The sequence below is a fragment of the Musca domestica genome, unplaced genomic scaffold, assembly GCF_030504385.1.
Source record: "Musca domestica strain aabys unplaced genomic scaffold, Musca_domestica.polishedcontigs.V.1.1 34, whole genome shotgun sequence".
Lineage (NCBI taxonomy): Eukaryota > Metazoa > Arthropoda > Insecta > Diptera > Muscidae > Musca > Musca domestica.
Genome location: NW_026712313.1, coordinates 3,262,117 through 3,406,295, shown reverse-complemented (window position 1 = coordinate 3,406,295; position 144,179 = coordinate 3,262,117). Strand labels below are relative to the sequence as shown.

Genomic DNA, 144,179 nt, shown 5'->3' with positions numbered 1-144,179 from the left:
ATTTGGGGGTTTGGAGTTCGTAATGGATACTACAACCTATGACAGAAAATTGTCTGTGCAGGTCCACGTTTTCATATAGCCCCCATATACGGTACCCCTCCGATATTCGGTATTTTGATGATTTTAGCGACATTTTTCACGGGAATTGTTTAAAATTTGATATTTGAAGTTCGTAATGGGTACTACAGCCTATGACAGAAAATTGTCTGTGCAGGTCCACGTCTTCGTATAGCCCCCATATAACGGTACCCCTCCGGTATTTTGATGATTTTAGCGACATTACTTACCGGAAATGTTTCAAATTTGGTATTTGAAGTTCGTAATGGGTACTACAGCCTATGACAGAAAATTGTCTGTGCAGGTCCACGTCTTCGTATAGCCCATATATAACGCACCGAAATTGTTTCAAATTTGGTATTTGAGATTCGTAATGGATGCTGCAGCCTATGACAGAAAATTGTTTGTGCAGGTTCACGCCTTCGTATAGCCCCCATACAACGGTACCTCCCAATATTCGGTATTTTGATGATTTTAGCGTCACTATTCACCGGAATTGTTTCAAATTTGGTATTTGAGATTCGTAATGGATGCTGCAGCCTATGACAGAAAATTGTCTGTGCAGGTCCACGTCTTCGTATAGCCCCCATACAACGGTACCTCCCAATATTCGGTATTTTGATGATTTTAGCGACATTGTTTAACGGAATTGTTTCAAATTTGGGACTTGAAGTTCGAAATGGGTACTACAGCCTATGACAGAAAATTGTCTATGCAGGTCCAGGTCTTCGTATAAGCCCCATGTGTCAGTAACTCCCTATATTCGGTATTTTGACGATTATGGGTACAATACCCACCGAACTTATTTCAGATGTCGTATTTGAAGTTCGCAATGGATGCTACAGCCTATGACAGAAAATTGCCTGTGCAGGTCAACGTCTTCGTATAGCCTTCATATAACGGTACCTCACAAATATTCGGTATTTTGATGATTTTAGCGACATTATTAACCGAAATTGTTTCAAATTTGGTATTTGAAGTTCGTAATGGGTACTACAGCCTATGACAGAAAATTCTCTGTGCAGGTCCACGTCTTTGTATAGACCCAATATAACGGTACCCCTCCGATATTCGGTATTTTTAAGATTATGGCGACATTATTCACCGGAATAGTTTCAAATTTGGTATTTAAAGTTCGCAATGGGTACTACAGCCTATGACAGAAAATTGTCTATGCAGCTCCAGGTCTTCGTATAGCCCCCATATAACGCTACCCCTCCGATATTCGGTATTTTGATGATTTTGGCGACATTATTCACCGGAATTGCTTCAAATTTGGGGGTTTGGAGTTCGTAATGGATACTACAACCTATGACAGAAAATTGTCTGTGCAGGTCCACGTTTTCATATAGCCCCCATATACGGTACCCCTCCGATATTCGGTATTTTGATGATTTTAGCGACATTTTTCACGGGAATTGTTTAAAATTTGATATTTGAAGTTCGTAATGGGTACTACAGCCTATGACAGAAAATTGTCTGTGCAGGTCCACGTCTTCGTATAGCCCCCATATAACGGTACCCCTCCGGTATTTTGATGATTTTAGCGACATTACTTACCGGAAATGTTTCAAATTTGGTATTTGAAGTTCGTAATGGGTACTACAGCCTATGACAGAAAATTGTCTGTGCAGGTCCACGTCTTCGTATAGCCCATATATAACGCACCGAAATTGTTTCAAATTTGGTATTTGAGATTCGTAATGGATGCTGCAGCCTATGACAGAAAATTGTTTGTGCAGGTTCACGCCTTCGTATAGCCCCCATACAACGGTACCTCCCAATATTCGGTATTTTGATGATTTTAGCGTCACTATTCACCGGAATTGTTTCAAATTTGGTATTTGAGATTCGTAATGGATGCTGCAGCCTATGACAGAAAATTGTCTGTGCAGGTCCACGTCTTCGTATAGCCCCCATACAACGGTACCTCCCAATATTCGGTATTTTGATGATTTTAGCGTCACTATTCACCGAAATTGTTGCAAATTACGTATTTAGAGTTCGTAATCGGAACTACAGTCTGTGACAGAAAATTGTCTATGTAGGTCCAGGTCTTCGTATAGGCCTCATATATCAGTAACTCACTATATTCCGTATTTTGACGATTTTATGTGCAATACCCTCCGAAATTGTTTGAAATGTCGTATTTGAAGTTCGTAATGGATGCTACAGCCTGTGACAGAAAATTGTTTATGATGGTCCAGGTCTTCGCACAGCTCCGATATAACGGTACCTCCCTATATACGGTATTTTGATGATTTTAGCGACATTATTCACCGTTTATTTCAAGTTTCGAATTTGAATATGGTAATGGCTTATGACAAACAATGCCTATGTAGGTCCACGTCGTATATACCCCAATATAACGGCTATATTCGGTATTTTTTAAATTTTAACAGAATTTTTTAAGAATTTTATATTTTGAAAATTTCCAAATTCGTTTCAATTGGTGGAGGGTATTCAAAGTTCGGCCCGGCCGAACTTACTGCTTTTTCCCTTTCAGTTGGAACTGAAATTTTTTTTTCCGAAACGGCATCCCTGTCATTTATGGTTTGGTATGTGAGCTCCCTTCCCTACCGAGTCCCTCTACCACATGTCAAGTGTTGCCAACACCTCTTCTTTATATGGGTGTATACGGCTTCTATGTTCAGAGGCTTCTTTTTTCAATTCTTACCTCCCAATTGATAGAGCAGCGTGCATTGGAACAACGAAGTGTGACAAGTGACACTTGACTACCATGTCTTTTGTGTCTGGGCCACACAGAGAAAGAAAGCAAGAAAACACATAGGTGGGCACAAATGTCAAGATACTGTGTATCGGAAGCCAAGCGACAGACACGGAGACGTGTCTGTAACGGCAGTGGGTGAAACGACGACCTCAACGACAACGACGATTGACATCTGTCTAAATTACGTCAGTCAAAGTGACGCATCGTATTTTCGTAACAGGAAATCATAATTTTCTGTTGAAAGCTTTCCACCATTCGTTGAGCAGTTTACGCTTCGAAATGATTTCGGTGGCCTGCTCGGTTATTTGTTGGTTTTTTTTTTCGGTTGGTTGGGGCTGTTCAATTCTTGGAGCACCCAATGCTCAATACCTATGTATGTTTGGGTTTGCTTGTGATGCATGTATGTGAGACTAACTAAGTGGAGGGTGATAGAAAAAATGTTAGCTTCGACAAACGCTTTTGCCACCGTGAATAGAGAAGTCACAAAGGCGCATACATACAATTTGAATGCGCGACATTCATATTCCATCTAATGCTTGGAAATTCTGGGATTGTGTCGACTTGCTATCCATTGGAAAACTTTAAGGAATAGATTTGCAGATATTCTTGGTGGCGGTCCCTACCACCCACTTCAAAATTTCCACATAATAATATTATCATCGCAGACGGTAAGTACTTGGATATCCTCGTTTTCCTCCTCCTCCTCCTCAATGTTAGTCTATGTCTAGGAGCAAATGCTGAAATAGAAATTTGATTTCGAAATGGCTGAGAGTCTGTAAATAAAATGCAACGGATATGGGAGAGCCTACAACGAGGATGGTGTAGGGAAAAAACCTCAATAAAACTATATGGGCTATAATCGTGGATTTTAAAGAATATTTTTTTAAGGATTACCGAGAGATTTTTTCAAAGATTTATGAAGAAATGTCAGAGCCATAAATCTGAATTTTTAAAGGGTTTTCTACGAAAATCAGGACTAACAATGTTGATGAATGAATATAGTCGTCGATATTTAAATAATAATTTTCCAAGGACACAATCCAAGATTCTGTAAATAATATTTTCTAAAGACACACCCCTGGAATTTTAGACCCTCCACCATAATATGGAGGATATATTAAGTTAACATTCCTCTTTTAATACCTCGAAATAAACATTTTAGAACTTACATCTTGATCAGCTTAAAATTTTGTGTCGATTTAACAATGCCTGTCCGTCCTTCTGTCTGTCTTCCGAACGAATTGAAGTAGGTTGATAAAATTTTACTCAGAATGTGTTTTGTCTGCACAACTTTTGATGTTGAAAATGAGGTATATGGGTCCATGTGTTGGTATAGACCCCACATAACGGTACCTTCCTTTATTAGGTATTTTAATGATTTTACGGACTTTATTCACCGGAATTTTTTCAAATTTCGTATTTATAGTTCGTAACGGATACTACAGCTTGTGACAGAAAATTGTCTATCCCAATCCAGGTGTTCGGTATTTTGATGATTTAAGGGGCATTATTCGCCGAAATTGTTTCAAATTTCGTATTGTAAGTTCCTAATAGGTACTACAGCCTGTGACAGAAAATTTTCTTTACAGGTCCAGGTATTCGTATAGCCCCCAGATAACAGTATCTCCCTATATTTGGTATTTTTGATATTTTTATTTGGTGTATTTATGATTTTAATAAAAGTTTTCAACGTATTTCTAGTTTTTTTTAAATTTCCAATTAACTACTTTTTTAAATAAAGTTTTCTAAGGACAACTTCTGTTTTTTTAATGAAATTGTTTGAAAGGCAATAAAAGCCATTATCCTGGACTTTGTAAAGAATATTCTTTCAAGCACACAGCCTTGGATTTTCAAGTAAATTTTAAAGGACTTAAGCAGATATAACGTGGATATTTGAGTATTTTTTTTTTTAAAGAAATAAAAAGAAATTCCCAGGACTATTTTAGATATTAAAAAAAATGGTCAAGGGCATAGATTTTTTAAAGAATTTTTCGTTTCAGCTACAATCGAGGACTTTTTAAAGAATTTTCTCAAGGACTATTACTACTACAGGCGTGGATATTTCAATACATTTTTTTCAAAGACTTTTGCGGCTATAATCGTTCTGTTTTACAATAAATTTTTCAAGGACTGTTTTTAAACTTTTCCAACAAATTTGGAGAAAGATGTAAATGTTTATAAGTGCGGTTTAAAATTTGGAAGATTTTCCAAAAGAATTTTAGTTTTATTTAATTCTTTGGTTACGATCTCGTCACTTGGGTAAAAAATGTTTTTTGTTATTTTATTGTTATTTTTAAAATAACTTCTGGGGATAATATCCCAGACAAAAAACAAGGGAACTGATGAGGATTGCTGGCTCTTCCCGAAACCTAGGTATTCCCTGCCTTACCCCCTGGTAAATATTACCATCGTTCTCCACTAATAAACAAACATTGTTTTTTTAAAAACAACAATAAAGGGATTAAGCCTGACGATTTTGCAACAACAAAATATTATGGTATTCCGAACAAACAAGCCAACACTGTTCTTTCCCAACAATTTTTTCCCAGGATTACATTGGATTTTTATACATCAGCCATGTGGCTAGAGAGGATATATATCATTTGATACGGCCAAAATGTTCCTTGTCGAAATAACGGTTTTTGCCCCAAGGTCTCTTTGGACCAAATCCGTTTCAAGACATTTGGAGTCGATCTAGCGATGTCCGTCCGTCCGTCTGTCTGGCTGGTGCGCTCGACAACGCTCGAAAGGAGTGTCCGATTTGGTCCAAACTTGGTACAAGCTAATATTATTATCAAACATAGATCGAGTTTGGAGATGGGCAACATCGATCCACTCCTTCTGGTACCTCTCCCACAAAGGGTTAAAATTTTTAAAATCCATAAGTCTCACAAAAGGCAAAATTAACAACCGATTCCATTCGGACTTGGCACATTTCAATATTTCCATCAATACAAGATCTGTTATAAAGATGGTAGAGATCGAACCATTCCATCTGGTCAAAGTTTTGAATAACCAAAACGACCATAAAATTCGAAATAAGCATCCGGTTCTCTCTATATATTTCACACATCCCATTATTTGTACTAACACAAGATCTGTTGTGAAGATGATATATATCGGTCCACTCATTCTGGTACCTTCCCCACAATGTGTTGAAATTTTGAATATCCATAAGCTCATAAAACATGAAATTGATGTCCGATTCCATTCAAACTTGTTAGATCTCAATATTTCCATCAACATAAAATCTATTTTAAATAATAATAATCAAATAAAAAAAATAATAATCATCAAATAAAAGGTATAAATCTGTCGGCTAAGGGTATAAATCTGTCGGCTAATCCGACTGATACTTTTTAATTATACCCTACAACACTATGTGTTGGGGGTATTATGAGTTTGATTGGGCCAAAAATTATGTAACACCTCGAAATATTGGTTTCCCACATAGGAAAGTATATATGGATCTTCCTATCTCGCCGAGCTGAGTCGATCTAGCTATGTATGTCCGTCTGTCCATGTTAATTTGTAATCACTCTACAGGTCGCAATTATGGCCCGATCTTCACGAAATTTAGAATGGAGGTGGGGGTAAGGTCAGAATAGAACCCTATTTCTTTTGGAGATGAAATGGACCAAAAACTGAAAAAAATCCTGACATTTTTTTATTTTTTCATATTTTTATCGTATGCGATTTTTTCAATTTGACTTATTGAAGTGTATATTTTGTAATATTTTTCCACCTTACAACACATATAGATTGCAATTATCGTCCGATCCTCACGAAAAGGGAAGGGTTAGGCTCAGAAGGGCTGGGCCTTTTGTTTTCAAAGATGTCCGCGATATATTTAGGGGTTGAAATGGACCACCAACTAAAAATGTTCCTGATTTTGCAGCCGTTATAAAGGTCATAAAACCCAAAGGACACGAAATCTCGCATGAAGTTAGAGTTTAGAATAGCGGGTAGAATGGATCACTATTTTTGTCTGAAAAGTACCAACATTACTTACAGGCGATATCCGAACTACACAAAAGGTGAACTTCTGGCTTTTTTATGCTGATTTCCTTGACGAATATAGCCAAATATCGTAGACAAGAAAATCGTATAGATGAGTCTAAATTTGGAGATACAGAGGGATCTCTTGTTTTTGGAGATGATGGCAAAATAAACCAAAAAATTAACCAAAAACAGAAAAAATGTCCTGATCACACAATTGAAGCCAATCGACACGCTTGAGAAGAGAGTTTAGGACAGGGAAGAATTCTATCATTTTAAATGACCATTGGATTATAATTTGCTTTAAATAGACTACAACAACTAACAGCACTACGGTGTGAGTAAATATTGGCCAAATGTCCCTGGTCAAAATGCTAAAGGTAATATCTGGGCAGTGCTCCGTGAGATAATTTCAAAAGCAAAATCTTCCAAAATGGATTTGGACATAAGGGGGCTTGTAACATATTGTAGTGTTGTAGGGTATCACATAGTCGGCCCCGCACGACTATAGCCTTTGTTTACTTGTTTTTTATTTTTTTTTTTTTTGATTAGTTTTTATTTTGGTTAGGTATAATATTTCTGGATAAATTAAATATATCTTCTGAAGTATTTTGGCAACTATCGTATCTTTTAATTATAATTTTCCTGAACGCTCTAAGTTATAATCTCCGATTTTCCCTTAATTTTCAAACCCCCCACTTAGTCTAGAACAATCAAAAATCCAATTTCATATTTGTCTACATTTTATATTGCAATTTGTCGCCTTTGCATCCGCCAGTCTGTGTCGGTGACGGTGTCTGCCCCGCTGTCTGCCACACCACAAAAACATACAGACCGACAACATTCACAATATCTCGCTGTGGCCATGTGAAAGGTAAGCAAAAATTCAAAATTATAATCTTGGGGTGGGGGGCTGCATAGGGTTTAAGGTGTATGCGGTGCAGTTCTCCTTCTCCCCGGTTGTTTCGTATGCAGCGCAGACATGTTGTAATAGGCGATTATACATGCAGGCACACGAGAAGAAGACGACGTAAACAACGAACGCCCACAATGGTGGCTAGGGTGTATTTTTCCCTTTAAATTTCCTTGGTTTCCTGGGCTTGGCTGGGTGCATTTGGATGGACATGAAGGTGGATGGATGGATGTATGGTTGGTTAGTTGCTGCATGTTGTACCAGAAGCGAGGAAGGAAGAGGAAATCATACGACACAACAGCAATGGCATCATCAACGTCTTTTGCAATTTCCATTGCTACATTTCCAACATGGATTGTGTGGCATGCAACACATTACACCATTCATCCACCCATTCAGCCATCCATCCACCATTCGAGCTTTGAATGTGCCATGGAGGCGGGGGAGAATGAATCTCTTTGGCGAAAATTTGAATTTGAATTATTTTGGTTGTTTGACTTGATGCGGTGGAAATGCTTTCCGTGGCGGTGGTGGTGATGTTTGCCGGTTATGTTGTTGTTGTAGTTCTTGTGGCTAATTTTTATAGGGAAATTAATGTCTCTGGGGTTTATGATTGTCTGTCCGTCTGCCGGTGGTGCATCCTTCCGTCTACGTCTGTCTATATTATTATTATTTGAGTTGATTTAATTTCATGTAAATTAAATTGCAATTTCAAATTTATAAAACATCGACAGCTAGACCAAGACCTTCAACAAAATTAGGAGTTTTTTTTTTTGCCGGACGATGTTTTCCTGGAAATAAATGCAATAGACATGCCTGCATGGATGGATGAATGGATGATGGAGTTGCTGTCTGCAAGTGTTGTTGATGACTTAATTTAATAGCTGGCAATGGATTTGTTGAAGGCTGAAGGTACACAAACAAAATATTAAAAATTAACGATTTGGAAAAAGATATTTAAAGGAAGATGACATTTTAACAAATTCGGAAAATAAAACTAAGTAGACCTACTTTTTTCTACTAGAAGACACCCTTCTGGAAGAAGAAATTTTGGTATTCTATAAAAGAACTTTTTGCGCTTCTATGCAAAGATATTTAACACTCATTTGGTCTTCTATGAGAAGACCCTTTGGTCTTCCATGAGAAGACCCTTTGGTCTTCTATGAGAAGACCCTTTGGTCTTCTATGAGAAGACCCTTTGGTCTTCTATGAGAAGACCCTTTGGTCTTCTATGAGAAGACCCTTTGGTCTTCTATGAGAAGACCCTTTGGTCTTCTATGAGAAGACCCTTTGGTCTTCTTTGAGAAGACCCTTTGATCTTCTTTGAGAAGACCCTTTGCTCTTCTATGAGCAGACCCTTTGGTTTTCTATGAGAAGACCCTTTGGCCCTCTGTGAGAAGAATCTTTGGTCTTCTATGAGATGACCCTTTTGTCTTCTATGAGAAGACCCTTTGGTCTTCTATGAGAAGACCCTTTGGTCTTCTATGAGAAGGCCCTTTGGTCTTCTATGAGAAGACCCTTTGGTCTTCTATGAGAAGACCCTTTGGTCTTCTATGAGAAGACCCTTTGGTCTTCCATGAGAAGACCCTTTGGTCTTCTATGAGAAGACCCTTTGGTCTTCTACGAGAAAACCCCTTGATCTTCTATGGGAAGACCCCTGGGCCTTCTAATGAGCAGACCCTTTGCTCTTCTATGAGCAGACCCTTTGCTCTTCTATGAGCAGACCCTTTGGTTTTCTATGAGAAGACCCTTTGGTCCTCTGTGAAAAGAATCTATGAGATGACCCTTTGGTCTTCTATTGAGAAGACCCTTTGGTCTTCTACGAGAAAACTCCTTGATCTTCTATGGGAAGACCCCTTGGCCTTCTATGAGAAGACCCTTTGCTTCTCTATGAGAAGACACTTTGGTCTTCTACGAGAAGACCCTTTGGCCGTATATGTGAAGACCCTTTGGCCTTCTATGAGAAGACCCTTTGGTCTTCTATGAGAAGACCCTTTGCTCTTCTATGAAAGAAGACCCTTTGCTCTTCTATGAAAGAAGACCTTCAGCTCTTCTATGAAAGAAGACCTTCAGCTCTTCTATGAATGAAGACCTTCAGCTCTTCTATGAATGAAGACCTTCAGCTCTTCTATGAATGAAGACCTTCAGCTTTTCTATGAAAGAAGACCTTCAGCTCTTCTACGAAAGAAGACCTTCAGCTCTTCTAAGAAAGAAGATCTTCAGCTCTTCTATGAAAGAAGACCTTCAGCTCTTCTGTGAAAGAAGACCTTCAGCTCTTCTGTGAAAGAAGACCTTCAGCTCTTCTATGAAAGAAGACCTTCAGCTCTTCTATGAAAGAAGACCTTCAGCTCTTCTATGAAAGAAGACCTTCAGCTCTTCTATGAAAGAAGACCTTCAGCTCTTCTATGAAAGAAGACCTTCAGCTCTTCTATGAAAGAAGACCTTCAGCTCTTCTATGAAAGAAGACCTTCAGCTCTTCTATGAAAGAAGACCTTCAGCTCTTCTATGAAAGAAGACCTTCAGCTCTTCTATGAAAGAAGACCTTCAGCTCTTCTATGAAAGAAGACCTTCAGCCCTTCTATGAAAGAAGACCTTCAGCTCTACTATAAGAAGACCTTTCAGCTCTACTATAAGAAGACCTTAAGCTCTTCTATGAGAAGACCTTAAGCTCTTCTATGAGAAGACCTTCAGCTCTTCTATGAGAAGACCTTAAGTTCTTCTATGAGAAGACCTTAAGCTCTTCTATGAGAAGACCTTAAGCTCTTCTATGAGAAGACCTTAAGCTCTTCTAAGAGAAGACCTTCGGCTCTTCTAAGAGAAGACCTTCGGCTTTTTTATGAGAAGAACTCCGACTCTTCGATGAGAAGACTCTTTGAAAAGACCTCCAGCTCTTCTATGAGAAGACTTCCTGCTCTTCTATTACAAGACTTCCTGCTGTTTTATTAGAAGACCTCCTGCTCTTCTATTAGAAGACCTCCTTCGCTTCTATTAGAAGACTTCCTACTCTTCTATGAGAACATCTCCCACTATGTCTATGAGAAGACCTCCTGCTTTTCTGTGAGAAGAAATTCTGCTCTTCTAAGAGAACACCGTTTGTTCTCCTGTGAGAAGACTTTCAGTCCTTCTTTGAGAATACCTTATTTATTTTTTGAGATAACCTCCCTTTAAAGGAGTCCTTCTCGTTTTCTTGTCTCTATAATTTAAAATATGAACATATTTGTGTCATAAGGTTTTGCATAATTGCTCAACATTTTCGGTTATTTAATCATTCTCTAATCTAACGGCAAGGATTTACGATCACGCAATAATTAAACGGTGATGGTGTCACCTTAATTATTCTTAAATATTGGGTTGGCCCCCAGTCAGAGGCAAAGGAAGATCCAAGGACAGTTGTCACTAATTTTATTTTTATAAACTAAAGGTTTAATATTAATGTGGACTGTGATTTCAAAATAATTTATAGAAAACAGTTTCTTAAAAAGGAATTATTTCGAATTTTCGCGAACACTAAGTGTTTTGGTATACGTGACCAAATGGTCTTCTTAAAGAAGACGAAGCTGTCTACTCACCGAAAATCTATTGTGATTTAAGGCTATCTTTAATTTTAATATTCATTTGCTGAGCCTTTATTTAATTATGTTGACCATATCCAAATTTTCCTCATGTGACCCTAATAAAATTCATGTTCCTCTTTCTGCCACTTAAAATTTTCGCGTGCCGAATTTATGTGTTCGAATCAATCAATGTCCTGATTAACAAAACGTGTGACTACTTTACATCCAAATTCTGCAAACAATGTAAATTAAGTCACTTTTGTGTTGTCCTTAATGGACAACACCCACCACATGTCCACTGCTGGGAATTAAATAATCCGCTGTTTAAATTAAAGTGATTTATTTTTATTCCTTTATGAGGTCATTTACAGGAAGACCGACATGAAACTAAATGTTAGCCTTAAATTATGACTTTATTCCCAACAGGTGGATGACAACAAAAATTTGGAAAATTGGTGAATGAATCAACTCCATGTCCTTCGGAAAAACCAAGGTGTGATGTGATTTTCCCTCAATTTAGCAAACAACACGTTTCAGTTAAAAAAAAAAGCTTTTCCTTTGGTCATTGCCTTCTCCTATGATGACTCATTGGGGAGCCTAGTTGTATGCTGAGCAACCAGGAGTTCAGAGCATGTAAGGATAGCTATTGGAAAATGTATAGGAATTTTCATTGCCAGTTACGAAGCGAAATGACACTTTACATTCGAATGGCAAAACTGTATAAAATTTTCATAAAACCAAACAAATGCGCATGTTTTTCCGTCACGCTTATTTTTTCCTTCTTTGTTTTCATATTCCGATTGTACCCCTGATTTTTTTCTTTGTTGATTTGGCAGGGGTAGCAATTTTACAAGTCACAGACATTTAACAGCAATTCAATTGTTGCTTCGAGTGCGAATAACTGAAGGATTTGAAGGACTTAAATTGAGTTTTGGGTGGCAGGGTGGCAGACAACATTTTTCTTTTTTATTTTTTTTTCCTTTTTTTTCATTTCACACTTTGGAATTCAATAGAAATGGGAATCACTGAAATGGTGTTATGTTCATGACTATTAACCATTTATTATTCCCCAGGCATTGCTGAGGCATTGACAAGGTAATGTATTTACCAGCAGGAATTTTAGTAAGCATGTCCCCTGATACAGACCATTGTGAGAATTTGTACTATCGATGGTAATACCTCGAAAATTTAATAGAAAAACCATAGTTCTGGGAGTTATATTTTTGAAGTAAAAAAATAGATTTTTTTTTGAAACTTGGTCTTGTAGAAATTTCAGATTTCGTAATTTCTTAGGAAAATTTTAGAAATACAATAAAAGATTTTTAGGATTAATTCCTAACAACTGTCAGAATTTGTTATTACCGTGAATTTTTTTGAGAATATCTTTTTAGGAAATTTCAAAGTTACGAAGCGGGATTTTATCAGATTTTTGTTTGAGCAACATAGGATTAGAAACGCTAATTTTTAGAACATTTTTTCAAAGGATTTAAAGATTATTATATTTTATACAAGTAAGCAAAGGCTATAGTCGTGCGGGGCCGACCATGTGATACCCTATAACACTACAATATGTTCGAAGTCGCCTTATATCCAAATTCAATTTGGATGATTTCGTTTTTGAAATAATGTCAAAACTAAATGTAATCCAATGGTCATTCAAAATGCTAGACTTCTTCCCTGTCCTTAACTCTCTTTCTATGCGAAATTCCGCGTCGATTAGTCTTCAATTGTGACCTATAGAGCGACTACAAAATTAGAAAAAATTAAATTTTCTTTTAGTCTATTTGCACCTCTAAATGTACATCTTAAGAACAATAGGCTTTAATTCTGACCCTAACCCTACCTCCATGCAAAATTTCGTGTGGATCGGACGATAATTGTGATATACATATAATACTCATGCTCAAAACGTAGTGTTGGGGGTGTAAAAATTTCGAAAATTTACAATTCAAAATTATAAGTTAAATTGAAAAAATAGCATGCGATCAAAAAATATGACAAAAATTGAAAAAATTCGACAAAAGATATTCACTTTTTTATTGGTATATTTTTCCGCGATTTTCTTAGATTTTATCGTTTTCTGGCAAGGGACCATCCTGAATTGATGGGAATTGTGAAAATCGGCCCAGCGGTTCTTGATTTATTAGCAGAATAAATGAGATTAATTCTTTTACATGTCCCTTTTTGGCTATATATCCGATTTCTTGGCTATTAGCATCACTGTAGTGGTCAGAAGGGATCTTTTAATGTATTTGTGATTTGGCTGGGATTGAAAATATTCCTATTTTCTTACATATTTTACCCGCTAATTATTGTTCGATGACTTCCAAATTGGTAGGCTTCTGCCCACTCCTATACTCTAACTCTATGTAAATTTTCGCGTCGATTGGTTCATAATTGTGACCTATTATGGACCTGTTTTTGGTCCATTTCAACCCCTAAATGTCGTGCGATCGTCTCCAAACCAATAGGGTTCCATTCTGACCATAACCCCACCTCCATTTTCAATTTCGTGAGGATCGGTTCATAATTGCGACCTGTAGCGGACGGACGGACACACATAGCTAGATCGACTCATCTCTGCGAGATAGGAATATCCATATATACTTCCCCATGTGGGAAAATAATATATCCCGGTGTTACGTAATTTTTGGCCCAATCAAACTTATAATACCCCCAACACATAGTGTTGTAGGGTATAACTGCTTTCAGAGTTACGAACAGGGATTTTTAAAGAAGTTTTAGGGTTATAATCATTCAAGGTCAACGATTTTCTTCGAGGAACTTTTCAAGTTATATTTGTCGACTGCTTACAAAGTAATTTTTATTAAACATTCCGCTACAATTTTTGGAATTAAAAAATATGAATTTTAAGTAATATTTTGTGAGGCATTTTTAGAGTAATTGTCCTTTACGGAATTTGTAATCGTTGATTTTCTAAAGAAAATTTTGATATAAGATCCTGAGATTTGCGTATGTTTTTTGAAGGATTTTCTGAACAATAGTTTAATTATTGTGGATATCTTTGGAGCAAATATAGGGGAGACGTTTTAAGAAAGGTTGAGAGATACAATATTGGAGTCTGACTTATGGCTCTGAATCTTTCAAAAATACGTGAAGAGGAACCTACTCCCAAACTATTGTGGATGTATATAGATTTAGATACTTTGATTGAGATTCAAATTAACAATTGTGTTTTTTTAGAATACTTTTAAAGGAACCTTCAGGGTCGCAGAAAATAATAAATTCAATACATACGAATATATTTTTTATATTCTTAAATGGAACATAAAAGTCACTAATTTATGACGCAAAGGTCAAGAGTTCAACATCACTCTCCGTATTCAATTTTTATATATCGTTGTTGTTTTATTTATTTATTTTTTTTTTTGGGTCGAAATATTTATTCCTTTCAAAAGGATTCCATTGGCACTGCAGAAAGTAATGGTCAAGTAAACAAAAGCAAACAAAGAACAAAATACCACAATGCCATAAAAAATGATGGCCACATCCAAAATTCTATAGACCATGTTAGCAATGTCATCAGGGCTATTTGCAGGCAACAACGAAACTCAGGGTTACCACTTAAATTTTGGTATTTTTGGGTGGATAGAACAAAAATTCGCAGAGAAGGGTCTTCTTCTCATAGGAAAGCAGAAGGTTCTTTTTCTCATAGAAGACCAGAGTGATCTTCTTCTCATAGAAGACCAGAAGGGTATTCTTTACATAGAAGACCAGAAGGGTCTTCTTTTCAAGAAGACTAGAAGGGTCTTCCAATAGAAGAACAGTAGGTCTTCCCATTGAAGATCAGTCGGTCTTCCCATAGAAGAGCTGAAGGTCTTCTTCTAGAAGAGCTGAAGGTTTTCTTACAGAAGAACTGAAAGTTTTCTCACAGAAGAGCTGATTGTCTTCATACAGGAGACCTGAAGGCCTTCTCACAGGAGACCCTAATGTCTTCTCATAGAAGACCAGAAGGTCTTCTCATAGAAGACCAGAAGGTCTTCTCATAGAAGAGCTGAAGGTCTTCTCATAGAAGATCAGAGGGTCTTCTCATAGAAGACCAGAAGGTCTTCTCATAGAAGATCAGAGGGTCTTTCTATAGAAGACCAGAAGGTCTTTTTATAGAAGACCAGAAGGTCTTTTTATAGAAGACCAGAAGGTCTTTTTATAGAAGACCAGAAGGTCTTCTTATAGAAGACCAGCAGGTCTTCTTATAGAAGACCAGCAGGTCTTCTTATAGAAGACCAGCAGGTCTTCTTATAGAAGACCAAAGGGTCTCTCACAGAAGACCAAAGGGTCTCCTCATAGAAGACCAAAGGGTCTCCTCATAGAAGACCAAAGGGTCTTCTCATAGAAGACCAAAGGGTCTTCTCATGGAAGACCAAAGGGTCTTCTCATAGAAGACCAAAGGGTCTTCTCATAGAAGACCAAAGGGTCTTCTCATAGAAGACCAAAGGGTCTTCTCATAGAAGACCAAAGGGTCTTCTCATAGAAGACCAAAGGGTCTTCTCATAGAAGACCAAAGGGTATTCTCATAGAAGACCAAAGGGTCTTCTCATAGAAGACCAAAGGGTCTTCTCATAGAAGACCAAAGGGTCTTCTCATAGAAGACCAAAGGGTTTCTCATAGAAGACCAAAGGGTCTTCTCATAGAAGACCAAAGGGTCTTCTCATAGAAGACCAAAGGGTCTTCTCATAGAAGACCAAAGGGTATTCTCATAGAAGACCAAAGGGTCTTCTCATAGAAGACCAAAGGGTCTTCTCATAGAAGACCAAAGGGTCTTCTCATAGAAGACCAAAGGGTCTTCTCATAGAAGACCAAAGGGTCTTCTCATAGAAGACCAAAGGGTCTTCTCATAGAAGACCAAAGGGTCTTCTCATAGAAGACCAAAGGATCTTCTCATAGAAGACCAAAGGGTCTTCTCATAGAAGACCAAAGGGTCTTCTCATAGAAGACCAAAGGGTCTTCTCATAGAAGACCAAAGGGTCTTCTCATAGAAGACCAAAGGGTCTTCTCATAGAAGACCAAAGGGTCTTCTCATAGAAGACCAAAGGGTCTTCTCATAGAAGACCAAAGGGTCTTCTCATAGAAGACCAAAGGGTCTTCTCATAGAACACCGGAAGGGTCTTCTCATAGAACACCGGAAGGGTCTTCTCATAGAACACCGGAAGGGTCTTCTCATAGAAGACCAAAGGGTCTTCTCATAGAACACCGGAAGGGTCTTCTCATAGAACACCTGAAGGATCTTCTCATAGAACACCGGAAGGGTCTTCTCATAGAACACCGGAAGGGTCTTCTCATAGAACACCGGAAGGGTCTTCTCATAGAACACCTTAAGGGTCTTCTCATAGAAAACCTGAAGGGTCTTCTCATAGAAAACCTGAAGGGTCTTCTCATAGAAAACCTGAAGGATCTTCTCATAGAAACCCTGAAGGGTCTTCTCATAGAAAACCTAAAGGATCTTCTCATAGAAAACCTGAAGGATCTTCTCATAGAACACCGGAAGGGTCTTCTCATAGAACACCTTAAGGGTCTTCTCATAGCAAACCTGAAGGGTCTTCTCATAGAAAACCTGAAGGATCTTCTCATAGAAACCCTGAAGGGTCTTCTCATAGAAAACCTGAAGGATCTTCTCATAGAAAACCTGAAGGATCTTCTCATAGAACACCTGAAGGGTCTTCTCATAGAAGACCTGAAGAAGGTCTTCTCATAGAACACCTGAAGGGTCTTCTCATAGAACACCTGAAGGGTCTTCTCATAGAACACCTGAAGGGTCTTTTCATAGAACACCTGAATGGACTTCTCATAGAACACCTGAAGTATCTTTCATTATTTTCCAAATTTATGGCAACCCCTCTGAAGGTGGCATTCATAGAAGTCCCACCACCATTTCGATAAGTTTTTAACACCCCATCTGTGTTATCTTTTGTTGCAAACGTTATGGACTTATCAGACCGCAAACAAACAAGGTGATGCGGTGTGACACACCATAGAACATATGTAGGTAATTTGTAGCATGGTCATAGAAAATATTCCCGTGCAACTTTGTAAGTATGTGTTGGCCACAATAACACAAGGTAGGCCATGGATGGACATGGCGTTGGTCACATATTCGTCTGTGGTTGTTACCAAATCCAGAGAGTGCAATTCTCCTGCTTAATATGGTGTTTTTGTTTCGGTTTGTTTTTATCTGTTCTTTTGTGTGAGGAGAACTCTTCTCCTCCCCCTCCCCTTCACAATTCACGGACGTAGTATGGAATTTTTCGGGGGGTGGTAGGAAGAGTCTGAAAAGTGTAAATTTTTTATGGGTGGGGTTGGCCATAATGGCCCAGATTCAAATAGTTTTCGGTGTGGAATCATGGATTCCAAAGGGGTCCCATAGTTTCTAACCTACGCCACTGTCCCTTTATCTCTGGATACGTTAAAAGGTTCTGATTGTGCAGTGCTGTTATGTGCTTTAATTCTCAAAAAAAAAAAAGGAATGACTTCCAACAAGAGGCACAAATCGAAGTCAGGGCGACTTATTGCGAATATCTGAAAGCCCAGTAACCTGCGGACAAAAATGAGAAACATTTTTGTGTGTTTTCTGGAAAAAGTACGACGAAAAAAGCTCACACATAATTAGCTAACCTAGAGGGGCAAGGAACTGCTGACAGAACCGCAATCCCAAGTAGAATTACCCCAGCTACCAATGGGGAAAGCAATTACAAAAAATCGGAGGGGAAAGGGATTTTTTGTACCAATCTTCCCCGCCAATGATCTTTGTAAGAACAAGACTCATGAACAACTCCACTTTTGTTGTAGCTTTCTTTTTGTTCCACCTAAACAACTCCATTGCTGTCGCAAAACAGGAGCAACAGCTGCAGCAGTGTCTGCACTGCGGGAATGCATTTCAGAGGGATACCCCATTTGCAGCTGCCGCTTCGAAAACAAGGTGCGTGGGCGTATTTAGGAGTCTCTTGGGAAATCCCCAACTGGTATTTTGAACAGGCCAACATGTTGAGTAGCTGGCGAATCTTTTGCAACTGCAACCAACCAATTCCACTTTATCTGATATTTTCGTTCCAAGAGCAACCGCAGCCCAGCAGCAGCAGAAGTCCCAACACAAACAATGACAGCCCAGTTTAAACAAATGCAGCAGAGCAAACTGGAAAACCATAAAAACGATAGCAAAGCAATAAAAAAAAAAAAAAAAAACAAGAAACAAAGCAGAATATTTTAACAGGAGACCCTCAGATGCTGCTGCTCGACTGCTTGCCATTGGCGTGGCTGCTAATCTTTGAATAAAGTGCCGCATAAAAACTTCACACGTTCGTTCGAGAGCTGCAGTTTGGAATACAATTCCAAAACGAAACGAAAGGAAATAATGCAAGAATTATTAATCATTTCAGTCACGCAATGTATGTATGTATGTGTCTGTGTGTGCATTGAGGAAAAGTGAATCTTTTGATGAAAGTGTATTAGGTCTCCTGGTTATTGTGAAAGAGGATGTTGTTATTCAGTGTTGAGGTCGAAACTGACTGACAACTGATTAAGTCGTTGCAATTGAATTTGTAATTCAAAATTAGCAATTTTTTCTCAGAGATGATTTCAACTTGGTTCCTTCTTGGTTGGGAGATAACCTACAGTGCCACATTCAGTATTTCAACGAATTATGCAGTTCTCAGGGTGTGTGCTTCTCAAAAATATTATAAAATATGCAAGTTTTGTGATTTAGGAAGGAAAAATGTTTCCTGTTACAATAAGTGAAATGAGAAAATTTAAAAATAGAAACAATGCCAAAAAAGTTCTTAACAAATCCACAATCAATAATTTAAGAAAAAAATCCAAAATATCAAAAAAAAAAAAAAAAAAAACACAAGTAAGCAACAGCTACAGTCGTTCGGGGCCGACCATGTTATACCATACAACATTACAATATGTTAGAAACCCCCATATGTCCAAATCCATTTTGGAAGATTTCGCTTTTGAAATTATGTCACGGAGCTCCCTTAGAATTTTGACAGGGCCAAAAGTCTTTCTTATAGAGGGCCGAATTAATTTTTAAAGAACACCAGCCTGGACGTCTTCTCACAGAAAGATAGACGAAACAAGACCAGGAAATCAATTTGGAAGTGACCATAAGGTTTCTCACAAAATACCATATGATCAGAAAGCCTTCTCATAGAAGGCCAAAATGTCTTCCTTTAGAAGACTATAAAGTCTTCGAAATAGAAGAGCAGAACCTCTATTCATAGAAGACCAAAGAGTCTTCTCATGGAACACCAGGAGGTGTTCTCCCGAAAAAAAATCAGAGGTGAGGTCATTCTCACGCAATAACAAAAGTTATTCTCACAGAGAGTCTTTTAATAGATTTTCTCATAGAAGACCAGAATGTCTTCTCCAACAGAAGATCCTCCCAAATAAGGCCACAATTCTTTAAAATCAACTCACATAAAACTAAAAAATTAACTCAGTCTTCCATCAGGTCAAAATATCTCATGATAGAAGGTCAAAAGGTCTTCTGGCAGATGGCCTGAAAATCATTTCTGAGAAGACCAGAATGTCTACTCAGAGCATACCAGAAGCTCTTTTCACAGAAGGCCAGAACTTATTCTTGCCAAAGCACGGTTTGAAAAGGTGCGGAAAAGGTCTTCTCCAGAAAGCCAAGCGTCTTCTCACAGCAGATAGAACATCCTCTCACAAAAAAGAAAAGGAGAAGAACAGAAGGTCAGAAGTTCTTCTCATAGAAAACCAGAAAGTCTTCTCGTAAAGGGCCAAAAAATTCTCCTCACTGGAGGCCAAAAGAACAAAGAAGACCAGACAAGAAGGTATTATCACTAAAGACCATCATAAATGATTTTCTCTCAGAAGGTCAGCAGGTCTTCTCCCAGGACGCCAGAAGATAATCTCATAGGAGACCAAATTATATTCAAAACACACAAGAAAGGCTTCCCAGAGAAAAAATCTTAAACGATTTAGCCCTGTCCGTCCATCTGCCATCAGTGGAAATCACTCTAGCATCCGAACGAAATGAAGTAGATTGATACAATTTTCCTCAAATATCACTTTTAGTATTGAAAATCGGAAATGTAGGTCCGAGTTTTGGTATAGTCCCCATATAACGGTACCTCCCTATATTCGGTATTTTGATAATTTTAGCGTAATTTTTCACCGGAATTGTTTCAAATTTGATAATTGATGTTCGTAATGGATACTACAGCTTGTGACAAAAACTACCCTATGCAGGTCCAGGTATTCCCATAGCCCCCATATAACGTTACCTCCCTATTTTCGGTATTTTGATGATTTTAGCGACGATATTCACCGGAATTGTTTCAAATTTGGCATTTGAAGTTCGAAATGGGTACTGCAGCCTATGGCAGAAAATTGTCTGTGATGGTTTACACGTCTTCGTATAGCTCCCATATAACGCCATCTCCCGATATTTGGCATTTTGATGATTTTAGCTACATTATTCAGCGGAAATGTTAAAATTTGGTGTTTGCACTTCGTAATGGGTACTACAGCCTGTGACAGAAAATTGCAGGTCCACGTCTTCGTATAGACCACAAAATAACGGTTACTCCCTATATACGGCATTTTTAATATTTTAACAGAATTTATAATGAATTCTATTTTTATTTTATTTATTTATTTTTTAAATTTCCAAATTCTTTCCAAATGGATCGGTTTGACCGAACTTATTGCTTTTTCACTTGTATTTGTTTTTATACCCCACACCACAAGGTGGTCAGGATATTATGTCTTTGTGCATTTGTTTGTAACAGGCAAAAGGAAACGAGATAGACCCATAGTTCCTTTTGATGATCTGCATAGAATCACTTTCTGAGTTGATTTGTGCATGTCAGTCAGTCTGTCCATGTATTCTTGTGAACAAAATGCAGTTCGCATTTATTGCCATATCCAGATGAAATTTTGCAAACAACATTTTTTTGGCCCAAGGACGAACCCTATTGAAATTAGAGATAATCGGTAAAAATTTAGATATAGCTCCCATATATATCTTCGTCCGATTTGCCTTTTATTGTGCACCAAACGTGTAATATCAGCCCGAATAGTATGGAATTTTGCACATACAACCAAATTAGGCCTGAAAATAAGTATGCCAAATTTGATCGAAATCGGTTCAGATATAGTTATAGCTCCCATATATATTGTTCATCCGATTTGTTATTTTTGTCCTCCGCAGCCGTAATATGCACTCTGTAACAACAATATTTGGGGAAATATATCAAATGCAGCTCAGAAATACCTTTGCTAAATTTTATCGAGATCGGTTCAGATTTGGATATAGCTCCAATATATAACTTCGTCCGATTTACCTTTTATTGTGCACCAAACGTCGAATTTAGTCTAGAAGGTGGTATGCCAAATTTGGTGAAGATCGGTTCAGATATAGCTATAGCTCCCATATATATTGTTCATCCGATTTGTTGTATTTGTGACCTACAGCCGTAATATGGACTACGTAACGACGATATTCAGGGAAATATATCAAATACAGCTCAGAAATATCTTTGCAAATTTTATGGAGATCGGTTCAGATTTGGATATAGTTCCCATATATATTTTTATCTGATTTCAAAATTTTGCACCAAATGGGCAATGTAAGTCCGAATTTAAAAGATACAAATGATTCGGCATATTTAGGGGTTTGAATTTTAAATTATAATTAAATCATAGCGTGTATGATTTAATTCTCCCATAAAAACTTTTAGTTATTAAGTGGAGCTCAACTGAATTAGCAAAGTGCTGTAGGGTATCATAAAATCGGCCCCGCCCGACTTTAGGACTTTCTTTACTGTTTTTTTTTTTTTTTTTGGCGCAGTGTTATTCAATACAGCCTATGTTTAATGGTTGTTTTTCCCACAACTAAACAATTAATAAAATATTTGTTTTGAAATGAAATTACATCTCTCGCAATTAGATAAGAATCTCATTAAATCCAAGTTCATGCAACAGGTACTCAGTTTTTTTTTTTTTGGATTGATACAGTAACGAAAGTTCCAAAATATACTAGATTAATTATTAAGTTTTTAAAATCGCAACAATAACATGGCGATTAATCATAGCTTCCCCTTAAAAGAAGATAATTTGTTTTTAAATACAATCACACCAATAATAACAACAACAACAATTATAACACTTACAAAAACAAATAAAAAAATTAGTGATAACAACGAAATTTAGCTATGAAACAGCTTTCGACAAGTGGCGGAATATCTAATCTAAGAGAACCCCTCCGATTTTGGCCAAGAAAGATAGAAATCGAGCAATGATTGCAAATTTGTATTTTGAAACTTGCCAACAACAAGTGCTGTGGCAATGGGCAGTGCTCAAAACGAATTCGAGTAGCAGCTGTTGAATTCAGTAAACAATTGACAGTGAAAGGGTATAGAACGAACGTCAACGAGAACAACAAAACAAACGGGTGAGCAAAAAAAAAGACATTGGAAAATAATAAGAGAGGGACGTATTCTCTGAGGAATTTGTAATTAATTATGCAAAGAGAGACTTGAATGCGATCGAGCCAAGACAATCGAACATGTTCGATATGCTCCAAGCAATGGGCTGCTGGCGCATTAAACTACCAAAAAAGCTGAGTTCAAAAGTTTATCTTGATTCTAAACAAGTTCTCTCCATATCTGCGCCATGGATTGTTGGGCTTAACCCCACAGAGGAGATATTCATAAAAAGAACCCACCAAACTTCCAGTGAAATCAGTTGACGCAGATCAAGCAAGGCTTTTGCAAGTGAACGGAAAAAAAAAAACGAAACAAAAATAAAAATAATTTATTCAAAAACAATGTTAAAATTAAATTTATTTATTTCACTTTTAATATTTGGCTCCCTGATTGCTGTGAATGATGCGGCCCGTGGTTCGCGCAGAGGAAAAATGACCGAGGCACCATCCACAACACCCAAAGTTGAGAGCAGTGAGGAAAACTCCAGTGAGGAGGAGACCTTTAAAATTCTGGTAACCCATCCTGAAGTTCCCCAGGAGGCTTTGGATCTAATGAGTCGCGGCTGCAAACTGATTATGTGCGAAAGCCTGCCACCAAATCGCACGGAAATTTTGCAAAAAGCCAAGGGTGTCCATGGCATGTTCTGGGGCTCCCACATTCCCCTCGACAAGGAAGTCTTGGATGTTGCCGGACCCCAATTGAAATCGATTTCCACCATGTCGGCTGGCGTTGATTATGTCGATGTTGAAGAACTCAAGAAACGAAAAATTCCCCTCGGCCACACACCCATTGTGCTGAGCGATGCTGTTGCTGATTTGGCCATGGGTTTAATGTTATCTGCTGCCCGCCGCTTCCATGAAGGTCGCACTAAAATTGATAGGTAAAATCAATTTCAAATTCTGAGAACAATTTTGAAATACATAAATTATTTTCAACTTCCAGTTCCACTTGGGAAAATTATCACATCGAATGGATGTGGGGTCAAGACATACGCGATTCAACGGTGGGTTTCTTTGGTTTTGGCAGCATTGGCCAGGCCATTGCCAAGCGTTTGAAGGGTTTCGATATTGAGCGTGTACTCTACACCACCCGTCGCCCGATTGACAAGAAGCTGGAAAAGCAATTCAATGCCCATAAGGTAGAATTCCACGAGCTGTTGGCTCAAAGTGATTTCTTGTTTATTGCCGCTCCCCTGACTCCCGAAACTGAGGGCATCTTCAATTCAACTGCATTCCCCAAAATGAAAAAGACCGCCGTTTTGATTAACATTGCCCGTGGACGTAAGTTGAGAGGGGATTTTGGAAAAAATAATAATTTTTAATAATTTGTTTTTTTTTTTTTTTTTTTATTTTGTGTTTTCTTTTAGCCATTGTCAATCAGGATGATCTGTACACTGCCTTGAAAACAAATCAAATCTTTTCGGCTGGCATTGATGTCATGAATCCAGAACCCTTACCAGCCAACGATAAATTGTTGACTTTGCCAAATATTGGTAAGTTCCACATGAATATTTATAGATAAAGAATATTGAAAAAAAAAATATATATATATAAATTAGGTATTCGTATCGAATATCGACTTTCACGTCATGTTTATGTATGACGAAAAAAAGACACTCCAATTTTTATTTATATTTTTGTGTTTTTATACACTCAGCCATATGGCTACAGATCGTATATATCATTTGATATGGCCAAAACGGGTCTCATTGAAATAACGGGTGTAGACCGCAAGGTCTCTTTGGACCAAATCCGTTTCAGGACATTTGGAGTCTGTCTGGCTGGTGCACACACTGACTCTTGAAGGAAATATCCAACTTAAAACGAGTTCGGAGATAGACAATATAGGTCCACTCCTTCTAATACCTCACCCTCAAAACATCAAAATTTTCAAAGGAAAAATTAGCTTGAAAGAAACAGAATACATCATTTGTGCAAACTTTGCAGATTCCAATATTTTTATCAGTGTTAGGTCAGGAGCGAAAATGAACAATATCAGCCCACCAAATCAAGTACCCCCTCCACAAAAGATCAAAATTTGGAATAATTTTAACTCTTATAAAATGTGAAATAAAAGTCCGATTGTCTTCAAATGTCACACATTCCAATATTTTTATTGATACAAGGTCTGGTGTCTAGATGACATATGTCGGACTACACCTTCTGGTACCTCCCCCACAACGACTCAAAATTTTGAGCGAAATAAGCATCGGATTCTCTTCAAATTCCATGTATCCCAATATTTTTACTAACGCATGTCCCAGTGTGTAATTGGTAGATATTGACCTCTTCTGGTAGCTCACCCACAAAGGTTCACGGTTTAGAATACTTAAATCCAAGAAAGTTTCTTAGTGATCTTCTAGGAAAAAAGACCTCATTGCGATGTTCTATCGAGAGAAAAGTTCCTGTAGATTTTCGAGGACATCTATAGATAAAGTTCCTCAGGTATGTTTTCATATTTTTTTAAAAGCTCTTCTATGGTCATAACATCTCTCACAGGAGTTTTTTATACCCTACACCACATAGTGGTAATGGTATTATGTATTCGTACATTTGTTTGTAACATGGAGAAGGAAGCGAGATTGACCCATAGTTAAATTTGAGGATCCTCTGAGTCGATTTATGTATGTAAGTCCGTCCGTCTGTCCATATATTCTTGTGAACAAAATGCAAACAATATTTGTTGGGCCCAAGGACGAACCCCATTGAAATTTGCGAGAATCTGTTCAAATTTAGATATTGCTCCCATATTATTGTTTACCAAATGGCCAATATAAGTTCAAATGACCTGCATGTTGGAACATCTGACCGAATTCAGTCCAGAAGCAAGTACATCAAATTTGGAGAAAATCAGTTCAGATATAGATTTAGCTCCCATATATATATGTTTCATCTGATTTGGTGTTTAAGATATTTGGTACCAGACATCTTATAAAGCTCGGAAATACCTTTGCCAAATTTTATCAAGATCGGTTCAGATTTTGATATAGATCCCATATATATCTTCAACTGATTTCGAGTTAATTGTTCACAAAATGGCCAATATATGTCCAGACGTCCTAAACTTAGGTACATCGGATCGAACTCAGTCCAGACGCAAGTACATCAAATTTGGAGAAAATCAGTTCAGATATAGCTTTAGCTCCCCTTTATATGTTTCAACCAATTTGATCTTTATATCCCTCACATTCGTAATACGCATCCGACAACAATGATATTTGATACCACATATTCTATAGAGCTACCTTTGCAAATTTTATCGAGATCGGCTAAGATTTGGATATAGATCCCATATCCATAATCCGATTTCAGATTTATTGTGCAAATAATGGCTAATATCAGCCATTTGGTGGAACTCGGCTCCGACAAATATTTTTTAATATAATCCTTCTCGAAGTGATATATGCACTCTATAGCAATGTTATTTGGTATAAAAGATAAAAATGTCTCCGTCAAATTTAGTAAAAATCGATGCAGTATTGGATATGCCTCCTATATATTAGTCCCCTCATCAACCAAATTATAACTGCACTGGAGCAAAATGTTGAAAGGTGGTATGATCTACTAGCTCTGAGCTCTGTTTATACCCTACAACACTATGTGTTGGTTTGATTGGGCCAAAGATTATGTAACACCTCGAAATATTGGTTTCCCACATAGGAAAGTATATATGGATGTTCCTATCTCATCGAGCTGATTCGATCTAGCTATGTATGTCCGTCCGTCCGTCTGTCCATGTTAATTTGTAATCACTCTAGAGGTCGCAATTATGGCCTGATCTTCACGAAATTTAGAATGGAGGTGGGGATAGGGACAGAATAGAATTCTATTGCTTTTCGAGATGATCGCAAAATATTTAGGGGTTGAAATGGACCAAAAAGTGAAAAATCTCTTGATTTTGCAGTTGCTCTACAGGTCGCAATTATAGACCAATTGTCGCGGAAGTTAGTATGGGGCTAGAGATTAGGGCTGGGCAGAAGCCTTCCAATTTTGATGGTCATTGGATAATATTTAGTGGGCGAAATATACCATAACATTTGTATTAAATAAAAGTCAAATTTTCCATTAAACCGCGAATGTTTTTAATCTCGGCGAAATCACAAATAGACGAACAGGTCAATGCTGACCGTTACGTAGATGCCGATAGTAAAAATATCGGATATATATAGCGAAATATATACAATGTGTATATACAAAGGAAGGGGATGTTAGCTAGAATGCTTATATCTCTAGAATGGCGGGTGCGATTTTGACAAGTTTTCTCAATTTAGAATACCCTCTAAGCATAAAAGTATAAAATCTGAAAAAATCTCAGAAAAATATGCCAACAATGATGATAATATAGATTTTTTATCGCATGCGATTTTTTCAATTTGACTTATAATATTGAAGTATACATTTTGTAATATTTTTTTTTACTTTACAACACAGGTTGGGGTTATTATTTATATACAGATTGCAATTATTGTTCGATCTTCACGAAATTTTTCACAAAGGTAGGGTTAGGCTCAGAAGGGCTAAGCCTATTGTTTTCAAAGATGTCCACAATATATTTAGCCGTTATACAAGTCACTAATAGAAACCAAAGGACACGAAATCTCGCATGAAGTTAGAATTTAAGACAGCGGGTAGAATGGACCACTACTTTTGTGTGAAAAAATACCAACATTACTTACAGGCGATATCCGAAATACACAATATGCGAACTTCTGGCTTTTTTATGCTGATTTCGTTGACGAATATAGCCAAATGTCGTAGACAGGCAAATCATATAGATGTATCTAAATTAGGAAACACAGATGTGCCTCTAGCTTTTGAAGACGATCGCAAAATATTTAAGGGTTCAAATGAACCGAAAACAGAAAAAAATTCCTTATCACACAATTGAAATCAATCGACACGCCTGAGAAGATAATTAAGCACAGGGAAAAATTCTGGCATTTTGGATGACCATTGGATTATATTTAGCCGTAAAATGGACCACAAAAACTAACAGCACGACGAAGTACATAAATATTGGGAAAATGACCCTGGTCAAAATGCTAAGGCTAATATCTGGGCAGTGCTCCCTGACATAATTTCAAAAGCGAAATCTTCCAAAATAGATTTGAACATGAGGGGGCTTCTAACATATTGTAGTGTTGTAGGGTATCACATGGTCGGCCCCGCACGACTATAGCCTTTGCTTACTTGTTTTTTTTTTTTTGATAAATAAATTTAAATAAATTTTCCTTATGCAAAAGACCTTTTATATTTTTAAATAGGAAACTCTTTATATTATTTTAAACCCACTTTCTATTTAACATATAATTAATAATTACATCTCTTTAAAATTATCCACCCCTTTTTATCTCCTTTAGACTTCCTTTCTTTCCTATTTCCCTATACAAAAACCTTAACCACTTTACCCTCAATATCTATTGTTCATTTCACAAAACCTGAATTTTTGCACATTTCAAAAAAAACCCATATTCTTCCTGCTACATATTCTGTAACACTTCCTGGTGTCTGGTTCTACAGACCCAGTGCAACAATTTTCGAATTCTTTCTTAAAATATATATACACAATTTAATTTATTCACTTTGTGTTCTAAATGTATAATCATATGAATAATAATTTATTTCACTTTCCATTGCCAGTCATTACGCCGCACATTGGATCGGCCACAAAGCGCACGCGCACCGACATGGCCACCATTGCTGCTCACAACGTCTTGAGAGGTCTGGTCGGAGAGCCCATGTTGTCGCCGGCATATTAAATGCCACTAAAAACAAATCAGCACCTGGACAAAGTAATGAAAAACAAATGGATGCCGGCCGTTTTGGAATGATGGAGAACTGGTTGCGAGGAATCAATTGAAGTTTATGTAAAAAAAAAAAACAATTTATTTGCAGTTGTCAGTTTATTTTTTCTTGAATAAAATAACAAGAAACGATACGTCCAAACAAGTTTTGAGTGCCTTTTTTAATTGATTTGTATTGTCCATCCATCGTCCGTGGTGGTGAGAAAAAAGCCAAGCAGCCAACCACATTCTTCAAATTAAAATTAACAAGATGTTTGTGCTAAATACCCTGAGGAGATTTTTTTTCATCGGTTCGCTTACAAGACAATCTACATACATAGCGACATGTGACCGCGCAGATATGTGAAGACATGGAAATACTTGTATTGAGGCTATGGAAAATTTGTAGGAATTTTTTGATCGGAAGAAGTGCGCAAATGGCTTTTTTATGGCCAATGAAGACATTTAAATCAATAATTCAACGACAAAACATTTAAAATATCCCACAATTCTAAGCGTTTCATATTTAAGGAAGACAATCTCGTGTGCGTTTAGAATAACTTTAAACGGTCTTCCATCTTTAGAAGATCTCCAGAGGTGGTCTATTAATGCAGAAGATATGATATTTGTAAAAAATCTTAAAAAGGCATTTTATCCGTATGAGGTTTCCGTTGGGACTTCTACACATACAATACCTTCCAAAGTTAGTTTTTATAGAAAATCTCCTAAATGTCTTCTATTAACTTAGCTCTCAAATGGCATTGTTGTCTAGAAGAACGTTCATAGGCCTTTAATCCGCAGGACACCTCTCATAGTTCTTCCATCGTCGGAATGCACTCCAAAGGACTTCCAACTGTAGAAGACCTCTTTAAGTGCTATCAGATGTGTTTAGACCTCACAATGATTATTTAAGAGGTATCCTATTTATAGAATAACCCCAAAGTTATGTCCCTTGGAGACTACCAAAAAGCCTTCAACCAAAGAAAGACCTTTTAAATTACCTTAGAAACCTCATATACCCATATAAAACCCTTCTAAACGTCTTCTATTTACAGAAGAAGGAAAATTTTAAATATTTGTATAAGGACTTTTGAAGACTTCTGGATTATCCCTCTGAGGCCTATTGACACATAGAAAAACTACAAAATTTATTTCTGTCTAGAAACTCTTTGAAAGGACATCTATCTTTGGGAGACTTAGAAAAGTTCTTCTAAAAGTCATTATATGTAAGGTCTACTTCAACTCCCTGCAAAAGTATCCCAGTTTCGGAAAACACGTTGAAGGTCCTTTCAAATGGTTTCTGTCAAAGAATGCCCCCAAAAAGTCCTATAAAGGTTTCCCTTTAATAGAATTTCATCTACCAAGAGATTATGTCCCAAAGAGGTCTGAAAATGTCTTTTCTTTAAAGCAGACCCCAAATTTGTATTACATATCCCTCCAGAGATCATTTTTAGATGACAGGGTACCCCTCAAATGTCTTCGATCTACTTTATTTATCCTTGAGACAATCTATCTGCAAAAGACATACTGAAGGTCCTATCAAATTGAATAAATCAAGACTTGTCCTTCCAAAAATCCTTCAAAAAGTACGCCATTTATTGAATATCTTCTTCTAAAAGAAGATATCACAAAGGATTCCCAAAATCTCTTCTATTGAGAGCTTCTTCTATCTACAGACGACTCCAAAGGAAATTTCCATCTCCAGTAGATCTATTAAACTTACCTATCTTTTGAAGATCTCTTTGAAATTTTAAACCTATGGGAGAACTGTAAAGGTCTTATGTATATTCAAACCTTTCGCAAGTCCTTCATCTGTCGAAGACCCCTCAAAATTTCTTCTATGATCAGAAGGACTTCCAAAGGAATTCTTAATGTAGAAGACTTCCAAACGGTTTATGAAAGACCATCTAGCGATTTTGAGTCCAATTAGACATCCTAAGGTATTTTATTTCTAGAAGAGGGCTTAAACATATTTTATATTTAGAAGAACTGTCGTCGAAGAGTCGTCTGTAAAGAGACTTTCCATAGAAGATAGCCATTCGGATAGCAGATCTACTGGGACCTCCAAGAGGCTGAACACACATTTTTAAAGTCCTCTATTTTCTAAAGACCTCTCGAAAGTATTCCATCTCCAGAAGATCTATTTTTAGAAGCACATTCAATCGCCTTCTATCTGAAAAAGGGCTCTCAGGGGTTTTCTTCGAACTTTTGAAGATCTCCAACTGTAGAAAATCGTTTATCTATAAAAGTTTTCTATATGTTTTTTATCTATAGAAGACTTTCGGAAAGTCTTCTCTATACTAGGACCTCCAAGGACCTGAAACACATTTCGAAGGTTCTCTATTTGCGGAAGACCTCTCTAAAGTCTCCTATCTTCAGGAGATCGATTTTTTGAAGTCCATTCAATCTCATTTTATCTAAAGAAGAAGACTCAGGGGTTTTTTTTTCGAACTTTTGAATACCTCCAACTGCAAAAATCTGTTTTCTATAGAATCTTTCCAAACGGGTTTCTGGCTGTAGAAGACCATGGAAAAGTCAACTATCTACTGGGACATCCAAGAGACTGAAACACATTTCAAACATTCTCTATTCGCTGAAGACCTCTCGAAAGTCGCCAGAATGTCCACCTGATCGCCTTCTATCTGAAAAAGAGCTCTCAGAGGTTTTCTTCGAACTTCTAAAGACCTCTACCATCTATAGAAGATTACCAAGATGTATTTTTTCCAAAGGAGGCTGTCAAACTCTTCAAGTCAAGCCCTTCACAAAGTTTTCCAGCAATAGAAGACATTCAAATACATTCTATCTACAGGAGCCCTCAAAGATACTCCATTAATATGAAGCCTACAAATAGTCCTAAATGAATTGCAATTGCAATCATTCTATCAAAAGCATACCTCCAAAAGGCCTTCAATCATCAGAAAAAAAATTTCAAATATTTTCTAAATTTTTATCTAAATTTTTTTAAAAAAGATCTCCACTGGGACGAGCACTGTCTAAAGCATACCTCCAAAAAGTCTTCAATCATCAGAAAAAAAATTAAAATATTTTCAATCTAAAAATATTAAAAAAGGTCTCCACTGAGACGAGCCTTTAAATAGTCCTAAATCAATTGCAGATGCATGTCTCTCTAAAGCATACCTCCAAAAGGCCTTCAATCATCAGAAAAAAATTCAAATATTTTCAATCTAAAAATATTTAAAAAGGATCTCCACTGAGACGAGCCCTAAAAGTTGTTGTACTTATTGAGCACCTGAAGACGTCTTCTTTCTATAGAATATCTCCAATAGGTCTTTTATCCGTTGAAGTCTTTAAATGAGTCTTCTATTTACAAAGGACATGTAAATGGCTTATAGAAGCCTTCTAAAAGGGGTTCCATCTTTCAAATACCTCCATAAAGACAGTCAAAACGTACTCAATAAATAGGAGACCTCAAAAATTGCTTAAATAAATCGACCTCAAAGAGCTTTTGTTCATAGAGGACCTCCAAAATGCTAATTTTCTATTATACCTCAAAAGCGTTTTCTCTTCACAGAAGGCTACAAAATCTCTTCCCTTTTAGAAGATCATATAAGGTCTTCAACTTACTGAAGGCCTGTAAGGATTTTCTTTCTATAGAGAGAAAGCCTACAAAGTTTTTCAATCTATTGAAGATCTAAAAATTCTAGGAAATTTCTGGAAACATTTTTCGGTCTAGAGAAAATTTCTCCAAAAGGTCTTGGATCTATACCTAACCTCCAAAGTTACTCTCCAAACGGAATTTATGTTTACTAGATCCGTAATATGAGGATTGCCTACTTCTGGTCATTATTCGAAGGTCTTCTGTTCAAAAATGAGATCTCTTAGTACTTCTAACGAAACCACCTCCATATGTCCATGCTACACATGAACAGCGACCTCAATACCAAACTTCAGATTTCCAGCGCTATCTGTTCGCCCCATACCAAATTGTACCAAATATAGTACTATTTAGTACATTCCGTCCACTTTTCAAAACCACCTCTTCATCACAAACCTACCCCCAACAGGTAACCCAATACACAATTTCAAAATTCCTGCTTCATCAGTTCACCCTAAATAAACTTTTCTAAATTTAGTACCATTTAGTACAGTTCGCACACCTAGTCCGCATTTCCAAAGCCATCCTTATACATCAAACTTACCTTCCAACCTTGATTCTTATATCAATTTTCAAGATTTTAGCTTCCGTTCACATAACACTAAATAGCACCATTTTAGAAGTTTAGTACATTGTTGGAAATTTCATAACCTTACAGTTCGAATTTTCAAAACCCCTTTGGTGGTACATCCATCCTGCATTCTATCAGTGATCCTCACTCCAAATTTCAAAATTCTAACTCATTTCTTTAGTCTAAAATGTATTAAATTTTTAGTACTTTTTGTTGCCTTGCGAATTTCCAAAATTCCAGGCCCCCAAACTGGACCTCGCTCAAAATTTCAAAAGCTCCTGCCGTTTGGTCTAGGCTTTGATTCTATATCAGTCAGTCAGCTATTTTACTACTCTTTTATACATAGTTATTAGGATGTTTCAAAATGTCTTTCATCTTCCTAAAGAAGATCTCCTAACATTTTTCCTATCAAATTTCTCTTAGTCACATCGCACTCTTTATTTTATCTCATACTTTTTGCTATAAAGAGAACACACATTCTCTCTCTCTTACTTAAATTTCTCCTTATCAACTTGTTGTTGTCCGAAAGTTTTCCATTGCATGCTGAGCAAAAGATGTTCAGCAGTTGTTTAAATTTTGCCTATCAAAACACACACGCCACACGCTATGACATCGGCCGCTCGTCGTCTGTACAAAGTTCTTGTCACCCATCCGGAGGTACCAATTCCCGCGCTGGAATTCCTTCGCCAGAAAGGATGTGAAACAATTGTCTGTGAAAATATTCCCCCGGTTCGTTCGGATATACTTCAGAAATTACCCGGTGTTGATGCCATCTTTTGGGCCTCCTATCAACCATTGAATGGAGAAGTACTCGATGCGGCCGGTTCACAGCTGAAAGCGGTTAGCACAATGTCATCGGGCATTGATTATGTTGATGTGCCGGAATTTAAGCGTCGTCAAATGCCATTGGGGCATACTCCGGGCGTCGTTAAGAATGGAGTGGCTGATTTGGCCATAGGACTGATGATTGCAGCAGGACGTTTCTTTCATGCCGGACGGCAACTAATCGAAAAGTAAGTGGAATTTTGTGCGTATTGTTTATCAATGAATTAATTGGTGGCTGGGCGAACAGCTGTTCAATTAGCGAAAGCTTTTCTACTACAAAAAGCTTTCGTATGATTTATTAACCCTTAAATGAGCAATATATTGGGTGGAAATTTTAGATATGCGTTGGATTAAAATACAAGACTTCAGAGAATCAACATTTAGCTAAATAAATATAATGGTCCTTGATTCTATAAAAAAAATCCACGTTTATTGGTCAAACTGGCCTTTATAAAAATTCTTTAAAAAATCCACGTTTATTAGTCAAAGGGTCCTTTATAAAAATTCTTTAAAAAATCCACGTTTATTAGTCAAAGGGTCCTTTATAAAAATTCTTTAAAAAATCCACGTTTATTAGTCAAAAGGTCCTTTATAAAAATTCTTTAAAAAATCCACGTTCATTGGTCAACAGGTCCTTTATAAAAATTCTATAAAAAATCCACGTTTATTAGTCAAAGGGTCCTTTATAAAAATTCTTTAAAAAATCCACGTTCATTGGTCAAAAGGTCCTTCATAAAAAATCTTTAAAAAATCCACGTTCATTGGTCAAAAGGTCCTTTATAAAAATTCTTTAAAAAATCCACGTTTATAAGTCGAAAGGTCCTTTATAAAAATTATTTAAAAAAATCACGTTTATTAATCAAAAGGTCCTTTATAAAAATTCTTTAAAAAATCCACGTTTATTGTTGGGTTGGACCTTGATAAAAATTCTTTAAAAAATTCACGTTTATTAATCAAGAGGTCCTTTATAAAAATTCTTTAAAAAATCCACCTTTATTGTTGAGATGGTGGTTGATAAAAATTCTTTAAAAAATCCACGTTTATTAGTCAAAGGGTCCTTTATAAAAATTCTTTAAAAAAATCCACGTTTATTAGTCAAAGGGTCCTTTATAAAAATTCTTTAAAAAATTCACGTTTATTAGTCAAAAGGTTCTTTATAAAAAATCTTTAAAAAATCCACGTTCATTGGTCAAAAGGTCCTTTATAAAAATTCTTTAAAAAATCCACGTTTATTGTTGGGTTGGACCTTGATAAAAATTCTTTAAAAAATTCACGTTTATTAATCAAGAGGTCCTTTATAAAAATTCTTTAAAAAATCCACGTTTATTGTTGAGATGGTGGTTGATAAAAATTCTTTAAAAAATCCACGTTTATTGTTGAGATGGTGGTTGATAAAAATTCTTTAAAAAATCCACGTTTATTGTTGAGATGGTGGTTGATAAAAATTCTTTAAAAAATCCACGTTTATTGTTGAGATGGTGGTTGATAAAAATTCTTTAAAAAATCCACGTTTATTCGTTTAAGGGTCCTTGATAAAAATTCTTTAAAAAATCCACATTTATTCGTCTAAGGGTCCTTGATAAAAATTCTTAAAAAATCTACGTTTATTTTTGATATGGTCCTTGATAAAAATTCTTTAAAAAATCCACATTTATTCGTCTAAGGGTCCTTGATAAAAATTCTTAAAAAAACTACGTTTATTTTTGATATGGTCCTTGATATAAATTCTTAAAAAATCCAAGTTTATTGGTCAAAAGGTCCTCCATAAAAATTCTTTAAAAAATCCACGTTTATTCGTCTAAGGGTCCTTGATAAAAAATCCACGTTTATTGTTGAGATGGTCCTTGATAAAAATTCTTTAAAAAATCCACGTTTATTGTTGGGTTGGTCCTTGATAAAAATTCTTTAAAAAATCCACGTTTATTGTTGGGTTGGTCCTTGATAAAAATTCTTTAAAAAATCCACGTTTATTGTTGGGTTGGTCCTTGATAAAAATTCTTTAAAAAATCCACGTTTATTGTTGGGTTGGTCCTTGATAAAAATTCTTTAAAAAATCCACGTTTATTGTTGGGTTGGTCCTTGATAAAAATTCTTTAAAAAATCCACGTTTATTGTTGGGTTGGTCCTTGATAAAAATTCTTTAAAAAATCCACGTTTATTGTTGGGTTGGTCCTTGATAAAAATTCTTTAAAAATCCACGTTTATTGTTGGGTTGGTCCTTGATAAAAATTCTTTAAAAATCCACGTTTATTGTTGGGTTGGTCCTTGATAAAAATTCTTTAAAAAATCCACGTTTATTGTTGGGTTGGTCCTTGATAAAAATTCTTTAAAAAATCCACGTTTATTGTTGGGTTGGTCCTTGATAAAATTCTTTAAAAAATCCACGTTTATTGTTGGGTTGGTCCTTGATAAAAATTCTTTAAAAAATCCACGTTTATTGTTGGGTTGGTCCTTGATAAAAATTCTTTAAAAAATCCACGTTTATTGTTGGGTTGGTCCTTGATAAAAATTCTTTAAAAAATCCACGTTTATTGTTGGGTTGGTCCTTGATAAAAATTCTTTAAAAAATCCACGTTTATTGTTGGGTTGGTCCTTGATAAAAATTCTTTAAAAAATCCACGTTTATTGTTGGGTTGGTCCTTGATAAAAATTCTTTAAAAAATCCACGTTTATTGTTGGGTTGGTCCTTGATAAAAATTCTTTAAAAAATCCACGTTTATTGTTGGGTTGGTCCTTGATAAAATTCTTTAAAAAATCCACGTTTATTGTTGGGTTGGTCCTTGATAAAAATTCTTTAAAAAATCCACGTTTATTGTTGGGTTGGTCCTTGATAAAAATTCTTTAAAAAATCCACGTTTATTGTTGGGTTGGTCCTTTATAAAAATTCTTTAAAAAATCCACGTTTATTGTTGGGTTGGTCCTTGATAAAAATTCTTTAAAAAATCCACGTTTATTGTTGGGTTGGTCCTTCATAAAAATTCTTTAAAAAATCCACGTTTATTGTTGGGTTGGTCCTTGATAAAAATTCTTTAAAAAATCCACGTTTATTGTTGGGTTGGTCCTTCATAAAAATTCTTTAAAAAATCCACGTTTATTGTTGGGTTGGTCCTTGATAAAAATTCTTTAAAAAATCCACGTTTGTTGTTGGGTTGGTCCTTGATAAAAATTCTTTAAAAAATCCACGTTTATTGTTGGGTTGGTCCTTGATAAAAATTCTTTAAAAAATCCACGTTTATTGTTGGGTTGGTCCTTGATAAAAATTCTTTAAAAAATCCACGTTTATTGTTGGGTTGGTCCTTGATAAAAATTCTTTAAAAAATCCACGTTTATTGTTGGGTTGGTCCTTGATAAAAATTCTTTAAAAAATCCACGTTTATTGTTGGGTTGGTCCTTGATAAAAATTCTTTAAAAAATCCACGTTTATTGTTGGGTTGGTCCTTGATAAAAATTCTTTAAAAAATCCACGTTTATTGTTGGGTTGGTCCTTGATAAAAATTCTTTAAAAAATCCACGTTTATTGTTGGGTTGGTCCTTCATAAAAATTCTTTAAAAAATCCACGTTTATTGTTGGGTTGGTCCTTGATAAAAATTCTTTAAAAAATTCACGTTTATTGTTGGGTTGGTGGTCGATAAAAATTCTTTAAAAAAAATCCACGTTTATTGTTGAGATGGTGGTTGATAAAAATTCTTTAAAAAATCCACGTTTATTGTTGAGATGTTGGTTGATAAAAATTCTTTAAAAAATCCACGTTTATTGGTCTAACACTCTACCTAATCTGATATATCGTACAGGTTGTAGCCTTTGTTCGAAATTTGTTCACTTAGGGTTAAACAGGAAGCTTTCGATTACATTTAAAGCTCAAATGTTATTAACATTTTTTGTGCTGTTAACTTTTGACAGTTGAATTAAAAGCTTTTATTTAGGAAAAGCTTTACTATATGACATTAGGGTGGTCATTAAATTTACTGTGTTATCTGATTATTTCAGCTCCAAGTGGGAAAAGGAACGCATTAACTGGTTGATGGGTCAAGAGATACGTGATTCTGTCATTGGATTCATGGGATTTGGAGGAATTGGCCAAGCCATTGCCAAACGCCTGCAATGTTGGGATGTTAAGAAAATCATCTACCACACAAGGACGAGAAGAGACAATGATGTGGATTTTGCGGCTCAACATGTAACCTTTGATGAACTTCTGAAGGAAAGTGACTTCTTAGTGGTGGCCTGCCCTTTAACTGCGGAGACAAAGGGAAAATTTAATGCCGAAGCATTTGGTAAAATGAAAAAGAATTGTGTGTTCGTAAATGTGGGTCGGGGAGGTAAGGGTGTTGGCATTTCTGTGGTTTCAATTTTATTTAAATAATTTTAATTTTTTTAAGGAATTGTGGATCAAGACGCCTTGATTGAAGCCTTGAAAACGGGTCAAATATTTTCCGCTGGTTTGGATGTTATGACCCCAGAGCCATTGCCGGCCGATGATCCTTTAATGAAAATACCAAATTGTGGTAGGTATTTAATGTATTTTTTTTAGTTTTAAAATGGTTTGGCATTAAGGTGAGAACAAAGCATTAAGGTGAGAACAAATAGGAGGATTTTTTATCTGGCATAAAGTCTTTTTTTGTAAATAAACCATACATTCTGGTCCATTCTTATATTAAAAAACTAGACGTTGCTTTATCTCATAAAATATCCTAATATGTATCCTCACCTTTAGACTGGGAATAGGAAGCCAATATTTAATATAATTTAATAAGTCCGCACTATTTTGTGTAACCTCTACATTTTTTTTTTTAATTTTCAGTTGTCATCCCCCACATGGGCACCCAAACGCTAAAGACCACCACTGAAATGGCCATGTTGGCAGCCAATAATCTTATCAATGCCCTCGAAGGAAAACCCATGGTCTGCCCTGCCTATTGAAAATCAACCACCCAAATTTCTTTCAAATTCAGTTTCAAATTTACTCATCATTATCTTTAACACTCAAACTTATAAATAAAGTATCCCATTCTTCACGATTCAAGGCATTCAAATATTTCCTTCTCTGCTCCAGGACCACCTCCATCAAATCGGGTTCATGTTTCTGGGCCACTTCCAGAGCCTTACGCCAGTTATGCATTCTTAAACACAAGGCCACCGCTTCACGATATTTTCGATTATGAATTAAAATGGTTTCGGCTTCGATAAGTCTTCCCAACATTAGAGAATTTTCCGCCATATATTCAGGGCTGGAGGGATCCAAAGTTTTGATGTGCTGTAAATAGCTGACCTTGTCGATTTGTAATGCCGCCGAATAGGCTTCTTCGCTAATTTGAAGCTGATTTTTACGAGTAGCCACGGCAGCCAAAGTGGCCCACAGATACGCATTGTGGGCCAAACGGCAAATCTTCAGAGATTGTTGCCACTGGCCCTCGGCCAGAGTGCGATGCAATATTTCACAATACATATTGACGGTTATGGGTAACAACGCCCCTGCACAGCGGAATGTGACAATGGAGTCTTCAAAGGATTCAATGGCTATATTTTTACCAAATTCCCTGGAGGAGGAAAAAACGAACTAAGAATTTAAAAATTAAAATCCGTTCCTAACTTACGTGGCATCTATGGTCACTGTGGTCAAGGCAATAATGGTTGGATCTGGTGCTCCCTCCCCCGGACAATACCAAATACTGTAGCAGGTGTCATGCACCCCCACCAAAATATTTGACTCGCTTGCCCATTGCACTGTTGTCACCTGTGTTCCAATTTTATAAATCTCTCCCGATGTTGATCCACTTATACTACCACCAATTGCACTTCTCTCGGAACTACTGTTCAGATTTCTTGTCTCAGTTATATAAAGTTCCCGATTGTTGTCTATCATCACAACAAATTGATCATCTACCGTCCCAGCTCGACATGCGGTAATTTCAGCAATTTGAGTCTTGGCCTTCAGCATAAATGGTTCATATTGGCGTGTAGCTCCGGGTATCAAATCAAAGATGTGCAATACTGGAAGTGGAAACGTAAGAGATTTATGAAGTGAAAAGCTTAATGGGGTATTTTTTCCATAGAAGAGCTGCAGACTCTCTTCGATCCAAAGAATAGCTGCAAAAGCTCTTCTAGCCATAGAAGAGCTGCAGAAACTCTTCCAGCCATAGAAGAGCTGCAGAAACTCTTCCAGCCATAGAAGAGCTGCAGAAGCTCTTCCAGGTATAGAAGAGCTGCAGAAGCTATTCCAGCTATAGAAGAGCTGCAGAAGATTTTCTAGCTATAGAAGAGCTGCAGAAGATTTTCTAGCTATAGAAGAGCTGCATAAGGTCTTCCAGCTATAAAAGAGCTGCAGAAGCTCTTCTAGCCATAGAAGAGACGCAGAAGCTCTTCTGCAGTAGCCCTTCCAGCCATAGAAAAGTTTCTAGCCATAGGAGAGCTTCAGAAGTTAGTCGATCCTTAGGAGAACTGCAGAAGTTCGTCGATCCAGAGAAGAGCTACAGAAGCTCTTTAGCCATAGAAGAGCTGCAGAAGCCCTTCTAGCCATGGAAGAGTTGCAGAAGTCCTTCTAGCCATAGAAGAGCTGCAGAATCTCTTCTAGCCATAGATAAGCTGCAGAAGCTATTCCATACATAGAGGAACTTAAGGAGCAAGTAGAAGTGTTTCAGAAGGCCATAGAAGAGATTTTCTAGCCATAGCAGAGCTACAGAAGCACTTTTAGCCATAGAGGAGCTGTAGAAGGTCTTCTGTCATAGAAGAGCTTCTAAAACAGTTTCCGCCATAGAATAGCTTCAGAAGTTCTTCTAGCCATAGAAGAGCTTCAGAAGATCTTCTAGCCATAGAAGAGCTTCAGAAGATCTTCTAGCCATAGAAGAGCTTCAGAAGATCTTCTAGCCATAGAAGAGCTTCAGAAGATCTTCTAGCCATAGAAGAGCTTCAGATAATCTTCGATCCATAGAAGAGCTTCAGATGATCTTCGATCCATAGCACAGCTTCAAAAGAGCTTCTATTCATAGAGGAGCTTCGGAAGGTCTTCTATTAATAGAACAGTAGTAGAAGGTCTTCTGTCTGCAGAATACCATCCGAAGGTCTACTATCCATAGAAGAGTTGCAGAAGCTATTCGATCCATAGGAGAGTTACATATACGTTCTTTCTTGAGTCAATGCCTTACCCATAGTATCGGAGTTATCCCTTACAACCAGAGTATCCAATCCCAGCGAAATACTGCGTCCATTTAGCAATGGTATCTGGGCTTGACTTCCAGGATAGCGGGGATTCAAATGTAATCTTCCAGTATAAGTATATACCCATATTGATGTTGAGTCCAAGACCATGAAGAATCTGTGAAAATAATTATTAATTTTCCAAAAACAATTCAAACTACACCCCTTACTTCTTGCCCACTTGTATGACCCTCACATCGGTACGACCATCAATTATAATCGGTGTATTGATATACTTCTCATTGTAAATATGTATTTGATTTGATGTGGCCACAATCAAATGTCCATAACCCAGTGCGAAATTTATAATCCTCTCTGTGAACTCCAACATGTCACTGCTGCCATTGGTTATGTCCTCCAAGCGCAAGGACTTACGTCCCGTTGATGTGGCCTTTAAGTTTCTCGATATCATTTGTTTCTGGACAATATAACCCACAATTAGTTGTCCCGTAGAGGTACCACATGCCACCTGGGTACCATCCGATGACCAGGAGAGGGCATGAAATGAGCCAACTACCGGTTCATTGAAGCGTGCTGTGCTGTAGGACCACTATCGGAGGAAAAATATATGATAATTTTTATGGGAGTATTTTTAATTTTTGGATTACCTACCCCAGCTGTGGAGCACAATTTCAGCATATTGAATGTGCTAACCAAGAGAATATCCTTTTCGGGGTTAAAGGCCACAGCTGTTATGGCATACTCTTCTGTAGTACTTGTAAATAAATTGGCCCCTTGTGAATCCCATATCTTAAAGCGATAATCTTCACCCCCTGAGGCTATAATATTGGAATGTGGCGACCAGCTGAGGGAAAGAACCAAGCCATCATGGGCACGCCACTATTTAAGGAAATAAAAAAGCGATGACATATTATTAGTCCTTCAGGACATGTGCAGATATTTTCTTTGACAAATATATACTTTTGTTCCGATAATTCTTTTACTCACCCTTATCAATTTACTGTTAGCAGCCAAGGGTTTGACCGATATATAACCGCCTTGGCAGAAAACAATCGAGGTCGAATTGGGCGCCCATCTGGCGCAACGTATAGGTTCATCACTCTGTATAACCGTGGATCGCAACATACCCGAGCGAGACCATATTTTTATGACTCCATCCTCGCCGGCTGGAAAAAAAATCTCATAGTAGCAAATTTTATACGAGTTAAGTGCTATTTTGAAGGGTTATCAGGGGTATAATCTGGGAATTTTAAAGAATAGTTAATAGCGGCAATAAACGTGGATTTTTTAGAGAATTTTTATCAAGGACCTTCTTAACAATGAACGTGGATTTTTTAAAGAATATTTTTCGAGGACCTTAAGTGCAATAAGCGTGGATTTTTAAAAGAATATTTTTCAAGGACCTTTAAGGCCATAAACGTGGATTTTATAAAGAATTTTTATCAAGGACCTTAAGGGTTATAAGCATGAATTTTTTAAAGAATTTTTAACAAGGACCTTTAAGGCCATAAACGTGGATTTTTAAAGAATTTTTATCAAGGACCTTAAGGGTTATAAGCATGAATTTTTTAAAGAATTTTTAACAAGGACCTTTAAGGCCATAAACGTGGATTTTTAAAGAATTTTTATCAAGGACCTTTAAGACCATAAATGTGGATTTTTTTTAAAGAATTTTTAACAAGGACCTTTAAGCCCATAAACTTGGATTTTTTAAAGAATTTTTATCAAGGACCTTAAGGCCAATAAACGTGGATTTTTTAAAGAATATTTTTCAAGGACCTTAAGTGGTATAAACGTGGATTTTTTAAATAATTTTTATTAAGAACCTTAAGGGGTATAAACGTGGATTTTTTAAAATAATTTTTATCAAGGACCTTTTAGGCCATAAACGTGGATTTTTTAAAGAATTTTTATCAAGGACCTTAAGGGTTATAAGCATGGATTTTTCAAAGAATTTTTAACAAGGACTTTTATGGCCATAAACGTTAATTTTTTTAAATAATTTTTAACAAGGACCTTTAAGGCCATAAACGTGGGTTTTTTAAATAATTTTTATCAAGGACCTTTAAGCCCATAAACGTGGATTTTTTAAAAAATTTTTGTCAAGGACCTTTAAGACCATAAACGTGGATTTTTTAAAGAATATTTTTCAAGGACCTTAAGGCCAATAAACATGGATTTTTTAAAGAATATTTTTCAAGGACCTTACGGGGTATAAACGTGGGTTTTTTAAATAATCTTTATCAAGGACCTTAAGGGGTATAAACGTGGATTTTTTAAATATTTTTTATCAAGGACCTTAAGGGGTATAAACGTGGATTTTTTAAATAATTTTTATCAAGGACCTTAAGGGACCTTAAGGGGTATAAACGTGGATTTTTTAAATAATTTTTATCAAGGACCTTAAGGGGTATAAACGTGGATTTTTTAAATAATTTTTATCAAGGACCTTAAGGGGTATAAACGTGGATTTTTTAAATAATTTTTATAAAGGACCTTAAGGGGTATAAACGTGGATTTTTTAAAGAATATTTTTCAACGACCTTCAGACCAATAAACGTGGATTTTTTAAATAATTTTTATCAAGGACCTTAAGGGGTATAAACGTGGATTTTTTAAATAATTTTTATCAAGGACCTTAAGGGGTATAAACGTGGATTTTTTAAATAATTTTTATTAAGGACCTTAAGGGGTATAAACGTGGATTTTTTAAATAATTTTTATCAAGGACCTTAAGGGGTATAAACGTGGATTTTTTAAATAATTTTTATCAAGGACCTTAAGGGGTATAAACGTGGATTTTTTAAATAATTTTTATCAAGGACCTTAAGGGGTATAAACGTGGATTTTTTAAATAATTTTTATTAAGGACCATAAGGGGTATAAACGTGGATTTTTTAAAGAATATTTTTCAAGGACCTTAAAGGCCATAAACATGGATTTATTAAAGAATATTTTTCAAGGACCTTAAAGGCCATAAACGTGGATTGATTAAAGAATATTTTTCAAGGACCTTAAAGGCCATAAACGTGGATTTTTTTAAGAATATTTTTCAAGGACCTTAAAGGCCATAAACTTGGATTTTTTAAGAATATTTTTCAAGGACCTTAAGGTCATAAACTTGGATTTTTTAAGAATATTTTTCAAGGACCTTAAAGGCCATAAACTTGGATTTTTTAAAGAATATTTTTCAAGGACCTTAAAGGCCATAAACTTGGATTTTTTTAAAGAATATTTTTCAAGGACCTTAAAGGCCATAAACGTAGATTTTTTAAAAATATTTTTCACGTACCCTATAGTCCTTTTCAAGGACCTTTTTGTAATATAGTTTTTATTATCATTTATTTCTTACCCGTCAACAAACCAGCTGCATCTGGACTCCATCTGCCCGAAGAAATAGCCGCCGCATGGGCTGTAATGCTCCGCTCAACCCTTGAACTTTTATTCAAAATAATGAAACGACCATCATTGCTGCAAATGAGCAGGGTATCACTTCCCTTGCCACCACCGCTGCTACGGCCACCCAACAGCAACCAATGTAAGTCGGTGGGTATGAAATCATCTGGTAATTTAGCCACTTCCACGGAGTCCCGTGTTGCCGAGCTCCACTTGAAGATCTGGTGGTCATCACTGGAATAGAGTTTTTCATTATTTTTTTCGAAATTATTAAAATTGTTTCTCTAACCTCACAAAATAAATTTCATCATTGCTGCTCCAATCGACACAGCTCAAGGGTAGATTTTCCAAAGTTTTATCATTGTTGGCATTCTCCTTATTTCCTCCTGGTCCACTAGTGATGTTATTTGAATTTAAATTCAGACCATATTCTCCATTGATGTTCGTTGGTGTCTTTTTGCAAATATGAGTTTTCAGTTTCATTTTATTATTAATTTTCTTTGCTTTTGCATTTGAGGTTTTGTTAGGTTCAGCGAATTTTTAAGGACTAAGAAAAAATTATCTGTCATTTTTAATATACCAGCTAGTGCCATGGCAACGGCTCAAATGATTAAAGGACAGAAATTTTAATGGCAAACACCTGCTGCATTTTGTTTTGGGTACAATTTGAAAATAAGGGGGTTGTTTTTCACAAATATTGTTATATAGTTACAGCTATGCCCGTGTAGATGTCGCCACTAAATCTTCTCATTGGTTGAGAAATTGGGTAAGGAATAGTTTGTCTCCCTTTATACAAAATGTGTTCTCTAACTAGTAGGATTACCATTTCTTTTAAAATTTGTACCAACGACATGTAGGTATTGGATAGATGTAAATTTTCAAAACAAAAAAAAATATTTTTTCTGAAATAGTATAATAAAATAATAATAATTGTAGAATAATTTAAAAAATTGTACAATTTTCAGAAATTTTAAAACAATTTTTTTTATTTTTTTGGGAAAGTTAAAAAGCGTTTTTTTCTGAAAAAATTAAAAAAAAAATTATTTGAAAAAAAATCCAAAAAAAAAATTATTTAAAATGATATTTTTGAAAAAAAAAAAAATCAGACATTGCAGTGCACATGCGTTTTGGGCCTGAACCTAGATCCAGTCCGAAGATCTATAGCCCATCGATCAACTTTCCGTATACCGCCGGCTTTCGTCACATTTTTCAACGAAAACGTGTTGCTAACCCCCATGCACCGTTAATATAGGCACACATTGTGCTAAATCTTCCGTATAACGGTATCACCGTATATTTGGTATTCTTATGGGTTTTCCCATTTTTTTACGGAATCGTTTGATTTTTATACCCTCCGCCATAGTATGGAGGGTATATAAGTTTGTCATTCCGTTTGTAACACCTCGAAATATACACTTTGGACCCCATAAGGTATATATATTATTGGTCAGCATAAAATTCTATGTGAATTTAGCATTGTCCGTCCGTCTGTGGAAATCACTCTAGCTTCCGAACGAAATAAGGTAGGTTGATAAAATGTTATTCAAATGTGTACTATGTCTGCAGGACTTTTGGTATTGAAAATGGGCCATGTAGGTCGACGTCTTCGTATAGCGCCCATATAACGGTACCCTCCGATATGCGGTATTTTGATGATGTTAGCGACATTATTTACCGGAATTGTTTAAAATCTCGAATTTGAAGTTCGTAATGGATACTACAGCCTATGACAAAAAATTTTTTGTGCGGGTCCACGTCTTCGAATAGCCTCCATATAACGGTACCACCCGATATTCGGTATTTTGATGATTTTAGCGACATTATTTACCGGAACTATTTCAAATTTAGTATTTGAATTTCGCAATGGATACTACAGCCCATGACAGAAAATTGTCAGTGCAGGTCCACGTCTTCGAATAGCCCCCATATAACGGTACCCCCCGATATTCGGTATTTTGATGATTTTAGCGACATTATTTACCGGAACTATTTCAAATTTAGTATTTGAATTTCGCAATAGATACTACAGCCCATGACAGAAAATTGTCAGTGCAGGTCCACGTCTTCGAATAGCCCCCATATAACGGTACCCCCCAATATTCGGTATTTTGATGATTTTAGCGACATTATTTACCGGAATTGTTTCAAATTTGGTATTTGAAGTCTACAATGGATACTACAGCCTATGACAGGAAATTGTCTGTGCGGGTCCACGTTTTATAACCCCCCTATATTCGGTATTTTGATGTTTTTATTTACATTATAAACAAATTTTTTTTCAAGTTTCCCATTTGTATATTGTAATAGCTTGTGACAAAAGTTTCCTATGCAGGTCCACGTCATCGTATAGACCATAATTTACGGTTACATTCGGTATTTTTAAGATTTTAAGAGAATTTTTAACGGATTTTATTTTTTTGAAAATTGCCAAATTTTTAGAAAATGGTGGAGGGTATTCAAAATTCGGGCCGGCCGAACTTAAAGCTTTTTTACTTGTTGTATGTTCTGTATGTTCGTCCATCTGTCTGTCCATGATTGTAATAACTCTACGGTCACATTTATGGCCCGATTTCACGAAATTAAAAATGTATATTGGGTTGGGGTCATAAATGAAGCCTATTGCGTTTGGAGATAATTGTACAATATTTAGAGGTTGAAATGGACCAAAAACTAGAGGTCGCAATTATAGACCAATCGACGCGGAAAGAATTTTTATCAAGAACCATCTCAACAATGTGGATTTTCGAAAGAATTTGTATCAAGGACCTCAAGGGTTCTCTCAACAATAAATGCAGATTTTTTAAAGAATTGTTATCAAGGACCTTAAAGGGTATAAACGTGGATTTTTTAAATAATTTTTATCAAGGACCTTAAGGGGTATAAACGTGGATTTTTTAAATAATTTTTATCAAGGACCTTAAGGGGTATAAACGTGGATTTTTTAAATAATTTTTATCAAGGACCTTAAGGGGTATAAACGTGGATTTTTTAAATAATTTTTATCAAGGACCTTAAGGGGTATAAACGTGGATTTTTTAAATAATTTTTATCAAGGACCTTAAGGGGTATAAACGTGGATTTTTTAAATAATTTTTATCAAGGACCTTAAGGGGTATAAACGTGAATGTTTTAAATAATTTTTATCAAGGACCTTAAGGGGTACAAACGTGGATTTTTTAAATAATTTTTATCAAGGACTTTAAGGGGTATAAACGTGGATTTTTTAAATAATTTTTATCAAGGACCTTAAGGGGTATAAACGTGGATTTTTTAAATAATTTTTATCAAGGACCATCTCAACAACAATTCCGGATTATTTAAAGTATTTTTATTAAGGACCATCTCAACAACAAACGCGGATATTTTAAAGAATTTTTCTCAAGGACCTTAAGGGGTATAAACGTGGATTTTTTAAATAATTTTTATCAAGGACCTTAAGGGGTATAAACGTGGATTTTTTAAATAATTTTTATCAAGGACCTTAAGGGGTATAAACGTGGATTTTTTAAATAATTTTTATCAAGGACCTTAAGGGGTATAAACGTGGATTTTTTAAATAATTTTTATCAAGGACCTTAAGGGGTATAAACGTGAATGTTTTAAATAATTTTTATCAAGGACCTTAAGGGGTATAAACGTGGATTTTTTAAATAATTTTTATCAAGGACCATCTCAACAACAATCCCGGATTATTTAAAGTATTTTTATTAAGGACCATCTCAACAACAAACGCGGATATTTTAAAGAATTTTTCTCAAGGACCTTAAGGAGTACAAACGTGGATTTTTTTTTAAGAATTTTTATCAAGGACCATCTCAACAATAGACGCGGATTTTTTAAAGAATTTTCATGAAGGTGTGTTTTTAAAGAATTATTTACCGGAATTATTTCACATTTTGTATTTGCAGATCCATGTTTTATAACCCCAATGGTATCTCCCTATATTCGGTATTTTGATGATTTTAGTTACATTATAAACATATTTTTTTTCAAGTTTCGCATTTATATATTGAAATAGTGACAAAAGTTGACTATGCAGGTCCGGCCCGGCCGAACTTACAGCTTTTTTACTTGCTCTAACTCACCCCGTATGTCCGTTCACTCGTCTGTCCATATTAATTTGTAATAACTCTACGGTCGAATTTATGGCCCTATTCCCACGAAATTGAACATGTATATTGGGTTTGGGGTCAGAATAGAAGCGTATTGCGTTTGGAGATGATCGCATAACATGTAGGGTTGAAATGGGCCAAAAACTGAAAAATATCCAGATTTTTCAGTTGCTCTAAGGTCGCAAGTATGGACCAATTTGCGCGGAAGTTGGCATGGGGCTAGAGCTTATGGCTGGGCTGAAGCCTTCTAATTTGGATGGTCATCGGGTAATATTTAGAGGGTGAAATAGACCATACAATTTGTGTTAAATAAAAGTCAAAAATTTTAACCATATTTGACCTAAATATCCAAATGTCACCACAATGAATAAATTTTTCGTCTATTTTAAATAAAATTTCCAATCACTTGCCAAATTGACACCAATTATGTTGACAGTTTTCCGAACAAAGAATTGTCCTCCCTTGATGATAGCAAACTAAATGCCATTTATTTCATAAATTATAATCGAACTTGAAGGGTTGCTACCCCAAACACTGGTAAATGTCAAAGGACCCTTGTTTGCATTAATATATATTTGAGGGAACATTCGTGTTATTGTAGTATGCAAAACAATTTTACCTATTCACAACATACATGTATGTGTCCACACATAAATATCGCACGTCCACCATCAACAATCAACGATATCTAGAATATGTACATAATTTATGCATGTTCTGCTGGACAATTATGTTGTGACCTGATTTTCGAAGGACATTGACATGGGTAAAATGAGGTAATTCTCCTCCTCCCCATTGTCATTCACAGCCAATAACTTTTGTCACAATGTCCACAATCAGGTTGAAAGTTCCTGATTGTTGTCTCTCCGCTCCATGGAAAATCACCGACCGCGATGTGATAATGTTGTCAATGTATTATGTTGACACATTTATTGTTTGAAAGTCCTTATGTTGCAGGGGGGAATGTGTTTGTTTCATAGGTGGGGAAAAGGATTTACATTCTATAACTATGTTTATATGGAACAGTCTAAATGGATTCAATACATAAAACGTCGAATAAAAGTCTTCTATAGACATAAGAAGCTTATCTGTAGTAGGGGTTTTCATCCAGCAGAAGATCACCTGAGGGAAAATTTAAGAATATTAAACAGAAAATTTTAATTTATAAGAATATTTATTGGAGGACTACAAATTTGAGATTTTCAAGAATTTTTGGGAGTATAAATGAATCGAAGTATAATGAGAAAGAAATATAAAAATAGTGGATGTTTTTGGTTTGGTGTGACTACAACATTACTTTCTATACCCTCAGCCATGCGGCTTCAGAGGGTATATATCATTTTGTATATATTATCATTGGGTATATATCATTTTACGGCTCTCTCTGAACCAAATCAGTAAGTCCTGGACATTTTTGGCAAAAAAAAAAAAATAATAAATAAATTAATAAAAATCGGGGAGTCTATAAAATGTATTTTGTGAAGGAAAATAAAAATCGTAGATTTTTATAGAATATCGTTGATGACAATACAGATTTTGGGATTTTTATACCCTGCAATACTATGTGTTGTTTCTGGTTGAGAGAAATATTTAGATATAGCAAATTGCAAAGAATCGCTGACTTCTTTCGGAAGTTTTTACAGATAAAAGTATTGCAAATTGTGACCCTTTGTGGGAGGTATCAGGATGGATTCGCAGATATATTTCAACTAGATAACAGAATGTTTGTGTGTGTGTGCCAATTGCAGAGAGTTTATTCCGCTATCTTTGAGCGTTCTGGTTTTTTAAATTTTGAACCTTATGTAGGGGAGGTAGCAGAAAAAATAGCGTGATCTCTGCCATCTTTATAACAGATTTTGTGTTGATGAAAATTTTGATATTTACCAAGTCTGAATGAAATCGGTTGTTCATTTCACGTTTTATGAGCTTAATTTCTATTAAAAATTGTGACATTCTGTGAGGGAGGTACCAGAAGGAATGGACCGATACATCCCATTTTCACAACAGATCTTATGTTTTTAGTAACAATGGGGTGTGTGAAATATGAAGAATACCGGATGCTTATTTCGGATTTCATGATCGTTTTGGCTATTCCAAACTTTTAACTCTTTGTGGGGGAGGTGCCAGAAGGAGTTGACCGATATACACCAGACCTTGGTTTAATAAAATATTGTGATATAAGTAATTTGAAGACCAACGGACACTTACATCACATTTTATAAGAGTTATACTTATTCAAAATTTTGACCCTTTGTGGGGGAGGTACTTGATGGGGTGGACCGATATTGTAAATTTTTGCACCTAGTACTGATGCAAATATTAGTATGTGCAAAGTTGGAGCAAAATCGGATTATCCTATTTCATTTTGTGAATTAGGTACCAGAAGGGGTGGACCGATATAACCCATCTCCGAACTCGATCTTAGTATGACAATAATATTACGATACGATGAGTTAAAGTGCGCGCGGCCAGCCAGACAGCCAAGCAGGCAAAAGGACGGACGTACATCGCTAGATCGACTTCAAATGCCCTGAAACGGAGTTGGTCCAAAGAGACCTAGGGTCCGTTATTGAAATGAGGAACGTTTTGGCCGTATCAAATGATATGTTTACGCTCCCTAGCCATATGACTGAGGGTATAATTATGGATTATTTTACAGTATTTTTTTCCAGGCCTTATCAACATCGTATTATTTAAGGACTATAGAGAGAGGACTAGAGAGAGAATTGCAGTCTTCTAACAATTACAGGTAATCTAACCATAAATAAACTTCAAAAGCTATTCCATCCGCAGATGAGTCCTAAAACACTTTCTATAAAAAAGCTTCAAAAAGTATTTTGAAGAGATTTGGTGCTTCAAAAGGTCTTCTATCTTAGAAAGACCTTATATCTTAAGAATATTTTTAGAGGGTTTTTCATCACAACTTACAAGGGCCTTAGCAGAGCTTCAAAAGATCTTCTATCTGTAAAAGAGCTTTAGAAGGTCTTCTATCTGTAGAAGAGCTTCAGAAGTTCTTATATCTGTAGAAAAGCTTCAGAAGGTATTCTATCTGTAGGAGGGGTTCAGAAGGTCTTCTATCTGTAGAAAAGCTTCAGAAGGTCTGCTATCTGTGGGAGGAGGTCTTCTATCTGCAGAAAAGCTTCAGAAGCTCTTCTATCTGTGGGAGGGCTTCAGAAGGTCTTCTATCTTCAGAAAAGCTTCAGAAGGTCTTATATCTGTAGGAGAGCTTCAGAAGGTCTTCTATCTATAGAAGAGCTTCAGAAGGTCTTCTATCTATAGAAGAGCTTCAGAAGGTCTTCTATCTGTAGGAGAGCTTCAGAAGGACTTCTATCTGTAGGAGAGCTTGAGAAGGTATTCTATCTGTAGAAGGGGCTCAGAAGGTCTTCTATTTGTAGAAGAGCTTCAGAAAATCTTCTATCTGTAGAAAAGCTTTAGAAGGTCTGCTATCTATAGAAGAGCTTCAGAAGGTCTTCTATCTATAGAAGAGCTTCAGAAGGTCTTCTATCTATAGAAGAGCTTCTATCTATAGAAGAGCTTCAGAATGTCTTCTATCTGTGGGAGGGCTTCAGAAGGTCTGCTGTCTGTGGGAGTGCTCTATCTGTAGGAGAGCTTCAGAAGGACTTCTATCTATAGAAGAGTTTCAGAAGGTCTTCTATCTATAGAAGTGAATTGAAGGCGTTATTTCTATAGAAAAACTTCATAAGGCACATTCTATCTAAGGAAGGTATTCCAATTCTGAAGAGAAGAAGAATTTTCACCTAGGGAAGCGTTTTGGAATGCCTCCTACTTATAGAATACTTTCAGAATGTCTTCTATGTAAAAAATCTTCATGTGGACTTAGATTTATTGAAAATCTTCGGAAGGTATTAAAGCTATCTATATGAAAAATGTCTGAAAGAATTCTGAGGGCTGCTCCACTTTGACAGGCTTCTATGGGAAGGAGCTCTTCAGAAGGTGTCTTTAGATAGAAGTCAATATAAATGCTTCTATAGATAGACAACCTTTTGAAAGGTATTCCTTTCTTTAAATATCCCGCAGAGTTTATCTACCTTCTGAAAGAAGTGTGCTTAAGGAAGAACACATCCTTTAGCTTTTTCATTTACAGAGGACATTCTAAACCCCTCTTTTGAGAGGAAATAATCGGATGACTATTTATGTAAAGATTATATTTTAAGTACAATGCCTTCTGTAGATAGAAGACATTCTAATATATCTTGGCACCTATGAAATATTTTGAATTCCTTTCAAGACCTTCTCTATATAACAACTTCAAGTGGTTTTTTTCTATAAATATCATACCTTCTGAAGTCTTTCGGTGATAAAAGTCCTTATGATGGTCTCCTACAAAAAAAATTTTACGTCGAAAAGATTTCTACGATTTGAAGATGTTCAGAAGGTCTTCTTTAGGTTTAAGGACTCTTGAATGCGTCCTATCAATTGTAGAACTCTTGAAGACTTTCTTAATAAAGGAGAAATAAAACTGGTGCACATAAGACATTCCAAATTCCAATTCCTCCTATATGAAGAGGGGCTCCCAATGATCGTCTATCTAAAGAGTGTAAATCTTTTAAGAGACAAAAAGTCCTTTGGTCGTATTTCCCAAAATTTGATTTTCTCCTTCCTAAATAAACTATCATTAACAGTTTTCACATAACAATTTTCCTAGAATAAATTTTGATTTCGACCACCCTACCTTAACTTACCCTAATTAGTTATCGCCTAATTGTTTTCTAGTTTCGTTAACACTTTCCAAAAATACAGCTAACTGTAACGTATAAAAGGATAACATGAACAAATTAAATGGCATTCCGCATATTTCATTAATCAAAGTAAGAGAATGATAATGAATTATTGTTTGAATAACCCCGTTAGTCCTGATATTTGTGTTTGGGGTGAAGTGAGGAAAAAAGTCAATAAATCGAAGATAGTTAATGTGGAGCAGTCATTAGCCTTCTATAAACAAATACGCATAGAAAAACAAGTAAGCAAAGGCTATAGTCGTGCGAGGCCGACCATGTGATGCCCTACAACACTACAACAGAAGCCCTCTTATGTCCTAATCCATTTTGGAAGATTTAGCGTTTGAAACTATGTCACGGAGCACTGCTCAGATATTACCCTTAGCATTTTGAACAGGGACATTTGTCCAATATTTACGAACTACGTCGTGTTGTTAGTTGTTGTGCAAAATATTCTAGAATTCTTCTATCTATAGAAGAGCTTCAGAAGGTCTTCTATCTGTAGGAGAGCTTCAGAAGGACTTCTATCTGTAGGAGAGCTTGAGAAGGTATTCTATCTGTAGAAGGGGCTCAGAAGGTCTTCTATTTGTAGAAGAGCTTCAGAAAATCTTCTATCTGTAGAAAAGCTTTAGAAGGTCTGCTATCTATAGAAGAGCTTCAGAAGGTCTTCTATCTATAGAAGAGCTTCAGAAGGTCTTCTATCTATAGAAGAGCTTCAGAAGGTCTTCTATCTATAGAAGAGCTTCTATCTATAGAAGAGCTTCAGAATGTCTTCTATCTGTGGGAGGGCTTCAGAAGGTCTGCTGTCTGTGGGAGTGCTCTATCTGTAGGAGAGCTTCAGAAGGACTTCTATCTATAGAAGAGTTTCAGAAGGTCTTCTATCTATAGAAGTGAATTGAAGGCGTTATTTCTATAGAAAAACTTCATAAGGCACATTCTATCTAAGGAAGGTATTCCAATTCTGAAGAGAAGAAGAATTTTCACCTAGGGAAGCGTTTTGGAATGCCTCCTACTTATAGAATACTTTCAGAATGTCTTCTATGTAAAAAATCTTCATGTGGACTTAGATTTATTGAAAATCTTCGGAAGGTATTAAAGCTATCTATATGAAAAATGTCTGAAAGAATTCTGAGGGCTGCTCCACTTTGACAGGCTTCTATGGGAAGGAGCTCTTCAGAAGGTGTCTTTAGATAGAAGTCAATATAAATGCTTCTATAGATAGACAACCTTTTGAAAGGTATTCCTTTCTTTAAATATCCCGCAGAGTTTATCTACCTTCTGAAAGAAGTGTGCTTAAGGAAGAACACATCCTTTAGCTTTTTCATTTACAGAGGACATTCTAAACCCCTCTTTTGAGAGGAAATAATCGGATGACTATTTATGTAAAGATTATATTTTAAGTACAATGCCTTCTGTAGATAGAAGACATTCTAATATATCTTGGCACCTATGAAATATTTTGAATTCCTTTCAAGACCTTCTCTATATAACAACTTCAAGTGGTTTTTTTCTATAAATATCATACCTTCTGAAGTCTTTCGGTGATAAAAGTCCTTATGATGGTCTCCTACAAAAAAAATTTTACGTCGAAAAGATTTCTACGATTTGAAGATGTTCAGAAGGTCTTCTTTAGGTTTAAGGACTCTTGAATGCGTCCTATCAATTGTAGAACTCTTGAAGACTTTCTTAATAAAGGAGAAATAAAACTGGTGCACATAAGACATTCCAAATTCCAATTCCTCCTATATGAAGAGGGGCTCCCAATGATCGTCTATCTAAAGAGTGTAAATCTTTTAAGAGACAAAAAGTCCTTTGGTCGTATTTCCCAAAATTTGATTTTCTCCTTCCTAAATAAACTATCATTAACAGTTTTCACATAACAATTTTCCTAGAATAAATTTTGATTTCGACCACCCTACCTTAACTTACCCTAATTAGTTATCGCCTAATTGTTTTCTAGTTTCGTTGACACTTTCCAAAAATACAGCTAACTGTAACGTATAAAAGGATAACATGAACAAATTAAATGGCATTCCGCATATTTCATTAATCAAAGTAAGAGAATGATAATGAATTATTGTTTGAATAACCCCGTTAGTCCTGATATTTGTGTTTGGGGTGAAGTGAGGAAAAAAGTCAATAAATCGAAGATAGTTAATGTGGAGCAGTCATTAGCCTTCTATAAACAAATACGCATAGAAAAACAAGTAAGCAAAGGCTATAGTCGTGCGAGGCCGACCATGTGATGCCCTACAACACTACAACAGAAGCCCTCTTATGTCCTAATCCATTTTGGAAGATTTAGCGTTTGAAACTATGTCACGGAGCACTGCTCAGATATTACCCTTAGCATTTTGAACAGGGACATTTGTCCAATATTTACGAACTACGTCGTGTTGTTAGTTGTTGTGCAAAATATTCTAGAATTCTTCCCTGTCCTTATAGCTCTTCCCAGGCATGTCGAATGGCTCCAATTGTGTATCAGGATTTTTTTTCTGTTTTTGGTTCATTTAAACCATTTTCAAAAAGCTAGAGGCCCCTCTGAATCTCCAAATTTAGACTCATCTATATGAATTTCTTGTCTACGATATTTGGCTATCGTCGGATATCGCCTGTAAGTAATGCTGGTATTTTTTACACAAAGTAGTGGTCCATTCTACCCAGAGTCCTAAACTCTAACTTCATGCGAGATTTTGTATCTTTTGATTTCTATTTGTATTATAACGGCTGCAAAATCAAGAAAATTTTTTGTGGGTTAATTTCAACCGCTAAATATATTGCGGACATCGTTAAAAACAATAGACCTAGCCATTCTGAGCCTAACCCTACCCTTTTCGTGAGGATCGGACGATAATTTCAATCTGTATATAATAACACCAACCTGTGTTGTAAAGTGCAAAAATATTACAAAATATACACTTCAATATTATAAGTCAAATTGAAAAAATCGCATGCGATAAAAAATATGAAAAAATAAAAAAATGTCACAAAATACTACAAAATCTATAATAACACCATTTTTAGCACATTTTTATGCGATTTTTTAGATTTTATTCTCTTATGACAAGAGGGCATTCTGAATTGACAAAATTTGTCAAAATCGGTCTAGCCATTCTTGAGATATAAGCATTTTAGCTAACATTCCCTACCTTTCAACATATACATTGTATATATTTCGCTACATATATCCGAAATATTTACTATCGGCATCTACGTAACGGTCAGGATTGACCTGTTCGTCTATTTGTCATTTTGACGGGATTAAAAATATTCGCGATTTAATGAAAAATTTGACATTTATTTAACTCAAATGTTATAGCCTTTTTCAACCACTAAATATTACCCGATCACCATCAAAATTGGAAGGCTTCTGCCCAGCCCTAAGCTCTAGCTCCATGCTAACTTCCGTCGATTGGTCTATAATTGCGACATGTAGAGCAACTGCAAAATCAGGAATTTTTTCAGTTTTTGGTCCATTTCAACCCCTAAATATTATGCGATCATCTCCAAAAGAAATAGGGTTCTATTCTGACCCTATCCCCACTTTCATTCTAAATTTTGTGAAGATCGGACCATAATTGCGGCCTGTAGAGTGATTACAAATTAACATGGACAGACGGACGGACATACATAGCTAGATCGACTCAGCTCGGCGAGATAGGAAGATCCATATATACTTTCCTATGTGGGAAACCAATATTTCGAGTTGTTACATAATTTGAGGGCCAATCATACTTATAATACCCCCAACACATAGTGTTGTAGGGTATAAAAACAATACCATTTCAGGATATTTACGCTTTTTATTTGTGTGTTACAATCGATTGTGAGCTGCTAATTGTCACCAACATTTAATGATTGAAAGTGATTTTGTTATTTCCTGGGTAAACTATGCCCTTTCTCAATCCCGTCACATCAAAGGTCATTATGTTCTGCCTAACGAGCTTTTGTGGAGGTTTGACTATGTGGAGGCCTTACCATTTGCCATGACAATTTATGTTGCCTTTTTCATTCCAGCCAACCCAACCACTTAATGTTCATCGGTTGTATGACCTGATTTATGCGGACAATGACATTGTCATTTTCTCCACACACATTCTTTGTTTCAATTTTAGTTCAACTTGAAAATCTCCGGATATCGGTTGGTCTTTGACGTTGTTCAGAATTTATTTTCTATACCATCTTTTTTTTTCTTAGTCACACTCTTCAAGTCCTTAAACTGAATGTAAATGAACTCGTTGGTGGTGGGGACGGGCATTATGAAAAGTTGACAATTTTATGTCACACATTGTAAGTTCTCGCATTTCCGTTGCTCTAGTAAAGTTCCACAGGATTCTCTCAAACTGTTGATAAAATATGGTAGATGGGAGAAATATGCGAAACCAAGTACGTAGGATAAGTAATAAAATAAGGACTTTGTCATAAGGGAGCAAAAGTTGTATTTGTTGTGTTAGGCTAGAATCCTTTAGAGACTAGTACTTACTGGTGTATTACATATGCCATTGGCCTTATTGCAGGCAGTTTAAAAACAGATAAATCGGATGTAATGTGAAGGGAATTGAATATATTGGAATATGATCTAGATAGATAGGGTCAACATATATGAATGCACAAATCGGATGTGTTACCATTTTTTAAAAAGAGACCAAAAAATATCTCGCTTGAGTCCCCTAGGAAACTTAATCCGAAAATTAAAAAAACAAGTAAAAAAGCAGTAAGTCCGGACGTGCCGAAATTTGAACAAATTTGGAAATTTTCAAAAAAAAAAAAAAATAAAAAATAAAAAAAATGGAGATTATACGAAGACCTTGTCAGCATAGGCAATTTTCTGTCACATACTGTAGCACACGTAACGAAGTGCAAATACGATTTTAAACATTTTTTTTTTAAACCACGTTTATTGGTCCAAATGTCCTTCTGCAAAAATGTTTAAAAATCCACGTTTATTGGTCCAAATGTCCTTCTGCAAAAATGTTTAAAAATCCACGTTTATTGGTCCAAATGTCCTTCTGCAAAAATGTTTAAAAAATCCACGTTTATTGGTCCAAATGTCCCTCTGAAAAATGTTTAAAAAATCCACGTTTATTGGTCCAAATGTCTCTCTGAAAAAATGTTTAAAAAATCCACGTTTATTGGTCCAAATGTCCTTCTAAAAAATGTTTAAAAAATCCACATTTATTGGTCCAAATGTCCCTCTGAAAAAATGTTTAAAAAATCTCCGTTTATTGTTCCAAATGTCCCTCTAAAATTTTTTTTTTAAATCCACGTTTATTGGTTCAAATGTGAATCTGAAAAAAATTTAAAATATCCACGTTTGTCAATTTGAAGAAATATTTAAAAAATCCACGTTTATTAGTCCCTCTTAAAAAATGTTTAAAAAACCACGTTTATTGATCTAAAAATCCCTCTAAAAATATGTTTGAAAAACTACGTTTATTGGCCTAAAGGTTCGTCTGAAAATTGATTTTAAAAAAATTCCGGTTTATTGTTTTAAAAGTCCCCTGAAAAAGTATTTAGAAAAATCCACGTCCATTGGTACCAATGCCCCTCTGAAAAAAATTTAAAAAAATTGGACCGATGGCACCACTGAAAATATGTTTAAAAATCGCCGTTTGGTCTATAGATCCTTCTGAAAAAATGTTTAGGAATCTCCGTTTTTTCGCTTATATGTACTTCTGAAAAAATGTTTAACAAATCAACGTTAATTTGTCCGATTGTCCCTCTAAAAATATGTTTAAACAAGTTAAAAAGTATCAATTGGTTCTGTCGACAGACATATACCCTCAGACATTGTTCGATTATTTAAATATGTTTTGACTTCTGTTATAATTATTCAAACTGCTGACCCTCTATGGGGTGGGTTCTAAACCAATATTGTCCATTTCGTATCGGACCTAAATAAATACGATATAAATATGGGATAACAGGTTGGTAACTTCCTTCACCTTATACGATAAGTTTTAATCTCAGGCTTCTGGTTGAGAGAAATATTTAGATGTAGCAAGATGTAAAAAATAACTGACTTGTTTCAGCAAGTTATGACAGATAAATGTATTGGAAATTGTGACCCTTTGTGGGTCATCTTCACAACAGATCTTGTGTTAGCAAAAATGTTTGTATGTGTGAAATTTGAATAGAGTTGGGTGCTTATTTCGCTTTCTTTGAGCTTTTTGTATTTCAAAATCTTGAACTCTATGTGGGGTAGGTAGCAAAAGAAGTGGTCCGATCCTTACCGTTTTTATAACATATCCTGTGTTGATGAAAATATTCAGATGTGCCAAGTCTAAGTGGATCGGATGTTAATTTCGTGTTTTATGAGCTTTGTGGATATTGAAAATGTTGACATTTTGTGGGGGAGGAACCAGAAATGGAGTCAGTCATCTTAAATCAGATTATGAATTAATAAAAATGTTGTGATGTTTTTAATTTGAAGACATAATTATAATTATTCAAAATTTGGACCCTTTGTGGGGAGGTACTTGATTGAGTGGGCCGATATTGACCATTTTCCCACCTGATCTAGCACTGATGCAAGTATTAGGATTTTCACAGTTGAAGCAAAATCGGATTATCCTTTCTCTCTCTCACTCTCTCTCTCTCTCTGTAGTAAAATATTTTACTCTCTCTGTAGTGGACCGATATTGCTTACCTCCGAACCCGATTTAAGTTTGACAATAATATTATGATGTACCAAATTTGAACCAAATCGGATACTCCCTTTGAGAATTATCGTGCGCACCAGCCAGCCACACAGACAGACCGAGAGACAGACGGACGGACGGTCATCGCTAGATCGACTCTAAAAGTCTTGAAATGGATTTGATTCAAAGGTCTAAGACCGTTATTTCGATGAGGAACGTTTTGGCTGTATAATATATACCCTCTCTAGCCATATGACTGAGGGTATGAAAACGTTTAACGATCTTAAGTTCTTTCTCAATATACTTCTCAAATATCCACATTTGTGACTGGAAGGGTCATTTCAAAAATGTTATTAAAAATTCACGTTTATTAGTCTGTAAGTTCCTCTAAAAATATTTTCAAAAAATCCACGTTTAGTGATCTGATGTCTGTCTAAAAATTTCTTAAAATATTCACATTTATGGGTCTGAAAATCCAAAAAAAATAGCTTTTATTACTACAGCTGCTACAGGAACACCCAATTTCAAGCAACAGCCATTTTTCTGGGCGTTGATGATGCAAGCAGTCACTCATCTTTTCCAAGTTATATTTGCAGATAAATCCATAATAACCAAATATAATAATCCAAATAAATCCATAATAACTACTCCAAATTGCACAACTTTTAATTTGTATTTTTTGGGGTAGGGGTCTCTCCAGGGCACTATTTCAAATAATTAATAAAAATATATTTCCATTGAAGAAAATATACTTACTGAAGTTCCAAACACCACTGCGAGTAACAGCAACGTCAAACCCAAACCAAATCAACTTACTATTCCAAAATCTGCACAAATTGCAACATAAATTACAGAGTTGCTCAATAAAAATTTATGTTATTTGAAATGCTAATTTCCGTAACAGACAACCATTTGTCTAGCTAATAATTTTCTACTTTTTTTTTGTTTCAAAAATAGAAATTACATTTAAGTAAATGCACAAAGAGATTTTTCTGAAGACCCATGAAATGTGTGTAAAGACCATCATCATCACCATCACACCAAAAACAAAATACATATATGTTTATATATGTATTTTCGAGTTATTTTTATTTGAATATTTTTCTATTTCTCTTCTAAGAATAGAAGAAGATTCGATGTTGAGAAAATGTAACGAAAAATATTTGGAAAGATGAAGGGGAAAATATTTCCCCCAAAAAAATACTTTGTGCATCACATAAACGATGTCAATGCAAACTAAAAAGAAAAAAAAACTATGAAAAGATGTCAGTTTCCATAAACAAACGAATAAAATATTTTAGAGAGAGCAGAAAGCGACTAAGTGATACTTTACTCTGAGGCTATTCGGAAAAGAATTAAAAAAGAATCAATATTTAAAAATTATTTAAATTATTGACAGTTTATGTTTGTCGAAGGAAAATAAATGCAAAAAGAATATAAACAATTTAGGTGTATTTTTTTAAATTTACATTTTTTTTAAATAATTTGTCATTTTATTCGACAAGTCCCAAGATTTCAAAAAAAAAAATCGGTTCCCCATTATCATAAAAATAGTTTTTACAACATTTTAACTGAAAGAAGGCTTTCCAGTTATTAAACCCGTCGAAAAAGAATTTTTTTAAATTCTACAAGAAATTTTCCAAATTTAAAATTCTATCCGACATTGCTGTAGGGTATAGAAGAAGAAGAATTTTTTAAATTGTTGCAAGTTCCTAAAAACTATTTTTCCCCTCACTTAACAGCATTTGTCCATTTCACCACCAGACGGCACATATAAACGAAAATGAGCAATATTACTGCAAGAGAATTTTTTTGTTTAGTGTTTTGTTTGCGTATGAAAAGATTAGAAAAGTTTTATTCGATGGCTGGTTTTATAGATGTTTTTGTTAAAAATGTAGGGGAAATTGCAGATGTCAATGACAAAGAAAACTCAACACTACAACGTTGAGTCTGAGGAATTTATTTCAGTTATGAACTGGTTGCATACACATTGATGCAGTTAATATGGGAAGGTGTGACACATATAATACTAGACAAAATATCTACTACTTAGACCACAAACAGACTTAGTTCCATATTTTAGCTTGGTCTCATAACAGATCTTCACTAATTTTCGGATTTCAATTCATATTTTAATTTGAGACGAAGTTTTGGGCCACCATTTATAAATTTATGGTTTAATGAGAGGGTGGGCAATACTTTTGAAATACATGTGCTAGGGATGCGACGTTTGTGAATTGTTAGAAATGGTCATCCTTAATTCCGACCGGTTCAATTTTTAATATCCTTCATTTGAACCCTTGAAAAATGTAAAGTGTAGAAAAACTGGTTGACTAATTCTAGTCTATTCAATTGAACAATTTTCAGTTACTGTATCATGGGGACTATTTCAAAATTTGGTCCTACTTTGTCTTGGTCGGCTTCTTATACAATCTAATTAGCTTCGAACTTTAAAGCACTTGAAATTCTCCATATCCTCTTTATGTATAAGAAATCATATTATTTTTTTTAGATTGAGTTTTCTTGGTTGGTTATCAAGTCTGGTAACCTCAATATTCCTAATAGCTTTATGAACATATAACCTTAATAGGAAATTTTATGCAGCGAGATATCAAAATTCAGAAATCAAAGTTCAAATTAAAATAAAATTTGATTAAAATGTGGATCCTTCAATCTTCAACATTTTGATTGGGCGCCACTGTTGGTATACACGGGTTATACGACCGTAATTTTAGAAAATCAAACTGATCAAGCAATAGTGCTTAAGGCTACTATGTGATGACGCCATGGTATTTAACAAACGGGTAAACTGTGACCTGTACGACTACACCTATAACTATATTGGGATTTATGAAATTTGAAGAGAATTGGGTGCTTTTTTCCCATTTCATGAGAGATAACATTATTAAAAATTTCGACCTGTTGGCTTGGATTTGGAAAGTTTATACGCGAATGATCCATTCTCTTTTTATGGGTTAAATTATTTTCTGAGAAAAATTTGACTATTTATAGGTATAAGAAGGAGTGACCGATGTTGTCCATCTCTGATCTACATCTAAGTTTGACAATAATATTACGATGTACCAAGTTTCGACCAAATCTGATATTCCCTTTGAGAATTATAGTGCTCACCAACCGGACAGAGACGGACACATCTAGATCGACTCCAAGTGTCCTAAAACGGTTTTTGGTCCAAATGGTTATTTCGATGAGGCACGATTTGGCCATATCAAGGATATATAGTGAGGGCATAACAAGTTAGAAAGCAGTAAGTTCGGCCGGGCCGCCATTTGGAACGATTTTGGAAATTTTCAAAAAATAAAATCCGTTAAAAATTCTGTTAAAATCTTAAAAATACCGAATCTAGCCGTTATATTGGCGTCTATACGACGTTGACCTACATAAGCATTGATTGTCATAAGCCATTACCATATTCAAATTCGAGACGTGAAATAAACGGTGAGTATTGTACCTAAAATCGTCAAAATAACGAATACAGGGAGGTATGGGGACTATACGATGACCTGGACCTGCATAGACAATTTTCTGTCACAGATTGTAGTTCCCATTACGAACTCTAAATATGTAGTTTGAAACCACTCCGGCGAATAATGACGCTAAAATCATCAAAATACCGAACACTGGGAGGTACCGTTGTATGGGGGCTACACGAAGACGTGGACCTGCACATACAATTTTCTGTCATAGGCTGTAGTATCCATTAAGAACTTCAAGAACCAAATTAGAACCAATTCCGGTGAATAATGTCGCTAAAATCATCAAAATTCCGAATATAGGGAGGTATCGTTATATGGGGGCTATATAAAAACGTGGACCTACATGGACCATTTACGAACTTATCTCAATTCGTTCGAAAGATAGCGTGATTACAACAGACAGACAGATGAATTGCTAAATCAACTTAGAATTTTACGCTGATCAAGAATATATGTACTTTGTTGGGTCTGACATCAGTATTTCGAGGAGTTACAAACGGAATGACAAAGTTAATATACCCTCCATTGTGTGTTGAGGGGTATAAAAATGTGTTAAGGCTGTAATCTTACATTGAGTTCCAACTTAAGCTCAAATTATACTTAGAGTACAACATAGAAGTTTGAAGTTCAAATGTGGATAAAAGGACGCTAGGTAATCGTGATTTCTAAAATTACCCTCGGCATCGGGTGAGTAATCAAACTGAAGTTTGAGTTTAAAAACCACTGTCACAGCACAGATTCGCAAGTTTCTATTCTATTTCTTTTAATGATCTTCATAGAATCATATCCTGACTTAATTTATGCATGTCCGTCCGTTTGTCCATATTTTTTTGCATTTTTTGCTTGCATTTATTGTCTCAGTGAGATGCAAATTTCCACAAATCATTATTTGTCCCAGGGTTGAACCCTATACATAACTCACGTCCGATCGAAATCTGCCTAGAAGAAAGTACTTCAAATTTGATGAAAATCGGTTCAAATATCATACGGGAGTTATAGCTCCCATATACATCTGATTCATCTGATTTGGGGTTTAAGTCCCATACAGCTCAGAAATACATCTGCCAAATTCTATTGAGATGGGTTCTGATTTGGATATAGATTCCATATATATTTCCATTCAACTTTACTGTTATTTCCAATATAAACGATTAAATTTTATGGGTAGCTCTACTAAATATGCATAGTGTTATAGGGTATCATATAGTCTGCACCGCCCGACTTTTGAATGTTTTGAAAACGTTTTTTATGTCCAATTCCATATTTTTAATATTTCAAATATATTTGCAATTTAAATTTTTTTAAATAATAAATACAAAACTTTTCCCAATTATGTGACCCATTGGAATTGCCAACATTTCCTGAATCTCATAGAATTCAAAGAAAAAATCGAACATCATATAATATTATTTTCAGGATTTCTGATATGTGGACCTAACTTTGCCCCCGCATAAAACATACTAATACCAAACCCTCTTCTCCCTTTTTTCCCTTAACATAAAACTGTCCATCAATTAAATTGTGGCTTGCGTGTTGTATGTGTAAAATCTGCAAAGTAATTGTTGACTCTCCTTAATTATTGGGGAAAGTAAAAAAATTGTTTGCTTCCAAAGGGAAATAAAAGGAAACCCAATACATGGAGCTATTAACACATTTGTGACGGCGACTGATGCCCTAACAATGATAAGAAACTTAAATATTTTTATCAAAAGCAATTTTTTTGGGGGTTTCTTTGTTTTCTTTACAATATTCCCAAAAGTTAGGCGATAGAAAACTAAAACGAAAATAGAAAACAACTTTATAATGCTCGCATAAACACACAAACATTGTGCTGACATTAAATGGAGTTTGGATTTTATTTAGGGAGTGGGTGACATTTGTTACGATGAACCCACATCAACTGGAGTTAAATGTTGCCAGTGTATGTTAAGAATTCGTTGTATATACCCTATACCACATAGTGGTAAGGGTATTGTGCATTTGTTTGTAACAGGAAGAAAGAAGCGAAATAGACCCATAGTTACTTTTGAGGATCTTCATAGAATCACTTTTTGAATCGATTTATGCATGTCAGTCCGTCCGTTCGCCCGTCCGTCCATGCATTCTTGTGAAGGACGAATTCTATTGAAATTAGTGATAATCGGAAAAGATTTAGATATAGCTCCCATATATCTCCAACCGATTTCGGGTAAATTGAGCACCTAATGGCTAATATAAGTCCAAATAACCTGTATTTTGGTACATCCCACCGATTTCAGTCTAGAAGCGAGTAAATCAAATTTGGAAAATCGGTTCAGATATAGCTATAGCTCCCATATATATGTTTTATCGTGTTTGGGGCTTAAAGTCCCTCACAAGCGTAATATGCATTCCACAATAATGATCTTTGGTACCAAATATCAGATACAGCTCCAAAATAAGTGTATCAAATTTTGTCAAGATCGCTTTAGATTTGGGTATAGGTCCAATATATATCCCCAACCTATTTCGGGTTAATTGTGCACCAAATGACCAATATCAATCCAAATGACCTGGCGTGTACATTAAATTCGGAAAAAATCGATTCAGATATAGCTAAAGCTCCCATATACATGTTTCATCCGATTTGGTGTTAAGTCCCTCATATCCGTAATATGCATATTACAATGATATTTGGTACTAGATATCTTATAGAGCTCGGAAATACCTTATAGTTTGTGAATATGTATTCAGTGCGGTCTCAATGGCTCCTTGCAGTCCTCGGTTTATTTTACTTATGTCAGATTTATTAACCGGATTATGACCGAGTCGACGGCAACCCAGATATTTTTGAGCCAGTATCAAACCATTTCCCTGTTATTTTCGATGCGAGCGGATTGTAATCCGCTTTCGAGCAGAAAATATTTCACCAGATTACCTTGGATTCGACAATATTTTCGGACTTAGAACAATTCATTCAAAGAAATTAATACTTTACTTTACTTTCGAGCCCACAATAAACTGGAGACTTTCACGCATCAAGAAATACATCCCCTGGGAACGGAAGCAAACACTATCGAGGAGAGAACAATTCACCTGAATATATTCGAGACAAGAGCAATTCTTCCGAGTACATTTTAGTCAATTTACCAGATTACTATCGAGCCTAGAGCAAATGCCTTAGTTAGATTCGACCCGAAATCAGTTCTTTTCATTTCTTCTGAGCCGGTAACAACATTTGAGGCGAGGAAAATTTATCCGAATACTTTTGAGCTGAAATAAGACAAACAACTGACAACAATCCGAGCACTTCCAAGCCAAGAGTAATTCAAGCGAATGTATTCGAGCCAAAGGCAATACATCCGATTATATCCAAGCTGATTAGCCCGATTACTACATAGCCGACTACAGCCTGATTGCCTCCAATATAAAAACAATTCATCTGAGCAAAAAAAAAAGATAACAAATTTCCTAATTACGACGGAACCAACAAAAAAACGAACCGCGAATTATTCGATTCGATATTCGAGGCAAAGGTAATACACCCGATTATATCCAAGCAGATTAACCCGATCACTAACTAGAAGACTACAGCCTGATTGCTTCCAATATAAAAACAATTCATCTGAGCCAAAAACAAAAAATATAACAAATTACCTGATTACGACGGAACGACAAAAACCCGAACACTTCCAAGCCAAGAGCAATTGATCCGAGAGCAAAACACCCGATTATATCTTAGGTAAATAATCCCATTACTTCCTAACCGACTACAACCTGATTAATTCTAAACTAAAAACAATTGATTAATACCAAAAACTACCAGAATGGCGAGCAATCGACCTATTCACAGATAACCTCTGAGCCAACAGCAGTCAAAATATATTCGAGCAGAGATCGAAATATGTTCGAGCAGAGAACAATTCAACAAATTGGCGTCAGATTTTGAAACCAAAAAATATTGTCCTGAGCCGATATAAAATATGCCGATATTCTCCGAGCCACCAGTAATGCGAACATTTTCGATCCCGTTTACTTCCGAGTCACATTAGAGCCAAAAAAAAAAAAAAAAAAAAAACAGTCAAAATATGTTTGAGCGGAGATCGAAATATGTTCGAGCAGAGATCTCTTCAACAAATTGTCGTCAGATTTTGAAGTCAAGAAATATTCACCTGAGTTAATAAAAAATCTGCCGATTTTCTCCGAGCCTGCAGCATTCTGAACATTTTCGAGCCCGATTACTTCCGAGTCACATTAAAGCCAAAAAAAGCCTCTTCACATGTATTAATAGAATTTTCCAATATCAGAGTGCAATGAGAGAATCTCTTGAAAATTTCGATTCGAAGGACCAAATCGGAAATTGCAACTCCTAATATTCAATTCAAATGTGAATTTAAATTTCCACTGAATATAATTGAATTTTGTTCATTTCGCTAATACGCCAAAGTAATTTTGGCGATCCATTTACAGGTCGCTCGCATGCATGCTCCAATGAGAGTGAATGACTTAGTGGCTAGTCTGCTCATACACTATTAGTAAATATATGAGCATGTGTGAGTAATATTGGCAATGTATGCGTGACTGCGATTGACTAGCTGAATGGTGGTCGGGCGTCGTATGAGTGTCATTCGACGAGCGACTTAGCTTCAAACTTTTTATTTTCGTTGTGAATTCAATTCGATTCCATTCATCGGTCGGACAATCGGTTCGCATGGTTTCGGTTTTGTTCCTCCACTGGTTGCGAGTGCATGAGTGTCTGTGTGTGTTTGTGTGCGTATATGTGAGTTGGATTCAGGGGGATTTTCATTTTCATCGTTTGTAGTTTCATTTTAGTTTACGTTTAGTTGTCGAAGCGTTGATTTCGTTGAGAAAAAATTGGTCTTCTGCCACCAACAAAAGGGAACCCAACTAAAGAGGAAGTGCAAAATAGAAGCAAAAAAAAAAAAGGAATTCTCATGTCATAAAAATTCCAAAAGAAAAATAGAAGAAGCAAAGAAAAATCCACTTATTTTCTTCGAGCAATAAAAAAAGTGTAATTCGAAAAGAAAACGATTATTTTAAATTGGCGCGCTTTAACTAACGACCACCACCACTGGTTTTGCAATAAAAGGAAAAAAAAAACGAAAACCCCTAATTGAAATTGGAATTTGAGAAAATAGATAAAGTGCAATAACTACTGCAAGTGTTGTGCAAGCAATAAAATTTAAATAAATTAAAATAAAAAGTGATTTTTTTTAAAGAAATTTGTATAAAACCATTTTTAATAAAATAAGATGTCATCATCTCATGGATATATCATTGCCCTGCTCTTGGCTGCCATGGTGTGCCTTACAACAGGTTAGTTTTTTTGCAGATATATTTTTTTTTTAATTTCTCTCCCTCTTGGGATTTTATCCTGGTTTATGTTTTGCCACACACATTCACACCGTTGTTGCAGCAGGTGTTTGCCGGTGGTATCCTTTTGTAATGTAAATGGTTTAAAATTAATTATTTTTCTGAATGCAATGTTAATTAAAAACGGGATTATGTTGAGTGATTGAAAGTGTGAGGCCAATTTTATGAATGGCATGATGATGGTTATATAGATAAAACTGATTTAATAAAAATTTTCAGATTTGTTTGCATTTTTTATATTTTCTATAGATTAAATATATTAGGAGATGGAAAAATATTGAGAAGTTTAAGAACCTTCTGAAATTATTTTTAAGTAAAATTTTAAGTTTCAATGCTGTGGATTTTTTGTTGTTTTGTTACAACAATTTATTTCAGCGGATACAGTGATCCGATACTGAAGTCAGTATTTTTTGCTTAAAAATTGATTTTAGGTTTGAAAAAAGACCATGATTTTTTATCAACAAATTTTAAAAATTTTAGGATAGAAATTATATTTTTTTAAAGTTCAAAAAAAAAAAAAAAATAAATAAATAAATAAGACATAAGAAAAAATTTAAATTTTTTGTAGTTTATGATTAATAATATTCTGGTTAGAATTTTTTTGGAAATAATTTATATTTTTCTGAAAATATTTTTAAAAATGTAGAATCTGTTTATTCGATTTTCTGAAAAAGTGTTTTACATACAGTCGGGTCCAGAAAGTATTTGAAAAAATATTTTCAAGCTATTTATAATTTTGAAAATATTTTTAAATAAGTAAAAACGGCATTAAAAAACAGATTTTAAATTAAAATGTCGGGAATCAGGATGTACCGTTGTGCGATGTCTAACCCAAAAAGACGTCAAGCATATAATATTTTTTTTCGAGGATCCGAAATAACAAATTACATCTGTTTTGGTTGGAAGTAGAAAACTAAGCCGCCAAAACACCGATAATATGAAGGCAATATTGCGAGGAGTTCGATTTTTCTCTGAGAATTCGAAATGTGAAATAATAGCCGGTTTTGTAACAAATTGGCACAGAAGACGCCACAAAAAAAAAAAAAAAAAAAAAAAAAAAAACAGAAACAGAAACAGAAACAGAAACAGAAAATCGGTATGTATCCGTTTATGGGATCTATAAATAAAACTGGACTGATATATTCTATTTTCAATTTCAAATCTCGTGCAAAATTCCAAAACTATATCGTTAATTGTGTAAGCTTCATTGCAATTTCTGCAGATGGGCAGAGAGAGGGACCTGGTTCGACATCGAATTTTTCGCTAATATTTAAGATATATACTTATGGCGATCTGATGAATATTTCATCTGATTATATTTCAAACGAAATAAGAAAAATTTAATATGCCGTTCATTTTATGGTGAAGAGCATAAAAATCAGTAAGTAGGGCTTAATTATACCCTACAACACTATGTGTAAGTTTGATTGGGCCAAAAATTATGTAACACCTCGAAATATTGGTTTCCCACATAGGGATCTTCCTATCTCGCCGAGCTGAGTCGATCTAGCTATGTATGTCCGTCCGTCCGTCTGTCCATCTGTCCGTCTGTCCATGTTAATTTGTAATCACTTTACAGGTTGCAATTATGGCCCGATCTTCATGAAATTTAGAATGGATGTGGGGTTAAGGTCAGAATAGAACCCTATTTCGTTTGGAGATGATCGCATAATATTTAATAATGGACAAAAACTGAAAAATTGCCTGATTTTGCAGTTGCTCTACAGGTCACAATTATAGGCTACTCGAAACGGAAGTTAGCATGAATCCTTCCAATTCTGATGGTCATTTCTGGCATTTCTGATAAATAAAAGTCAAATTTACCATCAAACCGCGAATATTTTTAATGCTGGCAAAATCACAAATGCATTAAAAGGTCACTTCCGACCATTAAAGTGATGCTGATAGCCAGGAAATCGGATATATAGCAAAAGAGGTACTATATGTGAAATAATATATCTTCACAATTCCCATCAATTCAGAATGATCTCCTACCAGAAACGGATAAAATCTAAGAAAATCGCTGAAGAATATAGTAATAAAAAAGTGAATATCTTTTGTTCAATTTTTTTCAATTTTTGTCTTATTTTTATAGCATGCGATTTTTTCAATTTGACTTAAAATTTTGAATTGTACATTTTTTAAATTTTTACACCCCACAACACCACTTTTTGAAGGTGTTACATGCATGTCGCAATTATCGTCCGATCCTCACGAAATTTTGCATTTGGGTTGGGTTAGGGTCAGAATTAAAGCCTATTGTTCTTAAGATGTTAAGGGGTTCAGATGGACTAAAAAATTAAAATTTTTCTAATTTAGTAGTCGCACTATAGACCACAATTGAAAATTAATTGACACGGAATTTCGCATCAGGAGAAAGTTAAGGACAGGGGCATTATTTTTGATATTATCTCAGAAACGAAATCTTCCAAAATGGATTTGGACATAAGGGGACTTCGAACAAATTGTAGTGTTGTAGGGTATCACATGGTCGGCCCCGCACCTCTATAGCCTTGGAATGGAATACTTTGGTCGCCTATACCTGGTACCTCACGCACATGTTAACATTTTCTAAAAATTATCACATGTGTCATGTAAGGTAAAGGAAGTTACCAACCAGTTACTAAGTTACCTCATATTTATATCGTATTTATTTAGGTCCGATACGCAATAGACAAAGATTTTCTTAAGAAAATCTACAATTTCTGCTTCGGCCATTTTTTGATGAAAACACTTAAAAAATATTGTTTTTTCAGTAGAATAGTGCCCGGAAGCCTTTAATTTTTTTTAAAGGGAAATTTTTTGAAAAATATATCTTTTAGAAAAATATTTAAAATTGAAAATTTTTGGCCAGGACTCCCTTAAAACTGTTTTTCTGTATGCCTTTGAAAATTTTCACACCTGGACAAATTTTGACAAATCATATTAATATGAACGAAAATTGAATCAAATATGGGATTTAATTGTACTATACAAAATTCGTGCGAGATGTAGCAGACAAATTGGTCCTTTGTTCTCCAATTCTAAAAACTTTAATACAAATATTTTCATTTTATATGACATTCAGGATTTTTCAAAATGTAGGCTGGTTGTGAGGAAGGTACCAGAAGAAGTAAATTTATGTATTTCAACTTCGAACCCTATTTAATTTTGGTAAAAATTTTGGAATGTGCAAAGTTTAGAGATTTGTTTGTTAGTTCTTAATTATTTGTTAAACAGTTCTTATTCCGGATATGCAGATTGGGGACAGATTTAGATTGGGGAGAGATTTTAGAGATTAAATTATTTTCAACTTCAACTTTTTTTACAACATTTTAATATAAAGTAAATCGCGAAAAATGAATGGAACGCTACGAATTTTTCACAATATCAAGTTCCTAATAATTTTAATATTTTCAAAATTATATGCTAATTTTTTAAGACAATACATATACATATAAACACAGTATATTTATTTTTACATCGCAACACTACCAAAAGAAAAATTGTATTCAGGAGATTGCACTACCCTATCTTGGCAATTATTTTACCACAATTTAAGTTATGAGATTATTCAAAATATTTGACCTCTGTGGTGTAGGTATGAGGCGAAGTGGACCGATGTCATCCATTTTCCAACCTTCAATTTGATACAAATATTACGATGTGTAATGTCTGGACGTAGCCGCAAATTTCAATCGATTTTAATGCGACTGGTATTAAAAAATTACCAGAAAGAGAGTACTGATATGTTTAACATTCACACAAGATCGAATATTAGAAAAACCGTTTAAAAAAGGGCGAAGAACAAATATTTCACTTAATTTTTAATTCTCGCTCCTATTATGTATGTGCTTTGATTTATTCTGGACATTTTTCATAGTTTGTATAGGCGGTACCAGGTGTTATAAAAGTATTACGACGATGCGTAAAGTTTAGACCGAATCCGAAACTCCTTTGTCATAAGTATAATTTTAAATTTCTTGTATGTCTTAAAATATATAAATCCTTTATCGTTTACATTTTCATCATCCTAAAAGTCAAGGACTTTATGTTATCCATTCTATGTAATATGAATATTCTCACGTATCCTTTCCTTTTTGTGTGTGTGCCTGGCATATCATGTCCAGCACATAGCCTGACTGTAATTGAAGTTATTATTCAGATATTCCGCTTTTTTTCCTAACATCATATATTCATATATATTCATTAGCGTTTTTCTACTTTAAAATTGAAAACAAAGCAAAATAGACAAATGTGCTAAAAACCTATTTTGTTTAGTTTAATTTATTACATTACAACAATGTACTATTGTGGAGGTAAATTATTATTGCAATTGAAGTTATTTTTTGCTATTCTCTAGGGCATACTGCTAGAAAAAAACAGTTTTTACGAAGTTCTTGTTGGCAGTATAATATATAATCCTATGGTTTTTGGAGATTATCGCAGAATGAAATGGACCAAAAACTGATAGCCTACCATTTTGGATGGCTTTCGGATGTGTGTAAAAAATACTAAAATGAAGACAGTTTTTAAAATATTATATCCGATTTATCCATATTCGTCAGCTGTAATCACTATCTGCCGAAGTAATTGAGATAAAGTGCTGAAAATTTGTGGCTCTTATTTTTAATCTTTTCGGCGATTATCTGCGCATCTTTTAATGAAATTGTATGAAATTTGGTATTTGAAGGTTGTTACGGATTCTTAACCACCTTCCAAAAAAAAAAAAACAGTTAATATAGGTCCATATTGTAATATATCCCCATATAATGGTACCACCCTTTTTCGGGATTCTGATGTTTTTCCCCAATTTTTTATACCCTCCACCATAGTACGGAGGGTATATTAAGTTTGTCATTCCGTTTTTAATACCTAGAAATAGACATTTTAGACCCACAAAGATAATATATTCTCGATCAGCATAAAATTCTGTCTGTGGAAAGGTTTCAAATTTGGTATTTGAAGTTCGTAATGGGTACCACAGCCTATGACAGAAAATTGTTCGTGCAGGTCCTTCGTATAGCCCCATATTACGGCACCTTCCAATATTCGGTATTTTGATGATTTTAACGACATTTTTCACCGGAATTTATTTCAAATTTAGAATTTGAAAGTTGTAATGGATATTACAGCCTATGACAGAAAATTGTATGTGCAGGTTCACGTCTTCGTATATTTACTATATAATGGTATCTCCATATATTCGGTATTCTGATGATTTTAGCTAGTGAATAATGTATTCACCGATTTTTTTCAAGATTTGCATTTGAATATTGTAATGGTTTATGGAAAAAGTTGTCAATGCTGGTCCACGTTGTCGTTTAGACCCTTATATAACGGATATATTCGGTATTTTTTAGATTTTAACAGAATTTTTAACGGAATTTATTTTTTTGAAAATTTCCAAATTAGTTCCAATTGGTGGAGGGTATTCAACGTTCAGGCGGACAGAACTCACAGCTTTTCACTCGCCTTCTTTAGATAGATGTTCTAAAAGGCTTAAATTGGTAGCGAATTTTTGAGAATAGAGTACATTTACAGATTTCCTATGGGCAGAACGCCCCAAAAGGCCTATATAGTTAAAAGATTTTAAACAGTTTTTTTATAGATTGTTGGCTTGTAACCTATCGAGGACATTTGAAAGGGTTTTTATGGAGATATCTTTTACAGTATTTTTTTCGGAATTAAAGTCCGCCAACACATATTCTACTCCTAAAAGAATTCTGACTTGTGTTTTAAAAAGAATATCTTAATTAGGTCATCATTATATAGAAGAGCTTCAACAGGTCCTTTAAAATGACATACATGGTACTCTCCGAATAAATCTCTGACCATGGAAAATTAATACCATTTCTGGCTGTCTGTCAATTTATTTTTTGTTATTGGTGTCAAAATTCAAAGCATGGTAATGACTTCTACCAACAAGCCGTAATTAACATCTTCAAACCCCCAACAAAAAAAAGAACATGACACTGGTAATTGCCGGTTTTTGGAGAGTAGTCAAAATAAATTGTCCAAAAAGAAAACAAAAAACCGAATGCGGTCACATCAGACATGTGATTATTATTCAAATCAGATAGGCAAACAAACACAGCGAAACAACGCGGAGTCGACGAAGATTGTTAACAAAACGGATTATTTGGCCACAAAAAGGTGATTGGGTCCCAAAAAGTGGTGCGGAGTTTATTAAGAAAAATAAACTGCATGTTAAGACAGTGGTTAACAAGGGCCTTGGGAGTGTTTCCCGCAAACCCAACATTTTATCTAAAATATTGAAAAAATAAATAAAAAACGGCCGGGCCGATCTTTGAATACCCTCCACCATTTGGAACGATTTTGGCAATTTTCAAAAAAAAAAAAAAAAAAAAAATAAATAAATAAAATAAAATCCGTTAAAAATTCTGTTAAAATCTTAAAAATACCGAATGTAGCTGTTATATTGGGTCTATACGACTACGTGGACCTGCATAGGCAAACTTTTTCATAAGCCGTTAAAACATTCAAGTTCGAAATTTGAAAAAAAAAAAAAAAAATCGGTGAATAATGTAGCTAACATCATAAAAATACCGAATAAAGGAGGGTACCATTATAAGGGGCTATACCAAAACGTGGACCTGCACAGACAAATTTCTGTCACAGGCTGGAGCATCCATTTCGAACTTCAAATACCAAATTTTAAACAATTCCGGTGAATAATCTCGCTAAAATCATAAAAATGCCGAATATCGGGAGGTATCGTTATATGGGGGATATACGAAGACGTGAACCTGCACAAACAATTTTCTGTCATAGGCTGTAGTATCTGTTACGAACTTCAAGGACCAAATTTGAAACATTTCCCGCGAATAATGTCGCTAAAATCATCAAAATACCGAATAACGGGAGGTACCGTTGTATGGGGGCTATACGAAGACGTAGACCTGCACAGACAATTTTCTGTCTTATGCTGTAGTACCCATTGCGAACTTCAAATACCAAATTTTAAACAATTCCGGTGAATAATCTCGCTAAAATCATAAAAATGCCGAATATCGGGAGGTATCGTTATATGGGGGATATACGAAGACGTGAACCTGCACAAACAATTTTCTGTCATAGGCTGTAGTATCTGTTACGAACTTCAAGGACCAAATTTGAAACATTTCCCGCGAATAATGTCGCTTAAATCACCAAAATACCGAAAAAGGGAGGTACTGTTATATGGGGGCTATACGAAGACGTGGACCAACATGGCCCATTTTCTGTTTCATACTGTAGTATCTGTTTTGAACTTCAAATACCAAACTTGAAACATTTCCGGTGAATAATGTCGCTAAAATCACCAAAATACCGAAAAAAGGGAGGTACCATAAAATGGCGGCTATACGAAGACGGGGAACTGCACAGACCATTTTCTGTCTTAGACTGTAGTATCCATTACGAATTTCAAATACCAAATTTGAAATATTTCCGTTGAATAATGTCGCTGAAATCATCAAAATACCGAATAACGGGAGGTACTTTTGTGTGGTTGCTATACGAAGGCGTGAACCTGCACAGACAATTTTCTGTCTTAGGCTGTAGTATCCATTAAGAATCTCAAATACCAAATTTAAAACCATTCCGGTGAATAATGTCGCTTGAATTAAAAAAAAAACCAATATCAGGAGGTACCGTTGTATAGGGGATATACGAAGACGTGGACCTGCACATACAATTTTCTGTCTTAGGCTGTAGTATTCATTACGAAATTCTAATACCAATTCCAGTGAATAATGTCGCTAAAATAACCAAAATACCGAATATTGGGAGGTACCGTTATATGGGGGCTATGTCAAAACGTGGACCTACATCACCCATTTTCAATACCAAAAGTCCTGCAGACATAATAAATATTTGAGTAAAATTCTATCAACCTACTTCATTTCGTTCGGAAGCTAGAGTGATGTCACATACGGACGGATGTCGCTAAATCGATATAGAATTTAATGCTGATCAAGAATATATATACTTTGTGGGGTCTAAAATATATATTTGGAGATGTTATAAACGGAATGGCAAACTTAATATACCCTCCATACTATGGTGGAGGGTGTAATAAAAAACCTACTGGTTTTTTTAGTTGAGAATTAATGATTTTATTAAAATAAAATTTTGGAATATATATATATATATATATATATATATGTATGTATATATATATATATATATGTATATATATATATATATATATATATATATATATATATATATATATATGTGTATATATATATATATATATATATATATATATATATATATATATATATATATATATATATATATATATATATATATATATATATACATATATATATATATATATATATATATAATTTTTTTTTTTTGATCCTTAACATTCCCGTCTTCTATATTTTCCTCGCTAATAAACGTTCCCTCCCATATGCAATTGCATGTACCACAACATTTTAGTGTGTGAGTGTATAACTCACATTTACACTGTGATGTCGTTCATGATTAAAATCTTTGGATTGTTATTATTGTTGTTGCTGTCTTCGTTTCACTTATTTTTCTCAAACAACAACTCAAGTACCCAAATAATATTAACCAAAAAAAAAAAAAAAAAAAAAATAAATAAATAAATAAATAAATGCAACAACTTGCTAGACATTGTAATAAATCTCTGAGACTGTCTGACCGATCGACCGACCGACATGCGTTCGTTTTCTGTTTGCAGCAGACATGTTGTTCTCTTGTTTTCCATTCATTTTTTTCTTCGCCTTTTTCCACTTCTATTTATTTTTGTTGTCGTTGTTGTTGCTGTTGTTGTCTTGCATATTATTCACGCATTCAAATCTAAACAAATAAATCTAAATTTATGTATGTCTGTCGGTATTTTTTATTATTTGGAAAATATCAACGAAGCTTTCAAAACAAATCAAATCTGTTAGCAAATTGTTTAATTGTTTGTCTGTTTGTTGGTTGGTAGGTTGATCGGTGTTGTTGGCTAAGGCCAAATCATTGCATTGTTCGAATTAAAGAAAACATGGCTAGGGGCTGTTGAAGAAAAACAAAATCACAAAAATGTGATTCTGTTGTTAGAGAATTAAAACTGTCAATACAATGACAAAATAGTAAATTTTTTGTTTAATGGACAAGTAAAAACGACAAACAGGACGGAACCTTGCAATACAGATTGACCCAGCAAAATCGGGGAGCGAAAAAATTCATTAAAAAGTAATGTATGCAGACTACCTTCTGCATTACCAGATGTTTAAAAATAATGGGTTATTCCTTAAAAAATACAAGTAATATTTGGCTTAATTTTATTATAGATATAACTCTCGGATCGTCGTGAAATTTATACCACAGATATATCTTGGCCTCCTGATTACAAAAATATGTAAATTTACCCGGCGGTCGTAACCGGTTATCCGGTTTTTTTGAACCGAAACTTCGGGTAAATATGGGTATCAAATGAAAACTTAAGAAATTGCCTTTCGAAAAATGAACCCTTGTGTTGTTTGTTAGGGCAGAAAAAAAGAAAACATTTTTGTCGTACATTTTCCAGTTATTGCCATAACAGTTAAAAATTTAAAACAAGTGAAAAAGCAGACGGGCCGAACTTTTAATGCTCTCCACCATTTCGAAAAAAACTTGAAAATTTAAAAAAAAATCGAAAACTACAACTTAAATGAAAACCGTTATATGGGGACTATACGAAGACGTGGACCTGCATACGAATTTTTTTTTGCCATAAGTTGTAGTACTCATTAAGATCTTTCAATCATGAAAATACCGAATATTGGAAGGTACCGTTATATGAGGGCTATACGAAGATCTGGATCTGCATACAACATTTTTTGCCATAGGTTGTAGTACCCATTTGGATCTTCCAGTACGAAATTTAAAACGATTCCGGTGAAGAATGTTGCTGACATCATAAAAATACCGAATATGGGTAGGTACCGTTTTATGGGGGCTATACGAAGACTAGGACCTGCATACAAAAATTTTTATCTTAGGCTGTAGTACCTATTACGGACTTCAAATACGAAATTTTAAATAATTCCGGTAAATAATGTCGCTAAAATCATGAAAATACTGAATATCGGGAGGTAACGTTATATGGTAGCTATACGAAAACGTGGACCGACATAGCCCATTTACGAACGTAAACTGCCTACTGTTAAACTATGCATGTATGCAAAATTTTAGCCTGCTATCTCAATTCGTTCGAAAGATAGCGTGATTACAACAGACAGACAGACGGACATCGCCTGATCGTCTTAGAATTTTACGCTGATCCAGAATATATATATTATGAATATTTCGAGGAGTTACAAAGTTAATATACCCTCCAGACTATGGTGGAGGGTATAAAAATATTTCAAAGGTGTTCTCGAGGTTTGCACCTTTCCATGAAAGAAAGTCTGAGGAAAACTTTCAGTTTTAAGAAAAAGTTTGCTTCAAACACACGGATAACCGGTTATGACCGCCATTTACATTTACATTTTTTAATCTTTTGAGAAATTCTAGTAAAGTGAAAATTTTAATTTTGCCAATGCCAAATTTTATTCCATTTTGTACTTTTCGTACAAATATAGTACGCCTTGTCAAAAACTCATTCATGTCTTAATCATAGACATCGACAGTAACATCTATATCAAATTTCAGGAATTCATCTCTATGTCTTCATCCAATACCAAGCACAGTACTATTTAGTACTTTTTGTGCACTTGTAGTACACATGTCCAAAACCACATCCATAGCTCAATTCAAGATACCAAGAGAGACCTTAATATCAATTTTAAGGATTTCAGCCCGATCTCTTCATACATTACTAAACTTAGTACCATTTAGTACTTTTCCTACAAATATAGTACGCATTTTCAAAACCACTTACAAATCATAATTCCACCATACAAACTGTTACAAATTTAGTTTCATTTAGATCAGTTCAGTTCGCACACTTAGTACATATTTACAAAACAAACTTCGTAGATCAAACTTACCTTCCTTGATTCTTATGTCAGATTATAAGTTTCTGGCTCTATCTGTTCACATAATACAATATTAGAAAATTAGTACCATTTTACGACTTTTCGTAACTTTAAAGTTCGAATTTCCAAAAACCCTTTCATGGGTCTATTCTAGCTCATTTCGTTTGTCCAATTCACAATATTCAATATTTAGTACATTTTGGTACTTTTCGTACCCTTTTAGTACGAATTTCAAAAAACCCAGCGTTGTCAAACGCTCACGCACCAAGTCTGGCCCTCAAGATTCTAGCTTCAGCCGTTTCGTCTGGGCGTGCATTTAAACATAGATTTTTTTATGAAGCTTATGAAGGACTGTCAGGACACTTTGATATTTGTTAAGAATCTTCTGACGGACCGTCAGAATAGCTGAATTGGGATTTTTAGAACATTTTACGTTGAGCCACTTTTTTAAAGATTCTTCTAAAGGATCCTGAGAGCAACCTGGATTTGTAAAAACCTTTATTGAGAATGTATATCCCAGCTAAACTTGGTATTTCCTAAAATATTTTGCGGGATTGAACAGTGTGGCTTGTTTGTTCGGGATACCGTAGTATTTTGTTGTTGCAAAATGGTCTGACTTTATCCCTTTATTGTTGTTTTTATAAAAACAACGTTTGTTTATTAGTGGAGAACGATGGTAATGTTTACCAGGGGGTAAGGCAGGGAATACCTAGGTTTCGGAAAGAGCCACCAATCCTCATCAGTTCCCTTGTTTTTGTCTGGGATATTCTCCCCAGAAGTTATTTTAAAAATAACATCTATGACAAAAAACATTTTTTTACCCGAGTGACGAGATCGTAAGCTTAATAGAAGAGGAACCAAAGAATTAAATAAAACTAAAATTCTCTTGGAAAGTCTTCTAAATCTTACAACCGCACTTATAAACATTTACATCTTTCTCCACTTGTTATGCTTTCGTTCAGCCTGAACGAAGTAGCATAACCATGTAAGTTGGTTTTGTCTGTTAAAACAAAAACCCCTTCGTCGACCGTGCCTTGTCTGTCGGGATTGCTGACGGTAGACTTTTACACAATTTTCGAAGGACTTTTAGGACCGATAAATGTGCATTTTTTCGAGAACCATCTAAACGACGTTCAAAACAGCCAAATGTAGATTGTCTGAAGCAATCTCGGTGCAGTCAAACTTAGACTTTTAAGAACATTCTGAAGGACTGCTGGGAAAGGATGCAAGTATTTTTATGGAATATCCTAAGTGATAATAAGTACACTCAATTTTCTATTTGTAATAGAAACAAGTAAGCAAAGGCTACAGTCAAGCGGGGCCGACCGTTGAATACACTACAACACTATAATAAGTGATACAGTTTATATAGGCGAGATACTCGAAAGAATTCCACAAGATATTATGACAAATTATAAAAGAAAACCATCAGGTTTCGTTCTCTAATTTTGGAATAATAGCAACTTAAACTAATTTGCTCATTTCCAATTTATTGATAGATGTTGCACTTAAATGGTCTTCCTAGATCTGAAACCAATATTTCCCAAAGACCTATAATCTCACAGAAGTGGCAAAAGATTAACATTTATTATTGGTTTTTGCCTGAAACGCATCTATATGAGATACAGACATTTGACTATATTCTCCAATTAAATCAGCGTTAACGAAATAGTCAGAAGTGCGTCTTTCCTGTATTTGCGAATTCTCCAAAAATTCCTGGAATGGACATTTTCGTATTTTGTCTATAAAAGTTGGCAAACTATTTCACACATTGAATATTTTTGGATGACCATCCAAAACTGCTTGGCTTTTGCAATGTCCGGTAACCCCCATTCAAATGTGCGTGAGGATCGGGCGATAATTACGACCTGCTGACAATTTTGCAGTTTTTTTGGTCCATTTCAACCCCTAAATATATGGCGATCATCTCCAAAAAGAGTAGGCTCCTATTCTGATCCTCATGTGATCCCCATGCCAAATTTCGTTAGGATCGGGCCATAAATGCGATCTGTATATGATATCCTGATATCCTAACTACTTAGTTTTGTTAGCTGTAGAAATATTACCAAATGTTTAATTCAAAATGAAAATATGCCAAAAATATGACAAAGTTGAAAAAATATGAGAAAATTTTACAAAATCAACATTTTCATCTTTAGAGAGATATTTTTATGCGATTTTTTAGACGTTTTTTCTTTCCTGCCAAGAGGCCATTCTGAATTAATGAGAACTGTCGTAATCAGTTCAGCCGTTCTCGACATATGTGAGATCTTTCAAGCATATCTTCTTTGATAGACATATATATCGCATATATTTTGCTATATATCCGATTTGTTGGATCTCAACATCAATGTAAAGATCAGAAGTAACCTTGTCATGGCTTTGTGATTTCGCCGGGATTTAAAATATTCGCGGTTTAATGAAAAATTTTGAATTTTTTCAACAAAAAAGATATGGTCTATTTTACCCGCTAAATATTATCCGATGACCATCAAAATTGGTAGGCTTTTTCCCTGCCCTAAACTCTAGCTACATGCGAAATTTCCCGTCGATTGGTCTATAATTGCGACCTGTATAGCTACTGCAAAATCCGACATTTTTTCAGTATTTGGTCCATTTCAACCCCTAAATATTATGCGATCATCTTCAAAAAGAATAGGGTTCTATTCTGACCTCAACCCCACCTCCATTCTAAATTTCGTGAAGATCGGGTCATAATTGCGACCTGTAGAGTGATTACAAATTAACATGGACAGACGGACGGACGGACATACATAGCTAGATCGACTCAGCTCGGCGAGCTAGGAAGATCCATATATACTTTCCTATATGGGAAACCAATATTTCGAGGTGTTACATAAATTCTGGCCCAATCAAACTTATAATACCCCCAACACATAGTGTTGTAGGGTATAAAAATGTTCTGAAGAATTATCAAGGCCGAAAAACACACATTGATTCAGAAGGACGGAAATTACAGGTAAATGCTGATTTTTAATAACCTTTAAAGGAAACTGAAAGTGGTTTTTATTTAAAAATCTCCTGTGGGAACCTAAACGTGGATTTTTAAGAATCTTCTGAGGTATAATCAGTTCAGTTAAACGTGGATATTTAAGAATTTCCTGAGGGATAATCAGGCCAGTTAAACGTGGATTTTTAAGAATTTCCTGCTTGATAATCAGGTCAGTTAAACGTGGATTTTTAAGAATCTCCTGCGGGATAATCAGGTCAGTTAATCGTGGATTCTAACGAACCTTGTGAACAACTGTCAGCTCAGCTAAACGTGAATTTATTAGAAGCATTGTAAAATATTGTCAGAGAAGCCAATCGTAGATGTTTTAAGCCTAACAAATTAATTCCAGAACAGACAAATATGAGCTTTTAATACATTTTCTGAAAAACCGAAATGCCGATTTTAAAAAGCCTTCTGAGGATTGAACAGCTAAAAGTGTTTTTTGAATAGCTGCATCTAAATTTGTAATACCACTCTGAATTTTTAAGAGACTTACGAAAGCTTGTCAGGTCGGCTGAATGTGAATATTTTAAAATATTTTAGAGTAGTCATGTATAGATGTTTTTGGAACCGTCCATGGCGCTATGTGCTAGGTTACTGTATTAATTTAGAATCAGTAAAAACAAATAAGCAATAGCTGTAGTCATGCGGGATCGACCATGTGATACAATACAACACTACAATAAGTTAGAAGCCCCTTAATGTCCAAATCCATTTTGGAAGAGTTCGCTTTTGAAATTATGTCACGGAACACTGCCCAGATATTACCTTTAGCATTTTGACTAAGGAAATGTGTCCACTCCGTCCTGCTAATATTTGTTGTGGCCCATTTTACAGCTAAATATAATCCAATGGTCATTCAAAATGCTAGAGTTCTTCCCTGTCTCTCTTCTTAGGCGTGTCGATTGGCTTCAATTTTTTCCTGTTTTTGGGTCATTTGAACCCCTAAATATTTTGCGATCATCTCCATTTGATTTCGCCGGGATTAAAAATATTCCCCTTCCTTTGTATATTTACATTATATATATGTCGCTATATATATCCGATATATTTATTATCGGCATCTACGTAACAGTCAGAATTTACCTGTTCGTCTATTTGTGATGTTACCGGCATTTAAAATATTTTCTCGGTTTAAGAAAATTTGACTTTTGTTTAACACAAATGTTATGGTCTATTTCACCCACTAAATATTAACCGCTGACCATCAAAATTGGAAGGCTTCTGTCCAGCCCTAGGCTCTAGCTCTATGCTAAATTCCGCGTCGATTGGTCTATAATTGCGTCCTGTAGAGCAACTACAAAGTCAGGAAAATTTTCAGTTTTTGGTCCATTTCAACCCATAAATATTACGCGATCATCTCCAAAAGCAATAGGCTTCTATTCTGGCTGTAGACCAACCTCCATTCTAAATTACATGAATATCGCGCCATAACCTGTAGAGTGATTACAAATTAACATGAACAGACGGACGGACATACAATACTAGATTGACTCAGCTCGGCGTAATATATATTTTCCTATGTGGGGGACCAATATACTTTCCTATGTGGGGGGACCAATATTTCGAGGTGTTACATATTTTTTGGCCCAATCAAACGTATAATACCCCCAAGACTTAGTGTTGTAGGGTATAATAAATACTACCAGAGCAGCCAATAATGTATTTAATAACTAACTTCCGAAGGACAGTCAGGACAGCTAACCAAATAACCTCTTGAGAAGTATCTCCCTCGAATTTAGTCGGCAATAGTATTTCCAAATCTTCATTTCAATTTATGATACCCTTCAATATGTTAAGTTTTCTACATTTGTTTGCCAAATATTTTTTTTAATTTTTTTCCCAAATGATTTGCAACTCCAATTCAAAATGTTTGTCTCTTGATCGCAGATGTATTGTATTGATTTATGTCTTTGACAAATGTTGCAATTGGTTTCAAATTTTGTGATTTGTTGTTATCTCAAGATCTGTGGGTTGCACAAAACAAACTAGTCGGTCGCAAGTTCGGCAAGAGTTTGGTCACAGGCAACCGAAACTTGTTGCGTATTTGTTGGTCAAAATATTTATTTGAAACTTATTTTATTCGTTCACATTAAAAGGTAACATTTTGGAGACCAAATCATAATAATTTTCTTAAACAATTTTTTTTTTGCACAAAGTAAATGTGTTTTTTTTGCAAAATATTGCCGCCGTTATAAAATTTAATTGGCAGCTACTGATATGCCTTCGATTTCGTCAGCGACGAAATGGAAAATCGTTGTAGCGTAATAAAAATTTGTTAAGTGTGTCTCCCTCTTTTTTTAAACAGCGGACAGTGTGTGTGTATCAATTTCAGTATCTCCGAAAGGTATCTAAGTTGCATTGGATGCTGATACCGCAGTATCGACTGTATGCTTAGTTTGTTTCCATGTAAGTGTCATATTTGCAATCGTATTACTCGTCGACGTTGATAAAGCTGGGGAAATCAAAGTAAAAATACCGCATGAAATAAATCAAATTTGTTTTTAAAATTTTTGAAATTATTTTATTTATTTTGTTGTTGTTGCAAAATAGTTTGGCTTAATCCCATTATTGTTGTTTTTATAAAAAACAACATTTGTTTATTGGTGGAGAAAGATGGTAATATTTACCAGGGGTAAGGCAGGGAATACCTAGATTTCAGAAAGAGCCACCAATCCTCATCAGTTCCCTTGGACTTTGTCTGGGGATAATCTCCCCAGGAGTTTACGATCTCGTCACTTGGGTAATAAAAGTTTTAGCCCTGGGGAGAATATCCCCAGACAAAAGCACTAATAACAAGTGAACAAGTAAAAAAGCTGTAAGTTCGGCCAGGCCGAACTTTGAATACCCTCCACCATGTGATATAAATTTGGCAATTTTCAAAAAATTAAAATCCATTAAAAATTCTGTTAAAATCTTAAAAGTACCGAATGTAGCCGTATATTAGGGTCTATATTTTATCATAAGCCTGCACAGACAATTTTCTGGCATAGGCTGTAGTGACCATTACGAACTTCAAGTACGAAATTTTAAATAATTCCGGTAAATAATGTCGCAGAAAACATCAAAATACAGTATATCGGGGTACCGTTATATGGGGGCTATACGAAGACGTGGACCTGCACGGACAATTTTCTGTCATAGGCTGTAACATCCATTACGAACATCAAATACCAAATTTGAAACAATTCCGGTGAGTAATGTCGCTAAAATCAACAATGAACCGAATATCCGGAGATACAGTTATATGTGGGCTATACGAAGACGTGGACCTGCCCCGACAATTTTATGTTATAGGCTGTACTGCTCATTACGAAATTCAAATACCAAATTTGAAACATTTCTGGTTAATAATGTCGCTAAAATCATTAAAAGTCCGGCAGACTAATATATATTTGAGTAAATCTTTATCAACTTACTTCATTTCTTTCGGAAGCTAGAGTGATTTCCACAGACGGAAAGATGGATAGACAGACGGACATTGTTAGGTCGACATAGAATTTTATGCTGGTCAAGAATAGATATACTTTGTGAGGTTCAAAATGTATATTTCGAGGTGTTACAAACGGAATGACAAACCTAATATACCCTCCATACTATGGTGGAGGGTATAAAAAGTATCAGTCAGTTGTGCCGACAGATGTATACCCTCAGCCAATGTTTGATTATTTATATACATTTTGACATTTGTTACGATTATTCAAATTGTTGATCCTCTATGGCGTCGGTTCCAAAGGAATGGACCAAAATTTGTCCATTTCGGATCGGACCAAAATAAATATGGTATAAATATTGTGACGCGCCAGGTTTAGACTATATGGATCATTTCCTTCACTTTATATAGGATATGTGATAATTTTTAGAAAATGTTAAAATGTGCGTGAGTCACCAGGTATGGTCGACCGAAGTATTCCATTTCCATACTTCATCTAATACAGATATAAGTTCTGGTATGGGTAAAATTACAAGAAAATCGAATATTTATATCCGCTTTTATGCAAAATCCTAAATTCCATATTCCTCTCAGGTGTCTGAGGTGGCTGAGAGAAATATTTAGATATAGGAAGTTGTAAAGAATCACTGACGTGTTTCGCAAGTTATGACAGATAAAAGTATTGAAAATTGTGACCCTTTGTGGGTGAAGTACCAGAAGGAGTTCGCAGATATATAATATCTTCAGAATAGATCTTGTGATAGCAAAAATGTGTATATGTGTGAAATTTTAAGTGAGTTGAGCGTTTTGTTTTTCAAAATCTTGAACCCTATGTGGGGGAGAAACCAGGGAGGAGGTACCAAAATAAACGATCCGATCTCTACCATCTTTATAACAGATCTTGTGTTGATGGAAATATTGAGATGTACCAAGCCTGAATGGAATCGGATATTAATTTCGCGTTTAATTCAAATTTTATTCAAAATTTTGACACATTGTGGAGGAGGTACCCTAGGGGGTGGACCGATACATCCCATCTTTACAGCTGATCTTGTGTTAGTGGAAATAATGGGATGTGTGACATATGAAGAGAACCGGATGATTATTTCGGATTTCATAAACGTTTTGGGTATTCAGAACTTTGACCCTTTGTGGGGGAGGTATCAGACGGAATGATCGAATCTCTACCATCTTTATTACATACCTTATGTTAATTAAAATATTGGGATGTGCCAAGTCTGACTGGAAATGGATGTTAATTTCGTGTTTTATGAGCTTCATACAGACTCAAAATGTTCACCCTTTGTGGAGGAGGTACCAGAAGGATTAAACCGATATATTCCATCTTCACAGCAGACCTTGGGTTAATAAAAACATTGTGATGTGTGTAATTTGAAGACAATCAGACTCATACTTCACATTTTATAAAAGTTGTAATTATTCAAAATTTTGACCCTTTGTGGTGGAGGTACTTGATGTGGTTGACCTACATTGTCCATTTTCGCACCTGACCTAGAACTGATACAAATATTGGCATTTGCGAAGTTGGAGGAAATTCGGATTATCTTTTCTTTAAATTATTTTGTGTGAACATTTTTAACTTTTGTGGGGGGAGGTACGGGAAGGAGTAGGCCGATATTGCTCATCTACGAACTCGATCAAAGTTTGACAATAATGTTACGTTGTACCAAGTTTGGATCAAATCGGATACTCCCTTCGAAAGTTATCGTATGCACCAACCAGACGGACGGACGAACATCCCTAAATCGACTCCAAGAGTTCTGAAACGAATTTGGCCCACAGAAACCCAGGGATATATATCCCCTGTAGCCATATGTCTGAGGGTAAAAAACGTTGTACTAATAACAAGTAAGCAAAGGCTATAGCCGTGCGGGCCGACCATCTAATATCCTACAACACTACAATATGTTAGAAGCCACCTTATGTGCAAATCCATTTTTGGAGATTTCGCTTTGAAATTACGTCATAGAGCACTGGCCTCATATTACCCTTAGCTTTTTGACCAGGGGCATTGGCCCAATATTTACGCACTCCGTCGTGCTGTTAGTTGTTATGGCCGTTTTACAGCTAAATTTAATCCAATGTTCATCCAAAATGCTACACTTCTTCCATGCACTTAACTCCCTGCTCAGGCGTGTCGATTGGCTTAAGTTGTGTGATCAGAATTTTTTTTCTCTTTTTGGTTCATTTGAACCCCTAAATATTTTTCGATCATCTCCAAGAGCAAGCCTCTTTATCTCCAAATTAAGACTCATCTATATGATTTGCTTGTCTACGATATTTGTCTCATATCAGCATAAAAAAGCTAGAAGTTCGCCTTTTGTGTATTTCGGATATCGTTGAAGTAATGTTGGTATTTTTTCCCATAAAAGCTGTCGTAAATCCTAACTTCGTGCGAGATTTCGTGTCCTTTGGTTTCTATTTGTGACCTTTATAATGACTGCAAAATCAGGAACATTTTTAGTTGTTGGTCCATTTCAACCCCTAAATATATTGCGGGGCCTAGCCCTTCTGAGGGCGGACGATAATTGCAACTTTTACATAATTTTTGGCCCAATCAAACTTATAATACCCGCAACACATAGTGTTGTAGGGTATAAGTAGAGAAAAATGGAACAACAAATATTCACTTCTTTATTGGAATATTTTTTCGCAATTTTTTTTAGATTTTTTCCTTTGCAGAAAAGATACTATCCCGAATTAATGGGAATTGTGAAAATTGGTCCAGCGGTTTAGTGACAATTTTCGTATTTTCATACATAAATGTTAGGGTTATTTCATCCACTAAATATTGTCCGATGGCCAGCCAAATTGGTAGGCTTCTGTCCAGCCCTAAATTTAAGCTACGTGTAAGTTTTCGATTCGGTTCATAATTGTGGCCTTTAAAGCATCTGCAAAACCAGGAAAATTGTAACCCCTAAATTTTTTGCAATCATTTCCAAAACCAATAGGGTTCTATTCTGACCCTAACCCCACCTCAATGCAAAAATTCATAAGGATCGGGCCATAATTGCGAACTGTAGCTTGATTACAAATTAACGTGGACAGAGAGACGGACGGACATACATAGCTAGATCGACTCTGCTCGGCGAGATAGGAAGATCCATAAATACTTTCCTATGTGGGAAAACAATATTTCGAGGTGTTACATAAATTTTGGCCCAATCAAACTTATAATACCCCCAACACATAGTGTTGTAGGGTATAAAAAAAAATCATTAACACAATCGAATTTGTTCAATCTCATGGCACCGAACAAATCACTCAATGATTTTGTTTATATTAAAAAAAAAATAAAACAAATATTTAATTGTGTTGCACATCATCATCTAAACAAAAGAGATTTATTCAAATGAATTCAGAAGCTGGCCGACTGGCGTTGAAAAGAGGAATGCCAACATCAGCAGCAGCAGCAACAACAACAACAAATTGACAAATATTTTAATTTAATTTATTTTTGTTTAAAAATGGAAAACACGTATGAATTATATTTATTATATGGGGTGTGACTTTCAAGCTATGACTTTAACATCCGCTGGAAGTTTAGCCTTCATCTATGCACATTCGTTCTGCAATGATGAACATCATTGACAATAAATACAAAATTCATTAAATATTATACAAATGCGATTTATATGTCATCACGATGACATAAGCATTTTTCTTTTTCAAAAAATTTCCAATCATTCTAATAACACGTTCCAAAGTGCCAAGCAAAGTCATGGAGTCTACTCTGCATTGTCTTCCTTGTGAACAATAGACTCAAATTTTAAAGCAAGTCACTGACTTCTTAACTGCAATCAGTCCACTTTTCCTGCCAATTTAAAATCACAATTTTCTCTTAATCGTGTAATTTTCAACATAATTTCCATTTGATTTGCCTAGCAGATAATTACGTGCTGTTGTGTGTGTAGAAAACTAATTTCCTAATTAATTTTCTTCTCCTACATAATTGGAGACAACAACAAGTGGCTGAGAATCTCAACATATGTCACAGCCAGACTGTCTGATAAACTCCGCCTTTGTAAGTGCAGTATTGCAACATCGCTAATTACAGACATTAACAACATTTGTGCATAAGAAATTAGATGATAGGAGTTGGATTAAACTCTTGAGGGCCCAAAACTAAAGAGAGGAGCCTAAGAGGAGATGTTGTAGAAGACCATGAGCTTTTCTTATAGAAGACCGAGGGTCTTCTAATATAGAAGAAGACCACAAAGACTTCTCATAGAAGACCAAACGGTCTTCTCAAAGAAGACCGGAAGCATTTCTCTTAGAAGACCAGAGAAAGTCTTCTAATAGAACCTACAGAAGGTTATCCCATAAAAGGCCAAGAGGTCTTCTCAAATCAAATGGTGTTTTTATAGAAGACCAGTAGGACTTCTCATAGAAGACCAAGAGGTCTTCTTATAGAAGACCAATCGAATACTCCAACCAACAGGTCTTCTTATAGATGACCAGCAGGTCTTCTCATGCAAGAGCAATAGGTTTTCTCATAGAAGAGCAATGGGTCTTCTCATAGAAGAAGAATGGGTCTTCTCGTGGAAGAGAACAGGTCTTCTCATAGAAGACCAGAGAAGATCTTCTCATAGAAAACCAGAGAAGGTCTGCTCATAGAAGACCAGAGAAGGTCTTCTCATAGAAGACCAGAGAAGGTCTTCTCAATGAAGACCAGAGAAGGTCTACTCATAGAAGACCAGAGAAGGTCTTCTCATAGAAGACCAGAGAAGGGCTTCTCATAGAAGACCAGAGAAGGGCTTCTCATAGAAGACCAGAGAAGGTCTTCTCATAGAAGTCCAGAGAAGGTCTTCTCATAGAAGTCCAGAGAAGGTCTTCTCATAGAAGACCAGAGAAGGTCTTCTCATAGAAGACCAGAGAAGGTCTTCTCATAGGAGTCCAGAGAAGGTCTTCTCTTAGAAGACCAGAGAAGGTTTTCTCTTAGAAGACCAGAGAAGGTCTTCTCTTAGAAGACCAGAGAAGGTCTTCTCTTGGAAGACCAGAGAAGGTCTTCTCATAGAAGACCAGAGAAGGTCTTCTTGTAGAAGACCAGAAAAGGTCTTCTTGTAGAAGACCAGAAAAGGTCTTCTCTTAGAAGACCAGAGAAGGTCATCTCTTAGAAGAGCAGAGAAGGTCTTCTCTTAGAAGTCCAGAGAAGGTCTTCTCATAGAAGACCAGAAAAGGTTTTCTCATAGAAGACCAGAGAAGGACTTCTCATAAAAGACCAAGTGGTCTTCTTATAGAAGACCAGAAGGTCTTCTCACAGAAGACCCGAAGGTCTTCTCATAGAAGGCCAGAAGGGTCTTCTCATAGGATACTTGAAGGTCTTCTCATAGGAGACCAGAAGGGTTTTGTCAAAGAAGACCAGAAGGTCTTCTCATAGCTGACCAGAAGGTCTTCTCATAGAATACCACAGAAGGTCTTCTCATAGAATACCAGAAGGTCTTCTTATAGAGGACCAGAAGGCCTTCTTACAGAACACCAGAAGGCCTTCTTACAGAACACCAGAAGGTCTTCTCATAGAAGACCAGAAGGTCTTCTCACAGAAGACCTGAAGGTCTTCTCATAGAAGACCAGAAGGTCTTCACATAGAAGGCCAGAAGGTCTTCACATAGAAGACCAGAAGGTCTTCACAAAGAAGACCAGAAGGTCTTCACATAGAAGACCAGAAGGTCTTCACATAGAAGACCAGAAGGTCTTCACAAAGAAGACACAGAAGGTCTTCCCATAGAAGACCAGAAGGTCTTCACATAGAAGACCAGAAAGTCTTCTCATAGATGATCAGAAGGTCTTCTCATAGAAGACCAGAAGGTCTTCTCACAGAAGACTAAAAGGTCTTCTTATAGAAGACCAGAACGTCTTCCTATAGAAAACCAGAAGGTCTTCTTATCGAAGACCAGAAGGTCTTCTTATAGAAGACCAGAAGGTCTTCTTATAGAAGACCAGAAGGTCTTCTTATAGAAGACCAGAAGGTCTTCTTATAGAAGACCAGAAGGTCTTCTTATAGAAGACCAGAAGATCTTCTCATAGAAGACCAGAAGGTCTTCTCATAGAAGACCAGAAGGCCTTCTCATAGAAGACCAGAAGGTCTTCTCATAGAAGACCAGAAGGTCTTCACATAGAAGACCAGAAGGTCTTCTCACAGAAGACCAGAGAAGGACTTCTCATACAAGACCAGAAGATCTTCTCATAGAAGACCAGAAGGGTCTTCTCATAGAAGACCAGAAGGGTCTTCTCATAGAAGACCAGAAGGGTCTTCTCATAGAAGACCAGAAGGGTCTTCTCATAGAAGACCAGAAGGGTCTTCTCATAGAAGACCAGAAGGGTCTTCTCATAGAAGACCTGAAGGTCTTTTCACAGAAGACCAGAAAGTCTTCTCACAGAAGACCAGAAAGACTTCTCATAGAAGAACAGAAGGACTTCTCATGGAAGACCAGAAGGACTTCTCATATAAGACCAGAAGGTCTTCTAATAGAAGACCAGAATGTCTTCTTATAGAAGACCAGAAGGTCTTCCAATAGAAGACCAGAATGTCTTCTTATAGAAGACCAGAAGGTCTTCTTATAGAAGACTAGAAGGTCTTCTCATAGAAGACCAGAGAAGGTCTTCTCATAGAAGACCAGAGAAGGTCTTCTCTTAGAAGACTAGAAGGGTCTTCTCATAGAAGACCAGAAGGGTCTTCTTATAGAAGACCAGGGCAGGTCTTCTCATAGAAGACCAGGGCAGGTCTTCTCATAGAAGACCAGGGCAGGTCTTCTCATAGAAGACCAGAGGAGGGAAGAAGAGAAGGTCTTCTCAAGGTAGACAACAAAGGGTTAGATTTGTTCGAATTGGTCACCTCTGGCAAGAATTATGGCTTTCTAACGGCCAATGAAACCCTCACACTGCGTGCTTGAGGTGATCGGCACTTTGGAATTTTTTAGTGCCAACCTTGCTTTCCAAAATATTCCAGGCACAATAGTCCAACGGATAGGTATCTGGAGATTTTGGTGGCCATTTTGCGCTGGAAATGAAGCGAGGAACCTCATTTTGTAACCAGTCTTGGGTGGCGCGTGCTGAATCCTGTTGGAATGTCCAAGGTATGCGGCCAAAATGGTTGTGTGCCCAAGGCTTTCATACACCCTCTAGAATATTTTCCCGATAATATTCGGCATTTATTATGATGCCACAGTCGATTAATACGAGCGGAGAGCGACTGTTATGGCGGCCCACACCATCATCATGGCCGTTGCTTGAGTCCTGGTGGCCAACCGAAGGTGCACATTTTTAGCTGACCTCTTTGGTTACTTGCCAACATCATTTTGTTTGTTTGTTTACAAACTGCTGGACAATGAATGTTTTCTCATCGGAGAAACCCCAATTCGGCAGTTCACTACTCTCGGCCAAGCGAAGCAACTCTTTAGCTCTTTTGAGTCTATTTTCTTTCTGTTGTGGTGTAAGTTATTGCACTTTTTGAAATCTCAATGGCTGTACCTCGAACTCATTTTTTCAATATTTGCCGAATGGAATATTGCGATATGTTCAGCTCACGAGCTATTTTTCGGCTATTGCGACGCGGGTTATGATCGAGTCGCTGCTTTACTTTTCGAAGCATTTCTGCTGATGTTGCTGTTTTCTTCCGTCCACTTCGTTGACGTTGGGCTACGCTACGACGATGGTACGAGACACAAAAGATTTATTCATATTTAAATGCTGGAGTGCTCTGAGGATAGCCGCTTGCAGTTTTCTATCCAAATATAAAGAAATCAAGTTATCACGCTTGAATTCCATCACGAATAACTTTTTTTCTGGAAAATTCTCACCAAAATGCTTTCACTCGAACAATTTTAACAGCTGTCGGACGAGTGGCTTAGAAATTACAGCAGTCTGAAGTTGGCTGCAGATTTTGCATCTCACCCTATGTGTTATTATTTCAATGTCCAAACCGTTTCTTTTCCCCAATGGGTTAAATTTCATGTCGAAGAAAAAAAACTAAACTTCATATGTGGCACGCTTGTGAATGAGGTCATCGTGGCAAGTATGTAACTGGCAAGTGAGGCAGACTGCCTGCCTGCCTGTCTGTCTTTATGTCATACATGTTGTCAGAGAAACAAGTGCAATGCACTTGCAATAGGGTTTATGAGAATGTATGTTTATATGTATGCATGTGTATGTGTTGTTAAGTTTTCCTTAGAGTTTTTCTCCTCTCTCACTGTTTGTTTTAAATTGATAGTCATCAACGTGTTGCATCAACTCGTTGCTGTTAAACCCTCCTTGAAGACACATTGACGAAATGGGACTTCGACTGCTTGAGTGCGATTTTTTTTTTGTTATTGCCGCTTTGGTTTCGAGGTGAAATAATGACAAACTTTGGCTGATTGGCAAGCATTGTTCGGAGGTGAGGGTGGTGTGGAAAAGTAAGTGGAAAATGCCACAGAGATAAGTTTTTTGTTTAAAACACAGCTACAATTCAATTGTGGGAACAAAGTTTTGTTTTCCATGAAGTTGAAAAAAACAAAACATAAAACAAACTGCAAACGATAGGATCTGCTTTTAATTAACGGGTATTAAGCGAATGGCTTTGAAGCGGGAAAAAGTTGAACTGAATTTTTCTTGGAAACGTTATTCTAATGGAACTTAATTTTTAGATATTTATGAGTAATAATCATAACAGATTAGGGATGTTTTTCAAATTTTTGTGGTTTATTTCAAATTTTGTAAACTTTGTTGTTTATTTCCATCACTGCCATGTGTTACTTATTTCTAAAACTGTCTAATTTATTTCGCAAGAAACTGTTCGCCAAATATTTCCCATATTGTTTTGATTTGTTCGTCTGGCCTTCGCTAAGATCAACATATGTTTCAAAGTATATTAAATTCTGACCTATTTATCGGACTGGAATTTGTTGTTTGTTTCCATAAAATATGTAGAAATGACTTCACGATTTGATTCATTGCACCATTGTTGTGAGCTACAACGCCACAAACGCCACATTAGCGGATGATACACTACTAAGTCATGTCTCAAAAAAATTATGATTTTTAAAAATACACTGTGGAACAAAACGAAACTCAACAAGTGGCGGCAGAGAATTCGTTTTTCGTGTTGAAAGCCCTTGGCGATTTTATATGGTACCCAAAATGATAAAATTGCTGTGAGCCAACCTTTAAACTTATGACATGATGTATTATTTGCTAATATCCACTGTAGCTGAAAAGATTCTGGGTACGGTTTCCAAAGATAGAATATCGATATTGCAATATTTATGTGACCCTTTACACATTCACCCAATATACTGATACTGGTTGGTTTGACTATGCAGGTACCTGTATTTACATTTATTCTTGGAACACTGTACCGGTTACCTATATTTCTGAGATCGAAATTGGCCACCAGAGTGACTCATATCTTGCAACAAGTAAGCAACTGCTATAGTCGTGTGGGGCCGATAATGAACATTTTTGTAAGGATCGGACGATAATTTCAATCTGTATATAATAACCCACACCTGTGAGAATTGACCTATTCGTCTATTTGTGATTTCGCCGGAATTAAAAATGACTTTAACATTTAAAACAAATGTTATGGTCAATATCACCCACTTATTATTATCCGATAACCATCAAAATTGGAAGGCTTCAGCCCAGCCATAAGCTCTAGCCCCGTGCTAACTCCTGCGTCGATTTGTCTATAATTGCGACTTGTAAAGCAACTGCAAAATCGAGAAATTTTTCTATTTTTGGTCTAAATATTATGCGATCATCTCCAAAAGCAATAGGCTTCTATTCTGATTCCCTACCCCACCTCCATTTTCAATTTCGTGAGAATCGGGTCATAATCTCGACCGGCAGCGTGATTACAAATTAACATGGACAGACGGACGGACAAATATTCCAAACATGATCGTTTTTGAATGCGTATATGCCTTTAAAGCAGTTATAGTTTAAAGACGAGAAGAACTAATAGATGGGAGATATATATATATATATATATATATATATATATATATGTATATATATCCTTCTCTGAGTAGATTTCTACTTAATTATGAAAAGACATTCCTTTGCTGAATTTGATATATTTCCTCGAATATCGTTGTTACTTAGTGAATATTACTGTGCTGTGGCGGACAAATATAACAAATCGGTTGAACAATATATATGGGAGCAATATCTGAACCGGTTTTCATAAAATTTGACATACTTATTTTGAGGCTAAATTTGGTGTACAAAAGAAACAAAATCGTACAAATATATACATGGGAGCTATATCTAAATTTTGACGGATTATCACCAATTTCAATAGGGTTCGACCTTGGACCAAACAAAGATTTGTGCAAAATTTCATTTCGATCGGGCAATAAATGCGACCTGTACTTTGTTTCAAAAAAATACAGGGAGAGAAGAACGGACTGACAGAGGGATGGACATGCATAAATCGATTAAGAATTTGATTCTATGAAGATCTTCATAGAAGCAAAGGCTTTGGTCATGGGGGACCGACCATGTGATATCCTACAACACTATAATATGTTGGAAGACCCCTTATGTCCAAATCCATTTTGGAAGATTTCGTTTTTTGGTATGATGTCATAGAGCCCTACCCTTAGCTTTTTGACCAGAATATTTACCCCGTCGTATTGTTAGGTATTCAAATCAATTTCAAACGAAATTTGTGATCCATTTTATAATTAAGTATAATCCAATAGTCATTCAAAATGCTAGCATTCTTCCCTGTACTTAACTCTCTTCTCATTCAAAATTCCGAGTCGATTGATTTTTAATTGTGACCTGTAGAGCGACTGCAATATGAGGAAAATTTGGGTCCATTTGAACGCTTTATTTCTGACCCTAACCCCATGCAAACTTCCATGAGAATCGCCCGATAATTGCGACCTGTACATAATACCCTCAACTCATAATACCACCTGTACATAATACCCTCAAAATGTACAATTCTAAATTGGAAGTCAAATTGAAAAAATCTCATTCGATAAAATTATGACAAACATTAAAACAATGTAAAAAATAAACACTTTTTATTGACATATTTTTTACTCGAGTTTCTTAGATATTATCCTTTTTCATAATTGTGGGCTATAGAGCAACTGCAAGATCAGAAAATTTTATGTTTTTGGTAAATTTCAACCCCTAAATATTTTGCGATTATCTCCAAAAACAATCCCACCTCCATTTTCAATTTCTTGAGGATCGGGCCACAATTGGGATCTGTAGTGTGATTACAAATTAACATAGGCAGACGGACAGATGGACGGACGGACAAACATAGCTAGATCGACTTAGCTCGTCGAGATAGGAAGATCCATATATACTTTCCTATTTGGGAAACCAATATTTCGAGGTGTTACAAAATTTTTGGCCCAATCAAACTTATAATACCCCAAACACATAGTGTTGTAGGGTATAAAAACCTGCCCTCTCTGCTCTAAAGTTAAAATGATGACGTCAGTTGTTTTTTTATATTCTCAATTTAGTAGATGGACCACTTGATATGGCCAAAATGTGTCTCGGTGAACCAACTAAAGTTTAGGCCAACTAATTTTCGTGCAAAGAATCCGAAACAATTTAGAGTTTAGATATATAAAACGATAACTCTCAAATTCACTTGGAATTTTCTATAACCTGAACTGGCTATTGGTTTTGAGAATGTAGAAGTATACCCTAACATTTTTTTGAGTTACCGGCAAAAATCGTTAAAATTGAAATGTCCATCCTTCCGGTTATTAACGAAATTTCTCTGCAATTTAGCGACGAAAACATAAAATACAGACAGAAGATTGAATTTTTCTTGGATATCCCAAAAATGGTCAAAATTTTACCCATTTCTGTCTAAACTTATGTCGATCGTGATTGTCCCAGTCTGGAATGAAGGAGTCCCTTAAAAGGATATCTCCTTATTCATTGTGTTTCATAAAAAGTTATACTGGTCTTCCTTAGGAAGTCATTTTGTTTTTACTTATTGAAAGGTGCATTAGCAGAATTTTTTGACTTTTTTTAAAATATCTTAAGTCCTCTAAAAGAAAACAAAGTCTTTAGACTTCGACATTAAAACCTTCTGTGTGTCCTCTTTTTGATATTTTACTTTACTTTTTGGTCTTTAAAAGGAGAAGTGGTTTTTAAAAGCCGACCTTTGGACCAACTATCAGAAGACCTTCAAAACTTGTGTGGAAAGTCCTATAGATCCTCTTCAAATAAACGTTTAGGTATTTTATAAGAAAACTTTTTGGGGTTTTAATTATACATATTGGTCTTCTATAAAGAGTCCTAGCGGTTAGCCTAAATGTTTCCTATAAATTGCTACTTTGTAAGCCAAAAAAAAAAAAAAAAATGATTCACTCACACAAATTACATGGTTCTAACAAAATAACTGGCGAAACAATGTCAAACATGACACTGATACAAGTATCAGTCGGAACATCACTTGCATTATAATGCAATAGTCTACTGTCATGATTTTCGTAAAGAATGAAGCGTATCATTTAAATAAATGGAAATTTTCAAAAGAAAAAAATGAGGTAATACTTGTGTCTAAGTCATAATTTCCATCTCGCATCTCCCCCTTCCTGGGAATGGTGTTAAAACAGAAATCAGCACAAAACACAAAATGCGCAGTATTTTGTTAATTTGTTTTCTTTATTTCAAACGATCTTAACGATGACACGGAATGTGATGTGATCTGGCGACGAGTGTGGGAGGTCGTTTAAATGCAGTGATCATTAAATGAAATTTAGTCGGGAATTGTGTTTTGAAGTAATTGCAATTTTATTAAGTCACACACATGCCACTCTTCCTATTATTATTAATTTTAATTCTGACATGACAGAATTGTTGTTATGGTTGATGAGTAGATAAGTTTTGAAAAAAAGTAAGTGTGAGAAAAAATGTTTTATAAAAAAACAATAGAACATGAAATGAGTAATTTATCTGGATTTTGTCACATTCTCAAATAATTAGATAATTTAGGGGGTAGGTCCACCATAAGGCAAAATTATTAAAAAAAATTTGTAGTGCAGGAAAAAAATATTGAGATGTGAAGAAAATCCAACACAAATCTCATTTCTATAGATAATTTTTTGAGGGAGAAATTAGAAGGAGCTTACAGATATATTCCATATTCACTTTTGATATGGCCAAGTGTCTGTAGGTCTGAAACACTTTGGAATGGAATGAACGAATCCCTCAAGATATTGCGATATTGGGATAAAAAAATAATTTTAAAATCTTCTTTGATCTTCTTTCCTGAACCTAACTTTAGGCAAAATTTCGTGAGGATCGGACTGTAACTGCGACCTGCTTCGTGATTACAAATTAGCATGGACGGGCACACATAGCGTAATCAAATCATATGGGTCTAGGATTAATATTTCAAAGTCTTACATCTCTGGACTAAAAATTGAACTATCACTTAGTTATCACTCCCGATCATCCTGTTTTGAGAAATTATTGATTTATTATATTAATAAAATTCTTCGAAACATTGACGGTGACTTGCCTATTGAAGGATATCTAAGAGAATATAAAAAAGAAGAAGATAAAAAAACTGCAAAATATGTCGAAAATAGCATCAAATTTTAGAATAAGTTTAGATTTGTTCGAATTGGTCAGATTTGCCACGAATTATGGCCTTCAAACGGCCAATGAAACCGTCACACGCTGCCCGAATGTTGCTCTGCGGTATTTTGGTCCAATCCTGGCGAAGCACTTGGTTGAGCTGATCGACACTTTGGTAATTGTTAGTGCCAACCTTGCTTTCGAAAATACTCCAGACACAATAGTCCAACGGATTGGTATCCGGAGATTTTGGTGGCCATTGTGCGCTGGAAATGAAGCGAGGAACCTCATTTTGTAACCATTCTTGGGTGGCGCGAGCTGAGTGCGATGGTGCTAAGTCCTGTTTAAATTTCCAAGATCTGAAGCCAAAATGGTTGCGTGCCCAATGCTTTTATACCCACTCTAGAATATTTTCGCGATAATATTCGGCATTTATTCTTATACCACTGTCGATTAATACGAGCGGAGAGCGACCATCGGCTGTTTGTCAGCCCTCACCAGTTCTGGTGGCCATCCGAAGGTGCACATTTCCAGCTGACCTCTTTGGGAGGTAAACACGATCACGATTTGTTTGTTTACAAACTGCTGGACGACGAATGTTTTCTTATCAGAGAAAACCAAATTCGGCAGTTCACCACTTTCGACCAAGCGAAGCAACTCTTTAGCTTTTTGGAGTCTATTTTCTTTCTGTTGCGGTGTAAGTTCTTGCACTTTTTGGAATTTCAATGGCTTTACCCCGAGTTCATTTTTCAATATTTGCCGAATGGAATATTGTGATACCATTTCACGAGCCATTTTTCGGCCACTGCGACGCTGGTTTCGATCAAGACGCTTCTTTACTTTTCGAAGCATTTCTGCTGGTGGTGTAGTTTTCTTCTATCCACTTCCTTGACGTGGTGCTACAATACCAGTATCGCGGTAACGAGCGATGGTACGAGACACAAAAGATTTATTCACATTTAAATGCTGGAGTAATCTAACGATAGCCACTTGTGGTTTTCTAGCCAATGTAGAGAAATCACACTATCACGCTTGAATTCCATCACGAATAACTTTTTTTTTTGGAAAATTCTCACCAGAATGCTTTCGTACGCTTGTTAACAATATAATAAGTTGTCACTGGAATAATTTTAACAGCTGTCGGGCGAGTGGCTTAGAAATGACAGCAGTCTGAATTTGGTTGCAGTTTTTTTCATCTCACCTTCTATTGATATACTCGATTACAAAAAAAATCTCAATATACATTTATTTAAAAATAATATTAAAATGTTTCGTTTTTTTTCATTTCAGCTCAAAGCATTTTAAAATGCTGGCGCTGTTCAACAGATGTCTCCAATGGAGAATTCTGCAACGATCCCTTCGATCCCAATGGCATTACGGACCAGCAGCGTTACTGGAGTTATGTCAATTGCACCTATAATGTGGGATTTAAGGCGGTGAACGCAAGGCCCGTATGCAAAAAACTTGTGCAGGAAGGTAAGAAACAAAAAACGTAGCTGTGAAAAAATTTAAAGAATAATTTATTATAACCATTAAATAAACACAAAACCCCACCCAACTACATTACCTCAGAGGTGATTCACATTAATATGCTTGATTGCAAATAATAGCTGATTATCGTTACAGAATATTTAGATTGGTGGGAGTGTTAAGACTTTAATCGTTGATAAATTTTTTAAAATGTTCACTTTCTTAATGAACTATTCATTAATTAAATACTAGCTGCATGATGAGCGATAGCTCATCGCATCAACTATCACGAAGGAAGATCACGTGCCCTGACTAGATATGATGGATACAATTTAGTTGAAATTTATTGCAATTTAATAAACTGAAATGCGCAGTACGGAATTTATAAAGATGTTCAACGTAATAATGGAAAATGAAACTAATGGAATAATGAAATGTTTATATCCTACAACACTATGTATTGGGGGTATTATAAGTTTGATTGGGCCAAAAATTATGTAACACCTCGAAATATTGGTTTCCCATATAGGAAAGTATATATGGATCTTCCTATCTCGCCGAACTGAGTCGATCTAGCTAGGTATGTCCGTCCGTCCGTCTGTCCGTCTGTCCATATTAGTATGTAATCGCAATTATGGTCCGATCTTCACGAATTTTAGAATGGAGGTGGGGCTAGGGTCAGAATAGAACCCTATTTCTTTTGGAGATGATTGCATAATATTTAGGGGTTAAAATGGACCAAAAACTGAAAAAAATCCTGATTTTGAAGTTGCTCTGCAGGTCGCAATTATAGACCAATCGACATGGGGCTAGAGCTTAGGGATGCTTTTGGAGATGATCGCAAAATATTTAGGGGTTAAAATGAACCAAAAACAAAAAAATTTTCCTGCTCACAAAATTGAAGAGAGTTAAGAACAGGAAAGAATTCTAGCATTTTGGATAACCATTGGTATATGTAGCTGTAAAATGGACCAAATCAACTAACAGCACGGTGGAGTGCGTAAATATTGATCAAATGTGCCTGGTCAAAAAGCTAGCGGTAATACCTGGGCAGTGCTCCGTGACAAAATTTCAAATGCGAAATCTTCCAAAATGGACTCGGACATAAGGGGATTCAAACATATTGTAATGTTGTAGGGTATTACATGGTCGGCCCCGCACGACTGTAGCCTTGTTTTTTATACCCTCCACCTTGGAAAGGAGGGTTTATTAACTTTATCATTCCGTTTGTGACATCCTTAAATATTCGCCGTAGACCCCATAAAGTATATATATTCATAATCAGCATAAAATTTTAATGGTTTTGACACATTGTGTCTAATGTTTCCTTTACCCTAAGGTGGAGGGTATTAAAAGTTTGGCCCGGCCGAACTTATTTTTTTTTTACTTGTTTTTAAATATATTTTTTTTAGGGTTCAAATAGTATTAAAATGGTATTAAAAGAACTTTGCAAAAGTCTCCCAGTAAACAAAAAATTAAAAAAAAATATATGTAATTGAAGGATTCAATAGTACTTGAGGCTTTTAAAATTTCAATGGCGTTTGAAGAAAGTTTCTTCTTGAATTATGTTTCATAGTTGTTTTTAACAAAAGATTTGAATGGGGAATTTTATTTTCATGGTCTATGGGAAAAAACTTAAAAATTATACGTTGGATGGTTTTGGAAGAACTTCGAAAAATGTTGGAATCTCAATTTTGTATTTTGATTTTATTTAAATTCCACGTCCTTGTGGTTCTTAGAAAATTAGTTCTATAAAAGCACGTCTGAAAAATCTACATAAAAACCACGTTTTAAGGGAATATATTCTCGGATTTTTTTTTTTCAAAATCTTCAATTCAATTTGTTGCTTTTATTTCATTGGTACACATTTTAATTAAAATCAAAATTTATTTTTTGTAATTCGACACCAATTCTGAAAGCGTGGAACCTGTTATTACATATCATTTTTCATTTTTATGAACATATAGCAATGTCCGGAGAATTTCACTAATTGTTTATGATTTTTATCAGTTTTCAACATTGCATGTGGTAAATATTGACGGACACATCGGTGACACACCTCTGACATGCAAATGTTTAATCGTCATGGGTCAAATGTGAAAAAAGATTGAGTACACGGAAAAAATAAAAAATTTGAAAAACTCAAATTAATCTCTAATTTTTTTCAAAAAAAAAAAAAAATAATAATAAAGAAATAAATATAATAAAAATATCTATAAACATATATTAAAAATGAAATAAAAAGTCTAAAATCAGGGAAGCCCTATTAAACTCTTGAAAAATATTTTCACAAAGACAAACATCGCCAAATATCTAGTTACAAAGAGTGCTGACACATATGCAGGATAAGATAAAAAAAATGCAAAAAAGTCAAACTCCAAAATGTTTACATTTTTTTTTAAAGTTTATTGAATAAAAGCAAAAAATGTCGGAAATAGCATCAAATTTTAGAATAATTTTAGATTTGTTCGAATTGGTCACCTTTGGCACGAATGATGGCCTTCAAACGGCCATTGAAACCATCACACCCTGCCCGAATGTTGCTAGGCGATATTTTGGCCCATTCTCGGCGAAGCGCAAGCTTGTGGTGATCGACACTTTGGTATTTTTTTTGGTGCCAACCTTGCTTTCCAAAATACTCAAGACACAATAGTCCAACAGATTGTTATACGGAGATTTTAGTGTACAATGTGCGCTGGAAATGAAGCGAGGAATCTCATTTTGTAACCATTTTTGGGTGGCGCGAGCTGAGTGCGAAGGTGCTGAGTCAAAAATGTTTGCGTGCCCAAGCATTTAATACACCCTCTAGAATATTTTCGAGATAATATTCGGCATTTATTCTGATGCCAAGGGCGATTAATACGAGCGAAGACCGACCATCGGCAGTTATGACGGCCCACACCATTACCGGCGCTTGAGTTCTGGTGGCCAACCCAAGGTGCACATTTTCAGCTGACTTCTTTGGCAAGTAAACACGATAATTTGTTTGTTTACATTCTGCTGTACAACGACGTTTTCTCATCGGAGAAAACCAAATTCGGCAGTTCAACACTTTCGGCCAAGCGAAGCAACTTTTGAGCTCTTTTGAGTCTATTTTCTTTCTGTTGCGTTTCAGTTCTTGCACTTTTTGGAATTTTAATGGCTTTACACCGAGTTCATTTTTCAATATTTGCCGAATGGAATATTGCGATATGTTAAGCTCACGAGCCATTTTTCGGCCACTGCGATGCGGGTTTCGATCAAGTCACTTCTTTACTTTTTCGCACCATTTCTGCTGGTGTTGCTGTTTTATTCCGTCCACTTTTATTAGATTTATTCACATTTAAATGCTGGAGTGCTCTAACGATAGCCACTTGTGTTTTTCCAGCCAAATATAAAGAAATCACACTATCACGCTTGAATTCTATCACGAATAACTTTTTTCTGGAAAATTGTCACCAAAATGCTTTTGTACGCTCGCAAACAATATAATGAGCTGTCACTGGAATAATTTTAACAGCTGTCGGACGAGTGGCTTAGAAAAGGCATTCCGTTTGTAACAACCATAAATATTCGTCGTAGACCCCATAAAGTATAAGTATAACATTGCATGTATGGGTCCACGATTTGGTATAACCCCCATATAACGATACATCCCGATATTCCGTATTTTGATGATTTTTGACACATTTTTTCACGGGTCCCACTTCGTGTGGCGAATCATTGTAATTATAGGTCCAAGTTTTGATATAGCTCCCATATAACGGTACCTCCTGATATTCGGCATTTTAATGGTTTTTGCCACATTTCTTCGCGGATTTGTCTAGAAATTGGTATTTGTTGGTCTTAATGGGTTCTAGCTCAAGTGGCGAAACACTGTATTTATAGGTCCACGTTTCTGTATAGCCCCATATAGCTGTATTTCCCGATATTCGGTATTTTTATTATATTTGGCACATGTTCCCATAAATATGTCTAAAAATAGGAATATGTTGGTTATAATGGGCTCTAGTGTTTCCTTTACCCTAAGGTGGAGGGTATAAAACGTTTGGGCCGTTTTAGAAACATTTTATTTAATCTATTAAAAAAAGGTTAAATTTAGTCCATCGGCTCTATGCCGCTTACCTCGATTACCCCCCTCTCGGATTATTTTTCTCCTTGTGTAGTGGAAATTAGTCCTCCATGTCTAGTCCATAATTGCCAACAATTATAGACATAAGTCCGTAATTTGAGAACAGCAAAACGCTACTACGCCTTGGCAAAACCAAAACAAATTGAAAACGACACATTTTGTAGCTACGACTCTAGCTCTTAAGCAGACCATTCGCTGTTAACGGCCTGCAATGGTCAGATAAATATAGAAATATGAAATATTTGCCATTTAACGAAAGACACCAACCAACCAACCAGTGAAACTAAGGCGAACATTTAATAATTAAAAACGCAACATTTTCAGACAAATAAACAGCGGAAAAGTTGCAACAAACCCAACGAGAGAGAAAAAAAAAACGAAATAAATAATTAAGTTGTTTTAATTGAAAACGAATAAAGTCATAAATGAAAACAAAACAACAACAACAACCAATGGACATAAAAACAAATTAATAATTTTTTGTTTTTTGCCTTTGATTGAGTCTTAAATTATTTCCAATTTCCAAAAGTTGTCGTTGTAGTTTTCATCATCATCATCATCATCATCACCATCATGGTCTTCTTTGTCGCTGCCTAGATTGGCTTTGATTGACTAGTTACTGGGAGCCGAGCCTACCATTAAATTAATGACGGTATACATTTGGATTTGTTTGTGGTGGACTTTGAGTCGAGCGGCAGCAGTAGCAGCATCGAAATGAACGCACAAATTTAGGAAACATAAAATGACAACAATAAATACTCAAGATATTGCATCATATTTGTTCAAATTGTTGATGAGATATATATTTTTGTTGTTGCTGTTGTGAGTGTTTGATCGTAAAAATGATGGAGGGGTTGCCATGGTATAAAGACAAGCAACTTGTGTGCATCGGAGAACTTTAATAAATATTTAAAAAATCTTTAAAATTATTCTAGACAGTCTCCGAAAAGAATAATCTTAAAAAATCCAGGGACAGGGAGGTACCTAAAGGTATATCCTTCATATAAGAGATATAAGTCTTCAAAATCTTGTTTCGTTGTGGGGGAGGTACTAGAAGGCGTGGTCCAACATGATCCATCTTCACAACAGTTCTTGTATTAATAGAAATATTGTGATATTCCCGGTTTGGTAGGAATCGGATGCTTATTTCGCGTTTTACGAGCTTCATTGAGATTCAAAAATTTTAGCCATTGTGGGGGAGGTACCAGAAGCAGTGGATAGAATGTCCCATCTTTACGATCTTATGTTGGTAAAAATATTCGGAAGTGTAAGATTTGAAGACAATCGGACTCTTCTTTCATATTATAGGAGTTATGATTATTCGAAATTGTGACCCTCTGTGGGGGAGGTAACCAGAAGTAGTGCACCGATTTTGCCCACCTCCAAACTCGATATAAGTTTGATAATAATATTACGATCTACTCAGTTTGGAACAAATCGGAGAGTTATTATGCGCACCAGATAGACGACATCGCTAGATCGACTCCAGATGTCCTGAAACGGTTAAGGTCCAAAGAGACCTAGAGTCTAATACCGTTATTCCGATGAGACAAATTTTGGCCGTATCAAATGATATACAGGGTGAAATTAAAAAAAAACTGCAACCAACTTCAGACTGCTGTCACTTGTAAGCCATTCGTCCGACAGCTGTTAAAAATATTCCAGTGACAGCTCATTATATTGTTTACAAGCGTACAAAAGCATGAGAAATTTCCAGAGAAAAGTTATTCGTGATGGAATTTAAGCGTGATAGTGTGATTTCTTTATATTTGGCTGGAAAACCAGAAGTGGCTATCGTTAGAACACTCCTACATTTAAATGAATGAATAAATCTTTTGTGTCTCGAACCATCGCTCGTTACCGTGACATTGGTAGCGTAACCCGAAGTCATGGAAGTGGACGGAAGAAAACCGCGAAGTGACTTGATCGAAACCTGCGTCGAAGTTGCCGAAAAATGGCTCATGAGCTGAACATATCGTAATATTCCATTCGTCAAATATTGAAATATGAACTCGGGGTACGTTGCAAAAAGTGCAAGAACTTACACCGCAACAGAAAGAAATTTGACTCAAAAGAGCTAAAGAGTTGTTTCGCTTGGCCGAAAGTGCTGAACTGCCGAATTTGGTTTTCTCCAATGAGAAAACATTCGTTGTCCAGCAATTTGTAAACAAATGAAATTATCGTGTTTACTTGTCAAAGAGGACAGCTGAAAATGAGCACCTTCGGGTGGCCACCAGAACTCAAGCGCCGCCCATGGTGATGGTGTGGGCCGCCATAACAGCCGATGGTCGATCTCCGCTCGTATAAGTCGACCGTAGCATCAGAATAAATGCCGAATATTATCGCGAAAATATTCTGTAGGGTGTATTAAAGCCTTGGGCACGCAAACATTTTAGCCGCAGACCTTGGACATTCCAACAGGACTCAGCACCCAATAATAGTTACAAAATGAGGTTCCTCGCTTCATTTGTAGCGCATAATGCCCACCAAAATCTCCGGATACCAATCCGTTGGACTATTGTGTCTGGAGTATTTTGGAAAGCAAGTTTGTCACTAAAAAATAACAAATTGTCGATCACTTCAACAAGCGCTTCGCCGGGAACTGTGTCAAAATACCGCAGAGCACCATTCGGGCAGCGTGTGACGGTTTCATTGGCCGTCTGAAGGCCATAATTCGTGCCAAAGGTGACCAATTTAAACAAATCTAAACATATTTTAAAATTTGATGCTATTCCGACCTTTTTTGCTTTCATTCAATAAAATTAAAAAAAAAAAAGTAAAAAATCTGTAAATTCGACTGGACCGAGCTTTCAATACCCTCCATCCTTTGGAACGTATTTGGTAATTCTCAAAAACAATTAAATATATTAAAAATTCTGTTAAAATCTTAATAATACCGCATGTAGGTGTCATATTAGGGTCTATACGACTACATGGACCTACATAGGTAACATTTGTCACAATATTCAAATGCGAAGCTTAAAAAAATCGGTAATAGTGTTGATAAAATCATAAAAATAGCGAATATCGGCCGGTACCGTTATATTGGGGCTATACGAAGACATGGACCTGCACAGACAAATTTCTGTCTTAGGCTGTAGTATTCATTACGAACTCAAATACCAAGTTCGAAACAATTCTGGTGAATAAAGTCGCTAAAATAATCAAAATACCGAATATCGGGAGGTACCGCTATACCAAAGCGTGGACCTACATAGCCCACTTTCAATACCAAAAGTCCTGCAGACATAACATGCATTTGAGTAAAATGTTATCAATCTACTTCAATTCGATCGGAAGCTAAAGTGATTTCCACAGACGGACGGACATCGCTAAATCGACATAGAATTTTATGCTGATCAAGAATATATACACTTTGTTGGGTCTAAAATGTGTATTTCGATGTGTTACAAACGGAATGACAAACTTAATATACCCTCCGTACTATCACCCTGTAGATAATTTTCTTTCTGGATATAAAGTACTCATGCAGAACTCCTTGTGTAGAATTTCAGACAAATCTATTAATATCGTTATATGGGGGCTATACGATATCGTGGACCGATATAGCCCAGCTTCGAACTTGACCTGCCTGCCACACAAAAGACATATCTTTGGAATATTTTAGCTTTCTATCTGAATGTAGCGTGATTGCAACAGATGGACGGTCAAAAATATACAGGGTGAGATAAAAAACTACAACAAAGTCAAACGCCATAACGCTGTCCGAAGATTGCTCTGCGGTATTTTGGTCCATTCCCGGCGAAGAGCTTGCTTGAGATGATCGGCACTTTGGTATTGTTTAGTGCCAACCTGCTTTCCGAAATACTCCAGACACAATTCTTCAACGGGTTGGTATCTTCTGCTACTGGACAACGAATGTTTTTTCATCGGAGAAAACCAAGCGCTTGTGTTCCAAGACGAATAATTTTTTTTTCTGGAAAATTCTCACCAAAATGCTTTTGTACGCTTGTAAAAAATATAATTGGCTGTCACAGAAGTAATTTTAACAGCTGTCGGACGAGTAGCTTAGCAATGACAGCAGTCTGAAGTTGGTTGCAGTTTTTATACCCTACACCACATAGTGGTAAGGGTATTATATCTTTGTGCATTTGTTTGTAACATGGAGAAGGAAATGAGATAGACCCATAGTTACTTTTGAGAACCTTCATAGAATCACTTTCTGAGTCGATTTATGCATGTCAGTCCGTCTGTCCGTCCGTCCGTCCGTCTGTCCATGTATTCTTGTCAACAAAATGCAGGTCGCATTTATTATCCGATTGAGATGAAATTTTCCTAACAATATTTTTTTGGCCCAAGGACGAACCATATTGAAATTGGTGAGAATCGGATCAAATTTAGATATAGCTCCCATATATATCTTCATCCGATTTCGGGTTAAATGTGCACCAAATGTCCACTATCAGTCCAAATTACCTGAATTTTGGCACACCCAACCGAGTTCGGCCTAGAAGCAAGTATATCAAATTTGGACAAAAACCGGTTCAGATATAGCTATAGCTCCCATATATATATCTTTCATCCGATTTGATCTTTAAGTCCCTCACATTCCTACTATGCACTCCATAACCGTGATATTTGAATTTTATCGAAATCGGTTCAGATTTGGATATAGCTCCCATATATATCTTCATCCGATTTCGGGTTAATTGGCCACCAAATGGCCAATATCAGCCCAAATGGCCCGAATTTTGGCACATGTGACCGAGATTAGCCTTAAAGCAAATACAACAAATTTGGAGAAAATCGGCTCAGAAACAGCTATAGCTCCCATATATATGTTTTATCCGATTTGGTGTTTAAGCCTCTCACATTCGTAATATGCACTCCACAAGAATGATATTTGGTACCAGATATAAGATACAGCCCAGAAATAGCTGTTTGTAATTTTATCGAAATCGGTTCAGATTTGGATACAGCTCCTATATATATCTTCATCCGATTTCGGGTTAATTGTGCACCAAATGGCCGATATAAGTCCAAATGGACTGAATTTTAGTACATCGGACCAAATTCAGCCTAGAAGCAAGTATATCAAATTTAGTGAAAATCGGTTCTGATATAGATATAGCAACCATATATAAGTTTCATCCGATTTAGTGTTTTAGTCCCATACATTCGTAATATTCACTCCACAACCGTGATATTTGGTACCAGGTATTAGATGGAGCACAGGAATAGCTGTTTTAAATTTTATCGAAATCGGTTCAGATTTGGATATAGCTCCCATATATATCTTCATCCGATTTCGGGTTAAATGTGCACTAAAAGGTCAATATCAGCCCAAATCACCTGAAGTTTCGTACATAATACCGAATTCAGTCTAGAAGCTAATACGTAAAAATTGGAGAAACCCGGTTCAGAGATAGCTATAGTTCGTAAAATGCACGATAGAATTAGATAGATTTTGATTTTGTACCAAATATCTCATAGAGCTCTGAAATGCCCTGTATAAACCTTTTTACGAGAGCTCTACTAAATATGCATAGTGGTTTAGGATATCATATAGTCGGCCCCGCCCGGCTTTTGAGCTTTCCTTACTGGTTTCATCTCACCCTGTATAGTAGGAATTTCCAAGACCACTTTTTATCCCAAATCTATTATCAAAAGGGACCCCAATACAACATTTCAAAATTCCAGCTTCATTCGTTCACTCTAAACCGAACAATTCAAAATTTATTCTTTAATTAATTGAATTATTGCCCTATGCATATTTCCGCGTCAATTGGTCTATAATTATGGCCAGAATAAGTGCAAAATCTGCAATTTTTATTTATTTATTTATTTTTTTTTTTTTGTATATTTTAACCCCTAAATATTTTGCGGTCGTCTTTTAAAACAATGGGCTTTAATTCTGATCCTTACCCCAATTTCCATGCAAATTTTCGTGAGGATCATGCCATACTTGCGATATGTAGCGTGATTACAAATTAACATGGACCGATGGACACTCATAACTGGAGTAACTCAGGCCAGAAAAGAATATTGTGAGTCAAGGACCAACATTTCGAGGTTTAAAAAATGTTTGTCCCAATCAAACCTAAAACATCTCCAACACATTTTAAGGTGTAAAAACAGAATTATTACACCGCCAGTCTTGGTCTAATTTTATCTTTTACTCCAACACCTGGCAGCTCTACCAAAATTCCTCACTGGGACTAGATCACTGTGTCATCGAATTATACTGCCATGCCGTCAGTCTATCTATTATTGTCGGCCAAACATGATGCGATGATGTTCGGATGGATAATTGAGTGCAATAATCGTTGTCTTGAGTTGCAAGTGCTGCATTAGAGATTCTGTCGCGGTTCGAATGTAGCAATTGATGGCGGTGGAGATGGCGATGGTGATGATGTCGTTGGTCGCTTCGCAACTATTTTGAGTGCGTAAAGTTGTTTGTTGTACCTCGTCAGGTTTATGTTGTCGGTCGTTTCACTTAGACACCATCATTTGGGAATACATTTTTATTTTATTTTTTTTTTTTTTTTGGTTGATGCCGGTTGCAATTTATGGTCACAACCAGTTGCAGCCAGCTACCACTCACAATTGCAATTCGACTTGGTTTGGTTGGGTTTGGTGGATTGGTTGGTTGGCTTGGCTTGGCTTGTTGTGCTGCCTGTCTGTCAATGGAGTGAACAATTATTCCATTTCTTGTTTGATTTTTTTGTTTTTTTTTTTTTTGGCTTTAACAAACCTCTATTCAAACTCTCATAAAATTGTGTTTTATTTGCTGCAACAATCAAAGCAATTGTTGGCCACTGGTTGGTTGGAAAATAATTCGGTTACTGGTCGGTGGATCGGCCGGTCGGTCGGTCACTACAGCTAGCGGGGCCGACTGAGTGTGCGTGCCACCTCCAAACGTTATTACATCAAATGTTAAATAGTGTTCTCGCAATGGTGTTGCTGAAAATGGCCACTTTTGATTTCCATCGTCATCATCATCATCAACGGAGCGGCTGTTCTCTTGTAAAGCATTGGCAAACGGCTGCAACCTGCTGTTGCAAATCGAAAATTGTTTATGATCTGAAAATTGTAGACCGTCTTTTTGCAAAAAAAAAAAAATATTCTCTAAAACATAATAAAGTTGGCAGACACAAAACGTGATTGGAATTATACATCGAATGTGAATTATAACAACAACACCAACAGTTATATTTATGAACAAGTAAAAAAACATTAAGTTCGGCCGGGCCAAACTTTTAATACCCTCCACCTTAGGGTAAAGGAAACATTAGAAGAAATGTGGCAAAAACCATTAAAATGCCGAATATCGGGAGGTACCGTTATATGGGGGCTCTACCAAATCGTGGACCTACACATGCAAGGTTCCGCCAACGGAGCTAGAACCCATTATGACCTACAAATACCAATTTTCAGACAAATACGTGAAAAAAAGGGGCAAAAATCATCAAATTACCGAATATCGGGAGGTACCGTTATATGGGGGCAATACCAAAACTTGGACCTATAATTACAATGACTCGCCACACGAACTGGGACCCATTATGATCTACAACTACCAAATTTTCAGTGAAATTCGTGAAAAAATCAGTCAAAAATCATCAAAATACCGAATATTGGGAGCTACCGTTATATGGGGACTATACCAAAACGTGGACCTATACATACAATGTTTCGCCACACGAACTAGGACCCATTATGACTCACAAATACCAATTTTTACACAAATCAGTGAAAAATGTTGCAAAAACCATCAAAATACCGAATATCGGGAGGTACCGTTATATGGGGGCTATACCAAATCATGGACCCATACATGCAATGCTTCGCCACCGGAGCTGGAACTCATTATGACCAACAAATACCAATTTTTAGACAAATCCGTTAAAAACTGTGGCAAAAATAATCAAAATATCGAATATCGGGAGGTACCATTATGTGAAGGCTATACCAAAACGTGGACCTATATATGCTATGTTTTGCCACACATACAGGGACCTGTTATGACCTACAAATACCAATTTTCAGACAAATCCGTTAAATAATGTGGCATAAATCATCAAAATACCGAATATCGGGAGGTACCGTTATATGGGGACTATACCAGAACGTGGACCGATATATCTCATTTTCAATACCAACCATCCTAGACACAATACCAATTGCTCTGCTAAATTTTGGCGCTCTACGTCAAATAATGTGGGCTGTATCGTGATTTCAACAGACAGGCAGACAGACAGACGGACAGACAGACAGACAGACAGACAGACGGACAGACGAACATCGTTAAATCGACTTAGAATTTTATGCTGATTATGAATATATATACTTCATGGGGTCTACGACGAATATTTAAGGATGTTACAAACGGAATGACAAAGTTAATATACCCTCCTTTCCAAGGTGGAGGGTATAAAAAAATGCAGAGCTACAAATTTAATTAACAATGCTGGGGGGCAGTACTCCCAAACACACACACACAATACCAGATTGCCCAAGAATTTGATTGCAATTTTGAATTAAGAATTCAAATTTCTTAAATTCCAATTTAATTATGGAGAGACGCTACCCATGGGAGAAAAGTGTATTAAGTCATTGTCGTGATGTCACGCAAGAAACATGAAAGAATTTTAGAGGTTTTTTTCTGTTTCTTTGATTTCAACCACTAGCAGAGCAATAAGAGTGGATGTTTATGTGTATTGTTATCTACTAGCGCAATATTATAAATATTTTTTTTCATGAACTTTCTAAGATGTAATCGCTGGTTTTTATACCCTCCACATTGGAAAGGAGGGTATATTAACTTTGTCATTCCGTTTGTAACATCCTTAAATATTTGTCGTAGACCCCATAAAGTATATATATATATTTATAATCAGCTTAAAATTCTAAGTCGTAAGTAAGATACAGCCCACATTATTTGACGTAGATCGCCAAAATTTAGCAGAGCAATTTTTATTGTGTCTAGGATGGTTAGTATTGAAAATGACATATATCGGTCCACGTTCTGGTATAGTCCCCATATAAAGGTGTCTCCCGATATTCGCTATTTTGATGATTTATGCCACATTTTTTCACGGATTTGTCTGATAATTGGTATTTGTAGGCCCTGTCGTTTGGCACAAAATTGCATGTATAGGTCCACGTTTTGGTATAGCCCCCATATAAAGGTACCTCCCGATATTCGGTATTTTAATTTTTTTTGCCACATTTTTTTACGGATTTGTCTAAAAATTGGTATTTGTCGGTCATAATGGGTTCCAGCTCCGGTGGCGAAACATTGCATGTATTGGTCCATGATTTGGTATAGCCCCCCTATAACGGTACCTCCCGATATTCAGCATTTTAATGGTTTTTGCCACATTTCTTCTAATGTTTCCTTTACCCTAAGGTGGAGGGTATTAAAAGTTTGGCCTGGCCGAACTTATTTTTTTTTACTTGTTTTTTTAATTTAATTGTCAGTCCAATTGTTGTAGATCTATTAAAATATGTCTGTATTAAAAAATATTTTTTATTGCACTGTCAGACCATTTACCGATAATTTTTAATAATAAGACATGGTTGACTGTTGGAGGAGGTTTTAAAAACTGGACTGTAAACCTCATTATCTTTGGTATTTTCAGGGCTCTCAGGCAAATAGTGGTGGACATTTTTTCAAAAAGTTTTCCAATAGTTGACAGAAAAAAATTGGGGGGTTTTCAAAAAAAAAAAAAAAGGATTGTATAAAAATATTCTTCAGCCATCTAAGGCAAATTATCGTAGACCACGAAATATTGGTCCCCGACATAGGAAACTATGTATGAAACTATCTTCCTATCTCGCCGAGCTGAGTCGATCTAGCCATGTTAATTTGTAATCACGCTACAGGTCGATCCTCACCAAATTAAAAATAGAGGTGGGGTTAGAATCAGAATATAAGCCTATTATTTTTGGTGATTATTGAGGGGTTGAAATGGGCCAAAAACTGAAAATTTTCTGTTTTTGCTGTTGCTCCACAGTTCAGAATTACAGACTAATTGACAAGGAATTTTGCATGGGGCTAGAATTTAGGTCATCGAATGGTAGATTAGACAATAAATTCTCCATAAAAATACCAAAATTTCTTTTAATACACCAATATTTTTATTCCCAGGAATATCACAAATACACGAAAATGACACTTCTGGTCGATACATTGATGGTGATATATAGAAAAATGTTTGAAAATTCTCACCAATTCCGATTTTAGCAAATTCTCACCAACTCGGGTTGGCTTTTTGGTAAAAAAGTATAAAATCTGAAAAATCGATCATTTTTAATTGTAATTCCTAAAAAATTGTAAATTTTTGTAATATTTTTATACCCTCCACCATACTATGGAGGGTATATTAATTTTGTCATTCCGTTTGTAACTCCTCGAAATACTCATGTCAGACCCAAAAAAGTATATATATTCTTGATCAGCGTAAAATTCTAAAACGATTTAGCCATGTCCGTCTGTCTGTCTGTCTGACTGTTGCAATCACGCTATCTTTCGAACAAATTGAGATAGAAGGCTAAAATTTTGCACATATGTATATTTTGCCAGTAGGCAGGTTAAGTTCGTAAATGGGCCATGTAGGTTCAAGTTATCATATAGCCCCCATACGGTACCTCCCGATATTCGGTATTTTGATGAGTTTAGCGACATTATTCACCGGAATTGTTTCAAATGTGGCATTTGAAGTTCGTAATAGATACTGCAGCATAAAACAGAAAATGGGCCATATAGGCCCACGTCTTCATATAGCCCCCATATATCGTACCCCAATATATTCGGTATTGAGGGTATATTAATTACAGAAAATTGTCTGTCTTCGTATAGCCCCCATATAACGGTACCCCCCATATTCGGTATTTTGATGATTTTAGCTACATTATAAACAGATTTTTCTTCAAGTTGCGCGTTTTAATATTGTAATAACTTATGACAAAAGTTGCCTATGCAGGCCCACGTCGTCGTATAAGCATTCGGTATTTTTAAGATTTTAACAGAATTTTTAACGGATTTTATTTTTTGGAAATCGCCAAATTTGTACCAAATGGTGGAGGGTATTAAAAGTTCGTCCCGGCCGAACTTACAGCTTTTTTACTTGTTTTTTTTTTGTTTGTTTGTAATTTTTATATGCCATGAGCTATTTTAAATTTGTCTTACAATATTATACATTTTTATACCCTACAACACTATGTGTTGGAGGTACTATAAATTTTATTGGGGCAAAAATTATGTAACACCTCGAAATATTGGTTTCCCACATAGGAAAGTATGGATGGATCTTCCTATCTCGCCGAGCTAAGTCGATCTAGCTATGTATGTCCGTCCGTCCATGTTAATGGGGTTAAGATCAGAATAGAACCTTATTTCTTTTGGACACTATCGCATTATATTTAGGGGTCGAAATGGACCAAAAACTGAAAAATTTCCTGATTTTGCAGTTGCTCTACAGGTCGCAATTATAGACCAAACGACGCAAAAGTTAGCATGGGGCTAGAGCTTAGGGGTGGCTAGTAGTCTTCCAATTTTGATGGTCATTGGGTAACATTTAGTGGGTGAAATAAACCATTACATTTGTGTTAAATAAAAGTCAAATTTTCCATTAAACCGCGAATATTTTTAATCCCGACGAAATCACAAATAGACGAACGGGTCAGTTCTGACCGTTACGTAAATGTCGATAGTAAATATATCGGTTATATATAGCGAAATATATACATTGTGTATATGCAAAGGAAGGTGATGTTAGCTAGAATGCCTGTATCTCAAAAATGGCTGGACCGATTTTGACAAATTTTGTCAATTCAGAATGACCTCTTGGCATAAAAGTATAAAATCTTAAAAAAAATCGCATAAAAAGACGCCAATTATGATGTTAATATAGATTTTGTAGTATTTTGTGACATTTTTTCATATTTTTTGTCGCATGTGATTTTTTCACTTTGACTCAAAATATTGAAGTGTATATTTTGTAATTTTTTTCACCTTACAACACAGATTGGGGTTAATATATACAAATTGCAAATATCGTCCGATCCTCACGAAAATTTTCAGAAGGGCTAGGCCTGTTGTTTTCAAAGATGTCCGCATTATATTTAGGGGTTGAAATGGACCAGAAACTAAAAATTTTCCTGATTTTGCAGTCGTTATAAAGGTCACAGACTGAATCCAGAGAACACGAAATCTCGCATGAAATTAGAGTTTAGGACAGCGGGTAGAATGGACCACTACTATTTTGTGAAAAAATACCAACATTTTCATTCTACCGAAACGCTTAAAATAACTTACAGGCGAAATCCAAAATACACAAAAGGCGAACACCTGGCTTTTTATGCTGATTTCGTTGACGAATATTGCCAAATATCGTAGACAAGCAAATCATATAGATGAGATAAAATTTGAAGATACAAAGGGGCCTTTCGTCAAATATTTAGGGGTTCGAATGAACCAAAAACAGAAAAATTTTCCTCATCACACTAATGAAACCAAGCCACGCGGAATTTTGCATGAGAAAAGAGTTAAGGACAGCAAAGAAGTCTATCTGTAAAATGGGCCACAAAAACTAACATCAAGACGGAGAACGTAAATATTGGGCTAATATCCCTGATGAAAATGCTAAGGGTAATATCTGGGCAATGTTCTATAGCATAATTTCAAAAGCAAAATCTTCCAAATGGATTTGGACATAAGGGGCTTCCAACATATTGTAATGTTGTAGGGTACCACATGGTTGGCTCCGCACGACTTTAGCCTTTGCTTACTTGTTTCTTAATCAAGATTTCATACGTCGTACTAAGTGATCAGACTTTCAAGCTTTTATATATTTTTCAAAGTTTTCATTTCTGGGAAATTTAACACGGATTATATTGGTAAAACCATTTTACAATGATCCCACTTCCAATTTTTTTTATTCTAAACTATTTCAAATAATACTTTTCGAACAATTTTAGTACGAATTTGTAAACCCTCACATCTCAACACCAGATACCAACAGATACCTCAATATCAAATTTCTGGATCAAATTTCAATACCAAACTTAGTAAAATTTAGTAATTTTCGTATAATTTTAGAAATCCTTTGCAAAACCCTTCCATATCTCAATCCCGGACATAAAATTTCACAGTTTCTACTCTATTCCTTCACCCAATACCAAATTTAGCTCAATTTAGTACTTTTCGCAAAACTGTGTACTAACACACTTCCAATCCCACCTCCATATGTCAATCCCAAACACCTATAGAGACCTCATTTCCAGCTTTATTACTTCTCCCAATGCTAAATTATGCACCATTTTCTTAATTTCGTACAATTATAGTACGAATTTCCAAAACAATACCAACAGTGACCTTAATATTAAATTTCTGGATTTCACCTTTTTAATTTCCCCCCTTACAAAATTTAGTACCATTTAATTATAAAGAGTGATTTGATAAGAGCTTGATAACTTTTTAAAAAAAAACGCATAAAATTTGCAAAATCTCATCGGTTCTTTATTTGAAACGTTAGATTGGTCCATGACATTTACTTTTTGAAGATAATTTCATTTAAATGTTGACCGCGGCTGCGTCTTAGGTGGTCCATTCGGAAAGTCCAATTTTGGGCAACTTTTTCGAGCATTTCGGCCGGAATAGCCCGAATTTCTTCGGAAATGTTGTCTTCCAAAGCTGGAATAGTTGCTGGCTTATTTCTGTAGACTTTAGACTTGACGTAGCCCCACAAAAAATAGTCTAAAGGCGTCAAATCGCATGATCTTGGTGGCCAACTTACCGGTCCATTTCTTGAGATGAATTGTTCTCCGAAGTTTTCCCTCAAAATGGCCATAGAATCGCGAGCTGTGTGGCATGTAGCGCCATCTTGTTGAAACCACATGTCAACCAAGTTCAGTTCTTCCATTTTTGGCAACAAAAAGTTTGTTAGCATCGAACGATAGCGATCGCCATTCACCGTAACGTTGCGTCCAACAGCATCTTTGAAAAAATACGGTCCAATGATTCCACCAGCGTACAAACCACACCAAACAGTGCATTTTTCGGGATGCATGGGCAGTTCTTGAACGGCTTCTGGTTGCTCTTCACTCCAAATGCGGCAATTTTGCTTATTTACGTAGCCATTCAACCAGAAATGAGCCTCATCGCTGAACAAAATTTGTCGATAAAAAAGCGGATTTTCTGCCAACTTTTCTAGGGCCCATTCACTGAAAATTCGACGTTGTGGCAGATCGCAGTCTATTCATGATGAAATGTCAAAGCATACTGAGCATCTTTCTCTTTGACACCATGTCTGAAATCCCACGTGATCTGTCAAATACTAATCAAAAAAATCACCCTTTATTACGCATATCCAGCTCCTTTTCCCAATTCCAGAGACCCTCAATATTAATACCAAATATAGTACTATTCTGCACTTTTCGTACAATTATAGTACACTTTTTCGAAACCACCTCCATATGTCCAGGCTACATATGAACAGCGACCCTAAATTAAATTTTAGATTTTAAGCAATATCTGTTCACCCAATACCAAATTGTGCCAAATATAGATATTTATTACTTTTTAGTGCACTTTTAGTACACATTTCCAATACCATATCTTTATCATAAACAAACCTATCACACAGGGACCCTAATATAAAATTTCACAATTTCAGCTTCATCCGTTCAACCTAAACCAAACTATTCCAAATTTAGCACCATCTTCATAAATGTTACCATTTTAGAAAATGTAGTACAATTTCAGAATTTTTCGTAAACTTAAAGTTGGAATTTCCAAAAACCCTTTTGTTCATCTATACCGTACTTCATCAGTGACCCTGATTCTTTACCCTTTTAGTACGTATTTCCAAAAACCCAGCCTTATGATACGCCTACGCATTTTATTAAACTAATTATACCCTTCACCACAAGGTGGTCAGGGTATTATGTCTTGGTGCATTTGTTTGTAACAGCCAAAAGGAAACGAGATAGACCCATAGTTCCCTTTGATGATCTGCATAGAATCACTTTCTGAGTTGATTTATGCATGTCAGTCCGTCTGTCTGTCCGTCCGTCCGTCTGTCCATGTATTCTTGTGAACAAAATGCAGGTCGCATTTATTATCCGATTGAGATGAAATTTTGCAAACAACATTTGCCCAAGGACGAACCCTATTGAAATTGGAGATAATCGGTAAAAATTTAGATATAGCTCCCACATATATCTTCGTCCGATTTGCATTTTATTGTGCACCAAACGTGTAATATCAGCCCGAATAGTATGGAATTTTACACATACAACCAAATTAGGCCTGAAAATAAGTATGACAAATTTGATCGAAATCGGTTCAGATATAGCTATAGCTATAGCATATATATTGTTCATCCGATTTATTATTTTTGTCCTCCGCAGCCGTAATATGCACTCTATAACAACAATATTTGGGAAAATATATCAAATGCAGCTCAGAAATACCTTTGCTAAATTTTATCGAGATCGGTTCAGATTTGGATATAGCTCCCATATATAACTTCGTCCGATTTACCTTTTATTGTACACCAAACGTCTAATATTTGCCCAAATGGGATAGAAGTTGGTACATGCGACCGAATTGAGTCTAGAAGGTAGTATGCCAAATTTGGTGAAGATCGGTTCAGATATAGTTATAGCTCCCATATATATTGTTCATCCGATTTGTTGTATTTGTTACCCACAGCCGTAATATTCACTCCGTAACAACGATATTCAGGGAAATATATCAAATACAGGTAAGAAATATCTTTGCCAAATTTTACCGAGATCGGTTCAGATTTGGTTATAGCTCCCATATATATCTTTATCTTATTTAACCAAATGGGCAATACAAGACAGAATTTAAAAGATACAAATACGTCGGCATATTTAGTCCTTTGAACTTTAAATTATAATCATAGCGTGTGTGATTAAATTCTCCCATAAAATCTGTTAATTGTTATGTGGAGCTCTACAAAATTAGCAAAGTGATGTAGGGTATCATAAAGTCGCCCGACTTTAGGACTTTCTTTACAGTTTGTTTTTTTTTTTTTTTTGATAATATGAATATCATATTTGTTTATGAAATTATTCTCATAAAATAGTCGGAAAAATTATCGCGAATTTTTTCGAGAACATGATTTTGTACAAGGATATTGATTAATTTTACAAAAATTTCATTTTTTACATGGTGGATGGTAATTAAAACATCGGACTTTTTGAATTATAAGAATATTTGTTATATTAAATATTTCATATTGCATTCTTAAATATGCAAATTATTTAATAATTTATAGAGAAATTCTAATTGAATGGTCTTCTACATTTCAATTCAACAACGCCATCTCCACGTCATGTGTCTCTTTATGCTCCAATTATTTATTAATTGGCATCGACTTGCCGTGATTTGTGAGTGGATATCATTTTTCCGATTTATTGCCACACAGTGACAGACAAACATTTTAAATAAATGTTAATTTATGGAATTTTTGAAATTGTATCCGACCACTAGCTTCGTTGTTGTCCCGGCTGTCATACATGCATGCACATATAAGAATATTGCCTACGGCTATGTGTTGCATAGCCGAACCAGCGAACACAGTTGCCACAGTTGCCTGTAATGTCAGCATTATTTAAATTTATTGCCCGTGCAAAATTCAAGAGGTTTTGAATAACGAGCGCTAGCCAGCCAGCCACTGATACTGTCAGCGCAGCAGCCTCTTTTCAATTTCCATCATTCAATTCGGGTGGAAAAGTAAAGAAAAATGCAATGTGCCTTGGTTTGCTTTAAAAAGTAAATCAAAGTTTCTTCGTGATATCCCACTCGCCCCCCTTCTCGGCATACCTAAGCTTAGCTAAATCTAAAAGCCTCGGCGGGTGTTGAATTTTTGTTTTCGGTGAGTCTAGGGTCACACCTATGTTTGGTTTGCCATGTGTCCGCCGCCGATGCTGGTGCATACAAATGAGCACCGTGACACCAGAAACGGTTGGCGGTACCGGTGTTAGGTTGCATGGAGTGCACATTGCCCGGATCTCATGTGGCGCTAATTTGTTGCAATTTAAACATTTTTCCACAACAATTGGCCGCGGCTGAGCGGGTGCGGGACAATAGAAAGAGAGAGCGAATTTGTTGCAAGTTTTGGCCTTTTCGTATCCCAATGGCGATTTTCCATTGAGCTATTGTTTTCATTTGATTGGAATTCAATTTGAGTTTTGTTGCGAGGTTTTGTTTTGCTATTTTTCATAAATTTACATTTAACAAGTGCGTGCCTAACAATTGTGTCAAAATCGCTTGATATTGAGCAGCGCCCACATCAAGCAGACAGATAGTCCGACAGACACTTGGTTGGTTCGCTAGTTGGGTTGTAGGCACACAACCCATATCAGCTGTGCCCTGTGACTTTAACAATAAAATTGACAGATATTGGAGCCATATCACGATCTCATTACCAATCATGTAAATGCAAATTGTCTTCACCTGTTGAACCTTTTCGATTGCGGGGTGGAGAGCATGTGACACGTAAGAATTTTGCGTAGAAGGTGAGTCAAGAAAAGGCTGCAAATCTGGAGCAGATTATGTGATGTTGTATGTCAATACAATTTTCATCTGGAAGATTATATCATTGCCTTAAGACCGTAAGACTTCTTGTCATTTGCCTTATGGCTACAAAGAATTTATATCATTCTATACGACCGAAATTGTCCTGATTGCCAAAGGGTTTACTGTACTCGAAGTTTTTGTACCCTCGGCCTTATGACTACAAAGGCCGAGACCCTGTGTTTCATCGAAATTATGACTGTCGACCATAGTCTCTTTTGACAGAATCCGTTTTTGGGCATTTGGAATCGATCTAGCCATGTCTGGCCTTTCTGGCCGGTAACTGCAGAAGGAACAAATAAGCAAAGGCTATAGTCGTAGGGGGGCGACCATGTGATACCCTACAACACTACCATATTTTAGAAGCCCCTTTATGTCCAAGTACATTTTGGAAGATTTCTCTCTTGAAATTAGGAAATTTTTCAGTTTTTGATCCATTTCAACTCCTAAATATTATGCGATTATCTTCAAAAGCAATAGGCTTCTATTCTGGCCCTAGCCCCATCTCCGTTCTAAATTTCGTGAAGATCGGGCCATAATTGCGACCTGTAGAGTAATTACAAATTAACATGGCTAGATCGATTCAGCTCGGCGAGATAGGAAGATTCACATATACTTTCCTATGTGGGAAATCAATATTTCGAGGTGTTACAAAATTTTTGGACCAATCAAACTTATAATACCCTCAACATACAGTATATTTGGTCCAATCATGGCAAATCGTAATATTTATGTCTCACATATGTACATTGAATTCGGGAATCCCTTGAATTATCCAAACCCTTTGTGGGGGAGGTACCAGAAGAAGTGGACCGATATATCCCATTTTAACAGCAGATCTTATGTAGTTAGAAATAATAAGATGTGTTAAATATAAAGAGAACCAGAACCTTATTTTGGATTTTGTGATCGTTTTGGTTATTCAAAACCTTGACCCTTTGTGGGGGAGTTACCAGAAGGAATGGTCTGATCTCTACCACCTTTGTAACAGATCTTATGTTGATGGAAATATTGAGATGTACCAAGTCTGAATGAAATATGATGTTAACTTCGCGTTTTATGAGCTACAAGGATGTTCAAAATTTTGATCCTTTGTGGGGTCAGAAGGAGTGGACCGCTATATTCCATTTTCGCACCAGACCTTGGGTTAATAAAAAATAATGTCCGGTGTGTAATTTGTAGGCAATCGTACTCTTACATCACATTTTATGAGAAATGTTGACCCTTTGTGGGAGAGCTACTTGATGGAGCTGACCCATGCACTGATGCAAATATTAGGAATTGTGAAGTTGGAGCAAAATCAGATTATCCTTTCTCTCTCTCACTCTCTGTTTCTCTCTGTGCTGTTTCGACCTTTTGTAGGGGAGGTTCCAGAAGAAGTGAACCGATATTGCCCGTCTCCGAACTCGATCTAAGTTTGATATTACTCCTTTCGAGAGTTATCGTGTGCACCAGCCAGACAGATAGACGAAAGGACGGACGGAAAAGCCAAGATCGACTCCAAATGTACTGAATCGGATTTGGTCCAAAGAGACCATGATCTAAAACCGTTATTTCGATGAAGCACGTTTTGGACGTATCAAATGATGTCGTAGAAAAATACCATTTAAATGAAAACCATCTTTCCTTTCTTTCTGGTTCGAAAAATAAAATAAAAAAACTTAATACCAATTATATGGTGGCTATAACAAAATGTATTACCCATTTTCAATATCACAACTTCTACGGACCTAAAAAATATTTGAGTGAAATTCAACTTCTGAAACTTCATTCCATTAGGAGGCTAGGGAGCAAGATTTCCACAGATAGGCGGACACGGCTCAAGAATATATATACTTTGTCGGTCCTAAAATTGTATCTGAGAGATTATCTCCCCTCCATAGAAGGTAATCTGTATTCCAATAGTTGTTGTTTTTCTACCGGCTCTTTAACTTTTTGAAGTTTAATAAAACCTTTAATCTAATTAGAAATTTTTCAGAAATAAATATTGTTTGTATTTATTTTAATACCGTCTATAACTGTTGTTTATATTGAAAACATATGGAAATGTGTGTACAAACATATATATGATTTAATTTTGTGTGTGTGTGAGTCAAGATTTGATTTAAAAGTTGTTGAATGTTGTTTATTATTGAGTTATTGTTGCATACGGCATACGAATCTAATAACATATACAGACATTGTACAGGGATTTCAAATTATAAAAATTTAAATAATTCTGATATTTAGAAAAAAAAAAATATATAAAAATCCATATTTTAATTCTTTTTTTTTCATACGCGAATAAAACTAATTTAAACAAGCAAAAAAAAACAGCTAATTTCGGCAGCTAATTTTCGACTCATTACGAATTTCAAATACGATATCTGAAACAGCTCCGGTGAATTATGTCGATACAATCATTAATATGGGGGCTATGCGAAGACGTGGACCGACATTTAGGAACTTAAGCCATGTAACAGCACCTGTGCAGTTTACACGTCCCTGACATTTAAAGTTCTAGCTATTCTCAAAATACTAATAGCTTTTTGACCTATTAGTACTTTTGTCCGAGATTCAAAAATTCGGACATATTTTGCACTCTACAAAAATAGAGATACCTCTACAACATTTCTTCTTGCACTTATTGATCAACAGTATTACTTTTCGTACCTTAAAGGCATTAATATCCCAACCAAATTCTTCTTAAATATTGAGTTTTCGGCGTTTTTAGCTTTTATTTGTGATCACATTTTAAGGCATGAATTATTGAATATTTTAATCTGACCATGATTCCTTAAATTTTGAGTTTTCGGTGTTTTTAGCTATTATTTGTGATCATTTTTTTTTAAGAATGAATTATTGAATATTTTAAAATGGCCATAACTCCTTATATATTAAGTTTTCATACAAATTACAAAACACTTGCTCTTTTTAAGCAACGTTATACCATTTTGTACATTAACCTCTTATGAAATTTCGTTTTCGTCAAGTACAAGTTTCACAAAATATAAAGTGAACCACAAGCAAAATGTCAAAGTCCTACCTTTTACTGACTAGTCAATAGTAATGTTTTACCATTTTCTAAATATTATAGTACTCGTTGTCTTAAAGTGCTAAGTCTCGGAAATCCCGCCTTATAACACATTTCTACACAAAAAGTGATATATATTCAAATATTCATACTCCTGCCCGGATCCACAGACCAATAACAATTCAGTACATTTTGGTACTTTTCGTATCCTCAAAGAACTTTTTTTCATGTTGTACCATTTGGTACTTTGGTACACTTCTAGTTTTAATCGACACATCAATAAAGACGCTGTACCATTTTTTGCCGTTTAGGTTTTTTCGTACCCTTAGAGTGTGAATTTTCCAAATTGTCTCCTTATTCTCCTCCCATTCTTATACCCTCAAATTTAAGAGTGTAGGGAATATATATCCTTTTACACCGCCATAATGTGCATCATCGAATAACGGCTTAAGATCCCAAGTCTCCCCGGCCGAAATTAGTTTCAGGGCAACAAGACAACAATTCTGAAAAAAAAATTAAGTCATATTGAAAAAAAATCTCATGCGATAAAAAAATATGACACAAATTGAAGAAATGCAAGAAAAACCAGTAAGCAAATGCTATGATCGTGTGAGGCCGACCATGTGATTCCCTACAACACCACAATATGTTGTAAGGGCCCCTATGTCCAAGTCCATTTTGGAAGATTTCGTTTTTGGTATGATGTCAAAGAGCCCACCCTTAGCTTTTTGACCGGTTGCATTTCCATCGTGTCGTTAGGTATTCTAAACAATTTCACACGAAAGTTTTGGTTCTAAATGCTATACTTCTTCCCAGTATTTAACTTTAACCTCATGCAAAATTCCGTGTCGATTTGTTTTTGATTGTGACACGTAGGGCGACTGCAAAATGAGGAATATTTTAATCTTTTGGTCCATTTGAACCCGAAACAATATATGTTCAAAATAATAGGCTTTAATTCTGATCCTAACCCTACATCCATGCAAAATTTCGTTAGCATTGGACGATAATTGCGACATGTATAAAATACCCTCAGAACGTAGTGTTGCGGGGCGTAAAAATTTAGAAAATTTACAATTCAAAAGTATAAGTCAAATCAAAAAATGAAACAAAAAATATTCTCTATTTTATTGGGGGATATGTTCAGCGATTTTCTTATATTTTATCCTTTTCTGGCAAGAGACCATTCCGAATTCATGGGAATTGTGAATATCGGCCCAGCGGTCCTTGACTTATAAGCAGAATAAATAAGATATATATCTTGGATATCAGCATCACTGTAATAGTCAGAAGTGTCCTTTTAATGTATTTGCGAGTTGGGTGGGATTGAAAATATTTGCGGTTTAGTGGAAATTTTCGTATATTTTCATATAAAAGTTATGGTTTATTTTATCCGCTAAATATTGTCTGATGACCTCCAAACTGGTAGGCTTCTTTCGTTTCGATTGATTCATAATTATGGCCTGTAGAGCAATAGCAAAATCAGGAAATTGTTCTGTTTTTGGTTCATCGATCATAATCTCCAAAGACAATAGGCTTCAATTCTGAACCTATCCCCACCTCTATTTTCCATTTCGTATGGATCGGCCCATAGATTTCGAGGTGTTACATAATTTTTGGCCCAATCAAACTTATAATACCCCCAACACATGATGTTTTCAAACCCCATTTCAAAACCTATCCTTAAAATTTCAAAATATAATTTCTTATTTCAAAACACTGTGCCGCAACAGACGAGACAATCGGACAGACACATAACAACTGGATAGACGCACACACACACACACTTCTACACACCGACACACTTTACATTGGTTCAAGATAAACCTTGAACCTATTCTAAATGAAGTTTTATTCGACTTTTCGTTGCGATTATTGCCAATGCAACCTCTCAATGCAATTCGGCGTCGCACGCAATAGGCCGAATGAAAACCATAAAATCATTTGCTGCCTATTTCGATTTCTCCTCCATTCTCTCGATTTTTTCGTATTCGTTTTCGGTTTTTTTTTTTGAAATCTTACAAAACAATTCCAACAAATCACAGCGTCCAAGCAATTTCTGTGGAGAGAAGGCGGAGGCTTGAAAGTAGTTTTTGGCTAAAATAAAAATAATAATAACAACGCCAACAGCAGTAGCAACAACAATAATAACTCTATTTGCAAATGTTGACAATGTTAATTGTGGCGAAATATCACAAAACGAAGCAAAAGGTGAAGTAAAGCGATTTATGGGGTGCTCTAATGGTCGGAAAAGTTATGGTGGCCTTTTTTGGGGTTAAGTTGGTCAGAAAAAAAAAGACAAAAATGAAAGGATATTATTTTCCATGAAAAATGTTCGTCTGAAGTGGGGGGGGGGGTGGTGTAACAACTTGGAAGAAATTTACATTTTGGCAGAACTCGTCAAAATGCTTTTAAGTTATGTGGCAAGAGGAAGGTAGCTGCTAAAAGAATTCTAATCATTTTTATACCCTACACCACATAGTAGTAAGGGTATTATGTCTGACCCATAGTTACTTTTGAGGATCTCCATAGAATCACTTTCTGAGTCGATTTATGCATGTCATTCCGTCTGTCCGTCCGTCCATGTATTCTTCTAAACGAAATGCAGGTCGCATTTATTATCCGATTGAGATGAAATTTTCCAAACAACATTTGTTTGGCCCAAGGACGAAGCCTATTGAAATTGGAGATAATCGGTAAAAATTTAGATATAGCTCCCATATATATCTTTGTCCGATTTGCCTTTTATCGTGCACCAAATGTGTAATGTCAGCCCGAATAGTATGGAATTTTGCACATACAACCAGATCAGATATAGCTATAGCTCCCATATATATTGTTCATCCGATTTGTTATTTTTGTCATCCGCAGTCGTAATATGCACTCTGTAACAACTATATGTGGGGAAATATATCAAATGCAGCTCAGAAATACCTTTGCTAATTTTTATCGAGATCGTTTCAGATTTGGATATAGCTCCCATACATAACTTCGTCCGATTGACCTTTTATTGTACACCAATCGTCTAATATTTGCCCGAATAGGATGGAATTTGGCACATGCGACCGAATTGAGTGTAGTAGGAGCTAGTATGCCAAATTTGGTGAAGAGCGGTTCAGATATAGCTATAGGTCCCATATATATTGTTCATCCGATTTGTTGTTTGTTGTTACCCACAGCCAAATACAGCTCAGAAATATCTTTGCCAAATTTATATATATATATATATATATATATATATATATATATAAATATATATATACGTATATATACAACAATATATGGGACCTATAGCTATATCTGAACCGATCTTCACCAAATTTGGCATACTAGCTTCTACTACTATACCATATATATATATATATATATATATATATATATATATATATATATATATATATATATATATATATATATAAGTTTTTATCCGATTTCAAATTATTTTTGCATCAAATGGGCAATAAAAGTCGGAATTTAAAAGATACAAATGCTTCGGCATATTTCGTACTTTCAACTTTAAATTACAATATATATTCATAGAGTGTAAGATTAAATTCTCCCATAAAATCTTTTAATTGTTATGTGGAGCTCTACAAAATTAGCAAAGTGGTATAGGATATCATAAAGTCGGCCCGCCCGACTTTAGGACTTTCTTTACTGGTTATAAAATCGAAGTGTTTTCTTTTTATTTTTTATTTTTTTTTTTTCGAAAACCGCAAAGCGAAAATATTTAATTGTATTTTAAATGCCTGCATTCTTAATGATGTGTTGCATTCTATTGCCGTGTTTTACAATTAAAACCAACCGAAAACCACTTACGAATTATCTCCACCAACCAGTGAAAATAGTTTATGACTTGTTGAGATGTCAGCATTTACAATTTGTTTTAAATTTATTTGCATATTTTTGCCAATGTTATTTATGCCACAAGTTTCGAAGCAAATTTCAAAACTGCCGCCATTTGTTTGGTGTCGGGCATTAAGTGGCATTACAAAATGGCATTACAACAACTCACCAATCATGACTCTGTTGCAAATTTTGAAAAAAAATATGGCTAAATGATTTCATAAATGGTTGTTTGATTGAGTTTTATGGAGATCAACCCACGCAATTTGTGAGCGAACTATAACAACATCGAAGAACATAAGTTATGGGTATTGGATTTTAATTGTAAACTGCTTAAACAACAACATTAGTAATTTTACGTAATTAATTATGGTCTAGGTATAATATCATTAGAACTTCTGAATGTAAAAATATACGATTCAATACAATACACAAAATACCTGCAAAAACTATTCTATGTAAATCGGATACCCATTTACACAAAAGTCTCCTTACTTGTACCCTTTAGATTAAATGCTCTTTAGAGGACATCTATAGATGACAAATTTTCTACAAAACTTCTAAAATAGATGCATTTCTACTGGTGGTTTACATATAGCCAATAGAGAATACTTTACACCTCTTCTGCAGATAGAAAACTTCGCAGGGCAATTTATATAGAAGTCCTAACAAGGTCTACAGTTTTTTTTTTTTTTTTTTTTTTTTTTTTTTTTTTGCAGACATGAAACATTCTATAGATAGAACACCTTTTACATATCCAAGACCATCTATATATTTTTCACAGATGCCAGTTTATAGGGCTCTTAAGACATATTATCCGTTTGCATATCCTCCATAAACTACTGTTTAAGCCTCCTATTCACTATCCAAGATTATTTGTCACAAATTCATTGAAGAAACATTTTTAAAAGTCCATAAATCCTAATTATTAAATCCCTAAAAAAATCCCTGACTTCTGGCCAGAAAAACTTAAAAATATTCTTTAAAACTCTACGGGGTTCTTGAAGATAATTTTTTAAAAAATATGATTTTTTTTAAATATTTTAAAAATTTATAAAATATATGACCAAAATGTTTTTTAAAAAATTTTATTGCTAATATTTAAAAAATGGAAATCCAATTCCACGTTTTACTTATTTTATTATTCAAAATTTTGAACTTTTGTGGGGGAGGTACAAATACAGTGGGACAATAATGTTACTTTTTTCATCCCTACCTATGCCTTATCTAAATTTAACTATACTTTTTTCACACTAGAAAACAAGTAATCAAAGGCTGTGTCCGTGCGGGCACACTACAATTTGTGGTAAAGTGATCTTCCTAGCATTTGTCCTATTACTACGCTCTATGTCGTGTTAATGGGTATTCAAAACAATATTTGAAAATTTCAATTCGTCTCTATTATTTCCTGTTTTGCAGATATTTCTCCGATATTTGTCAACAAAATCATAAGTTTGATTGGGCCAAAAATTATGTAACACCTCGAAATATTGGTTTCCCATATAGGAAAGTATATATGGATCTTCCTATCTCACCAAGCTGAGTCGATCTAGCTATGTATGTCCGTCCGTCCGTCTGTCCATGTTAATTTTTAATCACTCCACAGGTCGCAATTTTCGACCGATTCTCACGAAATTTAAAATGGAGGTGGGGCTAAAGCCAGAATAGAACCCCATTGCTTTTGGAGATGATCGCATAATATTTAGGGGTTGAAATGGACCAAAAACTGAAAAATTTCCTAGTTTTGTAGTTGCTCTATAGGTCGCAATCATAAACCAATCGACGCAGAAGTTAGCATGGGGCTAGAACTTAGGGCTGGGCAGACCCCTTCCAATTTTGATGGTCATCGGGTAATATTCAGTGGTTTCACCCACCATAACATTTGTGTTAAATAAAAGTCAAATTTTCCATTAAACCGCGAATATTTTTAATCCCGGCGAAATCACAAATAGACGAACGAATCAATTCTGACCGTTACGTAGATGCCGATAGTAAATATATGAGATATATATAGCGAAATATATACAATGTATGTATACCAAGGAAGGGGACGTTAGATAGAATGCTTATATCGCAAAAATGGCTGGAACGATTTTTACAAATTTTGTCAACATAGAAGGCTGCCTTGACATTAAAGAATAAAATCTAGAAAAACGCGTAAAAAGATGCCAATAATGATGTTAATATAGATTTTGTATTATTTTGTGACATTTTTTAATTTTTTCTTATTTTTTATCGCATCCGATTTTTTCAATTTGACTTATAATATTGAAGTGTATATTTTAAAATATTTTTTCACCTCCAACATAGGTTGGAGATATTACATACAGATTGCAATTAACGTCCGATCCTCACGAAAATTTTCACAAGGGATGGGTTAGGTTGAGAAGGGCTAGGCCTATTGTTTTCAAAGATGTCAGCAATATATTTAGGGATTGAAATGGATCAACAACTAAAAATGTTCCTGATTTTGCAGCCGTTATAAAGGTCACAAATATAAAGCAAAGGACACGAAATCTCGCAAGAAGTTAGAGTTTAGGACAGCGGATAGAATATACCACTACTTTTGTGTGAAAAATACCAACATTACTTACAGACGATATCCGAAAAACACAAAAGGCGAATTTCTGGCTTTTTTATGCTGATTTCGTAGACGAATATAGCCAAATATCGTAGACAAGCAAATTTTATAGATGAGTCTCAATGTGGAGATACAGAGGGGCCTCTTGCTCTTGGAGATAATCGCAAAATATTTAGGGGTTCAAATGAACCAAAAACAGAAAAAATGTCCTGATCACACAATTGAGGCCAATCAATACGCCTAAGAAGAGAGTTCAGGACAGGGAAGAATTCTAGCATTTTGGATGACCATTGGATTATATTTAGCTGTAAAATGGACCACAACAACTAACAGCACGACGGATTACGTAAATATTGGACAAATGTCCTTGGTCGAAATGCTAAGAGTATTATCTGGGCAGTGCTCTTTGATATAATTTCAAATACGAAATCTTCAAAAAATGTGTGGACATGGGTTTTTAAGATATTGTAGTGTTGTAGGGTATTATATGGCCGGCCTGGCACGAATACAGCTTTGCTTACTTGTTTTTGCTATAATTATTGATTCGAAAATTTTAAATTTACCGTTTTCTTACTTAACAAGTAAAAAGTAGTTAGTGCGGCCGAGTCGAACTTTGATTACCCTCCACCATTTGGGACGAATTAGGACATTAAAAAAAAAATAAAATCCATTCAACATTCTGTTAAAATCTTAAAAGTACAGAATATCGGAAGGTGCCGATATATGGGGGATATACGTTATTGTGGAGCTATACAGACAAAAATCATCCAAATACCGAATATGTGGTGAACCGTTATATGGGGGCTATATCTTGGACCTATATAAATAATTCTCTTTCAGGGGATAACGTACTCACACGGAACTCCTTGTGTGAGTTTTCAGACTATTCTGTTGAAGAATGTTGCAAATATCATCAAAATACCCAAAATCGGGGGTACCGATATAGACCATTTTCGAACTTGACCTGCCTGCAGACAAAAGACAGATCTATGCAAAATTTTAGCTTCCTGCCTTAACTCGTTTTGACTTTAGGGTGATTTCAACAGACGGACGAAGCGTCTTAGAACTTTACGCTGATCATTTCGAAGAGTTACAAATGGAATGACGAACTTAATATACCCTCCATGCTATGTATGGTGGAGGGTATAAAAATTCTGGAATGTTGTAAAAAAAACCCTAAACTTCAATATTCAGTATTTTAAAACAATTTTTACTTTTTTAATCTACCATCCCCATTAATTATCATCCTATACTAAAACAATTCTCTCTCTTCCTCTCCATTTCAATTTCAGTTTATGGCAAACGTGTCATATCACGTTCATGTTTCTACGAAGACATTGATGATCCAGCAGATAAATGTGCCCGTGACACCACCTCGTCGTACATTAAGACCGTATTCTGTGAGACGTGCAACTCGGATGGCTGCAATGGAGTATCGGGACTGATGCCCTATGGGACGCTATTGGCGTTGACAGCATTGCTGGTCAAATTAATCAAATAAATAAAAAGAGAAAGCAATTCAGTTTGCGTTCAGCACTTACCTCCCCACGAAAAAAAAAATGAAAAAAAGAAAGATAACTTAAAGCGAGTTGGAACCCCAGTTTTTGGAGTTTTACAAAATGCGCTTTAAAACTCGAACCTCTTTAAATAATAATAAAAAAATTATATCAAATCATTGTTAGTTTTTAAGCAAAACAAAAAAAGTATACAGAAAATTTTGTAAATTTATTCATGTTTATATTTCAGTTTTCGTTTGGATTAGCTATTAGAAAAAAAACTAATATTTGGGTAACAATTTTGATTTGTAAAATTAATATTTTTGTAATATTATTTTGAGTTTAGTAAAGCTTTAAATAAAAAGAAAATAATTTATTTAATTTAAAATACATTAACTTAACTGGTTTAAGAAAATTTGCATTACTGTTGTTTAAACAAAAAATAAATAAATAAAATTCTTATTTAAGCAATGAAATAAATTGTACGATGTCTACACCAACACAACCATATATTCACGAATCAACACTTATCCCCCCAACACCTGTACTGTAAATGAATAAATCTGCACAGCATTCAAACATGTTACAATAATAACCAGATACAAACATCCACACAACCAATCAATAAAACGAAAAATCGATTATATAATTAACTAGCTGGCCCGGTCCGCGTTGCCGGCCCTTACTTTTAGTCTTTAATGCATATTTTTTTAAGCATTATAGAATTATGAAAGCGGCACAATTTTTATTATAAGTAAAATAACTCCATAGTAATTTCTAAATAGAAATAAACATTCATGGGAAAAATTATAATAGATAATAATCTACCGTCGGTTTTAGATATTTTGAATAGCCTGATCTTATTTTTCAGCCTAAGGCTATAATTGAGTGTTAAAAACCTGTATGATATAGAACTTCTATAATAGCCCCATGTGAAAACTCAGCTAAATTTTTGGTATTGAATTTCCAATGTTAAGAATACCGTGCTGCGTGGTATTTAGTTTTGTCCACCTCATAATTGAGGGCGGAATGATTTCAAAATAGTCAAAGATAATAGCTTTTTTACACCCATTACCGTGAAATATTAATTAATTTATTTTTGTCATTTAAATTGTGAGTTGGAGAACCCATAAAGTCCATATTTTTCATCATAGTATAATTCAATAACGAACAAAAAAATTAATATTCGTGATTTTTTCATGTTTCTGCCACAATTTGATATTTCGGAGTTTATGGCATGTAGATGTTAATCCCACATCTACGTTCCCAACCAATATTCTCTTGGGAGTTTCAAATTCAATAGTATATCAAATTTTCTTTTCTGACCAAACATTGGTTAGGAAAGCGGATTTGTGGGTACACTAATGTGAGAACTATACTCGAATAAATGCCTATGTGGACAATTATCTGAGGGACGATTCTCTACCCCAAAGTTGCCTAAATACAATTTTTTAGCCAAATCAATTGATGAATGTGGTCAAGACCAAGATGAACTCTACTCCGAAAATTGAAAATATTATGAGAAGAGGTTTTTTACACCCTTAGAAACAAAGATGCCTAATAAAGGCCTAAAGATGAAAAAAATGTCGAAGACCCCGAACATGGCTTAAATTATATGATGGTTATACCAAAACATGATCATATTTTGCGAGGATGGTTTCTTATCAAATTAAAATGGGTGTGAGAAAAATGTGGTTAAAATGTAAACAGTACTTGAAATAGGGTTGTACCCTTATCCGGGGGTCATATATCATGACCTGCAAAAGCGATTTAAGACATCTTGAAAGTTTAGGAACAATTTCTTTCTTTTTTCCTAAATGTCCAATTCGCTCTACCATTTTGCACCCTTTATATTCGGTATTTCACTGACTGCAGTTCCAATGAATTGCATTTTGAGTTCTCATTGGGCGGATTATTGCCATATGAAAGATGTAGGTCCACGTAGGTCACTCATTTTATTTTAAATATTATTCATTCAGATTTCAAGGCAATAAAAAATGTTCACTTCAATATAGTATGTCAAATTGAAAAAAATCACACCAAAAAGAAATTTGTTATTAATATTTTTATTGGATACCATTCCAAAATTGTATGAATTGTCAAGCCGTTCTTTAGTTATACCTTATGTAATTTTTTCCCCGATTTGAGAATTTTTGCAATGAGATCTCTTTTTTCAAGATTTTTAGAAATTTTGACTTAAATTTGGTGTGACCGCGTTAAATTATTTCGATAACATCTATTTCGTTTCGCCACCACATAATTTGGTACTACACTTCAATGTAACCCGGCTTCTATTTCAGTTCTCAAGAAATCGAGTCAAAATAAATTGGTATTAATATTCGAATCAAAAAGAAAAAAAAAAATATTAAAAAAACACTACAAATGTACATTCGAAAAAAGTAAGTCAAAATAGAAAAAAAAACATACAAAATAAAACATTACGATTGTACATTTCAGAAGTCAAAATGAAAATGTTAATATATCACATTTTTACGCGATTTTTTTGAATATTATCCTTTTCGGAAAAGAGACAATTCAGAATTTGTATGAATCGTTAAAATCAGATCAGCGGTTCTTGAGTTATAAGCGTAGTAACTAACACAACTTACATTTATATATATAGATATTTTCTAGTATTATTTTATAAATTTCGAATAAAAAAGAAAATATAAAAATATATAATTTTTTTAATTGGGAAAAAATAAAAATATGTAGATATGAAGATTTACTAAAAATATACATAAGCGGGGTTTCAGGAACACCTATTGAGGTTTTCTATAGAATATGGCATTCCTTGAGGTCTCTATGGAAAGCCGACACTGCTTCAAAAGACTTCTAAAACATGCCTTCTTTGAGCTCTTCTATGGAAGAAGACTTCCTTTAAGCTCTCTAGAGGAGAAGACCTCCCTTGTGGACGTCTGGAGTGGACCTTTGAGGTCATATGGAGGAGTCTTGGGGTCTTCTAGTGAAGAAGACCTCTCCTGAGGTCTTCTAGAGACGAAGACCTCTCCTGGGGTCTTCTACAGACGAAGACCTCTCCCTTGAGGTCTTCTACAGACGAAGACCTCTCCCTTGAGGTCTTCTATAGACGAAGACCTCTCCCTTGAGGTCTTCTATAGACGAAGACCTCTCTCTTGAGATCTTCTATAGACGAAGACCTCCCTTGAGGTCTTCTATATAGACGAAGACCTCCCTTGAGGTCTTCTATATAGACGAAGACCTCCCTTGAGGTCTTCTATATAGACGAAGACCTCCCTTGAGGTCTTCTATATAGACGAAGACCTCCCTTGAGGTCTTCTATATAGACGAAGACCTCCCTTGAGGTCTTCTATATAGACGAAGACCTCCCTTGAGGTCTTCTATATAGACGAAGACCTCCCTTGAGATCTTCTATATAGACGAAGACCCCCTTTGAGATCTTCTATGGACGAAGACCTCTCTTTAGGTCTTTCATGGACAAAGACATCTCTTTAGGTCTTCCATGGACGAAGACCTCTCTTTAGGTCTTCCATGGACGAAGACCTCTCTTTAGGTCTTCCATGGACGAAGACCTCTCTTGAGGTCTTCTATGGACGAAGACCCCCTTTGAGATCTTCTATGGACGAAGACCTATCTTTAGGTCTTCCATGGACAAAGACCTCTCTTTAGGTCTTCCATGGACGAAGACCTCCCATGAGGTCTTCTATGGAAGAAGACCTCCCATGAGGTCTTCTATGGAAGAAGACCTCCCATGAGGTCTTCTATGGAAGAAGACCTCCCATGAGGTCTTCTATGGAAGAAGACCTCCCATGAGGTCTTCTATGGAAGAAGACCTCCCATGAGGTCTTCTATGGAAGAAAACCTCCCATGAGGTCTTCTATGGAAGAAGACCTCCCTTGAGTTCTTTTATGGAAAAAGACCTCTCCAGAGGTCTTCTATGGAAGAGGACTCCTCCTGGGATTCTTCTATTGAGGAGGTCTTCTATGGAGGGAGACCTCCCTTGAGGTCTTCTGTAAGAGAAAATATCCTTGAGGTCTTCTATAGGAGAAGACATCACTTGAGGTAAGTATTTTGACTTTTTTTTCCAGAAATGCAGATCTCTTGGCATTTCATTCTGCAAATTGCAAATGAATAGAATATCAAATGCAACCATTGGCATATTTTCAATTTGCTTGCAGTCGATAAGAAACACACAAAGATTACATTTTAACTGCCAATAAACTTAGTTAATTACAAAATTGTTTCATGTTTCAGTATTCGCGAAGGTGATAAAAAATCCGTTGGCACAAAAATGCATTGGACTTTTTTCAGCAATAAGTTTCGACTATTAAAATAGCAATGATGGCAGGGAATTATTTGTTTGGCACACTGTCAGAACTGTCAATGACAACAGTGAAGGCGGCTGCGTCATCATTTAAAACATTTTCTATGGAACCAAAACATCCAACCAGTTGCAGTTGCACCCACAACGATTACAACATTTTTCATTTGCCAGACAAATCATTGGCATTCAAAAGGAAAAAATAAAGGATTAATGGGCAACAATAAAATCATGTTTTTTATGAACTCTGAATTCCCCCCTTGGGCTGCAATTTCGAAATTAAAGCAAAACACAAATTGAAGTCACCACCTCGAATCATGTCGCTCAAACCAGAAAAAAAAAATCGCAAAACAGAAAACTCAACAAGTCTCTCCCTGAGAGTCGTAAACCCACATTCAAAATATTTTATAACAAAAGTTTCGCTTGAAGGGGAACACTCCGGCCAATGCGACTCAATTAGAATGTCACTGTCATCGCTGTTGAAGGGTGAGGTTGGCGGGGGATACCAAAATGCAACAACGCCAAACGCATAGTTTATGACCAATGAATGGACTCACAGACAAACATACAGACGGACACACAAACGCGGGCATTAAGGAGCGCATGATGGCGGTCCATGTGGACGAATTAATTAAAGCTGCAGATTTATGTTGATTAATGAACATGCAGACTTTACGACCGGTATTAGAGTTTGGCCTAAAGCTGAACTCATAAAATACATGTGGAAAACATACAGATATGGAAATTATGTAAATCGCATAAAAAGTACAGCATGTTTGTTTACATTGAATGTTGTAAATGGTTTCTTAGAATAATAAACTAGAAAAGGTAAAATATTTAATATTTTCTTAATAGATTAAATTTGGGTAGGATGAAAGGATAAAAGAATAATGTGAATAAAGTAGCAAGTACTAGCAGTCGCGATAGTCCTTGAAAAAAATTTAAAAAATTTGATTTTTTCCTTGCTAAATATTTTTTATGCCCACGATTATCGTACTTGGAAAAATACTCCAATATTATTATCGATTATTGCTTTAATAATCTCAGAAATATATTCTTAGCAATTGTCGATTATGGCTCTGATGGTCTTTGAAAAAATATTTGTTTTAAAAATCCACAATTATTACTCTGATAGCAAATGGAAAAAAGATCAAAAAAATTGACGATGATTGCTCTAATAATTCGCTATAATTTCTCTCTTCTAATCCACAAAAATATATTCTAAAATAATCTCGATTATTGCTTTGTAATCAAAGGAGCTGGAGTTCAGACAATATATACATATTCAGATTTAATATTTCCTGGAGTCCTAACGTTTAAGGTACATGGTGTCTTCGGCAATGATACAGATAAAAATTAGAGGTTTATTTAGGTCACAAATTTTAACTCCTCAGCAGGTCACCAATGGGGTATTGTTTTTTTTAATATAACTAAATATTCTACCTAGGGGATCGTAGGAAGTCAAAATACTCAAAAAAATTATTAAAATATGATGAAGGCCCTCGAAACGAAGGAATTTAGGGGCATGCTACACCCAAAGACTAACTAAATAATATGGTCAAGGTCAGCGCATTAACAATAAGTAAACAAGTAAGCAAAGGCTATAGTCGTGCGGGTCCGACCATGTGGTACCCTACAACACTACAATGTGTAAGAAGCTCCCTTATATCCAAATTCATTTTGGAAGATTTTGCTTTGAAAATTATGTCATGGAACACTGCCCAGATATTACCCTCAGCTTTTTGACCAGGGACATTTACCCAATATTTACGCACTCCATCGTGATTTAAGTTGTTGTGGGCCATTTTTCAGCTAAATATAGTCCAATAGTCGTCCAAAATGCTAGAATTGTTGATTTTTTTCATCCATTCTACCCGATGAGGTGGACCTACATGACCCATTTTCTGTTTTATGCTGCAGTATCTATTACGAACTTGAAATACCAAATTTGGAACAATTCCGCAAAATAATGTCGCTAAAATCATCAAAATACCGAATATCGGGGGTACCGTTATATGGGGACTATATGAAGACGTGGACCTACATGGTTTATTTGTTGACTTAGGATATAGTATCCATTACGAACTTCAAATGCCAAATTTGAAACAATTCCGGTGAATAATGTCGCTAAAATCATCAAAATACCGAATATCGGGAGGTACCGTTATATGGGGGCTATATGATAACTTGGACCTACATGGCCCATTTACGAACTTAACCTGCCTACTGGCAAAATATACATGTGTGCAAAATTTTAGCCTTCTATCTCAATTTTTTGTTTTTTTAGGTTTTATACTTTTATGCCAAGAGGGCATTCAGTTTTTGGTCCATTTCAACGCCTAAATATTGTGCGATCATCTCCAATAGGCTTCTATTCTGGACCATAACCTCACCTCCATTTTCAATTTCGTGAGGATCGCAATCTGTAGAATGATTACAATTTAATATGGACAGACAGACGGACGGACATACATTGCTAGATCGACTCAGCTCGGCGAAATAGGAAGATCTACATTCCGTGGTGTTACATATTTGTTGGCCCAACCAAACTTATAATACCCCCCACAAATAGTGTTGTAGGGTATAAAGAATATATATCGGAGCCGAGTTGCACAAAATGGAAACGTATGTCCCGAAATTCACCCATTTGGGTTATTATTACCCCTTATTTGCACAATACACCTGAAATCCGATTAAGGATATATATGGAAGCTATATCCAAATCTTAGCTGTTCTCGATAAAATTTGGCAAAGGTATTTCCGAGCTTAGGATATCTGGTACCAAATATCATTGTTGTCGGATGCATATTACGAATGTGACGGACTTAAACACCAAATCGGATGAAACGTATATATGAGAGTTATAGCTACATCTGAACCGATTTTCTCCAAAACTGATTTACTTGCTTCTAGACTGAATTCGGTCTGATGTACCAAAATTCAGGACTCTTTTGCAGATATTGCTCATTCGGTGCACAATTAACCTGAAATCGGTAGAAGAAATATGTGGGACCTACATCGAAATCTGAACCGAATTTGATCAAATTTGGTTGATGTATTTCCGAGTTCTATAATATATCTGGTACCAAATATCATTGCTGTCGCATGCCTATTACGAATTTGGGGGACTTTGATTTTGAAATTTGATGCACTTACTTCTAGACTAAATTCGGTCGGATATGTCGAAATTCAAATCTTTTGAATCGAAATAACTGTTTTAGACCCCATGTCTCTTTGGACCAAATCCGATTCAGAACACTTGGAGTCGATCTAGCGATGTCCGCCCGTCTGTCTGTCTGGCTGGTGCGCACGATAACTCTCGATCCGATTTGGTCCAAACTTGGTACATCGTAATATTTTTTCATACTTAGATCGAGTTCGGAGATGGGCAATATCGGTCCACTCATTATGGTACCTCCCTCACAAAATGTCTAAATTTTCAAAAAAAATATTTTCTGCAAAGAAAGAGAAACGATAATCCGATTTTGCTACAAATTTGCAAATCCGAATATATGCGTCTGTGCTAGGTCAGATACGAAAATGGTAAATATCGAACCATTCAATCAAGTACCTCCCCCACAAAGAGTCAAAATTGTGAATAATTACAAATCTTAAAAAATGTGATGTAAGAGTCCGATTGTCTTCAAATTTCACACATCCCAATATTTATACTAACCCAAGCTCTGGTGTTAAGATGCAAATTTATCGGTCCACTCCTTCTGGTGCATCCCCAAAAAAGGCCGAAATTTTCAAAAAAAAAAAAAAAAAAAAATTTTGCACAGAAAGAAAAAACGATAATCCAATTTTGCTCCAACGTCGGAAACCCTAATATTTGCGTCAGTGCTGAGTCTGATAAGTAAATGGACAATATTGGTCCATACCTCCCCTACAAAGGGTCAAAATGTTGAATAATTACAACTCTTATAAGATGTGATGTTAGAGTCCAAGTGTCTTCAAATTTCACACATCCTAATAATTTTATTAGCACAATGTAACCAAAACGGTCATAAAATCCGAAATAAGTATCTGGCTTGTTTTCCAATTACACACAGCACAATATTTTTAATAACCCAATCTCTGGTGTAATAATGGGACATAGCGGTAAACTTCTTCTTATACCCCCACACTAAGGGTCAAAATTTTGAGTAAAAAAATGAGTATCATAAAACGCGAAATTAACATACCATTCTATTCAGACTTGGCACATCTCAATATTTCCATTAACACAAGATCCGTTATAAAGATGGCATAGATCTAACCATTTATTCTGGTACCTCTCCCACGTATGATTCAAGATTTTTGAAAACAAAACGCTAAAAAAACGAATAAGCATTAAACTCTCTTAAAATTTCACACATTCAAACGTTACTAACTCAAAATATGTTGTGAATATGATATATATCTGCTAACCCCTTCTGATACCTCAACCTCAAATGGTCACAATTTCCAATGCTTATATCTGATTTGATGATATGATTTAGAATATAAATAGGTTATAGATCTTCGATTTCCTTCAAATTCGGCACCTGCCAATATTTTTATAGTCTTCACCATTCTATGGAGGGCATATTAACTTTGTCATTTCTTTTGCTACTCCTCGAAATATTTTTAATAGACCCTACAAAGAAAATAAATTCTATGTCGGTTCACGTTTTCTTATAGCCCCCATATAACGGTAGCTCCCGATATTCAGTATTTTGATGATTTCATCGACATTATTCACCGGAATCGTTTAAAATGTCGTACTGGGAGCTCATAATGGTTACTAAAAAATATGAAAAAAAATCGTATGCAGGTCCACGACTTCGTATAGCCCCCATATGGCGGTACCACCAGATATTTGGTATTTTAATGATTTTAGCGACATTATTTACCTGAATTATTTCAAATTTCGTATTTGAAGTTCGTTATGGGTGCTACCACCTACGACAAAAAATGTTGTTTGCAGGTCCACGTCTTCGTATAGCCAAAATATGACGGTACCTCCCAATACTCGGTATGTTTTTGATTTGTGCGACATTATTCACCGGAATTGTAACAAATTTGGTGAAGAATGAAGAAATCTGAGCGGAATGAATCTGCATTGTGTTTTATTTAAAAAGATAGTCTATGCATGAAATGTACATACCTTCATACATACACAGTTTTTCGAACATTTTATTGTGTGGGCGTAAATCTGTTTTGTTCGCTCGATAGCATCTCTAGACAGATGGTAACCATCCACTTAAATAACTAAAATTCCTTTATTGCATTTATTATTACATTCGGCTGGCATTGCTCTTCTCCCCTAGGCGACGAAGTAACATAAAATTTAGATTAATGTTTTGCGCAATGCCTTCCCCATGCCCATTCGCAAAGATTTACACACACACACCCACATACATAGATGACGACAATTTTTGCGTGGTTGTCCTATTAAAGAGAAAATATTTTTTTCTCTGATTTTTTACAAGGAAATATACGAATTTATGTGATGACGTTGCTATTATTATTTTTGTTGTTGTTTGGAATTATTTTCGCATGGCTTTTATTGTTGCATACTTTATATTTCCGTTTTGCATTGCATTGCTCTGAACCAATTGTCGGAACGTGTGATTCAACCCCTGAACTTTAAGGAGAGGCAGCATCAACGTCGTCATAATCAAATGTGAAGAAAGAATAGAATCTCGAGCAGAATAACAATAAAGGAAAATATATTAAGATAAGCGGAAGGGTGATGACAGCAATCGTGCGGTACACTTTATAAATTTAAAGAGGAGAGGTTTACCTACCATGAAATACATAATAACTCAGCTAATATTAGATATATCAGAACCACAGCATATTCCAAAATCTTACCTTTTTTATAGAGGCTAGCCATTGTAAATCCTGATAAATTTTTTTCAAAATGTGATCTTTATTTAAGCCTTCCACTGAATTTCGATGTGCTGTAGGGTGCATCATGATCATTAAAAACAGCAGTAAGTTTGGCCGGGCCGAACTTTGAATACCCTCCACCATTTGGAACGAATTTGGGTCTATAAGACGAGGACCTACACAAGCATTGTTTGTCATAAGCCAATTCCATATTCAAATTCGAAACTTAAAATAAACGGTGAATAATGTAGATAAAATCATCAAAATACGTATATACGGAGGTACCGTTATATCAGAGCTATACCAAGACCTGGACTTGCCTGTAGCATCCATTATGAACTTCAAATACGACATCTAAAACAATTTCGGTGAGTATTGTACATAAAATAGTCAAAATACCGAATATAGGGAGGTATTGATATATGGTGCCTTTACGAAGACCTGGACATGCATAGACAACTTTCTGTCATAGGCTGTAGTATCCATTACGAACTTCAAATACCAAATTTGAAACAATTCCGGTGAATAATGCCACTAAAATCA

General features: G+C 35.6%; 4 protein-coding genes across 4 annotated transcripts; 3 read left to right on the top strand and 1 right to left on the bottom strand.

The window, feature by feature from the left end:
* The first annotated feature begins 22,533 nt into the window (after positions 1–22,533).
* LOC131803847 (glyoxylate reductase/hydroxypyruvate reductase-like) lies at positions 22,534–28,670 on the top strand. Its single transcript, XM_059125612.1, has 5 exons — positions 22,534–22,688; positions 23,147–23,602; positions 23,665–24,002; positions 24,089–24,214; positions 28,362–28,670. Exons 2-5 carry the CDS (start codon positions 23,154–23,156, stop codon positions 28,478–28,480), a joined length of 1,032 nt encoding a protein of 343 aa, XP_058981595.1. The 5' UTR covers positions 22,534–22,688; positions 23,147–23,153; the 3' UTR covers positions 28,481–28,670.
* A 4,577-nt stretch (positions 28,671–33,247) lies between these two features.
* On the top strand, positions 33,248–38,533 carry LOC131803850 (glyoxylate reductase/hydroxypyruvate reductase). The gene is made up of 4 exons (XM_059125620.1): positions 33,248–33,704; positions 37,505–37,836; positions 37,897–38,022; positions 38,319–38,533. The coding sequence occupies exons 1-4, from the start codon at positions 33,298–33,300 to the stop codon at positions 38,435–38,437; spliced, it is 984 nt and encodes a 327-aa protein (XP_058981603.1). The 5' UTR covers positions 33,248–33,297; the 3' UTR covers positions 38,438–38,533.
* On the bottom strand, positions 38,465–44,597 carry LOC101889697 (intraflagellar transport protein 80 homolog). Its single transcript, XM_020036606.2, has 8 exons — positions 44,358–44,597; positions 44,025–44,302; positions 41,660–41,838; positions 41,324–41,551; positions 40,882–41,261; positions 40,660–40,829; positions 39,112–39,508; positions 38,465–39,054 (listed from the first exon to the last, which is right to left on the bottom strand). Exons 1-8 carry the CDS (start codon positions 44,549–44,551, stop codon positions 38,478–38,480), a joined length of 2,403 nt encoding a protein of 800 aa, XP_019892165.1. The 5' UTR covers positions 44,552–44,597; the 3' UTR covers positions 38,465–38,477.
* A 23,111-nt stretch (positions 44,598–67,708) lies between these two features.
* On the top strand, positions 67,709–133,909 carry LOC101889359 (uncharacterized). Its single transcript, XM_005183144.4, has 3 exons — positions 67,709–68,352; positions 100,679–100,864; positions 133,277–133,909. Exons 1-3 carry the CDS (start codon positions 68,289–68,291, stop codon positions 133,483–133,485), a joined length of 459 nt encoding a protein of 152 aa, XP_005183201.1. The 5' UTR covers positions 67,709–68,288; the 3' UTR covers positions 133,486–133,909.
* The last annotated feature ends 10,270 nt before the right edge of the window (positions 133,910–144,179 follow it).

What these genes read in the sequence shown, in the direction of transcription:
- LOC131803847 (XM_059125612.1), top strand. Translation starts at nt 23,154, where the DNA reads ATGACCGAGGCACCATCCACAACACCCAAAGTTGAGAGCAGTGAGGAA. An exon ending in GATTAACATTGCCCGTGGAC is followed by an intron (nt 24,003 to 24,088) that starts GTAAGTTGAGAG and finishes GTTTTCTTTTAG; the next exon opens with CCATTGTCAATCAGGATGAT. An exon ending in GTTGACTTTGCCAAATATTG is followed by an intron (nt 24,215 to 28,361) that starts GTAAGTTCCACA and finishes TTCCATTGCCAG; the next exon opens with TCATTACGCCGCACATTGGA.
- LOC131803850 (XM_059125620.1), top strand. Translation starts at nt 33,298, where the DNA reads ATGACATCGGCCGCTCGTCGTCTGTACAAAGTTCTTGTCACCCATCCG. An exon ending in GGACGGCAACTAATCGAAAA is followed by an intron (nt 33,705 to 37,504) that starts GTAAGTGGAATT and finishes TGATTATTTCAG; the next exon opens with CTCCAAGTGGGAAAAGGAAC. An exon ending in CGTAAATGTGGGTCGGGGAG is followed by an intron (nt 37,837 to 37,896) that starts GTAAGGGTGTTG and finishes AATTTTTTTAAG; the next exon opens with GAATTGTGGATCAAGACGCC.
- LOC101889697 (XM_020036606.2), bottom strand. Translation starts at nt 44,551, where the DNA reads ATGAAACTGAAAACTCATATTTGCAAAAAGACACCAACGAACATCAAT. An exon ending in CTAACAGTAAATTGATAAGG is followed by an intron (nt 41,552 to 41,659) that starts GTGAGTAAAAGA and finishes TTCCTTAAATAG; the next exon opens with TGGCGTGCCCATGATGGCTT. An exon ending in ACAGTGACCATAGATGCCAC is followed by an intron (nt 39,055 to 39,111) that starts GTAAGTTAGGAA and finishes TTCCTCCTCCAG; the next exon opens with GGAATTTGGTAAAAATATAG.
- LOC101889359 (XM_005183144.4), top strand. Translation starts at nt 68,289, where the DNA reads ATGTCATCATCTCATGGATATATCATTGCCCTGCTCTTGGCTGCCATG. An exon ending in CATGGTGTGCCTTACAACAG is followed by an intron (nt 68,353 to 100,678) that starts GTTAGTTTTTTT and finishes TTTTCATTTCAG; the next exon opens with CTCAAAGCATTTTAAAATGC. An exon ending in CAAAAAACTTGTGCAGGAAG is followed by an intron (nt 100,865 to 133,276) that starts GTAAGAAACAAA and finishes TTTCAATTTCAG; the next exon opens with TTTATGGCAAACGTGTCATA.